This window comes from Bombina bombina, chromosome 3, assembly GCF_027579735.1.
Source record: "Bombina bombina isolate aBomBom1 chromosome 3, aBomBom1.pri, whole genome shotgun sequence".
Classification (NCBI taxonomy): Eukaryota; Metazoa; Chordata; class Amphibia; order Anura; family Bombinatoridae; genus Bombina; species Bombina bombina.
This window is the reverse complement of record NC_069501.1, coordinates 1,184,197,323-1,184,341,501: the sequence shown is the minus strand read 5'-3', so window position 1 is coordinate 1,184,341,501 and position 144,179 is coordinate 1,184,197,323.

Genomic DNA, 144,179 nt, shown 5'->3' with positions numbered 1-144,179 from the left:
TTATTTTTTGTACTTTAGTTAGTTTATTTCATTGTAGTTATTTGTAGGTATTGTATTTAATTAATGTATTGATAGTGTAGTGTTAGGTTTAATTGTAGGTAATTGTAGGTATTTTATTTAATTAATTTAATGATAGTATAGTGTTAGGTTTAATTGTAACTTAGGTTAGGATTTATTTGACAGGTAATTTTGTAATTATTTTAACTAGGTAACTATTAAATAGTTCTTAACTATTTAATAGCTATTGTACCTGGTTAAAATAATTACAAAGTTGCCTGTAAAATAAATATTAATCCTAAAATAGCTACAATGTAATTATAATTTATATTGTAGCTATATTAGGATTTATTTTACAGGTAAGTATTTAGCTTTAAATAGGAATATTTTATTTAATAAGAGTTAATTAATTTCGTTAGATGTAAATTATATTTAACTTAGGGGGGTGTTAGTGTTATTGTTAGACTTAGCTTTAGGGGTTAATACATTTATTAGAATAGCGGTGAGCTCCGGTCGGCAGATTAGGGGTTAATAATTGAAGTTAGGTGTCCGCGATGTTAGGGAGGGCAGATTAGGGGTTAATACTATTTATTATAGGGTTAGTGAGGCGGATTAGGGGTTAATAACTTTATTATAGTAGCGCTCAGGTCCGCTCGGCAGATTAGGGGTTAATAAGTGTAGGCAGGTGGAGGCGACGTTGTGGGGGGCAGATTAGGGGTTAATAAATATAATATAGGGGTCGGCGATGTTAGGGCAGCAGATTAGGGGTACATAGGGATAATGTAAGTAGCGACGGTGTCCGGAGCGGTAGATTAGGGGTTAATAATAATATGCAGGGGTCAGCGATAGCGGGGGCGGCAGAATAGGGGTTAATAAGTGTAAGCTTAGGGGTGTTTAGACTCGGGGTACATGTTAGAGTGTTAGGTGCAGACGTAGGAAGTGTTTCCCCATAGCAAACAATGGGGCTGCGTTAGGAGCTGAACGCGGCTTTTTTGCAGGTGTTAGGTTTTTTTTCAGCTCAAACAGCCCCATTGTTTCCTATGGGGGAATCGTGCACGAGCACGTTTTTGAGGCTGGCCGCTTGCGTAAGCAACTCTGGTATCGAGAGTTGAAGCTGCGTTAAATATGCTCTACGCTCCTTTTTTGGAGCCTAACGCAGCCTTTATGTGGACTCTCAATACCAGAGTTATTTTTATGGTGCGGCCAGAAAAAAGCCGGCGTTAGCTACGTGGGTCCTTACCGACAAAACTCTAAATCTAGGCCAAAAGTTGCACAAAACACATAAATTTTTTTTACAAAGTAGTTACACTCATAATAACACCATCTAATACAAATGATTAAATATCAGGTAGATTACAAGTTTTGCGTTCGTGTTTTAACGCTGAAAAAAATGTTAATTTCAGCGTTAAAATAGCAACGCAGCCCTTACAAGTCTTGTCGGTATAGCTATACCGCAAGCCTTTTAGCCTGTAACGCAACGTCAGTCCCGCACTCTAAAATATTACGTTTTTTCATGGTATTCCCATACTGCCGCCATTACAAGTTGTGTGGTGAGGCTAAAAAGCATGCGTTACAGCCTATACCGACACGATCCGTACCGTCATCTGAGAGCAGTAGTTATGAGTTTTACGCAACAAAACTGTTACATAAAACTCATAACTAAAGTGTTACAAAGTACACTGACACCCATAAAATACCTATTAACCCTTAAACCGAGGCCCTCCTGCGTTGCAAACACTATATTAAACCTATTAACCCCAATCTGCTGCTCCCGACATCGCCGCCACTAATAACATTTATTAGCCTCTATTCCGCTGCTCCCCGACATCATCGCCACTATACTAAAGTTATTAACCCCTATTCCCCCACACTTCAACATTGCCCACACTATAATAATTATATTAACCCCTATTCAGCCGCTTCCCTATTCCACCGCTCCCCCTAAACTTAAAGGGACATTAAACCCAAAAAAAATTATTTCATAATTCAGATAGAAAAAATAATTTTAAACAACATTCCAATTTACTTCTATTATCTAATTTGCTTAATTCTTTAGATATCCTTTGCTGAAGAAATAGCAATGCACATGGGTGAGACAATCACAAGAGGTATCTGTGTGCAGCCACCAATCAGAAGCTACTGAGCCTATCAAGATATGCTTTCCAGCAAGGAATATCAAAAGAGTGAAGCAAATTAGATAATAGAAGTAAATTAGAAAGTTGTTTAAAATTGCATGCTCTTTCTAAATCATGAAAGAAAAAATGTGGGTTTCATGTCCCTTTAACCCAAAACCTAACCCTAACCCTAACACCCCCTAACTTTAACATAATTAAAATTGAGCTAAATTAAATTTACAATTATTAACTAAATAATATCTATTTAAAACTAAATACATACTTACCTGTGAAATAAAACCTAAGCTGGATACAATATAACACAGTTATATTGTAGCTAGCTTAGGTTTTAATTTTATTTCACAGGTAAGTTATTTTAACTAGGTAGACTAGTTAGTAAATAGTTATTAACTATTTACTAACTACCTAGTTAAAATAAATACAAACTTACCTGTGAAATAAAACCTAAGCTAGCTACAAAATATCTAATAGTTATATTGTAGCTAGCTTAGGTTTTAATTTTATTTCACAGGTATGTTTGTATTTATTTTAACTACGTAGACTAGTTAGTAAATAGTTATTAACTATTTACTAACTACCTAGTTAAAATAAATACAAATTTACCTGTGAAATAAAACATAAGCTGCCTTACACTAAAACCTAACATTACAAAATAAAAAACACAAAAATTAAAAAAAATAAAAAAACCTACCATTACAAAAATAACAAACGAAATGATCCAAAACAAAAAAAATGTATCCTATTCTAATACCCTGTTTAAAAAAAAACCCACCCCAAAATAAAAACCCTAATCTATAATAAACTTCCAAGGGTCCTTTAAATTGCCTTTTGTAGGGCATTGCCCTAAAGAAATCAGCTCTTTTTCTACAAAAGAAAAACATACACCCCCCAAATCCACAAAATAAAAATAAAGTAATACCTAATCTACCCATTGCCTTGCTCTTTTGCTGCCCATTAAAAATAAAAAAATGGCTATTCTAAAAAAAAACACACCCCAAAACGAAAAAAAAAAACCCATTACACAAAATAACAAATTAATTATCCAAAATAATAATTATTCCTATTCTAATACCCAATTTTAAAAAAAACATCCCTCTCAAGAAACCGTCTAACCGCCAACCCACCAACAAGGCTAGTTGGTTCACCCCTGCCCTCCAGGACTCCAAACGCCACTGCAGGTGATTGGAAAGGACCTGGAGATCCAGCAAGACCCCCTCAAATAAAACAGCCTACAAAGAAACCATTACTACCCACCACCACCTCATCAAAACCACCAAGAAGTCAGCCATCCAAGATAGAATCAATGCCAACGTCCACAACAGCAAGGAGCTATTCACAGTCATCAAGGAATTCTCCAACAGCTACACCAACAACATCCCGCCCTCCCAGGACCTCATTGAAAACCTTGCAATGTACTTCCACCGCAAGATCGTCGACATCTATGACAGCTTCGCACCCCAGAACTCACCCACCACCGCCTACCCACCAACTCCCACCGATACCTCACCCAAATACACCACCGCCTACCCCCCACTGACCATCTGGAGCCCCCTCACCACAGAGGACACCATCAGAATCATGAGATCGATCCACTCCGGAGCACCCTCAGACCCATGCCCGCATCACATTTTCAGCAAAGCGGGTGACACCATCGCCCCTGAGCTCTGCAACACCATCAACTGCTCCATCAAAACCGGCACCTTCCCGGATGACTGGAAGCACGCAGAATTAAAACCCCTACTGAAAAAAACCATGGCTGACCCCAATGATCCGAAGAACTACCGCCCAATCTCTTTGCTCCCCTTTGCGGCCAAAGTCATTGAGAAGTCCATCAACGCGCAACTCATTGACTACATCAAAGCCATCCACACCCTGGACCCCTCCCAATCCGGTTTGAGGAGCAACCACAGCACCGAGACTGCCCTCCTCGCTGCCACAGACGACATCCTCACCCTACTCAACCGAGGAGAGACCGCCGCCCTCATTCTCCTAGACCTTTCAGCAGCATTCGACACTGTCTTCCACCTCACCCTCCCCAACCGACTACATGATGCCGGCATACGTGACAAAGCCCTAGAATGGATTACCTCCTTCCTCACCGGCAGAACCCAGAAGGTTAGACTCTCACCCTTCACCTCCAAGCCCACAGAAATCAGCTGCGGTGTACCCCAAGGCTCTTCACTGAGCCCCACCCTATTCAACATCTAAATGGCCCCTCTCTCCGCCATCGCCCAAGGACACAACCTCAACATCGTCTCCTACGCCGATGACACCCAGCTAATCATCTCACTCACCAGTGACCCCATCACCGCCAAGAGAAACATCCACGAAGGGCTGACAGCATTCACCACCTGGATGAAATACAACTGTCTAAAGCTGAATGCAGACAAGACCGAAGTCCTCCTCCTCGGTCCCACCACATTTGCTTGGAATAACTCATGGTGTCCCACAGCCCTCGGACACCCTCCAACCCCCACCGACCATGCAAAAAATCTAGGCGTCATCCTGGACTCATCGCTCTCCATGGACCGGCAAATCAACGCCGTCTCATCTGCATGCTTCCACATACTTCACCTGCTGCGAAAGATCTTCAAATGGATCCCAACAGAGACCAGGAAGACTGTCACTCACGCCCTGGTCAGCAGCCGACTGGACTATGGTAACGCACTCTACGCCGGCACCACCATCAAGCTCCAAAAGAGACTACAGCGCATCCAGTACTCCTCGGCCAGACTAATCCTTGACATCCCTCGTCAATGCCACATCACCAAACACCTGCGGGACCTGCACTGGCTCCCCATCAACAAAAGAATAACCTTCAAGCTTCTCACCCACGCGTTCAAGACCCTCCACAACATCGGTCCCGAACACTTGAACCACCGCGTTACCTTCTACACCCCTACCAGACAACTTTGATCGGCCGACCAAGCCCTCGCTGTCATCCCCCGCATCAGGAAAACCACAGCAGGAGGCAGATCATTCTCTCACCTGGCAGCCTAGACTTGGAACACCCTCCCGCTGCACCTCAGACAAGCTACCACCCTAACTAAGTTCAGAAAGGACCTAAAGACCTGGCTCTTCGACTGAACTGCAATCCTCAGCGCCTTGAGACCCTTACGAGTGAATAGCCGCTCTTTACAAGAACCCAATAGATAGATAGATATATAATCATGTATTTATAGTTAAAGCTATGTATTGTACCAAAGAAATCATATATATGTAGAAATATGTATTTATGAATAAATAGAACATATTCTATTATGTGTAGAACATTGTAATGTGAAATATTTATATTTTCATGTCGGGTTAGCACTAATGAGAATATGGATCGTGTTTGCGTGAGAGCGGGGTGTTTTATATTTTCCATTGATTCTATGGTGGAATATGTGAATGTGCACGCAATATTCTAACTTCAGATTTTTCCGCTTGGGTTGCTATTAGAGCAAAAACAGTTTACTTTCAACTCATAATACAAGGTCAACCTAATGAGCGCAAATATCTTACTTCTACCGCAATTAATGCTCAATCGGGAGCATTTATTTGTGCTCCACTCATAATCTGACCCTTTTCTTAGCATTTCTTCCCACTCATTGCAGACATTCTCCATAGGTTAACTGGCAGCAAGAAAAAATGTATTCATTAATCGGTGGCATTGCAGTCATTAAAGGGACAGTCTATTTCAGATTTTTTATATTTTAAAAAGATAGATATTATCTTTATTACCCATTCCCCAGTTTTGCATAACTAACACGGTTATATTAATACTCTTTTTACCTCTGTGATTACCATATATCTAAGACTCTGCAGACAGCCCCTTATGTCAGTGCTTTTTACAAACTTGCATTTTAGCAAATTTGTGTTGGTTCCTGCATAACTCAACGGGAGTAAGTAGAATGATATCTATATGACACACATAAACTAGCACTGTTTGGTTGTGAAAAGCTAATAAAATGCACTGAAATAAGAGATGGCCTGCAAGGGCTTAGAAACAGGCAGAGATTTATAGGTTTAGAGACTAAAGTACATTAAAGGGACACTGAACCCACATTTTTTTCTTTTGTGATTCAGATAGAGAATGCAATTTTAAGCAACTTTCTAATTTACTCCTATTATCAATTTTTCTTTGTTCTCTTGCTATCATTATTTGAAAAAGAAGGCATCTAAGCTTTTTTTTTGGTTTCAGTACTCTGGACAGCAATTTTTTATTGGTGGATGAATTTATCCACCCATCAGCAAGGACAACCCAGGTTGTTCACCAAAAATGGTCCGGCATCTAAACTTACATTCTTGCATTTCAAATAAAGATACCAAGAGAATGAAGAACATTTGATAATAGGAGTAAATTAGAAAGTTGCTTAAAATGTCATGCTCAATCTGAATCACGAAATAATTTTTTGGGTACAGTGTCCCTTTAATAAAACAATATTGGTTGTGCAAAGCTGGGGAAAGGGTAGTGAAGTGGTTATCTATCTTTTTAGACAAAAGAAAAACAAGTAGACTGTCCCTTTAATCAAGTGCATATATTAATCTGTTTAAAAGTACCAGTAAATACAGTAGATTTGCATAATCAACAAATGCACGCTAAAAAGACAATGCAATAGCACTTCGTCTGAACTTTACATGATTAGTAAAAAAAATTTCGGACAAATTTCAGTTACATCTATTTCCACTCCTCCTGTATCATGTGACAGCCATCAGCCAATCACAAATGTATATACGTATATTCTATGAATTCTTGCACATGCTCAGTAGGAGCTGGTGACTCAAAAAGTGTTAATATAAAAAGACTGAGAATATTTTGTTAATGGAAGTAAATTGGAAAGTTGTTTAAAATGGCATGGTCTATCTCAATAATGAAAGTTTAATTTCGACTTGATTGTCCATTAAATATGCAACTATAAATTATTTTTGCTTTGTAAACCCATTTGTTTATACTGAAGATTTTTTTTCTTTTTTTTTTAAAAAAAAAATTCAAACATTTTAGTTCACTTAATCAAAACCCTTAACATAACTGAATGTTTCTGCTCTTTACTTTATTGTTATAAATATCCCCATGTTATTTACAGATAGTTTCATCAAGTCACTTGTAAACATTGGTGAGATTTAACCTTGATTAAGAAGCAGATATATTTGATTCTTCCCCTTCTGTAATTTCAGTATGAAAATTGTAGATGTTCCTGTCCTGAAAATAGAAAGGGCATATGGCAGACGTCACAATCCCAATCTTGCCCCATATGTGTCCGTAATTTGCAGTTTATTATTTTATCATTTCTGCACAAGGCAAAAAAAAATTGAGATTTTGTTAACTATATGACAGTAGCAAGCTTTTGTCTTCTCCAGCCCTGGTTCTTCTAAATAATTAAAGTGTTGGATAGAGATTGACCACTGAAAACCAATTGATTTTATTTTAATTAGGTGACCTCATCAATTCTTGTTTATGTTTTATAGTCACAAATGTTTTTGTTAAGCAATTTCTGTAAAACTTGTTTTATTTGTGATCAATAAAACTGGGTCAATCTGGATGTTAATTACATTATCCTATATATTGTTGTGCAGAGAATTTAGAAACAAATGGTTCTGTTTCTCTATAAAACACAGAAGCTAAGGCAAATACAAATAATTTACTTATTTTTGCTAGTTTTGTCCTGATAGCTATTAAAGGGACTTTAAACACTATCGGCTAGATTACGAGTCTTGCATTAGGCTTAAAAAGCAGCGTTGGCCGGTCCCAACGCTGCTTTTTAACGCCCGCTGGTATTACAATTCTTGCAGGTACAGGTGTACCGCTCACTTTTTTGGCCAGACTCGGAAATACCGCAAATCCACTTACGTCAATTACGTATCCTATATTTTCAATGGGACTTGCATAGCGCCGGTATTACGAGTCTGACCAAAAGTGAGCGGTAAACCCTCTCCTGTCAAGACTGGTACCGCATTTAAAAGTCAGTAGTTAAGAGTTTTGCACTACAACGCTGTAGCATAAAACTCTTAACAAAAGTGCTAAAAAGTACACTAACACCCATAAACTACCTATTAACCCCTAAACCGAGGCCCCCCCCCCACATCGCAAACACTAAAATAAATATTTTAACCCCTAATCTGCCGAACCGGACATCAACGCCACTATAATAAATATATTAACCCCTAAACCGCCAGACTCCCGCATCGCAAACACTAGTTAAATATTATTAACCCCTTATCTGCCGACCCTAACATCGCCGCCACCTACCTACATTTATTAACCCCTAATTTGCCCCCCAACGTCGCCGCCACTATATTAAATGTATTAACCCCTAAACCTAAGTCTAACCCTAACCCCATCTAACTTAAATATAATTACAACAAATCTAACTAAAATTACTACAATTAACTAAATAATTCCTATTTAAAACTAAATACTTACCTATAAAATAAACCCTAAACTAGCTACAATATAACTAATAGTTACATTGTAGCTAGGTTAGGGTTTATTTTTATTTTACAGGCAACTTTGTATTTATTTTAACTAGGTAGAATAGTTATTAAATAGTTATTAACTATTTAATAACTACCTAGTTAAAACCTAACCTAAGTTACACTAACACCTAACACTACACTATAATTAAATAAATTGACTACATTAAATACAATTAATTACAATTAAATAAAATTATCTAAAGTACGAAAAAAAAAAACACTAAATTACAGAAAATAATAAAGAAATTACAAGATTTTTAAACTAATTACACCTAATCTAATCCCCCTAACAAAATAAAAAAGCCCCCCCAAAATAAAAAAAAGCCTTACCCTAAACTAAATTACAAATAGCCCTTAAAAGGGCCTTTTGCGGGGCATTGCCCGAAAGTAATCAGCTCTTTTACCTGTAAAAAAAAAGGTACAAATACCCCCCAACATTAAAATCCATCACCCACACAACCAACCCTACTCTAAAACCCACCCAATCCCCCCTTAAAAAAACCTAACACTAACCCCCTGAAGATCACCTTACTGGGAGACGTCTTCACCCAAACAGGCCGAAGTCCTCAACGAAGCCGGGAGACGTCTTCACCCAAACAGGCCGAAGTCCTCAACGAAGCCGGGAGAAGTCTTCATCCAACCGGGCAGAAGTGGTCCTCCAGATGGGCAGAAGTCTTCATCCAGACGGCATCTTCTATCTTCATCCATCCGGCGAGGAGCAGGTCCATCTTCAAGACATCCGACGCGGAGCATCCTCTTCTTTCCACGGCCGACGACTGAATGAACGGTCCTTTAAATGACGTCATTCAAGATCGTGTCCCTTCAATTCCGATTGGCTGATAGAATTCTATCAGCCAATCAGAATTAAGGTAGAAAAAATCCTATTGGCTGATCCATTCAGCTAATAGAATGCCAGTTCAATCCTGTTGGCTGATTGCATCAGCCAATATGATTTTTTCTGCCTTAATTCCGATTGGCTGATATAATTCTATCAGCCATTCGGAATTGAAGGGACGCCATCTTGGATGACGTCATTTAAAGGAACCTTCATTGTCCGGAGTGACAGATTAGGGGTTAATAACATTATGCAGGTGTCGGCGATGTCGGGGGCAGCAGATTGGGGTTAATAAGTGTAAGATTAGGGGTGTTTAGACTCAGGGTTCATGTTAGGGTGTTAGGTGTAGACATAAATGTATTTTCCCCATAGGAATCAATGGGGCTGCATTAGGAGCTTTACGCTGCTTTTTTGCAGGTGTTAGGTTTTTTTCATCCGGCTCTCCCCCATTGATTCCTATGGGGAAATCGTGCAAGTGCACGTTTTACTAGCTCACCGCTAACGTAAGCAGCGCTGGTATTGAGGTGAGATGTGGAGCAAAATTTTGCTCTACGCTCACTTTTTTGTGGCTAACGCCGGGTTTGTAAAGCCCCGCAATACCAGCGCTGTCTGTAAGTGAGTGGTGAGCATAAACTGCTCATTAGCACCGCACCCCTGTTAACGCAAAACTCGTAATCTAGATGTATATAAATGCTAGGTAGAATTATGAATTAGTCTGAGAATAGCATTTAGATGCATTTTTTAAAGTTTCATTAGCTGTTTAAATATTGGCAAAATATTTGTAAAGTTTTAGTGTCAAACAATGGGAGCTGCCATGTTGTAACTTAGGTTACCTTCTCTGCTGTGGCCACTTAGGGACCGTTATAAATAGGTCGCTAGAATGTGCAGCCAATGGCTGTGTGGAATATAACCATGTTCTGCACTGCCATTTCTAACAGGAACTGAAAATATACAATTTTTAGAGTGGAATTAAAGGAAAAGGGGACAAAATAAATAATGAAAGTATATTAGAGAGGTTTTTCATATATATGTTTTATCATTTCACATCACCATCTCAAAGTGTTTAATGTCCCTTTAAATAATTGCAGTTATTCATGCTTTAATCTGTATTTTTTGGCATTTGGTTCATTTCTTTTAACTATATTTTGATTGCATTGCTATATTTTAGTGATGGCTATTTCTATATTATTTTAACCCTTTCATGTCGGGTCTAATTTGTCTACATCGGAGCAATGCACAATCGCAAGATTTCAATGATGGGATCGGATCAGGGGGGGGCATCCCTATGATTACATTAATGTAATAAAAATTGCACAAAAATGCAGATTGCCTTGCTCCTAAATATATTTAAATTTTAAAGGTCAAGTATTCAAAAGGAAAACATTACAAACACGCATACTAAATAACTTTATTAAGAGAAAAAAATATTGATAAGAACCACCCAAGCTGTACACACACACACTCATACGTTTAAAAACGCTTAAACCCTGTGTTAAATTAAAAAAATGTAGCTACCAATAGTGAAAATATGTGTCAGATTTTTATTAACGTCAATGTATCCAAGGATATATTAGCCATATCAGTTAGATGAGTGATCCCATTTTAAGTTTCTATCGTATATATATATATACCAAAAAATATTAATTATAAATGCTAATCCAAGGCTTAGCTCCATCTATAGCGGGAGCTATGATTATAGTTACACTGTCCGATACATCAAACAATTATAATAAGAAAGGTGCTATTTATGCCATAACAGACATCAGGTTAAAGGGACACTGTACCCAAATTTTTTCTTTTGTAATTCAGAAAGAGCATGCAATTTTAAGCAACTTTCTAATTTACTCCTATTATCAATTTTTCTTCATTCTCTTGCTATCATTATTTGAAAAAGAAGGCATCTAAGCTTTTTTTTGGTTTCAGTACTCTGGACAGCACTTTTTTATTGGTGGATGAATTTATCCACCAATCAGCAAGGACAACCCAGGTTGTTCACCAAAAATGGGCCGGCATCTAAACATACATTCTTGCATTTCAAATAAAGATACCAAGAGAATGAAGAAAATTTGATAATAGGAGTAAATTAGAAAGTTGCTTAAAATTTCATGCTCAATCTGAATCACAAAATAATTTTTTGGGTACAGTGTCCCTTTAAGCAATGTTAAAAAGAGGTATGATGTCCTTGTAAGAGTGCCCCTGATGCACATTTCACATAATGCTTTCTCGGAGGAAGCGCTATGTGAAACGCGCATAAGGGGCACTCTCAATATCTTTTTTTTCTCCTAATAAACAGCTAGATTACGAGCTTTGAGCGCTACAAAAGTGGCATTATTTCGCCTCCCTATAGTGCTGGTATTACAGGTTTTGAAAAAGCAGGCTTGTCCGGGCGAAATAGTTGCGTTGAACTCCATATCGCACTGAAAACAAGAGCTGCTTTGACGTGCTTGCGCACAATTTCCCCATAGACATCAATGGGGAGAGCCAGCAAAAAAAAGCCTAACACCTGCAATCGCGGAAACAGAAGCTCCGTACTGCAGCCACATTGATGTCTATGGGGAAAAAGAAAATACAGGGAGTGCAGAATTATTAGGCAAGTTGTATTTTTGAGGATTAATTTTATTATTGAACAACAACCATGTTCTCAATGAACCCAAAAAAACTCATTAATATCAAAGCTGAATATTTTTGGAAGTAGTTTTTAGTTTGTTTTTAGTTTTAGCTATTTTAGGGGGATATCTGTGTGTGGAGGTGACTATTACTGTGCATAATTATTAGGCAACTTAACAAAAAACAAATATATACCCATTTCAATTATTTATTTTTACCAGTTAAACCAATATAACATCTCAACATTCACAAATATACATTTATGACATTCAAAAACAAAACAAAAACAAATCAGTGACCAATATAGCCACCTTTCTTTGCAAGGACACTCAAAAGCCTGCCATCCATGAATTCTGTCAGTGTTTTGATCTGTTCACCATCAATATTGCGTGCAGCAGCAACCACAGCCTCCCAGACACTGTTCAGAGAGGTGTACTGTTTTCCCTCCTTGTAAATCTCACATTTGATGATGGACCACAGGTTCTCAATGGGGTTCAGATCAGGTGAACAAGGAGGCCATGTCATTAGATTTTCTTTTTTTATACCCTTTCTTGCCAGCCACGCTGTGGAGTACTTGGACGCGTGTGATGGAGCATTGTCCTGCATGAAAATCATGTTTTTCTTGAAGGATGCAGACTTCTTCCTGTACCACTGCTTGAAGAAGGTGTCTTCCAGAAACTGGCAGTAGGACTGGGAGTTGAGCTTGACTCCATCCTCAACCCGAAAAGGCCCCACAAGCTCATCTTTGATGATACCAGCCCAAACCAGTACTCCACCTCCACCTTGCTGGCATCTGAGTCGGACTGGAGCTCTCTGCCCTTTACCAATCCAGCCACGGGCCCATCCATCTGGCCCATTAAGACTCACTCTCATTTCATCAGTCCATAAAACCTTAGAAAAATCAGTCTTGAGATATTTCTTGGCCCAGTCTTGACGCTTCAGCTTGTGTGTCTTGTTCAGTGGTGGTCGTCTTTCAGCCTTTCTTACCTTGGCCATGTTTTGCACACCTTGTGCTTTTGGGCACTCCAGTGATGTTGCAGCTCTGAAATATGGCCAAACTGGTGGCAAGTGGCATCTTGGCAGCTGCACGCTTGACTTTTCTCAGTTCATGGGCAGTTATTTTGCGCCTTGGTTTTACCACACGCTTCTTGCAACCCTGTTGACTATTTTGAATGAAACGCTTGATTGTTCGATGATCACGCTTCAGAAGCTTTGCCATTTTAAGAGTGCTGCATCCCTCTGCAAGATATCTCACTATTTTTGACTTTTCTGAGCCTGTCAAGTCCTTCTTTTGACCCATTTTGCCAAAGGAAAGGAAGTTGCCTAATAATTATGCACACCTGATATAGGGTGTTGATGTCATTAGACCACACCCCTTCTCATTACAGAGATGCACATCACCTAATATGCTTAATTGGCAGTAGGCTTTTGAGCCTATACAGCTTGGAGTAAGACAACATGCATAAAGAGGATGATGTGGTCAAAATACTAATTTGCCTAATAATTCTGCACTCCCTGTAATGTTTAAACACCCTAACATAAACCCCGAGTCTAAACACCACTTATCTGCCGCCCCCGACATCGCCGCCACCTACATACTGTTATTAACCCCTAATCTTCTGCCCCAAACATCGCTGCCACCTACATAAAACTATTAACCCCTAATCTGCTGCTCCAGATGTTGCAGCCACTATACTAAAGTTATTAACCCCTAAACCTCTGGCCTCCCACATCACTACCACTAAATAAATCCATTAACCCCTAACCCTAACGTAACCTTAAGCCTAAACCCTAACACCCACTAACTTTAGCATAATAAAAATACAGTATAGCTAATTTAATTTTACAATTATTAACTAAATAAACCTATTAACCCCTAAACCACCAGCCTCCCCCAGATCGCAACAAGCTAAATTAAACTATATTAACCTCTAAACCTAACACTAACCCTAAACCTAACCCCCCAACTTTAACATAATTAAAATAGAGCTAAACTAAAGTTACAATTATTAACTAAATAATACCTATTTAACACTAAATACTTACCTGTGAAATAAAACCTAAGCTAGCTACAATATAACCAATAGTTATATTGTATCTAGCTTAGGTTTTATTTTTATTTCACAGGTAAGTTTGTATTTATCTTAACTAGGTAGACTAGTTAGTAAATAGTTATTAACTATTTACTAATAGTGATGTCCCGAACTGTTCGCCCACGAACGGTTCACAGCGAACATTCGCTTGTTCGCGTTCGCGTTTGTGGGTGAACACATGGCGATGTTCGATCCGCCCCTATGTGTCATCATTGTGGAAACTTTGACCCTTTATGTCACAGCCGCCTGACACATTAGAGCCAATCAACATCAGACACTCCCTCACAGACACTCCCAGCTACTCGGAATCCGCCATTTTAGACTCATAACGACCTTGCTTTTTTAATGAGAGGACGTGTTGTGTTTTTGCTCCTGACATTAATAGGAAAAACATAGCTAGGCTAGTGTATTTACAGTCCAGAAGGACTCCACTCATCTCTGCTGCAAGCACAGCACCCCAAAAAGCCCTTTTTAGGGCTATATTTCGTGCCGTTTTTTTTTTTTCTTTTTTTTTTTATTAGCATTTGCCTGGCTTTCAGCTGTGTGTTTAAGGCTCACAGCATATGCTGTGACTACTGCCACCACTGATATCTCCCTAACAACATTAGTTTAAATTTAACTAAACCAAAAATATAATTATTTTTCTAGTGTAATTTTTTTTCATTTTCTATTAGGCCAGTGTCACACAGCATATACTCTGGTTCATTGCTCTGTGCCAGCCAACAGCCACCAGTGTTAATATCCGTTTATAACATTATTTTAAATTAAAAAAAATAAAAAAAATATTTTGCTAGTGTAATCTAATTACATTTACTATCATGCCTGTGTCTGTCAGGCTCACTCAGCATTAATATACCTCTTTTTTTTAAGTCTTTTGGTTAATTGGTCTGTGCCAGGCAGCCACCCAGCACTCATATCTATTTTTCTTTCACCTTAATTTTAATATATAAAAAAAAAGTTTAAATTTTTTTGCTAGTGTAATCTAATATACTTTTCTATCCGGCCTGTGTCTTTTGCTGACATAGAGAGCCTACTGTGTTTACTTGCTGCCCTCCCTAGTCTATGAGCCACGACTCATATGTGTTTAACCTTTTTTTAATTTCCCCCCCCAAAAAATAATTTCAATCATTTTTCTAGTGTAATCTAATAGTATTTTCTATCAGGCGTGTGTGTATCCGACATACAGAGCCTACTGTTTTTAATAGCTGCCCTTCCAAGGCTATCAGCCACGACTCATATGTATGTGCTTAACCTTTTTCTTAAAATTTCCAAAAAAAAGTCTTTAAATCATTATGCTAGTGTAATCTAATTGTATTTTCTATCAGGCCTGTGTCTAACTGTCTATCTGACTTACACAGCATACTGTTGTTATAATTGCTGCCCTACGTAGCAGCCAGCCAGTGCGACCACTCATAGAGTCATATGTGCTTTGCACTTCTTAACATAATTTTAATATTAAAATCTAAAATTTTCAAATATTTTGCTAGTGTAATGTAACTTAATTTTCTATCAGTCCTGTGTTTTTGTCACTTACACAGCATACTGTGTTAAATTGCTGCCCTACCTACCATCCACGACTCATATCTGCCAGCCTGTCTGCCAGGCCCAAGTAGCCAATTAGTGGCACCAATCACAATTCTTGTAACAGTAATAAAAAAAAAAATCATAATTTTTTGGACTGCAAATATTCAGTCTCCTAGTGCCATTGAATTTCATTTACCTGCTGCCTGCCACTGCCAGCCTTTTGTGCCAGGCCATCTAGCCAACTATTTACACCAATCATAATTGTTGTCACAGTCAGACAGTATAGTTATTAATTTAAATAAAAAAATTTTTTAGTGTTGATCTTAATCCTCAGTTTGCTCGTGCCTTTGAATTGCACTTTTCTACAGCCTTCCAAGCCTGTGTGCCAGGCCTACTTAAAAAATATTTACACCAATCATATTTGTTGTGACAGTATTCTAATAATTAAAAATTAAAATTTTTGGTAATAGTTGCTGTGATTTGAATCCTCAGTTTGCTGGTGCCATTGAATAGCACTTTCCTCCTGCCTTGCAGCCTGCTGTGAGCCAGGCCCACCTAGCCAATTGTTGTCAGCAATCATATTTCTGTTAACAGTATTGCAAAAATTGTCAATCATCACTGTTTAGACTGTCAGTAATCAGTCTCCTAGTGTCCTTGAATTGCATCTACCTCCTGTCTGCCATCCTTTTGTGCCAGGCCGTCTTGCCAACTATTTACACCAATCCTAATTTTTTGTCACAGTATAGTTACTAATTAAAATTAAAAAAATCTTGATTGTTGATGATCTTAATCCTCAGTTTGCTCGTGCCTTTGAATTGCACTTTTCTACAGCCTTCCAAGCCTGTGTGCCAGGCCTACTTAAAAAATATTTACACCAATCATATTTGTTGTGACAGTATTCTAATAATTAAAAATTAAAATTTTTGGTAATAGTTGCTGTGATTTGAATCCTCAGTTTGCTGGTGCCATTGAATAGCACTTTCCTCCTGCCTTGCAGCCTGCTTTGAGCCAGGCCCACCTAGCCAATTGTTGTCAGCAATCATATTTCTGTTAACAGTATTGCAAAAATTGTCAATCATCACTGTTTAGACTGTCAGTAATCAGTCTCCTAGTGTCCTTGAATTGCATCTACCTCCTGCCTGCCATCCTTTTGTGCCAGGCCGTTTTTCCAACTATTTTCACCAATCCTAATTTTTTGTCACAGTATAGTTACTAATTACAATTAAAAAAATCTTTATTGTTGATGATCTTAATCCTCAGTTTGCTCGTGCCCTAGAATAGCACTTTTCTACAGCCTTCCAAGCCTGTGTGCCAGGCCTACTTAAAAAATATTTACACCAATCATATTTGTTGTGACAGTATTCTAATAATTAAAAATTAAAATATTTGGTAATAGTTGCTGTGATTTGAATCCTCAGTTTGCTGGTGCCATTGAATAGCACTTTCCTCCTGCCTTGCAGCCTGCTGTGAGCCAGGCCCACCTAGCCAATTGTTGTCAGCAATCATATTTCTTTTAACAGTATTGAAAAAATTGTCAATCTTCACTATTTTGACTGTCATTAATCAGTCTCCTAGTGTCCTTGAATTGCATCTACCTCCTGCCTGCCATCCTTTTGTGCCAGGCCGTCTTGCCAACTATTTACACCAATCCTAATTGTTGTCACAGTATAGTTACTAATTAAAATTTAAAAAATCTTGATTGTTGATCTTAATCCTCATTTTGCTTGTGCCATTGAATTGCACTTTTCTACTGCCTGCCAGCCTGTGTGCCAGGCCCAACTATCCAATTAGTGCCAGCAATCAAATTTCTTTTAACAGTATTGCAAAATTTGTCAATCAACACTGTTTTGACTGTCAATCTGCAGTCTACTAGTGCCCTTGAATGGCATTTTCCTCCTGCCTGCCTGCCTGTGTGCCAGTCCCAACTAGCCAATTAGTGCCACCACTCATATTTATTGTAACAGGATTGGAATTTTTGTTAATCATAACTGTTTTGACTGTTATTCTTCAGTCTCCTAGTGCCATTGAATTGCAGTTTCCTTTCTCCCAGAGTGTGTTTGCTAGACAGGCCCATTTGCCAAATAGTGTCAAACAATCATATTTGTTGCCACAGTACTAGTAATATTTCAAAAAATTAAAAATTTGTGATTTTTAAAACATCTGTCTTTTTTGTTGTTGTCAGTCTCACAGCGTATACTGTGCCCACTTTCACAGTGCCACCACTCAATTGGTGTAATAGTATTGTTAGTGTCCATTTAAAAAAAAATGACAGGCAGAGGCAGGCCACCCCACAGGTTCCGTGGTCGTGGTTGTGGTGCTGTGATTCCTTTAGACCCTACAAATATGCACATTGTTCAGATGCCGGGTGCCAGGGGGGATGCAAAAACTTCTGAGGAGGACCTAGTTGAATGGCTAACACAGGAAACCCAATCTTCTTCAGCTTCCGCTGCTAGTCCTCCTAACCTTGACGCACCATCTAAGTCCAGCTGTGCTTTGGGCAGGTCTCAAGTGACCAGTGCCACTCCGCCGCCTGTCGCCACCACCAACACTAGCACCACAGCCGCTTCACTTGATCTGTCACAGGAGTTATTGACACATCATTTGGAAGAAATGAGTGATGCGCAACCATCATTGACAGAGGATGTAGATAATAGTGATCAGTCTCAGTCAGGCAGCATAACCGACATGGAGGTACGGTGTGATGATGATGATGATGATGTTGTACCCGCTGCTGCTTCCTTTCTTGATGTTTCAGATACAAGTGAAGCGGTTGATGATGATGTGTCGGTGGATGTCACGTGGGTGCCTGCTAGAAGAGAAGAAGAAGAAGAGGGGGAAAGTTCAGATGGGGAGACAGAGAGGAGGAGGAGGAGGAGACGATTTGGAAGCACGGGGAGGTCGTCTCAAGGAGCTAGTGGCACAGTCAGACAGCATGCATTGTCACCAGGGGTCAGCCAGACAGCCCGCCGACGCCCATCAACGCATGCTGTTGCCACCACCAGAATGCCGTCATCACAGAGCTCAGCAGTGTGGCATTTTTTTTGTGTGTCTGCCTCTGACAACAGCGATGCCATTTGCAACCTGTGCCAAAAGAAACTGAGTCGTGGGAAGTCCAACAGCCACCTAGGTACAACTGCTTTGCAAAGGCACATGGTCTCCCATCACAAATGAGTAGAAGCAGCACACAAAGTGAAAGCCGCCCTCCTGCTCCAGCATCTTCAGCCACGTCAACCAGTGCTGTCCTCCTTGCCCCCTCTCAACCATCCTCCACTCAGTCTCTCTTATGTAGCAGTTCCTGGTCATCTGCCCACAGTCAGGTGTCTGTCAAGGACATGTTTGAGCATAAGAAGCCAATTTCTCAAAGTCACCCCCTTGCCCGGCGTCTGACAGCTGGCTTGTCTAAACTCTTAGCCCGCCAGCTTTTACCATACAAGCTGGTGGAGTCTGATGCTTTCAAAAAATTTGTATCTATTGGGACACCGCAGTGGAAGGTACCTGGCAGAAATTTCTTTTCACAAAAGGCAATCCCAAACCTGTACTCTATTGTGAGAAAGGAAGCTATGGCATGTCTGGCACACAGCGTTGGGGCAAGGATCCATATGACCACGGATAGCTGGTCTGCAAAGCATGGTCAGGGCAGGTATATCACCTACACTGCGCATTGGGTAAACCTGCTGACTTCTGACAAGCATGGAATGCGTGGCTCTGCAGAAGAGTTGGTGACACCGCCACGACTTGCAGGCAGGCCTGCTGCTACCTCCTCTACTCCTCCTACTCCATCCTCTTCCATAACCTCTTCCTTGGCTGAGTCCTCTTCAACTTCTGCGTCTTGCTCCACATCTATGGCACCCCCCCAGCTCCCCAGGTACTATGCTACATCCCGGGTTTGGCAGTGTCACGCCGTCTTGGGGTTGACTTGCCTGAAAGCGGAGAGTCACACCGCACCAGCACTCCTGACCGCCCTGAACGCACAGGTGGATCAGTGGCTGACTCCGCACCAACTGGAGATTGACAAGGTTGTTTCTGACAATGGAAGTAATTTGGTGGCGGCATTGAAATTGGGCAAGTTGACACATGTGCCGTGCATGGCACATGTGTGTAATCTAATTGTACAACGATTTGTCCATAAGTACCCAGGCTTACAGGACGTCCTGAAGCAGTCCAGGAAGGTGTGTGACCATTTCAGGCATTCCTACACGGCCATGGCGCACTTGTCTGATATCCAGCGTTGAAACAACCTGCCAGTGAGGCGCTTGATTTGTGACAGCCCGACACTCCTAATGTTTGACCGCCTGCTCCAACAAGAAAAAGCTGTTAATGAGTATTTGTATGACCGGGGTGCTAGGACAGCCTCTGGGGAGCTGGGGATATTTTTGCCAAATTACTGGACGCTCATGCGCAATGCCTGTAGGCTCATGCGTCCTTTTCAGGAGGTGACAAACCTTGTCAGTTGCACCGAAGGCACCATCAGCGACATCATACCATTTGTTTTCTTCCTGGAGCGTGCCCTGCGAAGAGTGCTGAATCAGGAAGTAGATGAGCGTGAAGAGGAAGCGGGAGAGTTGTGGTGTCCATCACCCCCGCAAACAGACAAATCAGCATTGCTTGCTGGACCTGTGGCAACGCAGGAAGAGGATTGTGAGGAAGAGGAGTCAGAGGAGGAATGTGGCTTTGGGGAGGATGAGAAGGAGGAAGACCGAGCACAACAGTCATCCCAGGGTGCTCGTTGTTGTCACCTCTCTGGTACCCGTGGTGTTGTACGTGGCTGGGGGGAAGAAGATACCATCAGTGAGATCAGTGAGGAGGAGGAACGCGACATGATTAGCTCAGCATCCAACCTTGTTCAAATGGGTTCTTTCATGCTGTCCTGCCTGTTGAGGGACCCTCTTATAAAAAAGCTGAAGGAGAACGACCTGTACTGGGTGTCCACTCTCCTTGACCCCCGGTATAAGCATAAAGTGCCTGAAATGTTACCAAATTCCCGCAAGTCGGAAAGGATGGAGCATTTTCATAATAAATTAAAAACTATGCTTTACACAGCATATAAGGGTGATGTCACAGCACCACGGGAATGTAACAGGGGAAGAGATGAAATTAATCCTCCTCCTCCCACGACCACGGCGGCAAGGACCGGGCGCTTTCCTGACGTCTTGTTGATGGAGGACATGCGTACCTTTTTAACTCCCATGCACCATCAGAGCCTTTCGGGATCCAGCCTTAGAGAAAGACTCAACCAACAGGTAGCAGACTACCTAGCTTTAACTGCGGATCTTGACACTCTCAGGAGCGATGGACCCCTTGACTACTGGGTGTGCAGGCTGGACTTGTGGCCTGAGCTATCCCAATTTGCAATGGAACTTCTGGCCTGCCCCGCTTCAAGTGTCCTGTCCGAAAGGACTTTTAGTGCAGCAGGAGGTTTTGTAACTGAGAAGAGAAGTCGCCTAGGTCAAAAAGCCTTGACTATCTCACTTTTATAAAAATGAATGAGGGCTGGATCCCGAAGGGACTGACATTGGGCGATACATTTCAATAAAAAACTACTGATGATGATATGAGCTGGCTTGGGCTACAACTGGTACACAGGCTGGCCTTTTTTTTTTGTTATAAAGACGGAGGACTTGCTTGACTTATCCGCCAACAACTAGTGTTCAAGCCACAAGCTTTTAGGGCACTTTATAAATGTTTTACAAACATCAATTTTTCTGGCCGCTGCTACAGCAGTTGCTACAACAATACCCAAATTTTTCAGTCATTTGTACATTCCTAATTTTTCTGGGCTCTGCTGCATCTCTGTGGGTACAAAACTCAAATAAAAAAAATAAGGCACATAACACTAGTGATTAAACTGTTACGAATTGTACAACTTTACACACCACTCATATCCGGTGGACCATTCAATTGAACGCAAAATGCAACAAATTTGAAAGAGTAGGACCGACCAAGCATCTTTATCTGTCTCTTGGTTGCTCTAAATTATCTCCGTGTTCCATCTATGCCATACATGTACTCTATTGTGCAAAAGGGTGGCATATGTTGTGTTTCATGCTGTTGTGCCTGTTGCGGGTCGTGGCCCATGATATAAAAAGGCTGAAGGAGAACGACCTGTAGTAATGGGTGCCCCATCCAGTTTTTAGAAAAATGTTCCTGGTTCCTCTCAATTATCTTTGGGTTTCTAAAATGGATGCCATACCTGTACTCGCTTGTGCAAAAGGATGGCATATGTGGTGGTGTTTCCTGCAGTTGTTTCTGTTGAGGGTGCTGGACCCTCTTATAAAAAAGCTGAAGGAGAACGACCTGGAGTGGGAGTCCAAGCATGGTTTTTGGGGCTATTTCTCTTTTACAAACAATTATCTGTGGGTTTCACAAATCAATGCCGTACCAGTACTCTATTGTTCCAAAGTATGCCATATGTTCTCTTTCCTGCTGGTATTTTTTTTTTTTTTAAATTTATAGTTTTTATTTATTTTCAAACTTATAGGAGTAACAATGAGGGACACGCAGGTCCCAAACACAAACATCAATGGCATACAGGAGTATATGGTTATAAATAGAGCCAGGGGTCCCGAAGATGAAAAACAATAAAATATTAATAAGAGTAGATGGACTCCCCTGGTGGAGAGATGACATCTCACATTAGTCTGAGGACAAAGGGGATGTCTGAAAAGGAACCTATATAACACAACACATGTCTTGGAGTCAGAACAAAGTCTAGGGAGGGGGGGAGGGGGAAGGAGGGGGGGGGGAGTACAGAAGAGGAGAGGGAAACAATGAGGAAGATGGTAGATAGATCAAGAAGAGTCAGGCTGTAGGCTTTAGGACGTGACAGGAGGGCTCCAGGAAGTATCAAACTTGTCTTTCCAATCGGCCCAAGCAAGTTCGAATATATCTAGTTTGTTTAAATCAAAATATATAGTCTTTTCCATGGTGTATAAGAAGGCCATGGTTTTCTCAATCTCGTTCCATGAAGGGGGTTTTTCTTTTTTCCAGGACCTAGCCAGGTTAGTCTTAATAGAGGCCAATAAGTAGGTACTGAAGATAGCTTGATGCTTAGGTAGATCCTGTAAGCCCAGGTGGAGCAAAGCAGTAGTCGGGCCGGGCGGAATTCTGATTCCAAAATCAGTAAGGGCGCGGAAACCTTGAGACCATAAGAAAGTAATTTTAGGGCATTCCCACCAAATGTGGAGCATGGTGCCCTGCAAGCCGCAGTTCCTCCAGCAAAGAGGCGACACACCTGGGTACATCCTTGCTAGGCGTGTGGGAACCAGGTACCAGTGAGAAATCACCTTGTAGTAAGTTTCGAACATAGTGATGCAATGGAGGGTTTTTTTCGTCAGAAGGATGGCCCTTTGCCAGGCGTCTACCGAGATTTGAGAATGCAATAAAGCATCCCAGATCTGCAAGTGCGGGGCAATTTCAGGTGGGACAGTGCCATCGAGAGTCCTGTAATGGAACGATAATGGCCGGATAAGTCTGTGACCCGTCTTCCAGACAGACTCCCATGGGGTGGACTGACGAGAGGTGGTGGGGAGAAAACCCCAACTTCTCAGGAGACTTTTAATCCTGATAGTTTCAAAAAAGAGGACCGGAGGAATATCCCCAGGGGAGCCCAGGAGAGTCGGGTCTATAAAGCCATCGGGCTGTGATGCGGACCAGAAGTCCGAGACCCGCCGAATCCCTAGTCTGGCCCATATATTCGGGTGAGTATCCGCCAACCCAGAGAGCAGACCAGCCACCGAAGTGATAGGGGAAGGGTGGGGGGCAATTAGTTGGCGATGCCGGATCTTGTCCCAGACCTGAAGGCATTCTGTGATGACTAGATTGCTGATACCTAAAATTCTGCGACTGTGTGGAGGAGTCCAAATAATATCCTTGAGCAGGACATTATGGGGTAAAGAGGCCTGTTCAATCTCGCACCATTTATCGCGGGACTGAAGAACTCCCCACTGGGAAATGTGGGTAAGCATGGCCCCCTCGTAGTATTTTACCACAGAGGGGGAAGCCAGGCCTCCTAGATGTATAGGAAATTTCAGGTTTTTTTGAGCTATCCTGGGGGTCAAGCCCTTCCAAATAAACTTTGTTATTTCACTCTGGAACTGTAGCAAGAGTGACATAGGGACTCTGATGGGAAGGCACCTAAACAAGTAGGTGAGCTTAGGGAGGAAAGACATTTTAATAGAGGCTATACGCCCCATCCACGAGATGGACTTGTGATCCCAAGCGTTTTTTAAGGATCTCAGTTCTGACAGCAAGGGGATGTAATTATCCTTGACCATTTTTGAGGCATTGTTAGATATTCTAACCCCCAGGTGTGTGACCTGCTCCTGTGACCATTTGAAGTTATACCTTTTCTTTAAACTGTTAATGTAATTGTGGGGGTATCCCCACCAATATATCTCTGTCTTTTGAGTGTTCAATTTATAAAATGAGAGGTCACCAAAAGTCTTCAGAACATCCAACAGTCTGGGGACAGCTCTACCGGGGTCCGCAGTGAAGATTGTGATATCATCTGCGAATAGCGCAATTTTTTGTAGAGTGCCTGAGAGCATTATCCCTGGAAGGGAGGCATCGTCCCGGATATGGGCAGCCAAGGGCTCGATCGCGAGGGCAAACAACAGCGGAGACAGGGGGCACCCCTGTCTAGTACCATTGGAGATGTTGAAAGGGTCAGACTGAAAGCCAAGACCCCTAACAGCGGCCGACGGGGCAGAATATAGCGCCTGGATAGCCCTGCATGTGGACTGAGGGAAGTTAAAGGTTTTGAGGGTTTCCCACAAGTAGGACCAGCGGATGCGGTCAAAAGCCTTCTCGGCATCCAGAGAGATAACCGAGAAAGGCTTCTGCATTCTGGTAGATTCACACACAATATTAACAAGACGCCTAGTATTGTCCGGCCCCTTGCGCCTATGAATGAACCCTACTTGATCCGGACCTATAAGGTGCGGAAGAAGCCTGCTAATACGGTTGGCAAGGATTTTAGAGTAAACCTTCACGTCCACGTTAATTAAAGAAATTGGCCTGTAGCTTGCACAGGACGAAGGGTCCTTATCTGGTTTTGGCAGAGTGACTATGGCTGCTTTTAAGAATTCCTCCTTCAAGGAACCTTCATCACTTGCTAAGGTAAAAAACCTCTGCAAGTAGGGGGATAGTTCGTTGACAAATACCTTATAAAACTGGGCAGAAAAGCCATCAGGCCCTGGAGCCTTGAAGGGTTTTAGATTTTTTATCGTTAGCTTAATCTCCGCCAAAGAGAAAGGGGCTGTGAGAGAGTCTTGTTGCTCTGTAGTAAGAGTGGGGAGGTTAGCAAAGGCCAGGAAGTCTCTGATATCCTGGCTAGAAGTTGGGGTGAGAGTCTCCGAATTCTCGATATTGTAAAGTTTGGAGTAAAAGTCAGCAAAACATTCTCCAATCTGAGAGGGCCTCTTGTGCAACTTGCCATTATAATTGATCTGGGAAATGCGGGAGTTACTATGCTTATGCCTGAGCCTATTAGCAAGCATAGTGTCAGGTCTATTACCTTTGTAATAGTATAACTGTTTCAGTTTGCTGAGATTAGTTTGTGTGCGGCGGAGCTCTAGGAGGTTGATATGCTCCTTAACTGTAGCAATCTGCGCAGCTACATCGAGGCTAATGGAAGCGCGGTTTAGGGATTCCAAGGATCTGAGTTTTGCGTGTGCCTGCGCAAGGGTAAGGCCCGCTTGCTTTCTCAGTGCTCCTTGTTTGCGAATGATAAGGCCCCTGATAGTTGCTTTGATCGCGCCCCAGAGAATATCGTCTGAGGTCTGGCCGTTGTCATTACAAACTAACAGTTCAGTCAGGTCCCGTCTTAATTCCTCTGAACGGGATGTCGGCCAAAATGTGCCTAGGGAGGCACCAATTGGATTTACTAGGCATTCTATCTGAGAGAAACAGCCCTGCCGTTACGAGGTCATGATCTGACCAGGAACAGAGGGGGATACTGGAGCAGGAGACCGAATCCAAAGACCCAGCCTGACAAAAGATGTAGTCCAGCCGGGAGTAAGTTTTGTGGGGGATAGAGAAATGGGTGAAGTCCCTATCGTTAGGATGCAAACTTCTCCAAATGTCGAAGTATCCAAATTGTGACATTACTGCCCTAAATTGGGCAGAGACATATGTCTCTTGTGAAGGTTTACTGCCAGCTTGAAGCTGTTTGCGATCGAGAGTTGGCTCCCATGTCATGTTGAAGTCTCCCGCGATCAAGACCCTCCCTTGCTTGATCGTATCAAGCGTCTGCAAAATAGTACGAAGAGATGCAGGCTGCCGGGAGTTGGGGAGATAAACGGAGACCAATGTATGAAGAACATGGTCCAGTTTACAAACCAGAATTGTATATCTGGCTTGAGGGTCAGTAAGTGCGTAAATTTGCTCGTAGGCGATCCTGTTGTGAAGCAGGATGGCCGTCCCTCTAGCTTTTTTGGAGAAGGGTGAGTGTTCCAGGACTTTATAGGAACGGGAGTGAAAGTATTGAGTGGCGCCCAACTGCCAGTGAGTCTCCTGCAGGAAGACTACGTCGGGATTGTGAAATTTAAGTTCACGAGACAAAAGACTCCTTTTAAAGGGGGAGTTAAGCCCCCTGACATTGTGTGTGAGCACCTTTAAAGAGTGCACCATCTCTCGGCCTTGGCCTGTGGATAGGGGATAGAATGGAAAATGAAAGGAGGGGTTTTTAGGGGGGGAAATTAGGATAAGAAGTCAGTTCAGAGGTGTTGTGATAGGAAATGAGGTGAAAATAGTTCACCTATGTGGAACCCTGGCGTGGGCTACCTATGTGGGGGGGGAGCTAGGAATAGGAACAGAGAGAGAGCCGAAACCATCGGCCCCCCTCTGTGCACACGGGGAGGGTACAAAGAGATCTATAAACATAAATTAAACCTGTGAAATCAGCAATGGAAATGTACATACAGCCATAACAAACCTGAGTAAGGTACGAAGCATCCAGACTAGGTAAGTATAAAGTCAGTCATAGCATGTTGAGAAAAAATAAATTCTTGTGCTATCTAAAGGGTGGAGGTAATACTATGCCTATTCATTTAGAGATGAATGACCTGTGCTGGGTTGACCACATATAGAGTTAATCTTACCACAATTGCGAAGAAATAAGCATTCACAGACCAAGCTAAATCAACACTGTGTATTTATTACATCGAAAAAACAAAGGTTCCACCACTCCACACACATAAGCTACATCCGGGATGTAGCTTATGTGTGTGGAGTGGTGGAACCTTTGTTTTTTCGATGTAATAAATACACAGTGTTGATTTAGCTTGGTCTGTGAATGCTTATTTCTTCGCAATTGTGGTAAGATTGGATCCTTTTTGGTGTGTGAGATACACCGCGGAGATCTTTTAAGCTACTAGTTCTATACTGGATAACGGCTGTCTGGTGAGAAGGAGGAGTGCCTGGACACTTTCTAACTACCCGCAGAGTGGGGCCGGATAACCGTGAGTAACCTGGGTTGATGTTTTCACCGCTGCATAAAGTTAGCTCAAGACCACCAATATACATGCTCATGTCATTTACCCATGATACAATATAATATACTGGAATACTGAAAGCTTTTGGAGGTTATTTGAAAGTATATTTACCTACAAAGGAGAAAATATAATACCCAAATATGTATGTGTAAAACTCACTCAGCCGAAAAAACATACACAGTTAACACTCTACTTGTACCCTGATATTAGAGTGTTACCGGTAAGAACTTTGCAACAATTTGATTCCTGTAGAAAACTAGGTTGTGGCAACGATACATATGAGACTACAAACCAATTTGCAAAAATATAACAGTTTGTTTTGGTTGCACACAGCTGGAAGTTGTTACATGTCTTATGGCTCAAAAGCACAGTTTTTGCAACAGTGTGTCTTTGTCACATATAGAGTTAGAAAGCATGCATAAACACTGATAATGCAAACCTGCACATGAAATACAAAAAGGGAAAAAATAATAATATTAACTGTAACTTTAGACCCAATGTGGGCCGACCTATGCTGGGTTGATCCCATATAGTATTAGAAGACATATATAAACACTGGTAATGTAAATATGCACATAAGGTAGGACCCTCCATAAAGGATGGGCCCTATGTTAGGTCATGATGCCAGATTAATGCTGTTGTTGACCAATGGTGCCATACATTCAAGAGGAGGGGTCTTGAGGACCCAGAGAGTCCCGTGTCTGCTGCGTTTTTTGCCTTTTGGATTGCTGATCCTTAGCAGTCCATTCTGGGGCATTAGCCCTCAATTTTGCCTTAATGGGAATGGGTTCCGTCGTGTCTCCTTTGGTAAGGCCCCACTGTGCCAGCAATACAGTGCCCTGGGCCAGTGAAGAAATTATGTGGGTTTGATTGTCCCTTGTAATTAACAACTTGGACGGGTATCCCCATCTGTATCTGATGCCAGCATTTCTGAGAGCCAGTGTGACTGGTTGGTACTGCCTTCTGAATTGTAGGGTGTGAGCCGACAAGTCGGGGAGAAGCTGGATGGTTTGGAACTTTTCCGTCAACTGAGGCTTACGGGAGGCGGCCTGCATCAGCTTGTCTCTAAAGATGAAACTGTGAAAACATGCTATAACGTCTCTTGGCTTTTCTTGCGAGACGGACCTGGGGCGTAGAGCTCTGTGAACTCTTTCAATAGTAGAAGTTAGGCCCTCCATGGGACCCAACAGGCTACCAAAGAGCTCTTGGAGAAAACCCTGTAAGTCTGTTGGTGTAATGTCCTCCGGTATACCCCGAAATCTTATATTATTTCTGCGGGCCCTATCCTCAACATCCGCCAGTTTAAACTCGAGCTGACTCAGCTGGTCAGCCAAAGATTCAGAGTAGGCCAAGAGGTTGGATTGATCCGTAACGATATCATCCTGCCGCCTTTCCAGAGAGTCCACCCTTTCTCCTATTTCTGAAATGTCTTTTTTGAGCTCGGCGTGATTTTTTTGAATTTCTTTGGTGATGGAGCGAGTTTGGTTAATGAGCATCTTCTGAAGGGTATCCTCAGTAATGAAGTGCTGAGACCTGGGGTTTGACAAAGCATCATGCTGAGAACCATCTCCCAGAGATTCTGCCCCACTTAGGCCATCATTGGAGTCATCTTCCAGCTCCTTGCGTGGTAGAGAGAAGTGATCTATCACCGTTTTTTTCACCGAACCAGGTGTTTTAGTGGTTCGTCTGATCGTATGAGGCATTTTGAGATTGTGGCAAAAGGAGAGTCTGTGAGGCAAAAGCAGACACAGGGCAGGTAGGTTAGTGGTGGCACCAGAGGTTGGATTCACAGGGGGTTACAAAAATAAGAACATGAGCAAGTAATCACATTAGACAGTACACAGAGAGGGGCCCAGACGGCCTCCCCAACCCCTACCCCTCCATGACGGCCACCCTACTAGAGATTAAATGACCACAGGTCCAGTTTGCAAAAAAGGGTAGGCCGCCACCGGGGGGCGAGGGCCGGAGAGACCCCCCAGACACAGGTCAAAGGCAAATTCACTCCAGAATTTATGGGTAAAATTGTGGTAAGTCCCCTTCTGGCCCGGGAATAGGGGGTACGACCTTACGGAAGGGAAAAGGGGAGAGGGAAGTGACCAGCCCAGACAAACAGGGCCGGAAAGGGGGGGCCAGTTGGGGTTCACCTATTGAATGTAAACCAATGCAATGCAATACAAAAATGGCCAGAATGGGCCTCAGCAAGTAGTCTGGTGTCAGGGAGTAGGGGATACGACCCGAAGGAAGGGAAAAAGGAAGTTGGAAGTGACCCACCCGGACAAGCCGGGCGGGAGCGGAGAGGTGAGGGGTCAGACAGCAGCAGCCAAAAGTCAGGTGATATGTCACAAGTAATTATATCAAATCCGACTGTGTCAGAGCGCCAGTTAAAAGATGGGCCCTCGTGCACAAGCGGGCTCGTGGGCCTAGGTTAGATGACACACAGTGGCCCCTACTGCTCAGTACACGGGAGAGAGGCTAAAATTGCTTTCTCATGTGATGGATAGTTCAAGTCAGTGCAATGAGCAGACAGGAGAGACTGGGGTCTGAAAAATATGGGGACACAAGGCTTGTGGGTAAAAATACAGCAGTTATGGAAGGGTAATGCAGATAAGTAAGACAATAGACAAGGCCCCGGGGGGGTTGAGGACAATAACTAATTAGGGTCTACAGAGAAGCCTGTGGAAGGAAAGAGTTGTTATTAAATGACACTACACCATAGGCATCATGCCTAAGGACAATTGCGCTGACGCAGCAGCCTTTCACATTTATTCTTTAATTTATGCAACATATACTAGCTGTTAGGGTGACAAAGGTGGAATATGTCCCAGTAGTTGCGCTTCTCTGAGGCTTATGTGCGTAGAGTTAGTGTTCCTGCAAAGGGGATGCTTCCTGTATTTCAAGCTGCTATTAGGAAAAATTATTATGTTTAAACAGGTTCTGTGATCACACTCTGGGTATAGGCTGCCAGAATATATTTATTAAGAGGTTGCAGTCCCTCGGAAGGTAAACAGCTCAGTGTAAAGTATGAATGCCAGTAGCAGAGGAGATGCTTTATGGCACAAATATTTGCCTGTGGGGGCTTTGCACTTAGTGGTCTGATCCCAGAAAAGTTTAGGCCCGAGTACAGTATTTATTATCTTTGTTAGACAGTGTGGAGCACAAATGTTCTATGGTGGAGACGTATCTCAGTACTACTTTAGATCAGGTGGCTTGTAGGCCTTGTAAGATGTAAGGTCTTATTGCTGTGAGGTATGTCCCACGTGGGGCTGGTATAATGTTAGGCTGTAGGCCTGGCTGAAAGGAGAGGCCCAGATGATACCTGTAATATTGCAGCTTTAATACTGCTAGGTGGTCGTTTACTTGGACTTTGTTTAATATGTAAACTTTTCCCCTGTAGAAACCAGACAGTGAGGCTATACCCTGGAATCAACAAGTCAGAGTTTGATTTTTGATTTTATCTTATGTCCCCTAACTTTCAATGCTGCAAGCTGATGAGTTCACATGTGTGGCAGCAAACTGTTGAGGGCTAATGTGATCCTCAGGGCTATGGGGGGATAAAGTGTGGCAGATCTGCTCCCCTGATAGTATATACTTAATCTTAATATGAGTGAACTATAGTGAATGTCTCAGAGGTAACGCTAGTCAGGGAGCCAGTTATGATGCGATCCGGCTGATGGCCGCGTTGTGATAAGGGTCTAAGCTTGTTTGCCTCCAGTCACATTGAGGGAGAAGTGTTGCGCAGTAGCCCCTTTACTATACTCTCTTACCTCTCTTCTTCTTTTCCTACAGGAGCTTGGCGGTGGCCAGAGCCTATGCACTCCGCTGGTGGTCGAGATGTAAGGCCGGGATGGTGTAGAGTCTTAGGCCTCAAGATGGCGGGGATTCGCACCAAAGGATCAGTGGCGCAGCTCCACTCACAGTGTGTCTCCAAGGCCACTCACCCCACAGCCCAGAACCGGTCACAGCCAGGACGATCTCCGACACCCCTCGCCACTAGGATGTCAAGGTAGGACTTTCTGCTAGGGGAGATTCACTTGCCGGTAGTGTCAGGCCGCGTCGCTCTCACTGATGTCTGTGTGGTATAAAGCTGCTGCACCGGAGCGGAGCCCCGACCCTCCGGGCAGCAGGGGTAAACAGGCAGGGAAGTAGCTTGCTGTTAGCCCAGGATAGTGTAGTTTGCTGGAGTGTGGGGTTGTTAGCGAACACCTCCGCTGATTGCGAGGTCACTCTTCCGACGCCGAAGCGGAGCCTCCAGGCAGCAGCAAAGTTGTCTTCCGTTTTATATCCCAAAAGCTTCAGTATTCCTTAACCAGTCACAGAGATCAAACTAGTGGAATATCTGAGGTGAAATAAAACACCTTTTGTATAATTAGGGTGACTAAATTTATGCTTAAATCACTTAGTTAAGGGAGAGCTCCTGCAATGCACGTCTTTCCAGTTAAGCAGCTAGCTCCGCCCCCCCTCCTGCTGGTATTTTGTTTGAGGGTCCTGGACACTCTTATAAAAAGGCCTAAGGTGAAAGAGGTGTACTGGGTGTCCACTCATTTTTATTTTCTATTTCTCATTTGACCAAAATTATCTCTGGTTTTGTAAAATCAATGCCGTACCTGTACTCTATTGTTCAAAAGGATGCCATACATCCTCTTTCCTGCTGGTGTTTTTTTTGAGTGTCCAGGACCCTCTTATAAAAAGGCCTAAGGAGAAAGAGGTGTACTGGTTGGCCACTCATTTTTATTTTTCTATTTAACAATTGACCAAAATGATCTCTGGGTTTGTAAAATCAATGCTGTACCTGTACTCTATTGTTCAAAAGGATGCCATATGTCCTCTTTCCTGCTGGTGTTTTTTTTGAGGGTCCAGGACCCTCTTATAAAAAGGTCTAAGGAGAAAGAGGTGTACTGGTTGGCCACTCATTTTTATTTTTCTATTTAACAATTGACCAAAATGATCTCTGGGTTTGTAAAATCAATGCCGTACCTGTACTCTATTGTTCAAAAGGATGCCATACGTCCTCTTTCCTGCTGGTGTTTTTTTTGAGGGTCCAGGACCCTCTTATAAAAAGGCCTAAGGAGAAAGAGGTGTACTGGTTGGCCACTCATTTTTATTTTTCTATTTAACAATTGACCAAAATGATCTCTGGGTTTGTAAAATCAATGGTGTACCTGTACTCTATTGTTCAAAAGGATGCCATATGTCCTCTTTCCTGCTGGTGTTTTTTTTGAGGGTCCAGGACCCTCTTATAAAAAGGCCTAAGGAGAAAGAGGTGTACTGGGTGTCCTTCGAATCATTTTTTTTATTCAAATTTCCATTTGCAAAAAATTATCTATGGGTTTCTAAAATAAATGCCTTTCCTGTACTCTATTGTTCAAAAGTATGCCATATGTCCTCTTTCCTGCTGGTGTTTTTTTGAGGGTCCAGGACCCTCTTATAAAAATGCCTAAGGAGAAAGAGGTGTACTGGCTGTCCATCAAATCATTTTTTTATTCAAATTTCCATTTTAAAAATTTTTTCTATGGGTTTCTAAAATCAATGCCTTTCCTGTACTCTATTGTTCAAAAGTATGCCATATGTCCTCTTTCCTGCTGGTTTTTTGTTTGAGGGTCCTGGACCCTCTTATAAAAAGGCCTTATGGATAAAGAATTGTACTGGGTGTCCATCCAATCATTTTTTTTAATTAAAATTCACGGTTGCAAAAAATTATCCCCGGGTTTCTAAAATCAATGCCTTTCCTATAATCTTTTTTTCACAAAGGATGCCATATGTCCTCTTTCCTACTGCTGGTTTTGTTGAGTGTCCTGGAGCCTCTGCTAAAAAGGCCTAAGGATAAAGAAGTGTAATGGGTGTCTATTCAATGTTTTTTTAGATTTCCCGGTTGTAACAAATTTTTTCTGTCTTTCAAAAATCAATGCCTTTCCTGTAATCTATTTTTCAAAAGGATGCCATATGTCCTCTTTCATGCTGTTCTTTCTGTTGAGGCTCTGGGACACTCTTATAAAAAGGACTAAGGATAAAGAAGTGTACTGGGTGTCCAATCAATGTTTTTTTTCTATTTCCCGGGTCATATAACTGATCTCTGTGTTTCTAAAATCAATGCCTTTCCTGTAATCTAATTTTCAAAAGTATGCCATATGTCCTCTTTCCTGCTGGTGTTTTTTTTTTGAGGGTCCAGGACCCTCTTATAAAAAGGCCTAAGGAGAAACAGGTGTACTGGGTGTCCATCGAATCATTTTTTTGATTCAAATTTACATTTGCAAAAAATTATCTATGGGTTTCTAAAATCAATGCCTTTCCTGTAAACTATTATTCAAAAGGATGACAGTACTACCAAAATACAGCCAATGAAGGGCCTTAGGAAGACTGAGCCAAGGTTGGATTGTAGTATTTTGTTATGCTAATCATGATGGCCATGTAGACCACCACCACCGAGAGTCCTGGAAGTAACAGGGATGAGATGAAAGAGCTAAGAATAGTAGAACTTGAAACAACAGAGTTAGCCATGGGTGTTAGTGCAAAACTGCTTGGCTTTTTTTTGGCTTTGGGTGTGGCTATTCATGCAGGCCATATAGAGCTGACAACATTCGGTGTCGTATCAGCTATTAAACTAATAAGAACAGTACTACCAAAATACAGCAAATGAAGGGCCTTAGGAAGACTGAGCCAAGGTTGGATTGTAGTATTTGGTTAGGCTAATCATGATGGCCATGTAGACCAGCACCACCGAGAGTCCTGGAAGTAACAGGGATGAGATGAAAGAGCTAAGAATAGTAGAACTTGAAACAACAGAGTTAGCCATGGGTGTTAGTGCAAAACCGCTTGGCTTTTTTTTGGCTTTGGGTGCGGCTATTCATGCAGGCCATATAGAGCTGACAACATTCGGTGTCGTATCAGCTATTAAACTAATAAGAACAGTACTACCAAAATACAGCCAATGAAGGGCCTTAGGAAGACTGAGCCAAGGTTGGATTGTAGTATTTGGTTAGGCTAATCATGATGGCCATGTAGACCACCACCACCGAGAGTCCTGGAAGTAACAGGGATGATGAGATGAAAGAGCTAAGAATAGTAGAACTTGAAACAACAGAGTTAGCCATCGGTGTTAGTGCAAAACCGCTTGGCTTTTTTTTGGCTTTGGGTGCGGCTATTCATGCAGGCCATATAGAGCTGACAACATTCGGTGTCGTATCAGCTATTAAACTAATAAGAACAGTACTACCAAAATACAGCCAATGAAGGGCCTTAGGAAGACTGAGCCAAGGTTGGATTGTAGTATTTGGTTAGGCTAATCATGATGGCCATGTAGACCACCACCACCGAGAGTCCTGGATAAGTAACAGGGATGATGAGATGAAAGTGCTAAGAATAGTACTACTTGAAACAACAGAGTTAGCCATGGGTGTTAATCCAAGACCGCTTGGATTTATTTTTGTATTGGGTGCGGCTAATCATGCAGGCCATATAGAGCTGCCACCATTCGGTGTTGTATCAGCTATAAAAATAATAAGAACTGTACTATCAAAATACAGACAATGAAGGGCCTATGAAGACTGAGCAAAGGTTGGATTGTAGTATTTTGTTCGGCTAATCATGATGGCCATGTAGACCGCCCGTAACAGGGATGAAAGTGCTAAGAATAGTACTAATTGAAACAACCGAGTTAGCCATGGGTGTTAGTCTAAGACCACTCGGCTTTTTTTTGGGTTTGGGTGCAGCTAATCTTGAAGGCCAGATAGACCTGCCACCATTTGGTGTTGTAACAGGTATGAAAATGCAAAGAACAGTACTACTTAACACAACCTACTTACCATGGGTCCCAGAGCATATGTTTGGTTGTTATATTCTGTAAGGGTAATCATGCAGGCCATGTAGACCTCCACCGATAGGGTGAGTATGAGTAACAGCTATTAAAATGCGAAGGACATTACTAATTAACACAACATATTTACCATGGGTCGCAGACCAAGAGCAGATGTCTTATTATTATATTTTGTATGGGTAATCATCCAGGCCGTATAGACCTCACCAAATAGGGGGAGTTACAGAGATTAAAGTGCTAAGAATGGTAGTACTTAAAACACAACCTCGTTAAAATAGGTAGCAGACCACATGTCTTATTATTATAATTTTTCAGGGTAATCTGGCAGGCCATATAGAACTCCCCCGATAGGGGGGGGGGGAACAGGGATTAAAGTGCTAAGAAAAGTACTAATTAACACAAGCTAGTTGGGTCCAAGAACGCATGTTTGATTATTAGAATTTATTAGGGTAATTATATATCTAACAAATCTATCTATTTCTCTTCCATCGATTCTATCTAACTATCAATCTATGTATATTTATCTATCCTATCTATAACTATCAATCTATCTTCTGTCCGGGATGTTTTGAGACAGCCACTTTGGGAATGTTAGTTGATTTAGACCCATTATGGCTTAAAAGCAGACTCTGCATCAACTATGTAATTTTCCATGGGAGTTTTGCCAGGGATCCCCCTCCAGCATGCAACATTTCAGGTGTTAGTACCCTTGAAACAACTTTTCCATCACTATTGTGGCCAGAAAGAATCCTTGTAGGTTTTAAAGTTCGCCTGCCTATTGAATTCAATGGCGGTTCGCGCGTTCGCAAACAATACCGGAAGTTCGAGTCCGCCGTTCGCGAACCGAAAATTTTAGGTTCGCGACATCACTATTTACTAACTACCTAGTTAAATTAAATACAAACTTACCTGCGAAATAAAACCTAACCTGCCTTAAACTAAAACCTAAAATTACAAAAAAAAAAAAACACTAAAATTACTAAAAATAAAAATAACTGAATTACATAAAAAACAAACACTAAATCACAAAAAATAAGAAACAAATGATCAAAAATAAAAAAGAATTACACCTAATCTAAAATTACTAAAAATAAAAATAACTGAATTACATAAAAAACAAACACTAAATCACAAAAAATAAGAAACAAATTATCAAAAATAAAAAAGAATTATATCTAATCTATTTTTTTTATCAAAATAAAAAAGTCCCCAAAATAAAAAAAAACCTAGCCTACAATAAACTACCAATGGCCCTTAAAAAAAATGCAAACACCCCCTCTACAGTAAAACTTACCACCCCCACAACCAATCCCCCCAAATAAAATAACTATCTAAAAAAAAACTAAGCTCCCCATTGCCCTGAAAAGGGCATTTGTATGGGCATTGCACTTAAAAGGGCATTTAGCTCTTTTACATGCCCAAACCCTAATCTAAAAATAAAACCCACCCAAAAAAACATTAAATAAACCTAACACTAACCCCCTCTTATCCTATTGGCTGATTGGAACAGCCAATAGAATGAGAGCTGCTCAAATCCTATTGGCTGATTGAAACAGCCAATAGGATTTGAACAGCTCTAATCCTATTGGCTGATTGAAATCTTTCAGCCAATACGAATGCAAGGAGCCCCATCTTGGATGACGTCACTTGCTTTGAAGTTCCATTTCACGGCGGCAACCATATGAAGAGGATGCTCTGCGCCGGATGTCTTCAGGATGGACCCATCAGGATGGATGAAGATAGAAGATGCCGTCTGGATGAAGACTTCTTGCCGCCTGGATGAGGACTTCGCCGGCTGGATGAAGATTGAAGAGGCCGCCTGGATGAAGACTTCTTGCCAGCTGGATGGATCCTTCAAGCGGGACTTCAATAACTGTAAGTGGATCGTCGGGGGTTAGTGTTAGGTTTATTTAAGGTTTTTTTTGGTGGGTTTTATTTTTAGATTAGGGTCATGGCATGTAAAAGAGCTAAATACCCTTTTAAGAGCAATGCCCATACAAATGCCCTTTTCAGGGCAATGGGGAGCTTAGGTTTTTTTACTGTAGGAAGGGGTGTTTGTATTTTTATACATGTAAAATAGCTGAATTCTTTTTGTGGGGCTTTTTTATTTTGTTAGGGCTATTAGATTAGGAGTAATTCTTTTTTATTTTTGATAATTTGTTTCTTATTTTTTGTAAATTAGTGGGTGGGGTTGTAATTTAGATTTTTTGTAATTAGATACTTTTTGTTATTTTTAGAGTAGTGTAAGGATTACTTTAATGTGTAGTATAGTTTAATTGAATTGGTAGTTAGTTTAATTGTAGTTTAATAATTATCTTAGTTTAATTGTTAGTTTAAAATTAATTTATTTAATTTGACAGGTAAGTTTTAATTTAAGATAGGGAAATTGTAATTTTAATATAAAGTTAGGGGGTCATTAGGTTTAGGGGTTAATAGTTTATTTTGTATATTTTGTTGTGGGGGGCTTTCAGTGTAGGGGGTTAATAGTTTATTTAAGTATATTTCGTTGTGGGGGCTTGCAGTTTAGGGGTTAATAGGTTTATAATAGCGGCGGTGTGGGCGGATGGCAGATTAGGGGTTAATAATATTTAAATAGTGTTTGCGATGCGGGAGGGCAGCGGTTTAGGGGGTAATAGGTTTATTAGTGGCGGAATAGGGGTTAATACATTTTAATAGTGGCGGCGATGTCAGGAGCGGCAGATTAGGGGTTAATAAATGTATTATAGTGTTTGCGATGCAGGAGGGCCTCAGTTTAGGGGTTAATAGGTAGTTTATGGGTGTTAGTGTACATTTTAACGCTTTTGTTATGAGTTTTATGTTATAGATAACTACTGACTTTAGATGGCGGTACGGATCTTGTCAGTATAGGGTGTACCCCTCACTTTTTGGTCTCCCAGGCAAACTCGTAATACCGGCGCTATGGGAGTCCCATTAAAAAAGGACTTTTTTAAAAGTGCAGTACTGGCGTTGCGTGACAGGCTAAAAGGTGTGCGGTACACCTATACCGACAAGACTTGTAATTGCAGCGTTAGGGAAAAAGCAGCGTAATGGGCCATAACTCTGCTTTTTCACTCATAACGCCAAACTCATAATCTAGCTGATTGTTATTTAGTATGCGTGTTTGCAATGATTTCCTTTTAAATATTCGACTCAAAGTGATATGTATGTTAACTGCTTTATCCTATGAATGCACACTTATTCTCTCCCTCTGGTCCTCATAGCCCTAGTTCTTTTAATTAAAATGGATACCAAATTATGATTAGAGAGGTGGATGTGACACACTCCACCCTTATCTGAGTATCCAACTATTATTTTAAAATTGATTGTGTTGCATATATGTAAATAACGTGTTATTTAAATTAATTTAATTTAATATTTAATTATATTAGTCTGTAATTCTACACTGGGCTTATAAGCCCCAAATTCCTTTTTTGGAACCCTAACATTTGTATATGTTGAATACTTGACCTTAAAATTTAAATATATTTAGGAGCAAGGCAATCTACTTTTTTGTGCAATTTGTATTGCATTTATGACATCATACTTACATTATATTGCCCAATACTCCACAATTCTATGGTAAGCAAATTGAAGCTATTATATAATACCATTTGAATTGATAATGTAAATTTTCTTAAAGATACATTAACCCTCACACTTTTTGAAGCAGCATCCCTATTATGCTAGGCACGCCCTCCAGGCCGCAGTTAGGATGGCATGGAATGTCCTAACTTCGGGAAAGGGTTAAATTAAGCTATGTTTGGTTATTAATCTGCTCCTGGTTTAATAATAGGGACATTAAAATAAAAATCAAACATTTATGATTCACTTATGTTTTCAAATTTACTTTGTTCTTTTGGTGTATTTTGTTGAAGAGCATACCTTGAGTGGACATCTGTCTTGGTTACTATATAGAATTAGTGACTGTTTGCAACAGTGTACACCATTTTATTTATCCCACTTCAATTATTTCACACCTCATACACCTGGAAAAGTTGTTTAGTTGCTTGAGTTTGACAGAAGCCTATAAATAAACACTTTTAAAGGACAGCTGCTTGTTCATGGAGCAGTGAGTAGGATTGCCCCTTTTAGTTTATGTTGAAATATTTTTATTACAGTTTTAAATTAATACAATTGTACAAATGTAATGTGTCATAATTTTATAAAATAGTAACAAAAGAGATTGCAGTACCATACAATGGATTGTCTTAAGCTTAAACAAATGTCTCTTTAGTCTTAAAGTAATAACCTTCAATTGGTTCTTACACAATTGTATCTCCTCAATAGGAAAAGATTGTTAATTTTAAGTAGGAAAAAGGAGGAAGAAAAGAAGAAAAGATAGAGAAGAAGATCAAACAAGGGTAAGAAGGTAAAGTGGTCACTCGTGGTCAATTATGCGCGTTGATTTGTGGTTAGTTTGTTGGTTTTTAAACTACTTCTATGCGCCATCCTCTTTGTATCTTCCACATAATCCACTCCTCCCAAGTATTCAAATAATCTGTTCTATTGTCTAATAGGCTGGAGGCAATATTGGCCATGTGATGGTAGAATTTAATTTTATTTAATATACTGTAGCATGAGCATTCATTGCTTTTTTGGGTATATCAATAAACAGGAAAATGTAATAGGGCTTGTTCCAAAGTAAATGTTATTTGTTTATCAAACATTTCACTTAATAGTTCAGAAGTTGATGTCCAAACACTTTTTACTTTAGGGCATTCCCTATCACATGTGGCGATATGTTCTAGACATTCTTGATAGCAGTGGTGTTGCGCCGTATTATCTGTTTCTGTATGACTATACTTAAATCTACTGGGGTGTATATACCATCTATACGCTACCTTTATGTAGTTTTCTTTTAGATTTGCACTCGTAGAACAGGATAGCCCTTTTCTAAGTATATCTGTCCATTCTTTATTATATTTTGTAAAATGTCCTTCTTCCCATTTTTGAATAAATTTACATTTTTTGGGTTGGGAGTCGTTGCTTAATGAGTTGTACAGACCTGAAATTGACTCTTTGGGAGGATATACATAACTTTTCAAAGAAGGTAGGATTAGTTTGATCCTTTGTTTTCTTAACTTCTTTGACTCTGGAAACTAATTGTAAATAGTGAAAACAAGGGTTTGGGAGGGTGGGAGATCATTGTATTGCTCAAAATTGAGGATATTGGTTCCTTGGTATGCATCTGCTATACGATAAAGGCTCTTGTTAGCCCAGATATCTCTATCAGCATGCCTGACTTTATTGGAATAGTGGACTAAAGGTGTAATTAATGAATTGCAAGAAATCAGATTTTGCTTATTTTGTAGACTATGCCAAATTTTCATTGTATGTGCAATTGTAATATAGGTCGACCATACTTTCAATCTATTTTTTTGGGGGGAGTCCAGAACAGATAGTATATTGGGGTAAGGTCTACCATTGCGCTTTCTAAATGTACCCCAGCAAGTTTGCAATTATTATGGTTCAGCAGAGCTTTTTGTGCTAATCTATTTTGTAATAAAGTTTTTCTATTTATTCTTGCCTTTTTGTAAGACCAAATAAATTTTAGCATGTGTCTGTATATCTCTTATATCAGCAGTTTGTATGGAAATAGAGAGAGATCTAAAAAGATATAGCAGCTTTGGTAGAATTATCATTTTTACTAACAACCATCTTCCCAAAAAAATTAATATTATATGAAGACCATGTTTTTATTTCTTTTTTTTAGATGTGTAAACAGAGGGGGATAGTTGAGTTTATACAATTCTTCTAAATTACTAGGTAGCAATACTCCCAAATATGTTATCGCAGGAGATGCCCATTTGAAGTTGAAATTTATTTCTAGTAGCTTTTTTGTATGAGTGGGTAGGTACACCTTGATTGCTTCACACTTATCATTATTAATTTTATAACCAATGTACCAAATTTTAAAAGAAGGTCATATAATGGTGGTAGGGATAACAGCGGTTTAGTGATTAAGATGATCATCTGCAAATAGGGAAAGCTTATGTTTTGTGTTACCAATTGGAATACCGGCAATATCTTTATTTTTTCTAATGCTTACAGATAGGGGTTCTATGCAGAGCACGAATAATAGAGGTGAAAGTGGGCACCCTTGCCTAGTTCCATTATATATTGGTATTTTCTTTGACTAGTAGCCTGCTATTTTAAGGAATGCTGAGGGTTTTGTATATACAGATTGTATTGATTTTGCATAGTTACCTGTTATTCCATGAACATAAAGTCCCATGAGACTGGGGCTTCTCACCCTCTAAAAAATTACTAGGTAGCAATACTCCCAAATATGTTATCGCAGGAGATGCCCATTTGAAGTTGAAATTTATTTCTAGTAGCTTTTTTGTATGAGTGGGTAGGTACACCTTGATTGCTTCACACTTATCATTATTAATTTTATAACCAATGTACCAAATTTTAAAAGAAGGTCATATAATGGTGGTAGGGATAACAGCGGTTTAGTGATTAAGATGATCATCTGCAAATAGGGAAAGCTTATGTTTTGTGTTACCAATTGGAATACCGGCAATATCTTTATTTTTTCTAATGCTTACAGATAGGGGTTCTATGCAGAGCACGAATAATAGAGGTGAAAGTGGGCACCCTTGCCTAGTTCCATTATATATTGGTATTTTCTTTGACTAGTAGCCTGCTATTTTAAGGAATGCTGAGGGTTTTGTATATACAGATTGTATTGATTTTGCATAGTTACCTGTTATTCCATGAACATAAAGTCCCATGAGACTGGGGCTTCTCACCCTCTAAAAAAGCCAACTTAATAATTTGATACTTTTTTTGCCATATATGGATTTAGTCTGAAAGCTAGAATTTTAGTGAAAAGCTTAAGGTCCTGATTTATGAGCGAGATGGGTCTATAATTTTTACAGTGAAATGTGTCTGTCTTGGTTTTGGGACTACACTTATCCTAACTGTCAAGAGATCAGGAGGTATTTCTTCCTCTTGCATTATGTGATTAAAAGAAATAACGAGCTGTGGGATCAGTTCAAGAGATTTTTTTTTATAAAATCCACCTGAGAATCCATCATTGCCTTTAAGCTAGTTTATGGTTATAACTATCTCTTGTGATGTTATTGGGGAATTAAGGTAATCTGTGGCTTCCTTATCATGCTTAGGCAATTACAGTTATCTAGGAAGGTTTCAATCTGACGGTCTCTGTTTCCATGTTGGCTCTGTTTTAAATCATATTGGTTTTGATAAAACTCAGCAAATGTATTTGCCATAGGTGAAGGGTTAATGATAATCCTTCCATTTAGGTGTTTGCATTTGGGGAATAGATGTAGACCTGGTTATGCTTCTAATATTCCCGGCCAGCATGCGGTCCGGTTTGTAAGCATATATAAAGTAATGTGCATCTATAACCCTTAAATATGCTAAAGCTTCCTAATCCAGTAATTTATCTAGTTCTTCTTTCTTTGTTTTTCTTATGCTAGCTATTTTAGTGGATCTATTCTCAAGATGTATTTTGTGTCATTCTTCTATTTCTTTTTTTTTTCTTTTTTGCTTAATTAAATTATGCTTGATTTTGGTAATGGAGGCCTTTTCTTGGATTAAATTCCCCTGAGAAATGCTTTGAATGCACCCCAATAAATAACGGGCTACTTGTAGAGTATTTATTGTCAGAATAAAATTTCTAATAAGCTTTGTAAGATTTTGACATGTTATTTCATGCCTTAATAAGGATGGGTCTAGAGTCCATGATCTAAATCTTGAAGGGTCAAAAAAGCCTTGCAAAGAAATTTCAACTGTAGCATGGTCTGACCATGTGGTTTAGATTATTGCAGTATTTACTAACAATGGGCAAAATATTTGGCTAATAAATATATAGTCAATCCTTAAATAGGAATTATAAGCTGCTGAATAATATCTATAATTTCTATCTCCTTTGTTGCAAATTCGCCATCCATCAATTAGGTTATGGTATAAAATTAGGTCATTTAAGATTTTGTTGTAGGAGGAACTTGGGGTTGGGGATTTGTCAATTTTATCATTGAGGGTCAAATTGAAATTGCCTCCTAAAATAATCATATCTTTTCCAGGAAGTTTAAAGCTTGCTTGTTTTTTAAATGGTTTTTCGTTTGGGGCAAAAATATTTCCTAACACTACAGTTATACCCTGAATTTTCCCTTTTAAAATGTGAAATCTCCCTTCTGGATCTTTGATGACCTCCTCTTCCTAAAAGTTAAAGGGGCACTGAACCCAAAAATTGTCTTTCGTGATTCAGAAAGTGCATTCAATTTTAAACAACTTTCTAATTTACTCCTATTATCATTTTTTCTTTGTTCTCTTGCTATCTTTATTTGAAAAAGAAGGCATCTAAGCTTTTTTTTTTGTTTAGTACTCTGGACAGCACTTTTTTATTGATGGATGGATTCATCCACCAATCAGCAAGAACAACCCAGGTTGTTCACAAAAAAATGGGCTGGCCTCTAAACTTACATTCTTGAATTTCAAATAAAGATGCCAAAAGAATGAAGGAAATTTGATAATATGAGTAAATTAGAAAGTTGCTTAACATTCCATGCTCTATCTGAATCACAAATGAAAAAAAATTGGGTTCAGTGTCCCTTTAGGAGTTGAATGTAATATAATAGAAACCCCTCTTTTTTGCTTTTTGTCCAAAGGCATGATATGGAAAGGCAGAGTCCCAATATTTTGGTGTATGGGAGTAAAATGTGTTTCCTGTGGCATGATAATATGTGCATTATTAGTTTTATACTCTGCAATAGCTTTTTTTTCCGTTTGATATGAGAATGTAATCCTCTTACATTATGGGATATTATTTTAAAAGACATCTAAATATACAATATATCTTATATAAAAAAAATATAGAATAGCTATCCTCAGCAAATGATACTTTAAGAAACAGATATCTTCCAGGCTTCAATGATGACAGGGAGTTTATTTAAAGTATTAGACCTATTATGAAACCAGCAATAAAATAGACGACAAGTGAACGAAAGTAGAGAAGAAAGTACTAAAAACAAAGAAAATATTTTAGTAAACATAACAACAGTGTATAACAACAGTATCTCTATGTGATACCTAATTATTTAGTGACAGAATATATTAGTTTCCTGGTGTGAATAATATATATCAATTATATTGTTCTGTATGTTATAGTGAAAAACTGAAACAGTTTGGGTAATAAACATTGATTATCTGAAAGAACTATTATAACCTTTCTTAAACTTATGATGTAACATAGTGAACCATCACGGAGCAACATTATTTTGTAACCCTTTACTTATTTACTCCAATCATAAATGTTCTAATAATATATCTGTAGCTTATATAAGTTGGAGAAAACATGTTTCCTGTAATATGAAACCATACAGTCATATTTATAGATAACTGATCTGTATACCATATGTTAAGGCACTTTCTATCTCATAAAAAAAAAACAAAGGCATTGGGGCCAATTTATAACGGCCCGAATTGCCCTGAATACAGCTGTTTCCGCGCGAGCCTTCAGAACTGCTGGTGCAATGATAAATGCAGAGAGCATATGCTGTCGGCATTTATCGATGTGCAGCGGACATGATTGGCAATATCAGATCATGTCCGCTCGCACGTTCTTAAATAGGCCCCATTATGTTGTTCTGTTCTAGTGGCTTATAACAGTTAGTCTTTGGTAGCATAATAGTGACATTTAATAATAACATCCCTTGGAGTTTTGGGAATCCTTGGTTTGTTGAGGGCTACATGTCTTCCACATCTGGGAGGAGGTTATGCAGTATTTTGAGAAGAACCTTGTTCAGTTTGTCGTATGACTCTGGTAAATTTCTCAGTCTTACATTAGATCTTCTAGAACTATTTTCTAGATCTTCCAGTTGATTTTCCAGGAGCTGTATCTTATTATGTTGGTCCAGTAGTGTGTTTTGTACATTAGGAGGTTCCTCAATGATCTCATCCATTTTGTCTTCTAGTACTGTTGTCCTTTGGTCAATGTCCAAAATGTCACTCTTTTAATCTTTTAATGCAGATTTCAATTATATTTGAAAAACTTCCTTTATTTGTTGGATGAGGTTGCTTGATGCAGGTGGTAATTTCTCATCTGAAGAACTATCCATCACAAGGTCTAGATCCTCAGGCTCTGATGAGGTTGTTTTGTCTTTTGCAAGAGATGTTTTCTTTGCCCGTGCTTTAGACAGACAGTCTTTAACAGACTGATTTTTACCTTTCATTTTCAGATAGGTGCTCAGAAGGTAGTGATATGTGCAGCGAGACTGCGTATTGGATATAGGGACACGTAGCAATTCTTTAAATATATCAGAAATAAAAGATAAAGTAATGTAGCTGAACAATTGCCACTGTCACACCATGGAGAACAAAAAGTACCTACGAAGAGGCAGACATTATAGATGTTAAGCATTCTGCTTCTCAATCATGGGTCTGAGATTTAGCAATTGCTAGAGAAAGTGTTTATTTAGTATTTTCCTCCCTGTTTGTACCTCAGGTTCTGTGCACATTGACACTGTGGAGCTGAGAGAGATGTCATGTCGCAACCAAGTTAGGGGAGTTGCGAGAATGTATAACACTATCTCTAGGTACAAATTATTTTAGTTCATAATACCATACATACGCCTAGATTTAGAGTTCTGCGTTAGCCGTCAAAAGCAGCGTTGAGGGGTCCTAACATTGCTTTTGGCCGCCCGCTGGTATTTAGTCAGCCAGGAAAGGGTCTAACGCTCACATTACAGCCGCGACTTTTCCATACCGCAGATCCCCTTACGCCAATTGCATATCCTGTCTTTTCAATGGGTGAAGTGAGCAGTAGACCCTCTACTGACAAGACTCCAGCCGCAGAAAAAAGTCAGTAGTTAAGAGCTTTCTGGGCTAACGCCGGTTTATAAAGCTCTTAACTACTGTGCTATAAAGTACACTAACACCCATAAACTACCTATGTACCCCTAAACCGAGGCCCCCCCACATCACTGCCACTCTAATAAATATTTTTAACCCCTAATCTGCCAACCGCACATCGCCGCCACCTACATTATCCCTATGAACCTCTAATCTGCTGCCCCAACATCGCCGACACCTACATAATATTTATTAACCCCTAATCTGCCCCCCCAACGTCACCACCACCTTACTACAAGTATTAACCCCTAATCTGCTGACCGGACCTCGCTGCCAGTATAATAAATGTATTAACCCCTAAACCGCCGCACTCCCGCCTCGCAAACCCTATAATAAATAGTATTAACCCCTAATCTGCCCTCCCTAACATCGCCGCCACCTAACTTCAAGTATTAACCCCTAATCTGCCGACCGGACCTCGCTGCTACTCTAATAAATATATTAACCCCTAAAGCTAAGTCTAACCCTAACCCCCCCCCCCTAAGTTAGATATAATTTTACTCTAACAAAATAAATTAAATTTTATTAACTAAAGTATTCCTATGTAAAACTAAATACTTACCTGTAAAATAAACCCTAATATAGCTACAATATAATGAATAATTATATTGTAGCTATTTTAGGATTTATATTTATTTTACAGGCAACTTTGTATTTATTTTAACTAGGTACAATAGCTATTAAATAACTTCCTAGTTAAAATAATTACAAAATTACCTGTAAAATAAATCCTAACCTAAGTTACAATTAAACCTAACACTACACTATCAATACATTAATTAAATGAATTACATACAATTACATACAATTAAATAAACTAAACTATATTACAAAAAAAAACAACACTAAATTACAAAAAATAAAAAAATATTACAAGAATTTTAAGCTAATTACACCTACTCTAAGCCCCCTAATAAAATAACAAAGCCCCCAAAATAAAAAAAATTCCCTACCCTAATCTAAATTACAAAAGTTAACAGCTCTATTACCAGCCCTTAAAAGGGCTTTTTGTGGGGCATGCCCCAAAGTAACCAGCTCTTTTGCCTGTAAAAACCCCCCACAATACCACCCCCCAACATTACAACCCACCACCCACATACACCACATTCTTCGGAACAGCCAATAGAATGTGAGCTCAATCTGATTGGCTGATTGGATCAGCCAATCGGATTGAACTTGAATCTGATTGGCTGATTTAATCAGCTAATCAGATTTTTCCTACCTTAATTCCGATTGGCTGATAGAATCCTATCAGCCAATCGGAATTCGAGGGACGCCATCTTGGATGACGTCACTTAAAGGAACCTTCATTCGTCGGGTAGTCGTCATAGAAGAAGGATGTTCCGCGCCAGATGTCTTGAAGATGGAGCCGCTCCTCGTCGGATGGATGAAGATAGAAGATGCCGCTTGGATGAAGATGTCTGCCGGTCCAGATGTCCTCTTCTGCCTGGATAGGATGAAGACTTCTGCCGCTCCGGATGTCCTCTTTTGGTCCATCGGTGCCCGGCTGGGTGAACACGGCTCAAGGTAGGGAGATCTTCATGGGGGTAGTGTTAGGTTTATTTAAGGGGGGTTTGGGTTAGAGTAGGGGTATGTGGGTGGTGGGTTGTAATGTTGGGGGGTGGTATTGTGTTTTTTTTTACAGGCAAAAGAGCTGATTACTTTGGGGCATGCCCCGCAAAAAAGCCCTTTTAAGGGCTGATAATAGAGCTGTTAACTTTTGTAATTTAGATTAGGGTAGGGATTTTTTTCTATTTTGGGGGGCTTTGTTATTTTATTAGGGGGCTTAGAGTAGGTGTAATTAGCTTAAAATTCTTGTAATATTTTTTTATTTTTTGTAATTTAGTGTTTTTTTTGTAATATAGTTTAGTTTATTTAATTGTAGGTAATTTATTTAATTTATTGATAGTGTAGTGTTGTAACTTAGGTTAGGATTTATTTTACAGGTAATTTTGTAATTATTTTAACTAGGTAGCTATTAAATAGTAAATAACTATTTAATAGCTATTTTACCTAGTTAAAATAAATACAAAGTTGCCTGTAAAATAAATATAAATCCTAAAATAGCTACAATATAATTATTTTTTATATTGTAGCTATATTAGGGTTTATTTTACAGGTAAGTATTTAGTTTTACATAGGAATACTTTAGTTAATAATATTTAATTTATTTCGTTAGATTAAAATTATATTTAACTTAGGGGGGTGTTAGGGTTAGGGTTAGACTTAGCTTTAGGGGTTAATACATTTATTAGAGTAGCGGCGAGGTCCGGTCGGGAAATTAGGGATTAATAAGTGTAGGTAAGGTAGCGGCGACATTGGGGGGGGGGGGCAGATTAGGGGTTAATAAATATAATATAGGGGTCGGCGATGTTAGGGACAGCAGATTAGGGGTTACGTATAATGTAGGTGGCGGCGGTGTCCGGAGCGGCAGAATAGGGGTTTATTGTGTAATGCAGGTGTTAGCGATAGCAGGGGCGGCAGATTAGGAGTTAATAAGTTTAAGGTTAGGGTTGTTTAGACTCGGGGTTCATGTTTGGGTGTTAGGTGCAGACTTAGAAACTGTTTCCCCATAGGAAACAATGGGGCTGCGTTGGGAGCTTAACGCTGCTTTTTTGCAGGTGTTAGGTTTTTTCCAGCCCAAACTGCCCCATTGTTTCCTATGGGGAATCGTGCACTAGCAAGTTTTTCCAGCTAGCCGCTACCGTAAGCAACGCTGGTATTGAGAGTTGAAGTGGCGGTATATATGCCTTTATGCTCCCTTTTTTGAGCCTAACGCAGCCCTTTAGAGAACTCTAAATACCAGCGTTGTTTAGAAGCAGCGCTAGAAAAAAAAGACGTGTAGCTAACTCACCTGCAAAACTCTAAATATAGGCGATAATTTTTTAATATTTTGGAATCATAGCTCCCTTAAAATTTCCACAGGTATTTAAGTATGTAATGTTACCGGAGCGGAGTCCTGACCCTCCGGCAACAGTATTTTCTTGCTTTCGTTAGTGTTCAACACTGATATAATGGCTAGGATATTCACCACAGACCTTCACTAAGCCTCTATGCCCACTGTCACTTCAGAAGTTTGATCCTAATTATGTCCAGATATTGGGCTCTATTTAACAAGCTCCGTATGGAGCTTGATGGCCCCTGTTTCTGGCGAGTCTTCAGACTCGCCAGAAACAGCAGTTATGAAGCAGCGGTCACAAATACCGCTGCTCCATAACATCACCGGAAATCAACTCGAGTACGATCGGGTTGATTGACACCTCCCTGCTGGCAGCCTATTGGCCACGAGTCTGCAGGGGGCGGCGTTGCACCAGCAGCTCTTGTGAGCTGCTGGTGCAATGCTGAATATGGCGAGCATATTGCTCGCTGTATTCAGTGAGGTCTGGCGGACCTGATCCGCAGTGTCGGATCAGGTCCCCCAGACCTTGATAAATAGGGGCTGATGCCTCAACTGTTAAGTACATATAGTACCTTATTATCTGAACTTATAGTCTTTTTTATTTATCCTTGATGTTATAGTCAGATATAGCAATGTGTAGTCTTTATTTGTTACCTGCGCCACACAAGCAAACCAAGATGCTGGGTCCCGCCAAGCATCTTCTACTCAAAACTTTTCTATAGGGGTCGAGCGCTACTCTGTCCCAAGTCATCCAAATGGTAGTGTCCGCCTTACTAGTCGTAAGTCTTGTGGGCACAACTGTTAGCAGATGGGGTGAGTATCTCACCGTTTAGAGCCTCTACTCATGTCCGTTGCTTTTCTCCAGTCTTTTGTCACTTGTCCTCTGAGGGTTAGTGTTGTTACACAGGGCCAGTAGATCTGCAGGTATGTAGCATTACCGGAGCGGAGCCCGACCCCTTGGTAATAGAAATTCCTCTGAGTTTGATTGCGCTTAGCACTGGCACTATAGTTCCGGCAATCACCGCAGTATTTTACTGGGCCTCTCCATCTGAAGTCTCCTCAGGAGGAATTGAGTCTAAAATATATTCAGATGATGCTTCTGCTTGTTAGAGCAAGTCAATATATATAAATATGGCACAAAATATTGTAAATAATACCTCTATATTTTATTTAAAAAGTTAATTTTCACAAAGCTCAGCCAGATCACATCCATTCTCCTGAGCTGTTGGCTGCGCCCTCCTGCCACCTTTAGTTTAGGCCAAGCCCAACCACTCTTGTGTCATGCACAGCAAAAACACATTTTTGCAGAGTACAAACTATGTATAATTGCACATATACACAAACTCACCCATAGATATTCACACTCTCACACATGATCTCACACACTCTGTCACACACACTCTATAACACTCTCACACACAGAGACACACACATGCAAAGACACTATCGCTCTCTTACACACACAATAATACTAATGCTCTCACACAAGCACTCTCTCAAACACAAATACACTCACTTTTTCACACTCAGACTCACACACACTGACAAACACAAAGACACACACACACAGACAAGCACATGCATACTTTCACACACTCATTCTCTCTCAAACACACACAAAGACATATACACACACTAAGACACTAACGCTCTCCCACACAGACTCTCTCCCACACTAACACACAAACTCACACACACATTCTTTCTCACACAAACTATCTCTCTCCCAAACACACACAAATGCATTCACTCTTTTACACACAGAAAGACACTGACAAAGACATGGGAAGTATGTTGCAAATGCATAATATTGCCTTTTTTTAGCTGTGCTGTTTCTTACCAAACCTGGACATTGGCATGTCTGGGTCTTATATGTACTCTTTCTGAGGCACAATAGCTTATACATACATGAGTCTGTGATTGGCTAAAGGCTGTCACATGATACAGGAAAGTGTTGTTTCATTATCATTTTATTCTGCATTTCTTGGATATGCAATACTGATGTACTTAATGGTCCTTTAAAATATGTAGTAGAACTAAAAAAGCTTCAGGTGGTATGTGCATTATCTTTTGCAAATGATTCTTCAGTTGAGTTTTGTTCCAATTGTACAAAGAATCTGCCATAAAATTGGTAACCTCTTTGTCATTTATTAAATTGCACAATAAATAATTATACGGAGGTTCAATAATAATTATCTATCATTATACATATTATAATTTGTGGGGCTAAGTGCAAAACAACTGATATGTTCCCCTTTTCCTTTAATTTAATTCTGAAAAGTGGGGGATTTCTATTTCCTGTTAAAAGTGGAAGTGAGGATTGCAAAATTAACATTGCTATATTCCACGCAGTGACCCATTTATAACCCTGGGTTACAACACTGAAGTGCCTATTACATTATAAACATTAAAACTGATCCCTCTTTTTTTTATATTTAAAAAACAAATACACTTTTCAAAAAAATAAATCTGCATTTTATGCTCAGACTAATCTTTGCTTTAAATGCATCATTCTACCTAGCATTTACTAGTTTGTAATGTTCCCTTCAATATTCGCTTCTCATTTCACTCTTTTGGGAAAAAGATGGAGTTAAAATATAAACCATAATGAACACTAAATCTTCTTATAAAACATTATAAAACAAACAATTATAAAATAATAAAGAATCAAAAAGAATCAAGAATATTTCAAAATAGAAGTAAAATCTATTTTTACAAACGGCTAGATTACGAGTCTTGCGTTAGGCTTAAAAATCAGCGTTGGCCAGTCCCAACGCTGCTTTTTAACGTCCACTGGTATTACAAGTCTTGCAGGTACAGGTGTACCGCTCACTTTTTTGGCCAGACTTGGAAATACCACAAATCCACTTACGTCAATTGCGTATCCTTTTTATTCAATGGGACTTGCATAGCGCCGGTATTACGAGTCTGACTAAAAGTGAACGGTACACCCTCTCTTACTTACCTAAAAAATAAACCCTAAGATAGCTACAATATAACTAATAGTTACATTGTAGCTATCTTAGGGTTTATTTAAATTTTACAGGCAAGTTTGTATTTATTTTAACTAGGTACAATAGTTATTAAATAGTTATTAACTATTTAATAACTAACTAGTTAAAATAAAGACAAATTGACCTGCAAAATAAAACCTAACCTAAGTTACAATTACACCTAACACTACACTATAATTAAACTAGTTCCCTAAATAAAACACAATTAAATACAATTAAATACAATTAAATAAAATTATCTAAAGTAAAAAACCCCCCCACTAAATTACAGAAAATAATAAACAAATTACAAGATTTTTAAACTAATTACACCTAATCTAATCCCCCTAACAAAATAAAAAAGCCCTACCCTACAATAAATTACAAATAGCCCTTAAAAGGACCTTTTGCAGGGCATTGCCCCAAAGTAATCAGATCTTTTACCTGTTAAAAAAAAGTACAAATCCCCTCCAACATTAAAACCCACCACCCACACAACCAACCCTACTCTAAAACCCACCCAATACCACCTTAAAAAAACCTAACACTAAACCCTTGAAGATCACCTTACCGGGAGACGTCTTCACCCAACTGGGCCGAAGTCCTCAACGAAGCAGGGAGAAGTCTTCATCCAAGCCGGGGTGAAGTAGTCCTACAGACAGGCAGAAGTCTTCATCCAGACGTCATCTTCTATCTTCATCCATCTGGCGTGGAGCGGGTCCATCTTCAAGTCATCCGGCGCGGAGCATCCTCTTCCATCGAAGTCTTCCTACTAAATGACGGTTCCTTTAAGTGACGTCATCCAAGATGGCGTCCCTTTAATTCCGATTGGCTGATAGAATTCTATCAGCCAATCGGAATTAAGGTAGAAAAAATCCTATTGGCTGATGCAATCAGCCAATAGGATTGAGCTGGCATTCTATTGGCTGATTGGAATAGCCAATAGAATGCCAGCTCAATCCTATTGACTGATTGAATTCTATCAGCCAATTAAAATTGAAGGGATGCCATCTTGGATGATGTCACTTAAAGGAACCATCATTTAGTAAGAAGACTTCGATGGAAGAGGATGCTCCTCGTCGGATGTCTTGAAGATGGACCCGCTCTGCACCGGATGGATGAAGATAGAAGATGCTGTCTGGATGAAGACTTCTGCCCGTCTGGAGGACAACTTTGCCCGGCATGGATGAAGACATCTCCTGGCTTCGTTGAGGACTTCGGCACGGTTGGGTGAAGATGTCTCCCATTAAGGTGATCTTCAAGGGGTTAGTGTAATGTTTTTTTAAAGGGGGTATTGGGTGAGTTTTAGAGTAGGGTTGGTTGTGTGGGTGGTGGGTTCTAATGTTGGGGGGGATTTGCACTTTTGTTTACAGGTAAAAGAGCTGATTACTTTGGGGTAATGCCCCGCAAAAGGCCCTTTTAAGGGCTATTTGTAATTTAGTGTAGGGCTTTTTTTTATTTTGGGGAAGCTTTTTTATTTTGTTAGGGGGATTAGATTAGGGGTAATTTGTTTAAAAATCTTGTAATTTGTTTATTATTTTCTGTAATTTAGTGTTTGTTTTTTGTACTTTAGATAATTTTATTTATTTGTATTTAATTGTATTTAATTTAGTTAATTGTATTTCATTGTAGTGTAGTGTTAGGTGTAATTTTAACTTAGGTTTGGTTTTATTTTACAGGTAAATTTGTCTTTATTTTAACTAGGTAGTTTTAAATAGATAATAACTATTGTACCTAGTTAAAATAAATACAAACTTGCCTGTAAAATAAAAGAGTTTTGTCTGTAACGACCCATGTAGCTAACGCTGGCTTTTTTTTTCCACGCACCTTTTAAATACCGCTGGTATTGAGAGTTCACAGAAGGGCTGCGTTAGGCTCCAAAAAAGGAGTGTAGAGCATAATTTACCGCCACTGCAACTCTCAATACCAGCGGTGCTTACGGACGCGGCCAGCTTCAAAAACGTGCTTGTGCACGATTCCCCCATAGGAAACAATGGGGCAGTTTGAGCTGAAAAAAAACCCAACACCTGCAAAAAAGCAGTGTTCAGCTCCTAATGCAGCCCCATTGTTTCCTATGGGGAAACACTTCCTAAGTCTGCACCTAACACCCTAACATGTACCCCGAGTCTAAACACCCCTCTTATTAACCTCTAATCTGCCACCCCAGCTATCGCTGACACCTGCATATTTTTTTTAACCCCTAATCTGCCGCTCCATACACCGCCGCAACCTACATTATCCCTATGTACCCCTAATCTGCTGCCCCTAACACCGCCGACCCCTATATTATATTTATTAACCCCTAATCTGCCGTCCCCAACGTCGCCTCCACCTACCTACAATTATTAACCCCTAATCTGCCGACCAGACCTCACCGCTACTCTAGTAAATGTATTAACCCCTAAAGCTAAGTCTAACCCTAACACTAACACCCCCCTAAATTAAATATAATTTAAATCTAACGAAATAAATTAACTCTTATTAAATAAATTATTCCTATTTAAAGCTAAATACTTACCTGTAAAATAAATCCTAATATAGCTACAATATAAATTATAATTATATTGTAGCTATTTTAGGATTAATATTTATTTTACAGGCAACTTTGTATTTATTTTAACCAGGTACAATAGCCATTAAATAGTTAATAACTATTTAATAGTTACCTAGTTAAAATAATTACAAAATTACCTGTAAAATAAATCCTAACCTAAGTTACAATTAAACCTAACACTACACTATCAATAAATTAATTAATTAAATAAAATACCTACAATTATCTACAATTAAACCTAACACTACACTATCAATAAATTAATTAAATACAATACCTACAAATAAATACAATTAAATAAACTAACTAAAGTACAAAAAATAAAAAAATATTTACAAACATTATAAAAATATTGCAACAATTTTAAGCTAATTACACCTACTCTAAGCCCCCTAATAAAATAACAAAGCCCCCCCAAAATAAAAAAAATGCCCTACCCTATTCTAATATACAAATAGAAAAACTCTTTTACCTTACCAGCCCTTAAAAGGGCCTTTTGCGGGGCATGCCCCAAAGAATTCAGCTCTTTTGCCTGTAAAAAAAAACATACAATACCCCCCCAACATTACAACCCACCACCTACATACCCCTAATCTAACCCAAACCCCCCTTAAATAAACCTAACACTAAGCCCCTGAAGATCTTCCTACCTTATCTTCACCACGCCGGGTATCACCGATCGGTCCAGGCTCCGAAGTCTTCATCCAAGCCCAAGCGGGGGCTGAAGACGTCCATCCTCCGGCTGAAGTCTTGATCCAAGCGGCGGCTGAAGAGGTCCATCATTGGGACTGAAGTCTTCATCCTATCTGGGCAGAAGAGGAGATCCGGACCGGTAGACATCTTCATCCAAGTGGCATCTTCTATCTTCTTCCATCCGTCGACGAGCGGCTCCATCTTCAAGACCTCCGGCGTGGATCCATCCCCTTCTTCCAACGTACTAACACAGAATGACGGTTCCTTTAAGGGATGTTATCCAAGATGGCGTCCCTCGAATTCCGATTGGCTGATAGGATTCTATCAGCCAATCGGAATTAAGGTAGGAAAATTCTGATTGGCCGATGGAATCAGCCAAAAAGATTCAAGTTCAATCCGATTGGCTGATTGGATGACGGATGGAAGAAGATAGAATATGCAGCTTGGATGAAGATGTCTACTGGTCCGGATCTCCTCTTCTGCCCGGATAGGATGAAGGCTTCAGCCCCGATGATGGACCTCTTCAGCCGCTGCTTGGATCGAGACTTCAGCCGGAGGATGGGCGTCTTCAGCCCCCGCTTGGGCTTGGATGAAGACTTCGGAGCCTGGACCGATCGGTGATACCCGGCGTGGTGAAGATAAGGTAGGAAGATCTTCAGGGGCTTAGTGTTAGGTTTATTTAAGGGGGGTTTGGGTTAGATTAGGGGTATGTGGGTGGTGGTGTTAGTGTACTTTAGAGCACAGTAGTTAAGAGCTTTATGAACCGGCGTTAGCCCAGAAAGCTCTTAACTCCTGGCTTTTTGCTGCGGCTGGAGTTTTGTCGTTAGATTTCTAACGCTCACTTCAGCAATGACTCTAAATACCAGCGTTAGAAAGATCCCATTGAAAAGATAGGATACGCAATTGACGTAAGGGGATCTGCGATATGGAAAAGTCACTGCTGCAAAGTGAGCGTTAGACCCTTTCCTGACTGACTCTAAATACCAGTGGTAGCCTAAAACCAGCGTTAGGAGCCTCTAACGCTGGTTTTGACGGCTAACGCCAAACTCTAAATCTAGCCATAAGATAGCTACAATGTAACTATTAGTTATATTGTAGCTAGCTTAGGGTTTATTTTATAGGTAAGTATTTAGTTTTAAATAGGAATAATGTAGTTATTGATAGTAATTTTATTTAGATTTATTTAAATTATATTTAAGTTAGGGGGTGTTAGGGTTAGACTTAGATTTAGGGGTTAATAACTTTAATATAGTGGCGGAGACATTGGGGGCGGCAGATTAGGGTTAATAAATATAATGTAGGTGTCGGCGATGTTGGGGGCAGCAGATTAGAGGTTAATAATATAATGTAGGTGTTGGCGATGTCGGGGGCATCAGATTAGGGGTTAATAAGTGTAAGATTAGGTGTGTTTAGACTCTGGGTTCATGTTAGGGTGTTAGGTGTAGACATAAATGTATTTTCCCCATAGGAATCAATGGGGCTGCATTAGGAGCTAAACGCTGCTTTTCTGTAGGTGTTAGTTTTTTTTTCAGCCGGCTCTCCCCCATTGATTGCTAGAGGGAAATCGTGCACAAGCACGTTCAGCCAACTCACCGCTAACGTAAGCAGCGCTGGTATTGAGGTGAGATGTGGAGCAAAATTTTGCTCTACGATCACTTTTTTTGTAGTTAACGCCGGGTTTGTAAAAACCCGCAATACCAGCACTGTCTGTAAGTGAGCGGTGAGCATAAACTGCTTGTTAGCACCGCATAGCCTCTAACGCAAAACTCGTAATTTAGGTGAAAGATTCTCTGTAAAATAACAGCAAGTTTATTGTAGTTTCAGTGAGGGTAGCAGAATCATTTAGATTACAAAAAAGAATAAAACATTTTTTATTCATAACGTAGCAGTTCTGAATTAGTCTAAGTCACGGCATGAATTTAGATAATAGTCCACATTACTTGAAAAATATAAAATAATAAATTACTTAGCAATAGGAAAATTATTCAGAGATAGAGAAAATCTGTGCAATTATTTTAGCAGTGTGGTGTTTGAAATAATATACATGTTTTGCAATTGAATTTAATCAGTCCACCTCTATATCCAATGGTCCTTGCAAATGGCCTTTAGCAATGACGCATATGCCAAAGATCATGAAGATACTTGTACAGTAGAAAAATGAAAAAGGATGAATACAATGCTTGATCGTCCTTATTGAAGGCCAGTCAGGTCTGCTATTTTTCCAGCCAATATCCAATGAAATTGAGTCTTTAAGAGAGATAACAAATCTCATTATTCACAGAACAGAAAACCTTACAATTATAATTATATTCTTATTTTTTATTATCTTTAATTTATAATGTGTTAGCAATTTAAGGAGCACTAGAAAACATTACAGAACATACTTGGAACTATGATTTATTAAAGGGACAGTCTACACCAGAATTTGTATTGTTTTAAAAGATAGACAATCCCTTTATTACCCATTCCCTAGTTTTGCATAAACAGCACAGTTATATTAATACACCTTTTACCTCTGTGATTACCTTGTATCTAAGCCTCTGCAAACTGCCCCCTTATTTCAGTTCTTTTGACAAACTTAAATTTTAGCCAATCAGTGCTGACTCCTAGGTAACTCCACATGCATGAGCACAATGGTATCTATATGACACACATGAACTAATGCCCTCTAGTGGTGAAAAACTGTCAAAATGCATTCAGATAAATTAGCATATAATCCTCCTAGGTTTAGCTTTCAATTGAGAATACCAAGAGAACAAAGCAAAATTGGTGATAAAAGTAAAAAGTTTTTTTTACAGACTATCTCCAGAGAATTCAAGAAGTAAAAAGGGGCTCCCTGCAAGGTGTGTGAGCTGGAATGGAGCAACCAGTAAAACATGTTCTTGTAAGGGATTATGTTTAACATGAAGGCACATACCAGTACCAATATTTCAGGTGTGCTAGCTGGAGGAGCTGGTTCAGCTTGTATCAGTCGTTGGTATCTTCCTTTCCTTCCTCGGTTGTATAACTAGTGTATATTGCAGGTTACCGGCTCCTTCCCAATATGAAAAGACAATGTCACAGATTCAGTAAAAAAGTTTGTCTTTATTTGGCTGAACGCAAAAGCGTTTCAATGGTCCCAGCCGTCTGTCTCAAGAGCAATAAAAGTGCTTTACAAACCAAAGCATTTTTTTATTGCTCTTGAGAAAGACGGCTGGGACCGTTGAAATGCTTTTGCGTTGGGCCAAATAAAGACAAACTTTTTTACTGAATCTGTGATATTGTCTTTTCATATTGGGAAGGAGCCGGTAACCTGCAATATACACTAGTTATACAACCGAGGAAGGAAAGGAAGATACCAACGACTGATACAAGCTGAACCAGCGCCTCCAGCTAGCACACCTGATCTATTCACACAGACCTTGGGAGAGACTGTGGGACGGCTGCGGTTCACCAGAAGGGGAAAGTATTAATGCATATTATACACCTGTTTGCAGTACCAATATTTCCCAGAGCTTTTCTGGGACATGGAATGTAAGGGGGGCTTGTGGGTGGTGGCTTGCGGGTGTTTTGTGGAAAAAGAGGCATCAGGAGAGCTTGGGCCAGAGGTTTGTTTTGGTTAGGTTTGAGCATGTGTCATAGGTGTGTTTGGTAAGTCTTAGGGCATGTTGTGGGAGGGGTTAGTCCCTGAAAATCAGGAATTTTGCCATGAAAGGGGCAATGAGTTAGGGACAGAGGAGAGACCTCCCAATATCCTCAATTCTGCAATGTCTGGGACAGTTGGGCCGTATGCATATGGCCCTGATTAAATGGATATTCTAATGTATATAGCATATGCTGTAATATGTTTAAATATTTTACTTTTGCATTACTGACTTGAGCTTATTATGGGCTTAGCCCACCCCCAAGGGGTTAAACAAATAGCTAAAGTGCTGCTAGTAATCTGCAAGCCTTGGAGTTACCTAACAAAAACAGAAAATGTCCAGTGATTGGTGGCCATGTGCAACTACAGCTCCTGGTTGCTTGACTGGGTGTGACTCGTCAGTAATGCAAAAAGGATTTTCTTTAGAATGTCCTTTTAAATTTCTTATTCTGAAGCGAATATAAATCAAACTGTAATACTCAGGGCCAGCACTTGCATAAGGTCAACTAGGCAGCCGCCTTAGGGAAGGGGGCTCAAACTTAGAGCAGGAAGCCAACAGGTGTTGCAGAAACATGGTTATCTAGGTGATAGTGCAATCCCCCCCCCCCCCGTGCTGGCTGCCCAAATTGGGTATTTTTTTTACCAGGAAAGTGTTAAGGGGAAGGGAAACAGCAGTCGCTGTGACAGGTCTGCAATGAACGTTGGTAGTGGACATGGCAGCGGCAGCTCACCTAGGTAAGAGTTGTTTGTGTTTGCAAAGACCCTTGGATTGTGTGTGAGTGGGTGTCACTGTAGGTAATGCATTAACATTAATCTGCCACTTCCATTCCATTGCAACCTCCCCTTACAAAATCAGAGTAGAGGGGCAAATCAACCCTGAATAAGGAGACAAAATGCTGCATTCCATCATGTAAAAGGACATTAGTTAAAAAAAAAAAAAATGTTGGAAGGAAAAGTCTGCTTTTGTTGAGGTACAACTAATTTCTGAGTGTAGGGGTAAAAGGTTTTGTATTTGTATATTAAGTGCCTATTTGATGGGTTCCAATGTTAGTTGTTGTATGAAAGTGCAGGACACTTCAAAAAGAAAATGGTTTACTTTGATATGTTGTGTGTGTGAATGTGTGTATGAGTGTGTGTGTGTGTGTATATGCATGAGTTTAGTGTGTGCATTGTGTGTGTGTATAAGTGTGTGTGTGTATGCATGAGTTTAGTGTGTGTATCGTGTGTGTGTATGTATAAGTGTGTGTGTATGCATGATTGTATCGTGTGTGTGTATAAGTGTGTGTGTATGCATGAGGTTAGTGTGTGTATCGTGTGTGTGTGTGTATAAGTGTGTGTGTATGCATGAGTTTAGTGTGCGTATCGTGTGTGTGTGTGTATGAGTGTGTTTGTGTATGCATGAGTTTAGTGTGTGTATTGTGTGTGTGTATGTATAAGTGTGTGTGTATGCATGATTGTATCGTGTGTGTATATAAGTGTGTGTGTATGCATGAGTTTAGTGTGTGTATCGTGTGTGTGTATGTATAAGTGTGTGTATATATGAGTTTAGTGTGTGTATCGTGTGTGTGTATGCATGAGTTTAGTGTGTGTATAGTGTGTGTGAATGTATAAGTGTGTGTATATATGAGTTTAGTGTGTGTATCGTGTGTGTGTATGCATGAGTTTAGTGTGTGTACCGTGTGTGTGTATGAGTGTGTGTGTATGCATGAGTTTAGTGTGTGTATCGTGTGTGTGTGTGTGTATGTATCATGTGTGTGTATGCATGAGTTTAGTGTGTGTATCGTGTGTGTGAATGTATAAGTGTGTGTATATATGAGTTTAGTGTGTGTATCGTGTGTGTGTATGCATGAGTTTAGTGTGTGTACCGTGTGTGTGTATGAGTGTGTGTGTATGCATGAGTTTAGTGTGTGTATCATGTGTGTGTGTGTATGTATAAGTGTGTGTGTATGCATGAGTTTAGTGTGTGTATAGTGTGTGTGAATGTATAAATGTGTGTATGCATGAGTTTAGAGTGTGTATCGTGTGTGTATAAGTGTGTGTGTATGCATGAGTTTAGTTTGTGTGTGTGTGTGTATGTATAAGTGTGTGTGTATGCATAAGTTTAGTGTGTTTATGTATAAGTGTGTGTGTATGTATAAGTGTGTGTATGCATGAGTTTAGTGTGTGTATCATGTGTGTATGCATAAGTTTAGTGTGTGTATCGTGTGTGTGTGTGTGTGTGTATGCATGAGTTTAGTGTGTGTATAGTGTGTGTGAATGTATAAATGTGTGTATGCATGAGTTTAGAGTGTGTATCGTGTGTGTATAAGTGTGTGTGTATGCATGAGTTTAGTTTGTGTGTGTGTGTGTGTGTGTATGTATAAGTGTGTGTGTATGCATAAGTTTAGTGTGTTTATGTATAAGTGTGTGTGTATGTATAAGTGTGTGTGTATGCATGAGTTTAGTGTGTGTATCATGTGTGTATGCATAAGTTTAGTGTGTGTATCGTGTGTGTGTGTGTGTATGCATGAGTTTAGTGTGTGTATAGTGTGTGTGAATGTATAAATGTGTGTATGCATGAGTTTAGAGTGTGTATCGTGTGTGTATAAGTGTGTGTGTATGCATGAGTTTAGTTTGTGTGTGTGTGTGTATGTATAAGTGTGTGTGTATGCATAAGTTTAGTGTGTTTATGTATAAGTGTGTGTGTATGTATAAGTGTGTGTGTATGCATGAGTTTAGTGTGTGTATCATGTGTGTATGCATAAGTTTAGTGTGTGTATCGTGTGTGTGTGTGTGTATGCATGAGTTTAGTGTGTGTATCGTGTGTGTGTGTGTGTGTATGTATGTATAAGTATGTGTGTATGCATGAGTTTAGTGTGTGTATCGTGTGTGTGTGTATAAGTGTGTGTGTATGCATAAGTTTAGTGTGTGTATTGTGTGTGTGTATGGATGAGTTTAGTGTGTGAATCGTGTGTGTGTATGTATAAGTATGTGTATATATGAATTTAGTGTGTGTCTGTGTGTGTATTTATATATGAGTTTAGTGTGTGTGTGTTTGTATGTATACATGTATGAGTGTGCATGCATATGAAAGTATGTATGAGTGTGTGTGTGAATGTGTGTATGTATGTGTGTGTATGCATGAGTTTAGTGTGTGTGTATTGTGTGTGTATGTATAAGTGTGTGTATATATGAGTTTAGTGTGTGTGTGTGTATTTATATATGAGTTTAGTGTGTGTGTATGTATACATGTATGAGTGTGCATGTGTATGAAAGTATGTATGAGTGTGTGTGTTTGTGTGTGTATGTATGTATGTATGAGTGTGTATGTATGTATGGTATGAATGAGTGTGTGTTTGTGTATGTATGTGTGTATGTATGTATGAGTGTGTGTATGTATGAGTGTGCATGCATATGTATGTATGAGTGTGCGTGTTTGTGTATGTATGTATGAATGTATAAGTGTATGTATGAGTGTGTATGCGCATGTATGTATGTATGTATGCATGAGTGTGTGTGTATGTATGTATGTATGTATATATGCATGAGTATGTGTGTTTGTGTATGTATGTATGTATGAGTCTCTGTGTGCGTATGTATTTATGTATGAGTGTGCATGTGTATGAATGTATGAGTATGCATGCGTTTGTATGTATGAATGTGCATGCGTATGGATGTATGTGTGAGTTTTTGCGTTTGTGTATGTATGTATGAGTGTGTGTATGTCTGTCAGAGCTACGGAATTTTGCAGCTCTATAAAAAAATAATGATGATGATAATAATAATCTGTTCAGTGCCCTCCACTGATATTGGCACCCTTAGTAAATATGAGCAAAGAAGGATGTGAAAATTTGTCTTTAATGTTTAACCTTTTGATCTTTTATTCAAACACAAACATATTCACAAAAACATACTCTGCTATCATGGATATCAAACAAATGCAAACACAACACAGGTTTATTAAAAAAAAAAAAAAAAAAAAAAAAAATATATATATATATATATATATATATATATATATATATATATAAAATCCATTATAGAAGAGGACTGCACTCACTGGATTTGGTATATAAAATAAATTTTTTTATTAAGGTGACGTTTTGGGGTACGCAGACCCCTTCCTCAGACCAGGCAACAGTGCAAATGAACAGTGTGCAATATAAAGCAACATAGCCCCTCCCATCAAACAATTAGTGAAATTGCGCCAAAACCTATGTAACCATGACAACAGGTGAATCACCTAATTAACATTATTCCTGCCTTTACTAATGTGATAGTTAAAAACAGTATAATTGTGCAAACCATATAAGTGTATCTTAAAACTATTCTCAAACAATAAATGACATGCCATATGAGTAGCACCTAAAACACTCAAGGTGCACACAAAGAAATAAAATGTCCCCCTACAATGTGATGTGTGACCTACTGAAATAGCTACCACAAAGAAACAACTTAACATCGATAAAGGCAGTCTATAGGAAACAGCGCTCAATAAAAGATAGTTGCAGGATCTAGGCAGTATATCAGCATTTAAACATTAGTGTATCAGTATCTCTCAGTAAAACATACTTCTCAGTAAACAAAGGACAAGTAGAGAACAAGGACAAGTAGAGAAAAAGGGCTCAATAAAAGATAGTTGCAGGACCTAGGCAGTATATCAGCATTTAAACATTAGTGCATCAGTATCTCTCAGTAAAACATACTACTCAGTAAACAAAGGACAAGTAGAGAACAAGGACAAGTAGAGAAAAAGGGCTCAATAAAAGATAGTTGCAGGACCTAGGCAGTATATCAGCATTTAAACATTAGTGCATCAGTATCTCTCAGTAAAACATACTACTCAGTAAACAAAGGACAAGTAGAGAACAAGGACAAGTAGAGAAAAAGGGCTCAATAAAAGATAGTTGCAGGACCTAGGCAGTATATCAGCATTTAAACATTAGTGCATCAGTATCTCTCAGTAAAACATACTTCTCAGTAAACAAAGGACAAGTAGAGAAAAAGGACAAGTAGAGACAAAGGGCTCATAGCCAGAAAAACACGTATGTCAAGATTTAGGCAAGCATGTAGATGTGTGTGTCAATTGTTGAACATCAGTAGGTATATCGTATAGCATCCATAGACTAATCTTAGAAAGAAAGAGGGTGTCATCACACCATCACCGACTACTGAGCCTAAGGGGTAATATAGATAATTTCAAAGCAGTGTGATTGCAATACATACAAAGAGTCAGCAATGTAAGATCGCTATTTATATCTCAAAGGGGAAAAAATATATATATCTCTACCAGCCAGCACTGTCTCTAGTTCAGGTAACTTACTTGGCATGAGATGTGATAGATACTGTCAAAGTGGTTGCAGCGTGTTGCAGAGAGGGAGCTGGAGACAAGATATGTCAGTTAGAAGTTTCAAAAACAGGCGCGGATCAACAAAGTCCCGTGTCTGTGTCAACGGTGTCAGCGAGCATGGCTAATTTGCATAGCCGTCTGACATCATCAGGGGGGTGTGTATCAAGCAGTCAGAAAACATAGATGACAGCTAACCGATGTTAGCCGCAACTGCTGGGGCAAGCCAACAAATGATTGTACATACCTACACTTGTAGGAAAGGGGCGAATTGTCTAAACATCTGAGTATATATCACAAAAACAACAGCATAACATGCGTCTATATTGCTTGTATACTTCTATCATATCCCAAAAAGGCTAAGAGAAGCCGTCAAACTTGCAGATAGTTGTATGGATCTGAGAGCCTTAGTCTGCCCAAAATGTTCTAATGTATGTTATGAGTACCATATCTATCCAGAGAGCCATATGTGTACGAAACAGTATAGGTATAGGGTTAGTAAATGTACTTAAAGAGAGCATAGTCTACCAGAATGTTGGTGCTAGAGCTAATCATGATACAAAATAAACAACCAAAAATCCTATACTGGTAAAACATATGCCAGAGTCTTGTGCCTGAGTAACATGTTACTCTTACAGTGGGATCTCAGTGTTACAATCATAGATCCCCTGTTACAATTGGCAATCAAGTGTGGTTATATGCAAAAGATAAAATCAGGGTTATATTAACAGCGAGCCATGGTATCCAGATAAATCAATAAAGCATATGCATAGTCAGTGGGCAAATTTTTGGAAGTAAAAGTAAAACATCCTATCACTATGCAAACAGATATTGATGATATGGCCAATGTATTTTCTTGCCTAAATCAGGAAACCTTGCCATATAGGGTAAGGTATCATGCACAGTCCGAGGAAGGACCATTGCTGGTTACACAGATATTATAGGAAACAGTGCCAGTCATTGGACATATTAAGTCCCCTCGGGTATAGGGTGTCAAGTCTGTGTATCCACTTGGTCTCCCTCTGCAGGAGTATTCTATCCCGATTACCCCCCCGCCGTAGCGGTGGGACGTGGTCAATGAGGATAAAACGTATGTCTGTTACCTTATGCTTGGCCTGTAGGAAGTGTCTAGCCACTGGTTGGTCTGCTGTACCCTTATCCAAAGCAGTACGAATTGCTGAACTCTGCCACACAGGAGGAAGAATATACTACTAAAACCTTTGCCTTTACATCTGAGGATGCACTCAGAATATTAGTGGACTCAGAACTAACGGATACTGCACAAACAGATACACCACTTACGATATACAATACCCTGATTAGACTTAAGAAAAGGGAAACGTATCTTGAACTACATACTGTGTACCTCTCTAAGTACTATAAAAACAACAAAATACCAAGAGGTTTCAGAGTCAGAAATCAGCCTACCATTGGTAGAAACAACAAAAGTTTTTGCCTACGCTGGTGTCAAATCTTGAACAAGTGCTCAATGGACCTAATCCTTCTGGTCATTGAGGAATGTACTAACATCCTAGCAACTGTGAGAGAGGAGCTGACTGAATTTAACAATAACAAACTACATATCCTGAGGGATGACTCCAGTGAGGCTTGGATGGAGAAACTCAGTAAACAAGTAAACGACTATAAGAAGGAGCTTATGGCATTTAAAAATCAGAAAATAATCACGGTGGACAATGACTTCAAAGACAAGAGGATATATTCCTGGCTATATGGTAGCAACCAACAGAGAGGCCCACAAAGACCACGACGCCAAAGGCAATATCGCTCTAGGTTCCTAAACACAGTGGACAGTAGTTCAGGATCCGATAACGAAGCTGGCTACCAAGAACAAAGACAGCTGGATCAAGCACCCACCACATCCAATACCTATTTTTTAGGGGTTACAACAAGATCAGCCAACACACGAGGCAGAGGCCGCACCCGAGGAGGGGGAACTATTGTGGCAAGAAGACCTCCATTACCACCAAGGTAATGAACCCAGACATTGTTTTTAATATCAGCAACAGGACACTCACAGAAGGAGAGATTAGCCTTCTCAATAAAGGCCTCACATTTATTCCAACCTTCAGCAATGATGACTTTGACACTTTTCTGGACATACACAGATTTCAGAGGAATCTAAAGCTAAAGGAACATTTTAGGGACTCAAACAGCACCCCAGAGATTAAAAGATTTAAACCTAAAAGCAAATTTGAGCCAAATACATGTGGAACAAGTATTAAAACCTTCACCAGGCTCATCTCAAATGATTCAGACAATGCTAAAATGGACAAACATCGCCCAAACCTCACAAAGGCAGAGAGAGTGGCTATAAAATCTCTAGCCTCTGATGCTGACATTGTCATACGTCCGGCCGACAAGGGTGGTGCCATTGTCATTATGGACTACGCCCAATATCGCACTGAAGTCCTGCGACAACTAAGTGACAACTTGACTTACAAAAAACTCACCTGGGACCCCACTACAACATTCAAGAAAGAAATTGATGTGACACTTACAAATGCTGTACAACAGAAATGGATTGACCAAGATGAGTTTGACTTCCTGAGTTGCACTCACCCCATTCACCCTATACTGTATACTCTGCCTAAAATCCATAAGGATCAGCTTAATCCCCCTGGCAGGCCGATTGTATCCGCCAGGGGCTCGCTGCTACAACCTTTGGCCCAGTATGTGGACGCCATCCTGCAACCTATTGTGAGATCTATGGATTCCTACATTAAAGACTCTGGTGACCTCATTAGGATTCTGAATTCTGTGGAAGGTATCACAAGTGAGGACATACTTGTGACAATGGACGTGAGGAGTCTATACACAGTGATTCCGCACGACGAGGGAATAGATGCTATTTCTACAGCACTTGACAGATACCCCTATGTGGGCCCTCCAATGACCTTTATTCTTGACATTCTTGACAAGTGTTTGAAACTTAACTATTTTCGTTTTGAGAACATCTTCTACCAGCAATTAACTGGAACGGCGATGGGATCTAACGTAGCCCCGTCCTACGCAAATCTCTACATGGAGCAGTATGAAAGGGACACCATGAAGGTATATAACCATGAAATGGTTAAACACTACAGACGGTACATCGACGATGTCTTCCTAATATGGTGTGGCCCTGTTGATTTACTCACTGAATGGGTAACTAAACTTAATGCTCTAACTTGTCCCATCAAGTTCGAACTAAAATTTGACCTAGACCAGATAGATTTTCTGGATCTAAGAATCTACAAGAAGGAAGGGAAACTATCTACAACTTTATACACAAAACCCACAGATCGGAATTCTTTACTTGAGGCAACAAGTAACCACCCGCCACATACCAGGAGGGCTATTGTGAAATCCCAAATGATCAGGGTAATGGGGAACAATACTGAGGCAACCAACAGGTTAACCCAAATGGATGAAATGTCCAACAAATTCCTGCAGAGGGGCTACTCACCTGAACTGTTAGAGGAAGTAAGACAAGAATTAATGTCTGAAAACGAACGAACAAACCCTGCTGACAAGAAACCAAGAATGGTTTTTACAACCACCTATAACAAAGGGAAAAAGGTCTTGGCTGATTCTATCAAAAACAGATGGGAAATCCTTGGCACCGACCAAACACTCCCATTTAGACACTTGGACCCACCAATCATGGGATACAGACGTGGCAGAAGCCTCAGGGATCTATTGATGCAGACGTACCCCGAGCAAAGCTACACAAAGAAGTGGCTAAAATCCACTAAAACAGGTTGCTTCAGATGCCTGGGGTGCACCACCTGCAGTGGCATGATCCCCTGCAAGGTGTTTCGACACCCACATACCACACAGAAGTACACCATAAGGCACTTTATCACATGCACAACAAGTCACGTTGTATACCTTCTAAGCTGCTGTTGTGGAAAAGATTACGTTGGTAAAACATCTGACAACGCACGGATAAGAATGGCAAATCACCGTTCAGCAATTCGTACTGCTTTGGATAAGGGAACAGCAGACCAACCAGTGGCTAGACACTTCCTACAGGCCAAGCATAAGGTAACAGACATACGTTTTATCCTCATTGACCACGTCCCACCGCTACGGCGGGGGGGGTAATCGGGATAGAATACTCCTGCAGAGGGAGACCAAGTGGATACATAGACTTGACACCCTATACCCGAGGGGACTTAATATGTCCAATGACTGGCACTGTTTCCTATAATATCTGTGTAACCAGCAATGGTCCTTCCTCGGACTGTGCATGATACCTTACCCTATATGGCAAGGTTTCCTGATTTAGGCAAGAACATACATTGGCCATATCATCAATATCTGTTTGCATAGTTATAGGATGTTTTACTTTTACTTCCAAAATTTGCCCACTGACTATGCATATGCTTTATTGATTTATCTGGATACCATGGCTCGCTGTTAATATAACCCTGATTTTATCTTTTGCATATAACCACACTTGATTGCCAATTGTAACAGGGGATCTATGATTGTAACACTGAGATCCCACTGTAAGAGTAACATGTTACTCAGGCACAAGACTCTGGCATATGTTTTACCAGTATTGGATTTTTGGTTGTTTATTTTGTATCATGATTAGCTCTAGCACCAACATTCTGGTAGACTATGCTCTCTTTAAGTACATTTACTAACCCTATACCTATACTGTTTCGTACACATATGGCTCTCTGGATAGATATGGTACTCATAACATACATTAGAACATTTTGGGCAGACTAAGGCTCTCAGATCCATACAACTATCTGCAAGTTTGACGGCTTCTCTTAGCCTTTTTGGGATATGATAGAAGTATACAAGCAATATAGACGCATGTTATGCTGTTGTTTTTGTGATATATACTCAGATGTTTAGACAATTCGCCCCTTTCCTACAAGTGTAGGTATGTACAATCATTTGTTGGCTTGCCCCAGCAGTTGCGGCTAACATCGGTTAGCTGTCATCTATGTTTTCTGACTGCTTGATACACACCCCCCTGATGATGTCAGAAGGCTATGCAAATTAGCCATGCTCGCTGACACCGTTGACACAGACGCGGGACTGTGTTGATCCGCGCCTGTTTTTGAAACTTCTAACTGACATATCTTGTCTCCAGCTCCCTCTCTGCAACACGCTGCAACCACTTTGACAGTATCTATCACATCTCATGCCAAGTAAGTTACCTGAACTAGAGACAGTGCTGGCTGGTAGAGATATATATATTTTTTCCCCTTTGAGATATAAATAGCGATCTTACATTGCTGACTCTTTGTATGTATTGCAATCACACTGCTTTGAAATTATCTATATTACCCCTTAGGCTCAGTAGTCGGTGATGGTGTGATGACACCCTCTTTCTCTCTAAGATTAGTCTATGGATGCTATACGATATACCTACTGATGTTCAACAATTGACACACACATCTACATGCTTGCCTAAATCTTGACATACGTGTTTTTCTGGCTATGAGCCCTTTGTCTCTACTTGTCCTTTTTCTCTACTTGTCCTTTGTTTACTGAGAAGTATGTTTTACTGAGAGATACTGATGCACTAATGTTTAAATGCTGATATACTGCCTAGGCCCTGCAACTATCTTTTATTGAGCCCTTTTTCTCTACTTGTCCTTGTTCTCTACTTGTCCTTTGTTTACTGAGAAGTATGTTTTACTGAGAGATACTGATGCACTAATGTTTAAATGCTGATATACTGCCTAGGTCCTGCAACTATCTTTTATTGAGCCCTTTTTCTCTACTTGTCCTTGTTCTCTACTTGTCCTTTGTTTACTGAGAAGTATGTTTTACTGAGAGATACTGATACACTAATGTTTAAATGCTGATATACTGCCTAGGTCCTGCAACTATCTTTTATTGAGCGCTGTTTCCTATAGACTGCCTTTATCGATGTTAAGTTGTTTCTTTGTGGTAGCTATTTCAGTAGGTCACACATCACATTGTAGGGGGACATTTTATTTATTTGTGTGCACCTTGAGTGTTTTAGGTGCTACTCATATGTCATGTCATTTATTGTTTGAGAATAGTTTTAAGATACACTTATATGGTTTGCACAATTATACTGTTTTTAACTATCACATTAGTAAAGGCAGGAATAATGTTAATTAGGTGATTCACCTGTTGTCATGGTTACATAGGTTTTGGCGCAATTTCACTAATTGTTTGATGGGAGGGGCTATGTTGCTTTATATTGCACACTGTTCATTTGCACTGTTGCCTGGTCTGAGGAAGGGGTCTGCGTACCCCGAAACGTCACCTTAGTAAAAAAAATTATTTTATATACCAAATCCAGTGAGTGCAGTCCTCTTCTATAATGGATTATTGATATACCTGACTTGGCACCCTGGTTGATGTCCCTATTGCATTGTGCATAGATGTGGGGCACAATTATTGGCACCCTTTAAGTCAATACTTTGTGCTACCTCCCTTTGCCAAGATAACAGCTCTGAGTCTTCTATAATGTCTGATAAGTTTGGGAATACAAGGCAAGGGTGCCAATAATAGTGGAGGGCACTGTATGTGTGTATATATGAGGAGTTAGTTAATAGACTTTTAAAGTAAAAAAAAGTTGTTTCAGACTAATTGTTTATAACAAAAAAATATTTATTTCATTATATATCAGTATGTCTTTAGGACAGTAGAGGCCAGCTGGAGAGCAGCATAAACTTAAAAAAAAAGTACAAACTAGTGGTTCTGCTATAAGCCAGCAGCAGTTCAAAAAGAGATATATATTATTATAAATGTATTTTTTCATGGTGTCATTGCTTGATCTTTATTAAATAGTTTAAATTGCTTACCTTCAAAGTAATTGCTTTAACTGCGCAAATTAATCAGATCAATGTCTATGTTGCCTGCATTTGTTCTTTCATTCATTCCTTAAAAGGAATATTCCATCCAAAATTGGAATCCACATTGATGCATTTCCGTTTTAAATAGAAGCATTTTTGTAATATACATGTATTATCAAAAATCCTTCTAATAAAAGGTTTAGCTGTTTAAAAAATGTATTTAAATAGGCACCGTGCACCAGCATTTTAAACACAACACTTGCTCAGATAGCCTAAGGTGCTTGTACCATCTAGTAATGACTCAAATTGTTAATTGCTGACATGATACAAGCCCCACTGGCGCTCTTAGCAGCGGCAATATTTAAAATGCTGGTGGCACTGAGAATATCTAGCTATGCTACACATGCAAGTGCAGAGAAAAACTGTGATAACTTTTACTAGAAGCATTTTTGCCAATACAATTATATTGCAAATATGTTTCTATTCATAGATGTAATTCATCTGTGGGCATTTAAATTTTGATCGGAATGTCCCTTAAAGGGGCTGTTTGTTTTACTTTTTCAAATCAATGTAAAGAATTCAGAAAAATTAGGTATTTTTTGGTTCCTCTGAATCTGAATCGATGTAATGCTTATATTTTTATATTCTTTACACATTGAATATCCAGACATATAGGTCAGCATGCTAAGGCACTGTGGCTGAGCTCTGCAGCAACCCAAGGTTTGCTGATTTGATCCCCGGCGAAGTCCACTTAGCCTTTCTTCCTTCTAAAGTTGATAAAATGAGCAGCGCCTTGAGACCCTTATGTGTGATTAGCTGTGCTTTACAAGTACCCAGTGCATTGATACTATTTATTATACACATGTCATAATTTGATTGTTACTATTAATATAGAATTTTCTGCTCTTTGTCATATATGTGTGTCTGCTCTATTATTGATATATTGATTGCCTAGATCTTATTGTTTGGTGCTTTTGGATTATACCTCGGCAGTCATGAAATGTAATATGCAAAACGAAATCTGATAATCTTAATCTTTGTTTTAAAGGAACACTAAACCCCAAATTTTTCTTTCATGATTCAAGTAGAGAAAACAATTTTAAACATCATTATAATTTACTTCTATTATCTAATTTGCTTCATGTTTTAGATATCTTTTGTTTAAGAAATACCAATGCACATTGGAGAGCCAATCACACAAGGAATCTATGTGCAGCTACCAATCAGCAGCTTCTGAGCCTATCTAGATTATGATATGCTTTTCTGCAAAGGATATCAAGAGAATTAAGCAAAATAGATAATTGAAGTAAATTAGAAAGTTGTTTAAAATTGCATGCTCTTTCTAAATCATGAGAGAAAAAAAATGGGTTTCATGTCCCTTTAAGTCCTAAGTCATTCTGTTTTAAAATTATGTTCTATTACATTTTTTTCTCAATACATTTTTATGGAGCTGCAATGTTTTTGTATTGTAAAACGCCTACACTGCAAGACTTTTTTTTATCAGAGCAATTGTTAGGAATTTAATTTAGCTGTTTTCTCCAACCTACAGCTTTACAAAATAAAATACAAAATCTGAAATTAAAAAAAAACAAACTTACTTTTATAAACATTTAATCCACTTTAGACTTTTGAATATTTATTTTATGGTATGTAGGAAAATACATTTAAGTAGCAGCAATCAAATCCATATCCTTTGTCAAATTTATATACAAAATACAAACGGCTAGATTTGGAGTTTGGCGTTAGCCGTGAAAACCAGCGTTAGAGGCTCCTAACGCTGGTTTCTTACGGACTCTGGTATTTCGAGTTCAGTTACCGACAATCAAAAATCACCTAACGCTCAAATTTCTACCGACACCTCAGACCCAGTAGTAAACATATACCGACAAAATAAACATCCACGAATCACAAAACAAATATTACACAAACTACACTTACACTCATACAAACACTACACTATATTTATTTTTCAGATTTAATAATTTTTCATCAAAATACAAAGGATTAAAGTTGCGAGATCTTGGGTGTTAGAAAAAAAACAACACAAATCCATTTTCCCATTGACTTACATTGACACACGGGAAAAGACCCTCATATACCTACATCTAACTAATAACATTATCACAAATATACACTCATCGATGCATACAAACAATATACACCACATGACATACAAAAAATATTTATTTATCACAAAAAGAACACGATTTAGTTACTTTTTCACACAAGCTCATGACGTCACTCACTTTACGAGGAAAACCAGTCTTAGAAAAAAAAAATTACCAATTTTTAGAGCCTCCATTGACTTCTATTGGGAAGACGTGCTCGTGCACGCGAAACCCACATTTCCCTAACACACGCAAATAGCGTAGACAGAAAAACTCCAAATACCAGCGCTAGAAAATACATGATTTCATGCGTTAGACACAGCTATGATAAATAGATCAAGAAATGACTATTTCCCTATGGTGGATTTATGGATTTTACTTTTTGAATATTCACAACACCATTAAATTGTTTCAGACTTTTATATTACATCAACTACAAATCAACATCACTAGTAACAAACTTTTATTTAAAAAGATATTAGATTTAAACGGACACAAAAATAATGTCAACTTTTCAGGATTCACAAACACTACACAATGGGAAACAATTCTCATTTACCTTTATTATTGCATTTCAGTTATTCAACTCATATGCTTGCAGCAACAGCATATCTACATAGGCTTAACACATGATCACTCATGGATGCACATACATTACTTTTAACATTCACTCATACATGTGCATTTAAATGATGGGGGAAAAACACATTACATTCTCTCTAGGAATCACAAAACACAACATATGGATTTTACTGTACTTTTAACATCATGATTCCATCACCAGAAACCATTAGGAATTACGTACAACAAGAACATCAGTACACCAGATTACAGATGTCACTTTATGGGAAGGAACAACAATGCCAGACCGCTATATAGAAGTCAGCATATGTGGGACACAATCACAATATATACGTACATGTACATAACACGCATCACCCATCACGCAACCACAAAGCACACATTTAGATTTTATTCAGCACACAATAACAATGTAGCACAATACAACAACACAATGAGGATTTCACAACTACATAGGCAGGTTAATAATATCATGACGTCATTAGAAGATTCAACCATACACATCACAGATTCACGACTGTACCGCCCCTTTCGGAACTTTAACACTCATTACTACAATACAACATATACGTAAAGAACAGTTTGGAACAGCATTATTAGGGAGATTTGAATGGGACAATTAATAAATATTGTCAGATCGCAAATCACTTATATATATAATACTACAGATGACAGCCGGAAGTTATTCAGCATTAGTGCGATTTGAAAGGGACGCATACAATATTGACAGCTCGGCAATCACTTATATATACAATACTACAGATGACAGCCGGAAGTTATTCAGTATTAGTGCCATTTTAAATGGATGAGTACAATATTCACAGTTCGGCAATCACTTATATATACAATACTACAGATGACAACCGGAAGTTCTTCAGTATTAGTGCCATTTGAATGGGACGCATACAATATTGACATCTCGGAAATCACTTATATATACAATACTACAGATGACAGCCGGAAGTTCTTCAGTATTAGTGCGATTTGAAAGGGACGCATACAATATTGACTGCTCGGCAATCACTTATATATACAATACTACAGATGGCAGACGGGAAGTTCGGAATTATTATTGCGATTTTAAAGGGACGCATACAATATTGACTGCTCGGCAATCACTTATATATACAATACTACAGATGGCAGACGGGAAGTTCGGAATTATTATTGCGATTTTAAAGGGACGCATACAATATTGACTGCTCGGCAATCACTTATATATACAATACTACAGATGGCAGCCGGGAAGTTCGGAATTATTATTGCGATTTTAAAGGGACGCATACAATACTACAGATGGCAGATGTTACTTTATCGTTTACAAACAATGTTGCAGCAACATTGATCGATCACATTCGATGCACATTATACACAACTATGCACTTTCATTAATGTTAGCCTGGACGTGTGCTTGTTACTATAAGATCGCGTTTAAGAAATATTGATTACGCATATGATCAAACATTACAAACATGCACTGTATGTGTGATATTTGACACTTTCACATTGAGATTCATTGTTGGAAAACAACATTTCAGCAAACAACAAAAAAACGCCCACTGTGAAAGCATTCGTGCCGCTCACATACAAACAGGTGAATACAATCAGCAATCATTACAAACTCACTACCATTGGACTAATCGTACTATAAATCCCCCAAACAACATGGCCAAAGCATCACTTGTGATCCACATCAGATCAAGTGCATACCTTGTTACGCTGTTTTGAAAGATGGATGCCGATGACATGGTAGACGCTGCTGGTGCTGCTATTGGCGAACTAGCTGTTGGTCGAATCAGGCAGCCTCGGCGGCTCAGACTGAGACGAAGGGGTCGTCTGGTTCGAGGACCTCCTGTCTACAGGGTGAAACCCACCTTGGAAAACATGAGCGACTTTGAGGTTTATGATAAGTATCGGCTCGATCGCGAACAGCTCATTGGCCTTTACGATCTTCTTAAACCTCATTTGGAGCCACGTATAGGAATAAGGACTGCTGTTCCCGCCATGAGTAAGATGCTAAGCTGTCTATACGTTCTGGCCTCCGGGAGTTTTCAATCCGGAGAACTGTACATGCATGGCCTGGCTCAAGGTACATTTTCTGTGGTGTTTGATAACTTTCTGGACGCCATGGTACGTATCAGTAAGCAATACATAGGATTCCCACAGAATGATGGTGATTGGAGGCGCCTGAAGCGGGAATTCTTTGATATTGCTGAATTGCCCAATGTCTTGGGAGCCATAGATTGTACCCACATTGCGCTGCGTGCTCCAATTGATGACTTGCCCTTCAGAAATCGCAAACATTTTCATAGCCTCAACGTGCAGTATGTTTGTGACGCACGGATGAGGATTATGCATGTGTGTGCGAATTTAGGAGGGGCTAGTCATGATGCCCGCATCCTCTCTCTGTCGTCCCTGTGGAGACCGTTTGAGGAAAGACAAATGCCCCCTGGTTATCTCGTTGGTGAGTATTTGTGCACAACATGGTTAATTAGTTTGACAATTGCCACTGTAGTTTTAAAATGTTAGCGTAATGTTCAGCTATAGGATGCAATTTAACCAATTTTTTTTCCCCCACTAATGTCTAGTTTCAGTTCAATGCAGATATGTAGCATGTCTTACCTTAAATGCTCAGATAGAGAATGTAATGTAACCATGTAGTTTGCATTTTACACAAGGTTTGGTTTAGGAGAAATACGCATATGTAGCATGTCTTAGCTGAAATGGCAAGATATTAGCTAATGCAATTTAACCATGTCATTGTCTCTTTCCGCTAATGTCTAGTTTTAGTTCAATGCAGATATGTAGCATGTCTTACCTTAAATGCTCAGATAGAGAATGTAATGTAACCATGTAGTTTGCATTTTACACAAGGTTTGGTTTAGGAGAAATACGCATATGTAGCATGTCTTAGCTGAAATGGCAAGATATTAGCTAATGCAATTTAACCATGTCATTGTCTCTTTCCGCTAATGTCTAGTTTTAGTTCAATGCAGATATGTAGCATGTCTTACCTTAAATGCTCAGATAGAGAATGTAATGTAACCATGTAGTTTGCATTTTACACAAGGTTTGGTTTAGGAGAAATACGCATATGTAGCATGTCTTAGCTGAAATGGCAAGATATTAGCTAATGAAATTTAACCATGTCATTGTCTCTTTCCGCTAATGTCTAGTTTTAGTTCAATGCAGATATGTAGCATGTCTTACCTTAAATGCTCAGATAAAGAATGTAATGTAACCATGTAGTTTGCATTTTACACAAGGTTTGGTTTAGGAGAAATACGCATATGTAGCATGTCTTAGCTGAAATGGCAAGATATTAGCTAATGCAATTTAACCATGTCATTGTCTCTTTCCGCTAATGTCTAGTTTTAGTTCAATGCAGATATGTAGCATGTCTTACCTTAAATGCTCAGATAGAGAATGTAATGTAACCATGTAGTTTGCATTTTACACAAGGTTTGGTTTAGGAGAAATACGCATATGTAGCATGTCTTAGCTGAAATGGCAAGATATTAGCTAATGCAATTTAACCATGTCATTGTCTCTTTCCGCTAATGTCTTTTAGTTCAATGCAGATATGTAGCATGTCTTAGATCAAATGGGAAGATAGAGAATAATATTGAACTAGATTTTTTAATTAAAAAAAAAACATTTGTTACTGGATTATCGTGTACAAAACTTTTTATTGGACTCCAAATACTATTTTGAGGATTCTGTTAGAATTATGTTCTGTTCATAATTTATAGGTGATTCTGGGTACATGAGCCGGCCTTGGCTCATTACCCCCTTGCGTAGCCCGACTGATGTGTCTGAGGAGCGCTACAATAGGGCTCATAAGAGAACCAGGGCGGTGGTTGAACGGATGTTCGGGCTCCTGAAGATGAGGTTCAGGTGCCTGGACAGGTCGGGAGGAGCCCTCCAGTACAACCCAAAGAAGGTGGCTAAGATCGTTGTAGCCTGTAGCGTCCTGCATAATATTGCACAGCGGGCTGGGATGCTGCAGGCCGTCCCGGCGGACCGAAACCTCCTCAGAGATGAGGAGGATGATCCTGTTCTAGAGGGGCCATTCCGGGACGAGGGGCTCAATGTCAGAGCAGACATCATCAACCGCCACTTTAGACGGTAAAGAATAGAAGTTAGACTGGAGTATTGTCAATAGATGTGAACTCTAGGGAAATGACAAGTAGAGAATTGTGCAAACATGTTAGGATTGTTCATCAAATGCTAAAAATGTGTTTCATTTATTAATATAGGTGATTCTCTGGGCATTGGGTCCTGTAGCGAGTCTTTGCCACCTGGTTTTTAAAGAGGACATCAGATGGTAAGTATAAATGTATGGACTGTTGCTGGCATGAATTGTACACAAATACATCATATGGCATACATTTTCTAAACTAGTATTTAGTTTACACATTACTTAAAATGTAAATACTCAGAAAGGGATCCTCTAGCATGACTATGGGTCAATGTCACACATTAGAGGTTTGTTCTGCTCAATATGACTCATCTTCACACTTCATAGAACATAACACAAGATGCTACACACGCTTAGTAAGCTAGTGACAGAAATTGATTCTGAAATGGGGGGTGGGAGAGGGGTACAGAACTGATTCACACACTTGTAGTAATTTTTATTAAACTTTTTCTGCCATTAGGGAGCTGACTTAATATAAAGACTGAAAGGGAAGAATTAGAAGCCTGACAGTGAAGATTGCCCAGACTGACAGTGGAAAAAGCCAAGATTGAAATTGAAGTATACCAATGGGATCATGTCTGGCATTATCTTTCCAATCTGCTGACCTTGAAAACCATACAAAGACATGTTCACATGGTAAGTGCCAACTATTTGATAGAATAAGGCTGTGGAGGCATCCTATTGGAGACACTTAGATGATTTTCTAAGTTTTAGATGGTATTTCACAGTCCTCTATTTTTGAAATGATGAATAACACACCTATTGAAGATCAACTGTTTACCCCTGAATTGACTTTCAAAGACCATGCATTATCCAGGTTGGTGTACCAATGCATGCTAGTTAAGAATCACAGGAAGAATGTTGAATATTAGTAGCTTACATACATTAGTCATATTTAGTTCTTAATTAGATATTTAGGGATCACAATCAGACACTTAGATGATTTTACTTTTTTAGATGGTATTTCACAGTCCTCTATTTTATGAACTGATGAATAAGACACCTATTGAAGATCAACTGTTTACCCCTGAATTGACTTTCAAAGACCATGCATTATCCAGGTTGGTGTACCAATGCATGCTAGTTAAGAATCACAGGAAGAATGTTGAATATTAGTAGCTTACATACATTAGTCATATTTAGTTCTTAATTAGATATTTAGGGATCACAATCAGACACTTAGATGATTTTCCTTTTTTAGATGGTATTTCACAGTCCTCTATTTTATGAACTGATGAATAAGACACCTATTGAAGATCAACTGTTTACCCCTGAATTGACTTTCAAAGACCATGCATTATCCAGGTTGGTGTACCAATGCATGCTAGTTAAGAATCACAGGAAGAATGTTGAATATTAGTAGCTTACATACATTAGTCATATTTAGTTCTTTATTAGATATTTAGGGATCACAATCAGACACTTAGATGATTTTCCTTTTTTAGATGGTATTTCACAGTCCTCTATTTTATGAACTGATGAATAAGACACCTATTTTTTATGAACTGATGAATAAGACACCTATTGAAGATCAACTGTTTACCCCTGAATTGACTTTCAAAGACCATGCATTATCCAGGTTGGTGTACCAATGCATGCTAGTTAAGAATCACAGGAAGAATGTTGATTATTGGTAGCTTACATACATTAGTCATACTTATTTCATCATTAGATATTTAGGGATCACAATCAGAAAAAGGAATACATATTATAGTTGATATAGAGGTATTTGAATGGACATGAAATATGACATTTATGTTCAGCATACATATATATTATTGAAATGTGATATACATTAATATGTATAATTAGAAATTCAGATATTTAAATTTATTTTTTATTACACAATATAATGGTGTATGTTTATTTTATTTTTTTTTAAAAATGTAATTAATAAATATCTTGAAAAAAGTTAGAGCATAGACACAAGATGATTGTAAATGTATTTTATGAATATTTGACAACGTGTGTATTAACTTTGTTAAAATTTTGTTTTTTAATTTCAGATTGGCATCTGATGACTTCCAGGAATATTTTTTTGTTTTTGTTTCAGAAACTTTTAATTTTTTAAATGGTAATAATAAACATTTTATTATTAAATACACTCTTTTGAACAGATTATAACAAATATCCATATAATCTGTCAATAAAAAACAATTTGACTCCCATGACTGGTAGTTGTCTATTTCTCTTGTTAAGTGTATCCAGTCCACGGATCATCCATTACTTATGGGATATATTCTCCTTCCCAACAGGAAGTTGCAAGAGTCCACCCACAGCAAAGCTGCTATATAGCTCCTCCCCTAACTGCCATTACCAGTCATTCTCTTGCAAGTCTCAACATAGATAGGAGGTCGTGAGAGTCTGTGGTTTTTTATACTTAGTTTATTTCTTCAATCAAAAGTTTGTTATTTTTAAATGGCACCGGAGTGTGCTGTTTATCTCAGGCAGTATTTGGAAGAAGAATCTGCCTGCGTTTTTTCTATGATCTTAGCAGACGTAACTAAGATCCAGTTGCTGTTCTCACACATTCTGAGGAGTAAGGTACTTCAGAGGGGGAATGGCGTGCAGGTTTTCCTGCAAATAAGGTATGTGCAGTAAAATATTTTTCTAAGGAATGGAATTGACTAAGAAAATACTGCTGATACCGAAGTAATGTAAGTACAGCCTTTAAATGCAGTGAAAGCGACTGGTACCAGGCTGATTGATAGAGATATATGCTAAGGTATGTGCAGTAATATATTTTTCTAAGGAATGGAATTGACTAAGAAAATACTGCTGATACCGAAGTAATGTAAGTAAAGCCTTAAATGCAGTGATAGCGACTGGATCAGGCTTATTAATAGACATACATACTCTTATAAGAAAGTGTCTTAAAACGTTTGCTGGCATGTTTAATCGTTTTTTAACATATGTTTGGTGATAAAACTTATTGGGGCCTAATTTTTCCACATGGCTGGCTTAAATTTTGCATAGAAACAGTTATAGGGAAGGTAATCCACAGCTCAGCTGTGGCAGTTTTGTTGTGTCTGTTTAAAAAAATGTTGTTGTTTTTTTTTTTTTTATCTGTTTTTTGCATTAAGGGGTTAATCATCCATTTGCAAGTGGGTGCAATGCTCTGTTAACTTATTACATGTACTGTAAAAATTTCGTTTGATTTACTGCCTTTTTTCACTGTTTTTCAAATTTTGACAAAATTTGTTTCTCTTAAAGGCACAGTAACGTTTGTTATATTTGCTTGTTAACTTGATTTAAAGTGTTTTCCAAGCTTACTAGTCTCTTTATTAGTTCTAACATGTCTAACATAGAGGAGGCTCTGTGTTTATTATGTTTAAAGCCATGGTGGAACCCCATTTTAGAATGTGTACCAGATGTACTGATTTCATGTTAAACAATAAAGATCATTTTTTGTATTTAAAAAACATTATCACCAGAGGATTCTGTCGAGGGGGAAGTTATGCCGACTAACTCTCCCCACGTGTCAAACCCTTTGACTCCCGCTTTAGGGACTCACGCTCAAATGGCGCCAAGTACATCAAGGGCACCCATAGCGTTTATTTTACCAGAGGATTCTGTCGAGGGGGAAGTTATGCCGACTAACTCTCCCCACGTGTCAGACCCTTTGACTCCCGCTCCAGGGACTCACTCTCAAATGGCGCCAAGTATATCAATGGCGCCCATAGCGTTTATTTTACAAGACATGGCAAAGGTTGTGTATAATACACTGGCAGCAGTATTAGTCAGACTACCTGAAATTAAAGGAAAGCAAAACAGCTCTGGGGGTAGATACAGAGCATACAGACACTTTAAGAACCATGTCTGATACTACCTCACAATATGCTTAGTCTGTGGGTGATATTTGTGACTCAGGGAAGATGATTTAACCTGATTCTGATATTTCTACATTTAAAATTTATGCTTGAGAACCTCCACTTGTTGCTCAGGGAGGCATTAGCAGCTCTGAATGAATGTGTACAATCGCAGTGCCAGAGAAATTGTGTAGACTGGATAAATAATATGCAGTGCCGGTGTGTACTTATGTTTTTCCAATACCTAAAGAGGTTTACTAAAATTTTTCATAAGGAATGGGATAGACCAGGTGTGCCGTTCTCTTCCCCTCCTATTTTTTAGAAGAATGTTTTCTAATAGTTGCCACCACACGGGACTTATGGCAGACAATTCCTAAGGTGGAGAGAAGAGTTTCTACTCTAGCTAAGCGTACCACTACCTCTGGCGAGGACTGTTGTGCTTTTTTAGATCCAATGGATAAAAAATGTTTATTCAACAAGGTTTTATCCTGCAGCCCCTTGCACGCATTGCTCCTGTCACTGCTGCTGCGGCGTTCTGGTTTGAGTCTCTTGATGAGGCTTTACAGGCTCCATTGGATGAATATATTTGACAAGCTTAGAGCACTTAAGCTAGCCAATTCCTTTGTTTTCTGATGCCTTTGTTCCTTTGACTAGACTAACGGCTAAGAATTCTGTTTTTTACTATACTGGCGCGCAGAGCGCTATGGCTTATATCATGGTCAGCTGTCGTGACTTTAATAAATAAGCTACTTAACTTCCCTTCAAGGGGCAGACCCTATTCAGGCCTAGTTTGAAGGAGATTATTACTTATATCACTGGAGGAAAAGATCATGCCCTTCCTCAGGACAGGTCCAAATCAAGGGACAAAAAAGGCCTAATTTTCGTGCCTTTCGAAAATTCAAGGCAGGTGTGGCATCAACTTCCTCTAAGGCAAAATAAGAGGGAACTTTTGCTCAGTCCAAGGCGGTCTGGAGACAACCGGACCTGGAACAAAGATAAGCAGGTCAAGGAGCCTGCTGCTGCCTCTAAAACAGCATGAGGAACGGACCCCTATCTGGTAACGGATCCTATAGGGGGCAGACTTCATTCTTCGCCCAGGCGTGGGCAAGAGATGCCCAGGATCCCTGGGCATTGGAAATTATACCCCAGAGATATCTTCTGGATTTCAAAGCTTTCCCCCCCAAAAAAGGGGAGTTTTTGCCTTTCACATTTATCTGCAAACCAGATAAAGAAAGAGACATTCTTGCATTGTGTACGTGACCCATTCAGTTCCAATAGAGGAACAGGGACACAGTTTTCCTCAAATCGGTTTGTGGTTCCCAAGGAAAGGAAACCTTCAGACCTATTTTGGATCTAAAAGATCTTAAACAAATTCTTTAGAATTCTATCATTTAAGATGGAAACTATTCGTACCATCTTAACTATGATCCAGGAGAGTCAATAGAGGACTACAATGGATTTGAAGGATGCTTATCCTCACATTACGATGCATAAAGATCACCATCGGTTTTTCAGGTTTGCCTTTCTAGACAGGCATTACCAGTTTGTAGCTCTTTCCTTTGGGTTAACTACAGCCCCTAGAATCTTTATGGAGGTTCTGGGGTCACTTTGGCGGTCCTTCGGCCGCGGGGCATAGAAGTGGCCCCTTATTTAGACGACATCCTGATACAGGCGTCAAACATCCAAGTTGCCAAGTCTCATACTGACGTAGTACTGGCATTTCTGAGATCGCATGGGTGGAAAGTGAACAAGGAAAGAGTTCTCTATCCCCAATATTAAGGGTTTCCCTCCTAGGGATTCTGATAGATTTTGTAGAAATTAAAATTTACCTGACGGAGTCCAGGTTGTCAAAGTTTCTAAATTTCTGCCGTGTTCTTCATTCCATCCGCGCCCTTTGGTGGCTCAGTACATGAATGTAATCGGCTTAATGGTAGCGGCAAGGGACATAGTACCGTTTGCACGCCTACATTTCAGACCACTGCAACTATGCATGCTCAGCCAGAGGAACGGGGATTACACAGATTTGTTCTCCTGTTAAATCCGGACCAAGAAACCAGAGATTCTCTTCTCTGGTGACTATCTCGGGTCCATCTGTCCAAGGGTATGACCTTCCGCAGGTCAGATGGGACAATTGTTACAACAGATGCCAGCCTTTTAGGTTGGGATACAGTCTGGAACTCCCTGAAGGCTCAGGGATAGTGGACTCAGGAGGAGACCCTCCTTCTAATGAATATTCTTGAACTGGGAGCGATATTCCATGCTCTTCAGACTTGGCCTCAGTTAGCAACTCTGAGGTACATCATATTTCAGTCGGACAATATCACGACTGTGGCTTACATCAACCATCAAGGGGGAACAGAAGTTCCCTAGCAATGTTAGAAGTCTTAAAATAATTCACTGGACAGAGACTCACTCTTGTCTAAAAGCTATCCCTATCCCAGGTGTTGAGAACTGGGAGGCAGATTTTCTAAGTCGTCAGACTTTTCATCCGGGGGAGTGGGAATTCCCTCCGGAGGGGTTTGCACAAGATCAAGCAGGAGAGTGCTTTGGTGCTTTTGACAGCGCCTGCGTGGCCACGCAGGACCTGGTATGCAGATCTGGTGGACATGTCATCCTTTCCACCACGGTCTCTGCTTCTGAGACAGGACCCTCTACCTCAGGGTCTTTTCAACCATCTAAATATAACTAATCTGAGATGGACTGCCTGGAGACAGAACGCTTGATGTTATCAAAGCATGGCTTCTCCGAGTCAGTAATTGATACCTTAATACAGGCATAAAAGCCTGTCTCTAGGAAAATTTAACATAAGATATGGTGTAAATATCTTATTGTTATGAATCCAAGGGTTACTCATGGAGTAAAGTCTGGATTCCCAGGATATTATCTTTTCTCCAAGATGATTTTGAGAAAAGGGTTGTCAGCTAGTTCTTTAAAAGGACAGATTTCTACTCTGTCTATTCTTTTGCACAAGCGTCTGGCAGGTATTCTAGACGTTCAGGCATTTGGTCAGGCTTTGGATAGAACCAAGCCTGTGGTTAAAAATGTTGCTCCGCCATGGGGCTTAAAGCTGGTTCTTAAGGTTCTTCAAGGAGTTCCATTTGAACCTTTTCATTCCATAGATATCAAACTTCTATCTTGGAAAGTTCCTTTTTGGTAGCTATTTCCTCGGCTCATAGAGTCTCCGAGTTATCTGCGTTGCAATGTGATTCTCCTTATCTGGTTCTCCGTACGGATAAGGTAGTCCTGTGTACCAACCTGGGTTTTTACCTAAGGTGGTATCTAACAAGAATATCACTCAAGAGATTGTTGTTCCATTCTTGTATCCTAATCCTTCTTCAAAGAAGGAACGTCTATTACACAATTTGGACGTGGTTCGTGTTTTAAAGTTTTACTTACAAGCTACTACAGATTTTCATCAAACATTCACCTTGTTTGTTGTCTATTCTGGACAGAGGAGAGGTCAAAGGACTTCAGCAACCTCTCTGTCTTTTTGGTTAAAAAGCATAATTCATTTAGCTTATGAGACTGCTGGACAGCAGCCTCCTGAAGGGATTACAGCTCATTCTACTACAGCTGTGGTTTTCACTTGGGCCTTTTTTAAATGTGGCTTCTGTTGAACAGATTACAAGACGGAGTCTTGGTCTGCGTTTCATACTTTTTCAAATTTAACAAATTTGATACCTTGCTTCTTCGGAGGATATTTTTGGGAGAAAGGGTTTTTTACAGGCAGTGGTAACTTCCGTTTAAGTACCTGCCTTGTCCCTCCCATCATCCGTGTACTTTAGCTTTGGTATTGGTATCCCATAAGTAATGGATGATCCGTGGACTGGATACACTTAACAAGAGAAAACATAATTTATGCTTACCTGATAAATTTATTTCTCTTGTAGTGTATCCAGTCCACGGCCCGCCCTGTCACTTTAAGGCAGGTAATTTTTCCATTAAACTACAGTCACCACTGCACCCTATGGTTTTCCTTTCTCTGCATGTTTTCGGTCGAATGACTGGTAATGGCAGTTAGGGGAGGAGCTATATAGCAGCTTTGCTGTGGGTGGACTCTTGCAACTTCCTGTTGGGAAGGAGAATATATCCCATAAGTAATGGATGATCCGTGGACTGGATACACTACAAGAGAAATAAATTTATCAGGTAAGCATAAATTATGTTTTGACAAGCACATGCATAAGATAAAATAATGCATTAATTTTAGAAAATCCACTGATTCCGAGAATATTACATTAAACTATCTTTTTTAACATTAATTGGGGAGTGAGATCCATCGATGCTTTTCTTTGGAAATTCTTAGATGTTAAAATAATTTTGGATATGTAGTAAAAATTTGTAAAAAATTATTTGTTTTCACTTTTAAGAAGGGGAAGTGGTTCAATTACATTAAAGTGACAGTGTTGTTGAATGTAAAATTAATTTTATAAGATCTTGTATCTTCATTAGGTATCTCAAAACATTATTTTCAAAATTATTTTAATTTTTACATTTATAAATGGTAGGTCATTTAACTTGATATTTTTTACAAGCTAGTTATTGGATGCCAGGTTAATCGATTTAATTTTCTAGTGGAGTCATTTAACTATAGTTATTAATATTATGTAGTTTTTAAAATCTTACCTCTTGGGTTAGACATCACATATCTATATATAATTTTCATTCCCCTTTAGTTTATTTTGACAATGTTAAATCAACATTCCAAATGTTTTGGTCCTTAAAGGGACATTCACAAAGTATATTGTGTATTGATTTTTAAATAATTCATAAAAGAATTTAAACATATTTAGAAAGTACTATAGAATTACATTCAGTCTTTAAATATACTTAGAAAAAAATACATCAATGCACATATCTTAGTCAATTACATAAGGCATCTATGTGCAACCAACAATCAGCATCAAAATAGCCTATGTAGATATGTATTTAATCCAAGAATATATATAATTACAATCTAATGATTGAATACCAAAACATATTAAGTTGTTCAAATATTATAATCTTATCCAAAATGCATACATAACATATAGCTTAATGTTCCTCTAAGCTGAAGACTCCGAAATACCTCCTTTACAATATATATTTCAGTCAGTGTGTAAAACAATCCAGAAGTTAATCTAAATTTGCTTTACTCATATGTTATACTAATTTAGCAAAAGGAAGGTGCCGAGGTTTCTGATATTTCAAGCATTATTGTGAAATGTTTATTTAAAGGGACATGAACTCAAAATATACTTCAAGGGAGACAGTTAAAAAATTAATGATTTATACATTCAGAATGAGTATTCTATTTTAAGCAACTTTAAAAATTGTCTCATATTATGAATGCTCCTTGTGATGTTGCTATCATTACTTTAAAAAAAGGCATTAAATAGATAATTTATTTGCTTCAGTACTCTGGACAGAACTTGGTTTTTTTTGTTGGATTAATTTATCCAACAATCATCAAGGACAACCCAGGTTTTTTGCAACAATTGTCCGTAATCTAAAATATCATTATTGATTTGCAAAGAAAGATAACAAGATAATTCTTAACATTTGAGAATCGGATTAAATTATAAAGTTGATTAACATTTCATGCTCAATCTGAATCAAGAACGCTAAATTTGTTTGGACAGTGTCCCTTTAAGAGATTTAAAGAGTGTATTTACTTCTCTTCTTATCTTGACATACTTTGCTTGAAAAGCATATCGAGATAGGCTCAGTAGATGAAGATTGGTGGATGCACAGAGATGCCTTATGTGATTGGCTCAACCATGTGCATTTAAATTTCTTCTGTTGAGGATATCTAAATACTAAGATAAATTGATTTACATTTTAAAGTCTAAACAATTTTCTATCTCTACAGATCATTTGATACAATTGTTTGTTTGTAATGTCTATTTAAAAATAAAGACGCCATTGCACAATAACATATATGAGCACTTCAGACAAATACAAGCTCGAGGTTTATTTACTAATAACAAACAAACCTGTAGTTTAACATTTATAAACAGATTATCCAAGTTACTGACATTATAACCTGAATTTGAACATTCAGAAATATTGCGTGGGAAACGCATCTTGAAACACCAGATTAGCATCTTTAAACATTAGAGTCTAATGTCACGCAATAGCACACAATCAATGTGCATTATAAATACATTTAATAGAGCAATATCAATACTTCACAATAAGTCAAGAAATGGATTTTATGAACAATAAAGACATACAATATTAAATGTGTATTTGTATTAAAGAAACAGACCGTTATTAAACCGAGAAATGTCTACAACATTTAATAATGTGACAGTATTAGATTTTAAAGAGAATTTAATCATTAATATTTAACGGATCACGGATATTAAATCTGCGTCACACATATCCGCATGACAGGCCCATGAGTTACAAATAAGTCTACATGAAAAATAAAGTTACAGCACCACCAGGAGGTATGTGTAAGGAAGTTACTAAGATATGAAACATTAAGGAACGGCCAATCAGAGTTCATCACACAAACACAACTTGAGTCAGGATGGTCTCACAGACATTCTAACAATATTTCAAACTTTTATCCAATCAGATGTACTGATAACTTGTCCCATGGTGCATCTCATGTTTACTTCACCATATAAAAGTTCTCTAATGCCTGCAGGCAGTATATCTTATTTTTTTTTTTTTTTAAAAATCTACAACCCAGCAGGCATGTCAGCTCCCAGGTTCACCAAGGAGGAGAGCACTGCACTGGTCCACGCCGTCAAGGACTTTTATCCCCAGCTGTTTGGGAACAAGAGGAGGTTGACAGATGCACATGTTAAGAAGGCCCTCTGGGAGTCTATCACCAATGTGGTTAGATTGGTGTGTGACGTCCAGAGGAGCCAGGATCAAATCATGAGGAGATTCGGAGATATGAGGTTGCGCTTAACAAAAAAAGTCAACCTCATATGGGACTGGGTACAAGCCCGTAAAAGAGGGGGCAAAAGAGAGGCCCCGCGGAAACTGTACCTACTCCCTTATGAGGTGACTTTATGCGAGCTCCTCAATCTCCGGGTCCCCAAAAGATTTAGATCCTCGCCATCCTCAGCCTCCTCTTCTTTCCTCCCAGCTGCGGGATCTGAAAGTCCTGACGCGGGGGCCAGGGCAGCTGCTTCTCCGTCCGGTGGCCTGGGAGGAGATGGAGAATCTGAACCAGGTAATTATCCAACTTCATATAATATCTTAATATTTTTTTTTTTTTTAAATGTGTATATAGTCAGATACTAAACCTATACAGATCTCACAACATACACTACATATGATGTTTAGATATCTGATTTTAGATTAGTGACACATGAAATAGGAATGATGTTTCTTGCGCTCTACAGAATATGCGTCACAGAGCGAAAATGGAATAGCGCATACACGTTAACATGGGTTAGCTGTAAGTGGCATTGCTTTATACATGTTGGTCAAATGACGGATGCGTAATTCCGCTTTGAATCATTGCGCAATGATCGCGAAAATTGAATTTTGCATACACGTTAACATGGGTTTGCTGTAAGTGGCATTGCTTTATACATGTTGGTCAAATGACGGATGCGTAATTCCGCATGGAATCATTGCGCAATGATCGCGAAAATGGAATTTCGCATACACGTTAACATGGGTTTGCTGTAAGTGGCATTGCTTTATACATGTTGGTCAAATGACGGATGCGTAATTCCGCATGGAATCATTGCGCAATGATCGCGAAAATGGAATTTCGCATACACGTTAACATGGGTTTGCTGTAAGTGGCATTGCTTTACACATGTTGGTCAAAATGAAATGTGAATTATTATATATGTGAAGAATACAGTATTCTTATTTTCAATATTATACAGAATAAAAAAAGAAGAATCCAAATAAATTATAACATATGCCCATCAATTGATGAGAATGAAATAACACCAAAAAATAATTTAAGCTACAGTAAACAACACAACTGATTGAAAATAAGAGTACAGGATATATTTATCATGAATTGAATTGTGGAGCCGCATTGCGGTCTTCTGGTAAGTCCATTGACTCATTTATATGTCATTGAAGGTGTATTGGTAATCAATATTATGAGCATGATTCTGATTAAGCATAACATTTGAAACAAACATATAATTTACTCCTCTGATTATATATTCATTTTATTTGAATATTGAAAGATTAAGAATTAAAACTTTCTTAGTCTACACCTTTGTTATTCAGAAGATGTATAGCATATGTTTGTTTACATGTTCATTTTTGACAACAGTGATCAAGTGATACACACATGAGAAATCTTAAATGTTCTATGTACTATGCTTTTATGATTTAAAAATTAGTACAAACAATACATGGAAAATATGAATCATTGAGAATAACAAATCTAATGTCATTTGTATGCTCCATCAAAATGATGTAAATCATAACTTTGGGTGTGTATATCTTTAATGCAACATTGATGTGTGTCTTTGAGCAACAGTAACATATGTTATAATATCTGATCTTAACGTGTACACAACATGTTATGTTTTACAGAGATTGATTTAACATGTGGGACGGAGGAGGAAGAGACTCCCTTGAAGTCTGATGGTATGTGAAATATATCTAACATGTTTCCAACATGTTGCTTTATTGGAAATAATTTTATTGAAGACATTCAAAGTCTACAGCTTTTGCACTTTAAAAAGGAATATTATTTGTCTGTTCAAATACACTACTGCCCCCTTTATATATCAGGCATCATGAAGATATGCTTGGATTTGTTTAAATATTTGGATTTGAAATTCATGCCATCATGATGTCACATGCATATTCTAGGCCAAACCACAATAATAATTTTAGAATTGTACAGACAATCATTGCTATTCATCTGAGTGCCTATATGCATACCATATCCTCATGTCATCATTGTTTAGAAATTCAAACACACTTCTAAGTATATTGCAAACATAATCAAGTTGAAATGCGTTGATTTGATTTCATGATGTATGAGATGTTAATATATTTATTATATTTATTTCAGATGGATCCTCCGCTTCTGGTCATCATTGTTCCTCCCCTGCCCAGTCCCCTGCCCAGCCCCCTGCCCAGTCCCCTGCCCAGCCCCCTGCCCAGTCCCCTGCCCAGCCCCCTGCCCAGTCCCCTGCCCAGCCCCCTGCCCAGCCCCCTGCCCAGTCCCCTGCCCAGCCCCCTGCACAGTCCCCTGCCCAGCCCCCTGCCCCTCCCAGCCCTTCCCATTTGTCCTGTCCTATCCCTCCCAAAAAACGCCCCTTCGTCCCTCTTCGCCGCTCTCCCCATTTTTTGGCCCGTACAGCTACCCCAGCTGCCCAGCCCCCAACTCACCACTCCCCAGCTGTACGGGCTACCCCAGAGCAGCAGCCCATCCCTCCCAATCCCATCCCTCCCAATCCCATCCCTCCCCAAGCCAATCCCATCCCTCCCCCCTGTCTCAACCTTCATTGTCTTGGGTGTCGGATTGTCCTTCCCAGGCACAGCTGTAAGTATCATTCAAAATCAACATTATAAGATACTTAAAGGTACACTGAATGAAAATATTTCTATTGTGATTCAAATAGAGCATGCAATGTTAATCAAATTTATAATTTACTACTCTTATCAATTATTCTTCATTCTCTTGCTATCTTTATTGAAACAAAGAAATGCCTATATTGTTTTTTATTCCAATAAAATATAGACATCATTTCTTTATTCTTGGATGAATGTATCCATCAATCAGCAGGGACAACCAAAGTTGATAACCAAAAATGGCCTGCCCTATAAACTTACATTCTTCCATTTAAAATATAGCTAGAGAATTCTAAAATTTAAAGAATACGAGTAAATTAATAATTCTTTTTAATGTCATGCTCTATCTGAATCAGTAACTAAAATATTTAGGTTTACTGTACCTTTAATTTGATATCACTACATATACCAATCACCACTATTTGGATCCAACACTGTATGTACAAATGTTCATACATTATCTCTTGTATAACCCAGTGGGAATGTAATTTCTTCTGGTTGCTATGTTTACACAGCTTGTCCTCAACGCCAAAATGTTTAAGGATAGGTGTGCCTACCACAGTATAACAAAAATCTTTAAATTGCTAATGTAAGTACAATGTAAATCCTTTTACAAGATTTTAGACACTCAAGCTGTAAAAGTGGATCATCAAAAACCAATTAAAGGGGACAACATGTTGGATTAAAATGTCCATTTAATGGTTTAGGTCTGTCTGAATAACATATTTCATGTGTAAATAATCAATGTGAACAAATTAATTTAAAGAATGATTTGTTTTTATGATGACAATGTATCTTTGTTTTTTATTTTGTCTGTTGTGTAATTATCATTAATATTTGTTTTTTTCTTTATTTTAGGCTGTGACTCAACATGGCTCATGCTAGAAGGTCTAGCACACGTAGAGCAGGCCGTGTTGAGGAACGCAGCTGTCCTGAGAGGGATGGCCGACACCATGCAGGCCCAGCTACAGGTTCAGCATATGACTCTACGTCAGATGAGGTGGTGGAACTCTATGCTTGAATCTGTAGCTGGACAGGCACAGGACGATGAAGGGGATGACCAGTAAGTGGAGGATCTGGAGATGCTCCAAGGGCGCTGATAAGAATCCTCCGTCCACATGTTGATGTTTGTTTTTATGGTTGCCATTTGGCCTTTTTTTATGTTTATTGTTGTGCCTGTTGCACTCTTTTACCTTGTCATATGTCTCCAATGGGGCTATGCTGGCCCTTGGCAACTCTCTTCATGGACTGTGATGCACTGTGTTACCTTTTCATATGTCTCCAATGGGGCTATGCTGGCCCTTGGCAACTCTCTTCATGGACTGTGATGCACTGTGTTACCTTGTCATATGTCTCCAATGGGGCTAAGCTGGCCCTTGGCAACTCTCTTCATGGACTGTGATGCACTGTGTTACCTTGTCATATGTCTCCAATGGGGCTATGCTGGCCCTTGGCAACTCTCTTCATGGACTGTGATGCACTGTGTTACCTTGTCATATGTCTCCAATGGGGCTATGCTGGCCCTTGGCAACTCTCTTCATGGACTGTGATGCACTGTGTTACCTTTTTATATGTCTCCAATGGGGCTATGCTAGCCCTTGGCAACTCTCTTCATGGACTGTGATGCACTCTGTTACCTTGTCATATGTCTCCAATGGGGCTATGCTGGCCATTGGCAACTCTCTTCATGGACTGTGATGCACTGTGTTACCTTGTCATATGTCTCCAATGGGGCTATGCTGGCCCTTGGCAACTCTCTTCATGGACTGTGATGCACTCTGTTACCTTGTCATATGGCTCAAATATTCCTTATTTTTACAAGATTATTTATAAACGTTGTTGATGTTTTCTTACATACTAATAAAAGACATGTCATTGCACGATTCTTTGTCCTCATTCTTCATTTTATTGATTGGAATCTCTAGTTTATCTGGTTGATCCTTAAAGGGACCTACCAGAAATAATGGATTTTCAAGAATCATATATGTAATACAATTGTAAATGACTTTTAGATTAACATCTCCAATGTAATTTTATTATTTGTCTTTATATATTTTTATCAAAGCTTTATCATTGCATGATTATGATTAGCATAGTAATTCTTTTATATATGTATATATAGATTGTTATTTGTGTATATATGTATATTTCAATTTTCACATCCATGTGTGTATTTAGAAACTCTGCATGAATTGATGCACCTTTAACAAATGATCTGAGGATTGATACAATGATATAATCCCTGTAAAGTATTCATTTTATTGAAATAGTATTGTCTATGTGTATCCTCTTTTTAAAAACAAAATAATGTCCCTTTAAGTGATGGTGAGCACAATTGTTAATGAATGTATTTTCATTTCTAAAGCGTTTTTGTCCTTTTTACATGAACAAGGACATATAATCTTATTAATAAACAATCTTATTGTAATGTTGACAGCACATGTATTTCATTTTCAATTCTATCTTATTGTAAAAGTGTAACCAAATAAATCTCTGTGTGTTATGCGCATATTTTAGATGATGAATATTTTTTAACAAATATGTTAACAAAATACTTCTCCTCCCATATATGGCTATAGGTAGGCTGACCATATTTCAACTTGAATAAATGACACGTTTAATGAATACATGTGTCATTATTGTTATTCCAAAACAATCTAAACATATCTTAAAACATCAATGGCATATACATTTCTCATGTGTATCTTTTAAATGTTAAAGATATACACCATAGCTATAGTTAAAGGGACAGTCAAGTCCGAAAAGATGATTCATGATTTTGTGACATTCCTAGATAGCAATCTACACACATACTAGTTACTAAAATATAAATACGTTTCTTATTGATATGACAAGCTGTCAACTGAGTCCTTGTATTGGCTGCGGTTTTTCAGCGATCTCGGATGTGCCATGTTGCTTAAGACGTCACCTGCCAGGCTGTCCAATGATTCCTTGTATTGACTGACGTTCTTACGTGATCAAGAATGTGCCTTTTATTGGATTGCGTTTTGACGCAATCAAGGATGCGCCTTTTTTTGGTTTGCGTTCTTACGTGATCAAGAATGTGCCTTTTATTGGATGGCGTTCTTACGTGATCAAGGAAGTGCCATGTTAATTAAGACTTCACATGCAAAGGTAAAAAAACGTCTGATTGTATTACGTAGTCCCGCAATATTTGTTTGTGCACGTTAAACACGTTTGTGAATTAAGCCAATTTTAAAAACCTTGCGAATATGGATTATTTGCATCATGTTACATTGTTGACCCGTAGCTGATAAAGACCACCACATTCTCTTTTGCTGGATGTCTGGTTGAATAAACGAACGAAAGCAAAATGTTTTCATGCATATGATATTTCGAGGCAAGTTTAAATCTCTATAGTCCATGCTGTTTAATATGTTTGTCAACAATATGTTCCTTTTTCTGAAAAATGACTGTTGTGTTTAATGTTAAAGATATCTAATTCATAAATATGCGCTATTGTGTTGGAATAAAGTAATCAATATGCATTTATCTTTATCATATGCTAAATATATGATGCCGACTTCTTCTAAATGTAATTTCGTTGTATATTTTATTAAAGGTTCATTAGACACTCACATTATAAATCAAATCTTTTAATTTGTTCTCTAGTTAGATAGTCCATTGTTTAACAAATACACGTTTCATTTTGCTTCTGTTCTAATAAAATGTAAGTAATTTTCAGACTCCTTGCCAAGCCTCTAAGTTTCATGTGAGTACCATCTCCAGCTTTCTCCTGTTTTGTGTATGATGGTGTATTGTCTTGTTTTACGGTTGTAATGGGGGTTCATCTATATTTTCAATAGAGCTAACCCGATTTTCTTTGAAAGTGTTTAAAGCTTTGTAATATTGATATCAGTATATGTTAATCTTGTTGTTTCTAGTAGTGTCTATTACATACAGTTCTGTTAAAAATATAGTATACTGTCCCTTTAATGCAAATGTTGATTTTTGTATCATGTATGAGTTCCACATTGGTTAATCTCCAAATATATTATTGTTAGCATATTTTCACCCCCCACTCCTAAAAGGACTTTAAACCATATTCATTGTTAAAACAAATGTCTTTATAAAAATAAATTAACACAATAAGGTCTCTTTAAGAAAATAGACTTTATTTAACATGTCAATATAAATCTGATTTCAAAAATTATTGTTTGAACAAGTACATGTAGATATACCAACAATCTTCAAATATATGTTAGCATATGTAATTTTGTTAAAGGGACAGTTTAGAAAACAAATAATGTTTTGCATTATTCTAAAAGTCAATTTTGTAATATCAATGATATCAAATGTTTCTCACCAATTAATCATTTGTCTGTGTTTATTTTAATTTGCTAGCTAAACCTATGAGGTTCGTGTGCTCATTTGTTAGAGCTTGAAGAGTGCATGTAATCATTATGCAATTTGACCACTAGAGGGCATTTGGATAGCATTTGTATATGTAAAACCTTGTGCTCATACAGCATATTATTTACCATGTATTGATCATTGATATCTAAAATGTTGTTATGTCAGAACAACAAATAAGTGTTCATTTTTCATAGTCATAGATACAAGGGTAAGCACATAAGTCACACGTATTTCTCCATGTTTTGTTGTTTCCAACTTGATAATGCGTAATACAGTGTTTTCTTTGTAATCAATAATTTTCTGACTGTCCCTTTAAGCTGTGTTATTGGCATTCAAACAGTAATATGCCATCATGGATAATTGTAATGGTAATTTTTTTTGCGATTCGGGAAACAGTTTGGACATCACATCACAGAAACCAATCAATATCATGAACAAGGATAGGTATGTGATGATGTGGTTTTCACACACTTATAAACCACACTCTGCAAACAATCTGCCTCCATGGACCCGGTCCCATAGAAGTAGATTATATACAGAGTGTGGTCCACAAGTGTATGAAAACCACATCATCACATACCTATCCATTACACATTAAAGAAAAAAACATTAAACATGAAAACAAATACTTACTTCCTCTTCCTTCCCCTCTTCCCACGGGGCTGAGGCTCTGGGAGGGGCAACTGCCGACTCCGAAGAGTTCTCCTTGGAGATGTTGTGGGAAGAGTGGAAGGAAGAGTACTGGGACGACCAAGGTGAGGAGGAGAAGATGGCTGAGGAGGAGAAGATGGCTGAGGAGGAGAAGATGGCTGAGGAGGAGAAGATTGCTGAAGAGGAGGAGATGGCTGAAGAGGAGGAGATGGGCTGGCAGGAGGAGATGGGCCGGCAGCAGGAGGCCCAGCAGCAGGAGGCCCAGCAGCAGGAGGCGGACCAGGAGGCAGACCAGCATGCGCCTCCCGGAAAAAATACATCTCTTGGTGTAGATTAATGATTCTGTTTTGCCCTTGTTCGATTCTATTAAGTATGTTTATTATTTGGTTTTGGACTTCAATTATTTGGTTTTGTCCATCAAGAATTTGAGTTCGGCCTTCGATATTTTGTATCCGAGAGTTACGCATCTGGTCTATGTAGTCCAGTAGAACCCGCACCTCCGCTATTTCCTCTTGTTGTGCTTGGCGGGGTACCCGTGCATGGCGGGGTGCCCGTGCACGGCGGGGTGCGGGTCCTTGAGGGGCCTCTGGTTCCGCGGCCTCCTCCTCTGCTTCCGGGGCCTCTTCATCTGCTTCCGTGCCGTCTTCGTCACGGGGGGCCTCTTCCCTCCGAAGTGGAAATTCCTCCCCACCACTCTCATCCCGGGGAGATGGAGGAGGCTGTATTTGTTGTGCTGCCTCCTCCCCAGACTCTGTATATTAGAAAAGAAAAAAAATGTATATATTAGCATATTTGCAAATCAAGCTTTAAATGACTTAGCTTATGATACAATTACAAATGCAGAATCATTAATCCACTTTGAAATCTAACAATCAATACGATTTCCGCATTTTCTAAACCGTGTTTGTGATATCTCTGGTCAATCTGAATGTTTTAGCGTTTGTTTTCAGTCTGTTTAAATGCACACCTAACCTATAGCCTAGATACTGATGTAACCGCAAAGTAATTGTGAATGCGTGTAAAGAACGTTATAGCATTAATCTGATCCTTAAAGGGACATGAAACCCAATGTTTTATCTTTCATGATTTAGAAGCATACATTTATAATCAACTTTCTAATGTACTTTTCTTATCTAATTATCTTCATTCTCTGGATATTATTTGCTGAAAAGCATATCTAAATATGCTTAGAAGATGCTGATTGTTAGCTGAATATAGCTGCCTCCTGTGATTGTTTCACCGTGTGCATGGCTATTTCTTCATTAAAATATATCTCAAGAATGATTCAAATTAGGTAATATAAGTACATTTGAATGTTTTGTCAAATTGTATTCGCTACCTCAATCATGAAAGTAAAGGTTTGCGTATAGTGTCCCTTGAAATACATTCGTATGTGATTTTATTCTTCAATGAGCTTACCGTCAGATGAGAATGGCAGGTTCCCGGTATCAATTCCTCCGATACCGACTACATCCACCTCGGAGATGCTGGGCCGCAACATTTCCTCCCATCGGCAGTACTCGATTTCCAGGGCAGGTCCGCCACCGGTTCCTGCTGAATGTCAGGCCTCCAGGCTTAACTTTTTCTTGAGATCCATCTTACAGTCCCGGTAGCGATGTTTTATAGAGTCCATATCTCTGTTCCGGCCACCCACTGCATTGACTGCATTCCTTATCTCATTCCAGAGCCTCCTCTTGTCAGTCGGGGTAGTCTTCTGGTGCTGCAGCCTCCTATACCTGGCCATATAGGCCTCTACAAGGGCCTCCTTCTCCTCCATCGAAAACCTTGCCTCCCTAGTCGCCTTGGCCTTCCCCTGTGACGATGCCCTCTGTTTCCCGGACTGTGAAGCCCTACTCTGTCCGCCACTGGGCCCAGCCACTTGTTCATCTTGAACCAAGTGGCTGGGTCCACCCACCGCTTCCACCCCCGCTTCCAGCCCCCCTTCCTGCCCTGTTCCTCTCCCCCTCCCTCTCCTCCCCCCTCTACCTCTCCCCTGCCTGCCCTCCATCTGTTCCCTAAACTAAACCCCAAATAATCAAACAAAAAGTGAGTGTGATGAAATGAAAGGGGGTCAAAATAAAGAACTAAAAAGACAAAAAAAGTGCTGAAAGTGTGAGAGAGATGTAAAAAAACAAAGAGGGTAAGGAGTATTTAAATAAACCAAAAGAAGAAGAAGACTAAAAGGAGGATATGTAAACTAAATGTAACTAGGGGATGGGTATGGGATGGGTATGGGGTATGGGATAAGAGTAAATGGGATGAAAGGGAATGGGACTACAGGGAATGGGGTATGGAATGTAGTATGAGGGGGTATGGAGTGTATGTAGTGTTATTGATAAGTGTATGTATGTATTGAATGTGTTTGCGTGTAAATGTGTTAAGTGTACAGAAAAATCACTTGCTCGCTAACTCACACTACTACTAATTCTCACTAACACACTACTACTAATTCTCACTAACAAACACTCCCACTAACTCTCACTAACTCCCACTACCACTAACTCACACTCCCACTAGCACTAACTCTCACTAACAACTCTCACTAACAACTCCCACTACCACTAACTCACTCACGCTCCCACTAACAGACTCTCTCCCACTCCCACTAACTCCCACTAACTCACTCACGATAACACTAACAACTGACTCTCTCATGCTAACACTAACTCACTCACAATAGTGCACAAATTCTCTAATCTTAAAACTTCAATCTCCAAAGACCCACCAGCAACACAGTCAAAGAAGCCCTGCTTGTGTGGTGCTTATATACCCTGTGTAAATGTTTAATGATGTACCAATTTCCGTTGTAAATAGTGTTCAGGTGTGCTTTATTAGCAATTAATATTAGTGCAATGTGTATTAGTTGTGTGAATTTGCGCATGCTCATTTGGAGTTAGTATTTGTGGAAAGTGTAGAATGCGATGATGTCATAGTGGTCGTTTTCTCTAACATTGTCCAATAGTATTCTGTTTAAATGTGAATTAGCGATGGTGTGTTATTAGTGAAGTGTTGTATATGTATGTTTGTCCTAATATATAGTGATATTGATTGCGATTATTTTGCTAGTGTATGTATATATTTTTTATTCCTTGTTGTTATTTTGCGAATTTCCGCATCTTAAAGTATATGCGTATTCCCCGTATTAAATTTTATTAAAAATCCCCCCGCTTGTGAATGTGTAATGCTTGTGTGCTTTGTTGATTGATTGTTGTTGTGACATTTGCGGCGTGTTATTGTTGTGCATGATGTGGTATGCGTCATATGACCGAGCCGTGCGTATTTCTCGCGAGATCGAGTGTTAGGTGAAAAAAGCTATTTTTTTGCTTTTCCATTGATCTCTATGGGAGACTGTCTAACGCGGGCAGGATTCCGCGTGTGACATACACGCGTTAGGAGCATCGTTAGATGGTCTTTTTTGAACTCTAAATACCAGAGTCAAACAATGCCGTGCGTTAGACATAAAACAACCCATCTACCGCCAAACTCCAAATCTAGCCGAAAGTAAATAAACATTGATTTACTGATAAATTGCAAATCATTATCTCACTTTCTAGTCCAAAAATGTGTTAATTGGCCCTAAGGAAGCTATTGAGCTCTTAATTAAATCTTTTTTTCAAAATTTACATTTCTTGCTTCAAAAGAGAGGAGGGCTGAAGTTTGCATATTTAAAGGGCCACTGTAAGTAAATATTTTCTATGCCTGTTACTAACTAACTACCCCAAATACGCTTTTTATCAATAGCATTTCATTAACATATCTCTACCGTATATCAGAAATCTAGTCTGCAAATTTAATTGTTTTCCATACCCACTCCGTGGGTATCCTTTCCTCTGTACCAATCCGTTTACAATACCTAGGTTTCAAAATGGCGCTTTAAACACAAAGTTATTGGTTTAAGTATTTTGAACATTCAGTGCTGAAAATAGTGGGCAGGATAACGTAACATCATCGGCGAATAAAAGATATAACTTTTAGAACGTTATGAAACTTCGTTTTAGAGAAAATATAGGTCAGTAGGTTTTAATTAATGTTTATTAACTTTAATATGTTAGTTGTTTAGCTTAAAAATTATAACAGAAAGTAATCCTTTAACAGGGATACATTTAAAGTTAACCCCATTAAGGACCACAGCACTTTTCCATTTTCTGACTGTTCGGGACCAAGGCTATTTTTAAATTTCTGCTGTGTTTGTGTTCAGCTGTAATTTTCCTCTTACTCATTTACTGTACCCACACATATTATATACCATTTTCTCGCCATTAAATGGACTTTCTAAAGATTCCATTATTTTCATATGCCTAGATTTAGAGTTCTGCGGCCAAAGGGGTGCGTTAGCTACGCTGGCTTTTTTTTGGCCGCACCTTTTAAATAACGCTGGTATTTAGAGTTCACAGAATGGCTGCGTTAGGCTCCAAAAAAGGAGCGTATAGCATATTTACCGCAACTTCAACTCTCGATACCAGTGGTGCTTACGGACGCGGCCAGCTTCAAAAATGTGCTCGTGCATGATTCCCCCATAGAAAACAATGGGGCAGTTTGAGCTGAAATAAAACCTAACACCTGCAAAAAAGCCGCGTTCAGCTCCTAACGCAGCCCCATTGTTTTCTATGTGGAAACACTTCCTACGTCTGCACCTAACACCCTAACATGTACCCCGAGTCTAAACACCCCTAACCTTACACTTATTAACCCCTAATCTGCCGCCCCCGCTATCGCTGACCCCTGCATATTATTTTTAACCCCTAATCTGCTGCTCCGTACACCCCCGCCACCTACATTATCCCTATGTACCCCTAATCTGCTGCCCTAACATCGCCGACCCCTATATTATATTTATTAACCCCTAATCTGCCGCCCCCAACGTCGCCTCCACCTAACTACACTTATTAACCCCTAATCTGCCGACCGGACCTGAGCGCTACTATAATAAATGTATTAACCCCTAATCCGCCTCACTCCCGCCTCAATAACCCTATAATAAATAGTATTAACCCCTAATCTGCCCTCCATAACTTTGCTGACACCTAACTTCAAGTTTTAACCCCTAATCTGCCGACAGGAGCTCACCACTACTCTAATAAATTTATTAACCCCTAAAGCTAAGTCTAACTTTAACCCTAACACCCCCCTAAATTAAATAGAATTTAAATCTAACAAAATAAATTAACTCTTATTAAATAAATTATTCCTATTTAAAGCTAAATACTTACCTGTAAAATAAACCCTAATATAGCTACAATATAAATTATAATTATATTATAGCTATTTTAGGATTTATATTTATTTTACAGGTAACTTTGTATTTATTTTAACCAGGTACAATAGCTATTAAATAGTTAAGAACTATTTAATAGCTAAAATAGTTAAAATAATTACAAAATTACCAGTAAAATAAATCCTAACCTAAGTTACAATTAAACCTAACACTACACTATCAATAAATAAATTAAATAAACTACCTACAATTATCTACAATTAAACCTAACACTACACTATCAATACATTAATTAAATACAATACCTACAAATAACTACAATTAAATAAACTAACTAAAGTACAAAAAATAAAAAAGAACTAAGTTGCAAAAAATAATAAAATATTTACAAAGAGAAAAATATTACAACAATTTTTAACTAATTACACCTACTCTAAGCCCCCTAATAAAATATCAAAGACCCCCAAAATAAAAAAATGCCCTACCCTATTCTAAATTAAAAAAGTTCAAAGCTCTTTTACCTTACCAGCCCTGAAAAGGGCCCTTTGCGGGGCATGCCCCAAAGAATTCAGCTCTTTTGCCTGTAAAAAAAACACATACAATACCCCCCCCCAACATTACAACCCACCACCCACATACCCCTAATCTAACCCAAACCCCCCTTAAATAAACCTAACACTAAGCCCCTGAAGATCTTCCTACCTTATCTTCACCTCACCGGGTATCACCGATCGGTCCTGGCTCCAAAATCTTCATCCAACCCAAGCGGGGGCTGGCGATCCATAATCCTGTGGCTGAAGAGGTCCAGAAGAGGCTCCAAAGTCTTCATCCTATCCGGGAAGAAGAGGCGATCAAGACCGGCAACCATCTTGATCCAAGCGGCATCTTTTATCTTCATATGATGAGGAACGGCTCCATCGCGAAGACCTCCAGCGTGGATCAATCTTCTTCCGACGACGTCCAACTGAAGAATGACGGTTCCTTTAAGGGACGTCATCCAAGAGGGCGTCCCTCGAATTCCGATTGGCTGATAGGATTCAGGAAATCAGATTGAGCTCGCATTCTATTGGCTGTTCCGATCAGCCAATAGAATGCGAGCTCAATCTGAGATGACTTCCCTTAAAGGAACCGTCATTCTTCAGTTGGACGTCGTCGGAAGAAGGTTGATCCGTGCTGGAGGTCTTCACGATGGAGCCGTTCCTCATCGGATGAAGATAGAAGATGCCGCTTGGATCAAGATGGTTGCCGGTCTGGATCGCCTCTTCTTCCCGGATAGGATGAAGACTTTGGAGCCTCTTCTGGACCTCTTCAGCCGCAGGATTATGGATCGCTAGCCCCCGCTTGGGTTGGATGAAGATTTTGGAGCCAGGACCGATCGGTGATACCCGGTGAGGTGAAGATAAGGTAGGAAGATCTTCAGGGGCTTAGTGTTAGGTTTATTTAAGGGGGGTTTGGGTTAGATTAGGGGTATGTGGGTGGTGGGATTTAATGTTGGGGGGGTATTGTATGTGTTTTTTTACAGGCAAAAGAACTGAATTCTTTGGGGCATGCCCCGCAAAGGGCCCTGTTCAGGGCTGGTAAGGTAAAAGAGCTTTGAACTTTTTTAATTTAGAATAGGGTAGGGCATTTTTTTTATTTTGGGGGGCTTTGTAATTTTATTAGAGGGCTTAGAGTAGGTGTAATTAGTTTAAAATTGTTGTAATATTTTTCTAATGTTTGTAAATATTTTATTATTTTTTGTAACTTAGTTCTTTTTTATTTTTTGTACTTTAGTTAGTTTATTTAATTGTAGTTATTTGTAGGTATTGTATTTAATTAATGTATTGATAGTGTAGTGTTAGGTTTAATTGTAGGTAATTGTAGGTATTTTATTTTATTTATTTATTGATAGTGTAGTGTAAGGTTTAATTGTAACTTAGGTTAGGATTTATTTTACAGGTAATTTTTTAATTATTTTAACTATTTTAGCTATTAAATAGTTCTTAACTATTTAATAGCTATTGTACCTGGTTAAAATAAATACAAAGTTACCTGTAAAATAAATATAAATCCTAAAATAGCTATAATATAATTATAATTTATATTGTAGCTATATTAGGGTTTATTTTACAGGTAAGTATTTAGCTTTAAATAGGAATAATTTATTTAATAAGAGTTAATTTATTTCATTAGATTTAAATTATATTTAACTTAGGGGGGTGTTAGGGTTAGGGTTAGACTTAGCTTTAGGGGTTAATCCATTTATTACAGTAGCGGCGAGATTCGGTCGGCAGATTAGGGGTTAATAATTGAAGTTAGGTGTCGGCGATGTTAGGGAGGGCAGATTAGGGGTTAATACTATTTATTATAGGGTTATTGAGGCAGGAGTGAGGCGGCTTAGGGGTTAATAACTTTATTATAGTAGCGGTGCGGTCCGCTCGGCAGATTAGGGGTTAATAAGTGTAGGCAGGTGGAGGCGACGTTGAGGGGGGCAGATTAGGGGTTAATAAATATAATATAGGGGTCGGCGGTGTTAGAGGCAGCAGATTAGGGGTACATAAGTATAACGTAGGTGGCGGTCGACAGATTAGGGGTTAAAAAATTTAATAGAGTGGCGGCAATGTGGGGGGACCTTGGTTTAGGGGTACATAGGTAGTTTATGGGTGTTAGTGTACTTTAGAGCACAGTAGTTAAGAGCTTTATAAACCGGCGTTAGCCCAGAAAGCTCTTAACTACTGACTTTTTTCTGCGGCTGGAGTTTTGTCGTTAGATTTCTAATGCTCACTTCAGCAAAGACTCTAAATACCGGCGTTAGGAAGATCACATTGAAAAGATAGGATACGCAATTGACGTAAGGGGATCTGCGGTATGGAAAAGTCGCGGCTGAAAAGTGAGCGTTAGACCCTTTAATGACTGACTCCAAATACCAGAGGGCGGTAAAAACCAGCGTTAGGAGCCTCTAATGCTGGTTTTGACGGCTACCACCCAACTCTAAATCTAGGCCATAATATCTTATAATTTACTATAATTTTTATTTATAAAATATGATGAGAAAAGGAAAAAAATAACTTTTTCTAACTTTGACCCCCAAAATCTGTTACACATCTACAACCACCAAAAAACACCCATGCTAAATAGTTTCTAAATTTTGTCCTGAGTTTCCAAATACCCAATTTTTACATGTTCTTTTCTTTTTTAGCAAGCTATAGGGCAATACATACAAGTAGCACTTTGCTATTTCCAAACCACTTTTTTTTCAAAATTAGCGCTAGTTACATTGGAACACTATATATATATATAATTTTTTAAAAGACAACCCAAAGTAATGATCTAGGCCCATTTTGGTATATTTCATGCCACCAGAAATCGCGAAAAGCGATTAAATAAAAAAAAATTGTTTACTTTTTTACTATTTTTCACAAACTTGAGGTTTCTCACTGAAATTATTTACAAACAGCTTGTGCAATTATGGCACAAATGGTTCTAAATGCTTCTCTGGGATCCCCTTTGTTCAGAAATAGCAGACTTATATGGCTTTGGCGTTGCTTTTTGGTAATTAGAAGGCTGCTAAATGCCATTGCGCACCACACGTGTTTTATGCCCAGCAGTGAAGGGTTTAATTAGGGTGCTTGTAGGGTTAATTTTAGCTTTAGTGTAGTGTAGTAGACAACCCAAAGTATTGATCTAGGCCCATTTTGGTATATTTCATGCCACCAAAAACCTAACAATAAAAAAGTGATAACTTAATAGAAGCATTTTTGAAAATACATGCATATTGCAAATATGTTTCTATTGAAATATGTAATCAATCAATGGAAATTTAAATTTTGTCCGTACTGTCCCTTTAACTATCTTTGGCCTAGATTTAGAGTTTGGCGTTAGCCGTGAAAACCAGCGTTAGAGGCTCCTAACGCTGGTTTTAGGCTACCGCCGGTATTTGGAGTCACTCAAAATAGGGTCTAACGCTCACTTTTCAGCCGCGACTTTTCCATACCGCAGATCCCCTTACGTAAATTGCGTATCCTATCTTTTCAATGGGATTTTTCTAACTCCGGTATTTAGAGTCGTTTCTGAAGTGAGCGTTAGACATCTAACGACAAAACTCCAGCCGCAGAAAAAAAGTCAGTAGTTAAGAGCTTTCTGGGCTAACGCCGGTTTATAAAGCTCTTAACTACTGTGCTCTAAAGTACACTAACACCCATAAACTACCTATGTACCCCTAAACCGAGGTCCCCCCACATTGCCGACACTTGAAAAAAAAAATTTAACCCCTAATCTGCCGACCGCCACCTACGTTATCCTTATGTACCCCTAATCTGCTGCCCCTAACACCGCCGACCCCTGTATTATATTTATTAACCCCTAATCTGCCCCCCTCAAAGTCGCCTCCACCTGCCTACACTTATTAACCCCTAATCTGCCGACTGCAAAGCGCCGCCACCTACGTTATCCTTATGTACCCCTAATCTGCTGCCCCTAACACCGCCGACCCCTATATTATATTTATTAACCCCTAATCTGCCCCCCACAACGTCGCCTCCACCTGCCTACACTTATTAACCCCTAATCTGCCGACCGGACCTGAGCGCTACTATAATAAAGTTATTAACCCCTAATCCGCCTCACTAACCCTATCATAAATAGTATTAACCCCTAATCTGCCCTCCCTAACATCGCCGACACCTAACTTCAATTATTAACCCCTAATCTGCCGACCGAATCTCGCCGCTATTCTAATAAATGTATTAACCCCTAAAGCTAAGTCTAACCCTAATACTAACACCCCCCTAAATTAAATATAATTTAAATCTAACGAAATTAATTAACTCTTATTAAATAAATTATTCCAATTTAAAGCTAAATACTTACCTGTAAAATAAATCCTAATATAGCTACAATATAAATTATAATTATATTATAGCTATTTTAGGATTTATATTTATTTTACAGGTAACTTTGTATTTATTTTAACCAGGTACAATAGCTATTAAATAGTTAAGAACTATTTAATAGCTAAAATAGTTAAAATAATTACAAATTTACCTGTAAAAGAAATCCTAACCTAAGTTACAAATAAACCTAACACTAGACTATCAATAAATTAATTAAATAAACTACCTACAATTACCTACAATTAACCTAACACTACACTATCAATAAATTAATTAAATACAATTGCTACAAATAAATACAATTAAATAAACTAGCTAAAGTACAAAAAATAAAAATAAAAATAATTAAAAATATTACAACAATTTTAAACTAATTACACCTACTCTAAGCCCCCTAATAAAATAACAAAGCCCCCCAAAATAAAAAAATGCCCTACCCTAGTCTAAATTACTAAAGTTCAAAGCTCTTTTACCTTACCAGCCCTGAACAGGGCCCTTTGCGGGGCATGCCCCAAGAAATTCAGCTCTTTTGCCTGTAAAAAAAAACATACAATACCCCCCCAACATTACAACCCACCACCCACATACCCCTAATCTAACCCAAACCCCCCTTAAATAAACCTAACACTAAGCCCCTGAAGATCATCCTACCTTGTCTTCACCATACCAGGTTCACCGATCGGTCCAGAAGAGCTCCTCCGATGTCCTGATCCAAGTCCAAGCCCAAGCGGGGGGCTGAAGAGGTCCATGATCCGGCTGAAGTCTTCATCCAAGCGGGCCAGAAGAGGTCTTCCATCCGATTGAAGTCTTCATCCAAGCGGCATCCATCCGGAGCGAAGCGGCAGCATCCTGAAGACCTCCACCGCGGAACATCCATCCTGGCCGACAACTGAACGACGAATGACGGTTCCTTTAAATGACGTCATCCAAGATGGCGTCCCTCGAATTCCGATTGGCTGATAGGATTCTATCAGCCAATCGGAATTAAGGTAGGAATATTCTGATTGGCTGATGGAATCAGCCAATCAGAATCAAGTTAAATCCGATTGGCTGATCCGATCAGCCAATCAGATTGAGCTCGCATTCTATTGGCTGTTCCGATCAGCCAATAGAATGCAAGCTCAATCTGATTGGCTGACTGGATCAGCCAATCGGATTGAACTTGATTCTGATTGGCTATTTGTAGCAATTGTATTTAATTAATTTATTGATAGTGTAGTGTTAGGTTAATTGTAGGTAATTGTAGGTAGTTTATTTAATTAATTTATTGATAGTCTAGTGTTAGGTTTATTTGTAACTTAGGTTAGGATTTCTTTTACAGGTAAATTTGTAATTATTTTAACTATTTTAGCTATTAAATAGTTCTTAACTATTTAATAGCTATTGTACCTGGTTAAAATAAATACAAAGTTACCTGTAAAATAAATATAAATCCTAAAATAGCTATAATATAATTATAATTTATATTGTAGCTATATTAGGATTTATTTTACAGGTAAGTATTTAGCTTTAAATTGGAATAATTTATTTAATAAGAGTTAATTAATTTTAGTATTAGGGTTAGATTTAGCTTTAGGGGTTAATCCATTTATTAGAATAGCGGTGAGCTCCGGTCGGCAGATTAGGGGTTAATAATTGAAGTTAGGTGTCGGCGATGTTAGGGAGGGCAGATTAGGGGTTAATACTATTTATTATAGGGTTAGTGAGGCGGATTAGGGGTTAATAACTTTATTATAATAGCGGTGCGGTCCGGTCGGAAGATTAGGGGTTAATAAGTGTAGGCAGGTGGAGGCGACGTTGTGGGGGGCAGATTAGGGGTTAATAAATATAATATTGGGGTCGGCCGTGTTAGGGGCAGCAGATTAGGGGTACATAGGGATAATGTAAGTAGCGGCGGTTTACGGAGCGGCAGATTAGGGGTTAATAATAATATGCAGGGGTCAGCGATAGCGGGGCGGCAGATTAGGGGTTAATAAGTGTAAGGTTAGGGGTGTTTAGACTCGGGGTACATGTTAGAGTGTTAAGTGCAGACGTAGGAAGGGTTACCGCATAGCAAACAATTGGGCTGCGTTAGGAGCTGAACGCAGCTTTTTTGCAGGTGTTAGGTTTTTTTTCAGCTCAAACAGCCCCATTGTTTCCTATGGGGGAATCGTGCACGAGCACGTTTTTGAGGCTGGCCGTGTCCGTAAGCAACTCTGGTATCGAGAGTTGAAGCTGCGTTAAAAATGCTCTACGCTCCTTTTTTGGAGCCTAACGCAGCCTTTATGTGGACTCTCGATACCAGAGTTATTTTTATGGTGCGGCCAGAAAAAAGCCGGCGTTAGTTTTTCGGGTCGTTACCGACAAAACTCCAAATCTAGGCCTTAATTGTTATTATATTGCTGTCTTTAAAATGATAATCTGTTATCTTAATAAAAAAATATTATGACACCAATACACCTTTAAACAATATATTTTTATTATTTCCAAAAAAAAAAATCATGTTGTCTTCACATTCATAAAAATATTATTAATATAATTTCACATTTTTTCAATTTTAAGCCGCATTGCATGCAATGTTGAGTAGTTCTCCTTGAGTCCTTTTTCAGCTTTAATTAACACCTCCAATAATTGTTTTTTTATTAATCAAAATGTTTTGATCTTCAGGAACTGTAAAAAAATAATAATATATTTTTAAATAAAAATTAAACATTTTTTTACATTGCATATCTATTTAAATAAATAAAATAAATCATTAAATGTAATGAACCATCAATATACATAGTTATAAACATACAAATATTTTAAAGATTATATTACCATAATAAGATAAACTTTAAAATTTGAATTATACATAGCAATTGAATTTTTGGTTATGAATCAGCATTTGAACTCCATTTATTATCTCTTATAAGGGACAGCACATGTAGTGACAGACATGCATTTTAGCCAATCAATGCTCACTCCTAGGTCACTTTACGTGCATGAGCTCAATGTTATCTATATATATATGTGAACTAATGCCTTATAGTAGTCTAAATTTATTCACATTAGAGGCAGTCTTCAAGTTTGAAGAAATTAGCATATGAACCTCCTAGGTAATAATTGATGGTTGTTGAAGAATCATTGGATTCGTTTTAATCATGGACCACTCTGGCCACTGCTTCTTCTTGTATAGCTGTGAAAAATTAAATTATATATTTTACTACCTTACGATCAATTTGTCTGATTTATTTATATGTGTGTGTGTATATATATATATATATATATATATATGTCTCCTTTTTTCACATATCTCTCATTCAACAATACCTCTATAGATATATATATCCATGTATATATATATATATATATATATATATATATATATATATATATATATAAAGTCATCAGCTATTTGTAATCTAATTAAGTAAAAAAAAAATTGAAAATATATTTAATATAGGTGCTACTAGCCTAAAATTGTAGTACTCATTTTTATATTAGTACTTACTATGTTGTAAATCTTCTTCTTGAACAACCACTTCATCTATTTCATACTCAAAATCTTCATCCTCTTGTCGTCTCTCATTGTTATTATTGTCCACTCCATCATGATTTGAATACTCCCTCTGAATTTCTGCTTCATCTTAAATGTATCCAACAAATGTTATTGTTAATTAAAAAAATAATTAAAATTACAAAAGAAACATAATATAAAAATTTAAAAAATTAATTTTCAATTATGGATCTATATTTTATTTTTTAATATCATCTGAAATACATTACATTTTAAAACCATTTATTTATTAAATGATTTCAAGAGGTGTAAACATTTTTTTATCTAATCTCTTTCAAAGATTGGGAATATAGTATGTTCACAACATCTGTTCACACTAAAAAATCTTTGAGGTTACAAACATCTAAACACATTTGTCTATGGCGCCGGTTATAATACAGTACAAATAGATAAAAGAAACAAACAGACATACTTAAAAATGTTATCATTGTTCAAGGGAGACAGTGTCTACTGTTTAAAATCACAATTACATGACACTGATATCTTTTTAATCTTGTTAAGTTGCTATAATCAAAAGAATGTAAGTTAATTAACTTTTGAAACAATTCTTAAATACATAAGTACTAATTAAATTTGTACTAGTAAAACAATTTTTAATTGATTCCTATTTAAAATTACATACATCATATTATTTTAAACAATTATCAAAATGTCTAAGGCTTATATTTGCGCAAGTAACAACGGATAAGTGTCCTCAATTTGGATTGCCTCCTGTACAAATCATTGTACCGTTTGAGGCATTGCTTTCTTGTCCTCTTCTGTCCTGAAATACGCCTCACTCTTCTCACAATTTCGCACAGGATATTATTTCTCCTATCCTGATCCAGAGTATAAATTCCCCTTCTTTTTTTGGGAAAATATTTTTCCATGGTATAGGAAATAACTAACAATTCCCCAATTGAGAATTTTTTGGATTGTGCCATCTTGCTCTTAAAGGGACAGTCAAGTCCAAAAAAACTTTAATTTTTCAAATATGGCATATAATTTTAAACAACTTTCCCATTTACTTTTATCAACAATTTTGCTTTGTTCTCTTGGTATTCTAGTTGAAAGCAAACCTAGGAAGGTGCATATGATAATTTCTAAGCCCTTAAAGACTGCCTCTATTTTATTTACTTTTCACAGCAGGGGAGAGCAAGCTCATGTAGGCCATATAGATAGCATTGTGATCACGCCCGTGGCTAGTGGCAGACACTGCACTAATTGGCTAAAATGCAAGTCAATAGATAATAACTCAAAGTCATGTGATTAGGGGTGGTCAGAAGATGCTTAGATACAAGTTAGTCACAGAAGTAAAAAGTGTTGGTTTTGCAAAACTGGGGAATGGGTAATAAAGGGATTATCTATCTTTTTAAACAACAAAAATTCTGGTATTGACTGCCCCTTTAAGCTTTCAATTTTTATAATGTTGTACAAAAATAACAGAACTCATTTCTATTTAAAAATGCGCAATAGCGCATAATAAAATAATTCAATATCTAAAAGAAATATTGCTATCATTTGTTACATTTCAAAGTTTAAATGTATGTGTTAATATGTATTATAAACTAATTGTAACTTGTATTAACATGCTATGCTTTTACAAGCTTCATTGTATCAATATAGTCTAGTCGTGTTTATGGAAATGGTAACTTTTTACATAACAAGTATGAAGAAAAGGCCGCTGCAGAGCGTGACATTGAGAGGAGAGCCATGAGCCACCCAGCTGATAGGGTAAATCCAAACACAGCCCCGTGAGGTGCAAATCAAGCGCGGCTGACCGTTAGCCGCAAAGTAATACAATTGCCAAAAAATGCAGCACTCATGGGACACTATTAATTTAAAAACTTCAAATTTTATTCCAATACATTAAAAATGAGAGGCATAGAACAAGGAATTAACCCCTTATGCGTTTTGTGCCACAAACAGGCACTTAATCATAGGGATGGGTGTTATGACCGGACAGCGTCCAATCACAAGATCCAGACAAAAAAGTTAAAACACAACAGAATATAAAAACATGTTATCTTAAACATCTTAGTGTAACAGTATGGAAACAAGTGGATGCAGCATATGAAAAAACACAGCATGTATATAAACAAATGTATCTCTATGAGAATATGTGTTACATAGTTATGCTAATAGCAAGCAGAACATCTATAAAAGCGTTGGTAACAGGATTTTAAATATAAGCATATTAAAGACATAGGGGCCTAGTTATCAAGCCGTCAACCTCAAATACGCTGCGTATTCCGCAGCGTATTTGTGGCGAGGCTGATACGCCTTAGTTATCAAAGGCTCGAGACCGGCAAAAGTAGAATTTTGTGACGTAAGCTTCGATCCGCCGGACTCAGTCCGACACAGATCGATTCTTACGTCACTCCAGATGTTCCGCACACAAGTGCGGCACATTCTCACTACTTTTGCTAGCTATCAAAAAACTAGCAGGTACGCTCGGCACTTTTACGGCCCAGCGTTCCTGGTTTTCAAAGCGCCAGCCTGGAGGCGGCGGATCCCATAGGAATCAATGGGAGTCTGACCATAGCGAAAGTACAAGTTCGCTGCTGACAGACATCCCATTGATTTCTATGGGAGCTGTCTACACCTAACACCCTAACATGTACCCCGAGTCTAAACACCACTAATCTGACCCCCCCCTACACCGCCGCAACTAAATAAAGTTATTACCCCCTAAACCGCCGCTCCCGGAGCCCACCGCAAGCTACTCTATACATATTAACCCCTAAACCGCCGCTCCCGGAGCCCACCGCAACTATAATAAATGTATTAACCCCTAAACCGCCGCTCCCTGAACCCGCCGCAACCTATATTAAATGTATTAACCCCTATCCTGCCCCCCCTACACCGTCGCCACCTATAATAAATTTATTAACCCCTATCCTGCCCCCCACTACGCCGCCGCCACTGTAATAAAATTATTAACCCCTAAACCTAACCCTAACCCTAACGCCCCCTAACTTAAATATTAATTAAATAAATCTAAATAAATTAACTCTTATTAACTAAATGAATCCTATTTAAAACTAAATACTTACCTTTAAAATAAACCCTAATATAGCTACAATATAAATAATAATTATATTCTAGCTATCTTAGGATTTATTTTTATTTTACAGGTACCTTTCAATTTATTTTAACCATGTACAATAACTATTAAATAGTTATTAACTATTTAATAGCTTACCTAGCTAAAATAAAGAGAAATGTACCTGTGAAATAAATCCTAACCTAAGTTACAATTACACCTAACACTACACTATACTTTAATAAATTATTCCTATTTAAAAATAAATACTTACCTGTAAAATAAACCCGAAGATAGCTACAATGTAATTAATAATTATATTATAGCTATCTTAGGATTTATATTTATTTTACAGGTAACTTTGTATTTATTTTAGCTAGTTAGAATAGTTATTAAATAGTTATTAACTATTTAATAACTACCTAGCTAAAAGAAATACAAAATTACCTGTAAAATAAATCCTAACTTAAGTTACAATTAAACCTAATACTACACTATCATTAAATTAACTAAATAAACTACCTACAAAGAACTACAATGAAATACAATTACATAAACTAACTAAAGTACAAAAAATAAAAAAAGCTAAGTTACAAAAAATAAAAAATTAAGTTACAAACATGTTAAAAATATTACAACAATTTTAAGCTACTTACACCTAATCTAAGCCCCCTAATAAAATAACAAACCCCCCCAAAATAAAAAAAATCCCTACCCTATTCTAAATTACATAAATTTCAAAGCTCTTTTACCTTACCAGCCCTTAAAAGGGCCATTTGTGGGGGCATGCCCCAAAAAGTTCAGCTCTTTTGCCTGTAAAATAAAAATACAACCCCCCCCCAACATTAAAACCCACCACCCACATACCCCTAATCTAACCCAAACCCCCCTTACAAAAACCTAACACTAATCCCCTGAAGATCATCCTACCTTGAGTCGTCTTCACTCAGCCGAGCCACCGATGGAACTGAAGAGGACATCCGGAGCGGAAGAAGTTAATCCTCCATGCGGCGCTGAAGAAATCTTCCATCCGATGAAGTCATCATCCAGGCGGCGCTGAAGAAGTCTTCGATCCGGCCGATGTCATCTTCAAAGAGGCGCTGAAGAGGTCTTCTATCCGGGCGAAGTCATCTTCCAAGCCGGGTCTTGAATCTTCCTTCCCCCTGACGCGGAACCACCTTCTTCACCGACGGACTACGACGAATGACGGCTCCTTTAAGGGACGTCATCCAAGATGGCGTCCCCTCAATTCCGATTGGCTGATAGGATTCTATCAGCCAATCGGAATTAAGGTAGGAAAATCTGATTGGCTGATGGAATCAGCCAATCAGATTCAAGTTCAATCCGATTGGCTGATCCAATCAGCCAATCAGATTGAGCTCGCATTCTATTGGCTGATCGGAACAGCCAATAGAATGCGAGCTCAATCTGATTGGCTGATTCCATCAGCCAATCAGATTTTCCTACCTTAATTCCGATTGGCTGATAGAATCCTATCAGCCAATCGGAATTGAGGGGACGCCATCTTGGATGACGTCCCTTAAAGGAGCCGTCATCGATCGTAGTCCGTCGGTGAAGAAGGTGGTTCCGCGTCGGCGGAAGGAAGATTCAAGACCCGGCTTGGAAGATGACTTCGCCCGGATAGAAGACCTCTTCAGCGCCTCTTTGAAGATGACATCGGCCGGATCGAAGACTTCTTCAGCGCCGCTTGGAGGATTAACTTCTTCCGCTCCGGATGTCCTCTTCAGTTCCATCGGTGGCTCGGCTGAGTGAAGACGACTCAAGGTAGGATGATCTTCAGGGGATTAGTGTTAGGTTTTTGTAAGGGGGGTTTGGGTTAGATTAGGGGTATGTGGGTGGTGGGTTTTAATGTTGGGGGGGGGGTTGTATTTTTATTTTACAGGCAAAAGAGCTGAACTTTTTGGGGCATGCCCCCACAAATGGCCCTTTTAAGGGCTGGTAAGGTAAAAGAGCTTTGAAATTTATGTAATTTAGAATAGGGTAGGGATTTTTTTTATTTTGGGGGGGTTTGTTATTTTATTAGGGGGCTTAGATTAGGTGTAAGTAGCTTAAAATTGTTGTAATATTTTTAACATGTTTGTAACTTAATTTTTTATTTTTTGTAACTTAGCTTTTTTTATTTTTTGTACTTTAGTTAGTTTATGTAATTGTATTTCATTGTAGTTCTTTGTAGGTAGTTTATTTAGTTAATTTAATGATAGTGTAGTATTAGGTTTAATTGTAACTTAAGTTAGGATTTATTTTACAGGTAATTTTGTATTTCTTTTAGCTAGGTAGTTATTAAATAGTTAATAACTATTCTAACTAGCTAAAATAAATACAAAGTTACCTGTAAAATAAATATAAATCCTAAGATAGCTATAATATAATTATTAATTACATTGTAGCTATCTTAGGGTTTATTTTACAGGTAAGTATTTATTTTTAAATAGGAATAATTTATTAAAGTATAGTGTAGTGTTAGGTGTAATTGTAACTTAGGTTAGGATTTATTTCACAGGTACATTTCTCTTTATTTTAGCTAGGTAAGCTATTAAATAGTTAATAACTATTTAATAGTTATTGTACATGGTTAAAATAAATTGAAAGGTACCTGTAAAATAAAAATAAATCCTAAGATAGCTAGAATATAATTATTATTTATATTGTAGCTATATTAGGGTTTATTTTAAAGGTAAGTATTTAGTTTTAAATAGGATTCATTTAGTTAATAAGAGTTAATTTATTTAGATTTATTTAATTAATATTTAAGTTAGGGGGGCGTTATGGTTAGGGTTAGACTTAGGTTTAGGGGTTAATCATTTTATTACAGTGGCGGCGGCGTAGTGGGGGGCAGGATAGGGGTTAATAAATTTATTATAGGTTGCGGCGGGTTCATGGAGCGGCGGTTTAGGGGTTAAACTATTTATTTAGTTGCGGAGAGGTGCGGGATCAGCAGGATAGGGGTTAATAATTTTATAATAGAGGGCGACGGTATAGGGGGGGCAGGATAGGGGTTACTAGGTATAATGTAGGTGGCAGCGGTGTCCGGGAGCGGCGGTTTAGGGGTTAATACATTTATAAGAGTTGCGGCGGGGTCTAGGAGCGGCGGTTTAGGGGCTAGTAACTTTATTTAGTTGCGGGAGGTTCCGGGGGCGCCGGTATAGGGGGTAGAACAGTGCAGTTTAGTGTGAGTGCTTAGTGACAGGCTAGCAATAAAGCTGGGAAAAAGCCGAAGGGCAGCGAGATCGGATGAGTGATAACTGTCACAGTCCGCTGCTCATCGCCCCGCGGCTTTTTGACAGCTTTATTTGATAACTTAGGCGTATTTTTTCAGGTCCGCGGCGGCGAAGGTAGGCGAGCTTAGGCGGACGTATTGGGCCGGCGAAGCCAGAAAAGTAGACGGCTTGATAACTAGCCCCCATAGGCTCTGATTGCAAACGAGTGTACCTGAATTTCAAGTTAAAAATATGATGTTGAATATTCAAACATACAAACAATCTGACCTAGTACGTGCGCATAAGTGTTATTCTGATTAGTAATGACATACCACTCAGTTAACAGTAAAATTGTTCTATATAGAATAATATGCTGAACATAGTCAGGTGTAATGTATGAATGTATCAACTATTGGTGAATGATGTTGGGGAAGCATTGCTGTTATTAATAGGTTATGAAACATAATAATCAAGGATATCAAAGGTGTACAAACTCAACATTTTCCTATGAATAAACTCATATCCCATTCCTTGTTTAAACCTTCAGGGGTGATAGTTCTCAATTTATGTATCCAAAACATCTCTTATTTGAGTAACAACTTATTTCTGTCACCCCCTCTAACAGGTAAATTTACTTTATCAATGACTTTTACAGTCATGTTAAATTTGTTGGTCATATGCATAGTGAAATGATGACGTGCAACCGCTGAGTTTTTATTAAAGGTTTTTGTGTCATAAATGTGTTCTCTCATGCGGGATCTTAATTCCCTGCTCGTCTGACCTGTGTACTGCATGTGACAAAACTTGCACTCTAAGAGATATACAACATACTGGCTCCTGCAATTTGCATAGAAATTGACATTTTTTTTATTTTGGGGGGGTTTGTTATTTTATTAGGGGGCTTAGATTAGGTGTAAGTAGCTTAAAATTGTTGTAATATTTTTAACATGTTTGTAACTTAATTTTTTATTTTTTGTAACTTAGCTTTTTTTATTTTTTGTACTTTAGTTAGTTTATGTAATTGTATTTCATTGTAGTTCTTTGTAGGTAGTTTATTTAGTTAATTTAATGATAGTGTAGTATTAGGTTTAATTGTAACTTAAGTTAGGATTTATTTTACAGGTAATTTTGTATTTCTTTTAGCTAGGTAGTTATTAAATAGATGGCGTCCCCTCAATTCCGATTGGCTGATAGGATTCTATCAGCCAATCGGAATTAAGGTAGGAAAATCTGATTGGCTGATGGAATCAGCCAATCAGATTCAAGTTCAATCCGATTGGCTGATCCAATCAGCCAATCAGATTGAGCTCGCATTCTATTGGCTGATCAGAACAGCCAATAGAATGCGAGCTCAATCTGATTGGCTGATTCCATCAGCCAATCAGATTTTCCTACCTTAATTCCGATTGGCTGATAGAATCCTATCAGCCAATCGGAATTGAGGGGACGCCATCTTGGATGACGTCCCTTAAAGGAGCCGTCATTCATCGTAGTCCGTCGGTGAAGAAGGTGGTTCCGCGTCGGCAGAAGGAAGATTCAAGACCCGGCTTGGAAGATGACTTCGCCCGGATAGAAGACCTCTTCAGCGCCTCTTTGAAGATGACATCGGCCGGATCGAAGACTTCTTCAGCGCCGCTTGGAGGATTAACTTCTTCCGCTCCGGATGTCCTCTTCAGTTCCATCGGTGGCTCGGCTGAGTGAAGACGACTCAAGGTAGGATGATCTTCAGGGGATTAGTGTTAGGTTTTTGTAAGGGGGGTTTGGGTTAGATTAGGGGTATGTGGGTGGTGGGTTTTAATGTTGGGGGGGGGGTTGTATTTTTATTTTACAGGCAAAAGAGCTGAACTTTTTTGGGCATGCCCCCACAAATGGCCCTTTTAAGGGCTGGTAAGGTAAAAGAGCTTTGAAATTTATGTAATTTAGAATAGGGTAGGGATTTTTTTTATTTTGGGGGGTTTGTTATTTTATTAGGGGGCTTAGATTAGGTGTAAGTAGCTTAAAATTGTTGTAATATTTTTAACATGTTTGTAACTTAATTTTTTATTTTTTGTAACTTAGCTTTTTTTATTTTTTGTACTTTAGTTAGTTTATGTAATTGTATTTCATTGTAGTTCTTTGTAGGTAGTTTATTTAGTTAATTTAATGATAGTGTAGTATTAGGTTTAATTGTAACTTAAGTTAGGATTTATTTTACAGGTAATTTTGTATTTCTTTTAGCTAGGTAGTTATTAAATAGTTAATAACTATTCTAACTAGCTAAAATAAATACAAAGTTACCTGTAAAATAAATATAAATCCTAAGATAGCTATAATATAATTATTAATTACATTGTAGCTATCTTAGGGTTTATTTTACAGGTAAGTATTTATTTTTAAATAGGAATAATTTATTAAAGTATAGTGTAGTGTTAGGTGTAATTGTAACTTAGGTTAGGATTTATTTCACAGGTACATTTCTCTTTATTTTAGCTAGGTAAGCTATTAAATAGTTAATAACTATTTAATAGTTATTGTACATGGTTAAAATAAATTGAAAGGTACCTGTAAAATAAAAATAAATCCTAAGATAGCTAGAATATAATTATTATTTATATTGTAGCTATATTAGGGTTTATTTTAAAGGTAAGTATTTAGTTTTAAATAGGATTCATTTAGTTAATAAGAGTTAATTTATTTAGATTTATTTAATTAATATTTAAGTTAGGGGGGCGTTATGGTTAGGGTTAGACTTAGGTTTAGGGGTTAATCATTTTATTACAGTGGCGGCGGCGTAGTGGGGGGCAGGATAGGGGTTAATAAATTTATTATAGGTTGCGGCGGGTTCATGGAGCGGCGGTTTAGGGGTTAAACTATTTATTTAGTTGCGGAGAGGTGCGGGATCAGCAGGATAGGGGTTAATAATTTTATAATAGAGGGCGACGGTATAGGGGGGGCAGGATAGGGGTTACTAGGTATAATGTAGGTGGCAGCGGTGTCCGGGAGCGGCGGTTTAGGGGTTAATACATTTATAAGAGTTGCGGCGGGGTCTAGGAGCAGCGGTTTAGGGGGTAGTAACTTTATTTAGTTGCGGGAGGTTCCGGGGGCGCCGGTATAGGGGGTAGAACAGTGCAGTTTAGTGTGAGTGCTTAGTGACAGGCTAGCAATAAAGCTGGGAAAAAGCCGAAGGGCAGCGAGATCGGATGAGTGATAACTGTCACAGTCCGCTGCTCATCGCCCCGCAGCTTTTTGACAGCTTTATTTGATAACTTAGGCGTATTTTTTCAGGTCCGCGGCGGCGAAGGTAGGCGAGCTTAGGCGGACGTATTGGGCCGGCGAAGCCAGAAAAGTAGACGGCTTGATAACTAGCCCCCATAGGCTCTGATTGCAAACGAGTGTACCTGAATTTCAAGTTAAAAATATGATGTTGAATATTCAAACATACAAACAATCTGACCTAGTACGTGCGCATAAGTGTTATTCTGATTAGTAATGACATACCACTCAGTTAACAGTAAAATTGTTCTATATAGAATAATATGCTGAACATAGTCAGGTGTAATGTATGAATGTATCAACTATTGGTGAATGATGTTGGGGAAGCATTGCTGTTATTAATAGGTTATGAAACATAATAATCAAGGATATCAAAGGTGTACAAACTCAACATTTTCCTATGAATAAACTCATATCCCATTCCTTGTTTAAACCTTCAGGGGTGATAGTTCTCAATTTATGTATCCAAAACATCTCTTGTTTGAGTAACAACTTATTTCTGTCACCCCCTCTAACAGGTAAATTTACTTTATCAATGACTTTTACAGTCATGTTAAATTTGTTGGTCATATGCATAGTGAAATGATGACGTGCAACCGCTGAGTTTTTATTAAAGGTTTTTGTGTCATAAATGTGTTCTCTCATGCGGGATCTTAATTCCCTGCTCGTCTGACCTGTGTACTGCATGTGACAAAACTTGCACTCTAAGAGATATACAACATACTGGCTCCTGCAATTTGCATAGAAATTGACATCAAAACTCTCACGGGTAACAGAACTTGTGAAAGTGGCCTATGATATCACAGGTTGAGCAAGGGCCTGTTCAACATCTAAAGGTACCTTTCTTATGTAACCATGTATCTGTTCCTTTTTTCTTTGTGCACACTAAACTCGGTGATAGCTTGTTAGCTAAGGTTGGTGCCTTTCTAGGAACAAACTTACATTTGTCTGCTATCTCACATAAGACCTCATCTTGTTGTAAAATATGTAAATTTCTCTTTAGGATACCACAGACCTGATTAAATTGGTTGGAAAACTCAGTTAAGAATACCACAGTAGAATCATTGAAGTCCCTATTACTTTTCTTCGGTTTAGAGATTAAGCTTTGCTGTGTGTTACTGCTAACCTGTTGAATGCTAGTTTGAAGGAGCCTCTCACTATAACCCCTTTCATTAAGCCTTTCCTTCGATGCTATTGCCTGTTTTTTTAAAAGATTGTCTGAGTTTGTATTTCTCCTAAGTCTCAAGAATTGAGCCTTAGGTATGGACCTTAGCAAGTGTGGTGGATGACAGGATTTAGCATGTAAAATAGAATTACCTGCAGTGGGTTTTCGGAAAGTGTCAGTTACTATGCCGCCTATATCATTCATGTCTGTTAATGTGAGATCAAGAAAATTAATTGTGTCACATTTACATTCGCCAACAAACCTTAAATTTAAGTTATTATTATTCAAAATTTCAATGAATTCCTTCTCATTAACAGATTCATCAACTATGAATATCAGATCGTCTATATATTGCATGTATATGACAGTGGATTCTAAATACGGATTTTCATTGCTAAAGATAACATTGTTCTCCCACCAACCTACGTATAGGTTGGCAAAGGATGGTGCAAACTTTGCACCCATCGCGGTGCCGCAAACTTGAAGATAGAATTCACTGTCAAACATGCAAAAATTATGTTGTAATAAGAACTCGATTATCTCACAAAGTAATATCTTGTTTTTTTCAGAAAAACAGGTATCCAAATCTAAAAAGTATCTTATAGCCCTGATACCTATAAAGATGCCACATCAGCCACTATCCAGCGATATCCTCTCCTCCACCTCACATTCTGTAAATTTTTAATCAAATGTGAGGAATCTCTCAAATAACTATTGAGTGTGACCACTATGGGTTGTAAGATTGAATCTATCCACTCTGACAAAGGCTCAAATAATGAGCCAATGCCGGAGATGATAGGCCGTCCTGGAGGAGAGGTAAGGCTCTTATGAGTCTTTGGCAAATAATGGAAAATGGGTATAGATGCATGGTTTGGAACCAAGATGCTGATTTCCTTCCTAGTCAAAATACCCAATGATACAACTTGATCTAACAATTTCTAGAGTTTCTTTTTGAATTCACATGTCGGATCTCTCAATAGTTTTCTGTAAATATTAGTGTCGCTTAGCTGTCTTTTGCCCTCAAGTATATAATCCTTCTTGTTCAATACTACTACATTGCCTCCTTTATCACTAGCTCTGATAGTGATATTGTCATTGGCTTGTAGGATTTTGAGGGCTTCATACTCTTCCTTGGTTAGATTTGGTTTAGTATGCACTGACTTACAGCTCTAGTTCTAACTCTAAAATTTCCCTCTCTACCTGTTTTTGAAACATGTTAAGAGCTCTACCCCTAAAATGAACAGGGTAAAAATCAGATGTCTTTTGTTTAGGTGTCACAATACTATGATCATCGGGGCCTACACTGGTGTGTTCTAAATCCCTTAGTATTCTCAAACTTGTTAAATCCTGAAAATCTAAGTAGGTAACCTGAGTATCTGACTGTTCTGATACTTCATTATTTATTGACCCATCTGTGGAAGAATTACCATCATTTTCAGTGCATCTGTCATTTTTAAAAAAACGTTTTAAAGTAAGTTTTCACACACACTTATTAAAGTCAATGATGGTTTTAAATGCAGAAAATTTATGGGATGGGGCAAACCCCAATCCCTTACTTAATACATGGGTTTGTCCTTCCGTTAAAGGATAGTCAGAAAGATTGAATACAGTCAGTGTTTCTTGTGGCTCCTTGATTTTCTTGCTGATTTTCTTCTGTTGTCTGCCCGCTCGTCTTGTTTGTCTCCTAAAGGGACCGCTCTGACCTTTGGGCGGGTTACCCTTCTTGATTCGTGTCGCCATCTGATACCTGTGTGGGGAGAGATGAGTGGGAAGAAATAGAGGAGAGAGAAGAAGAAGAAGATGAAGAAGAGGAGGAAGAAGAAGAGGAGAGAGAAGTGATGGACAAAGCCGCAGATGCACAGCTCCCCTCCAAATAATTAGACTCATGGTCTGAGGTGTCAATGGATGAAAATGCCACTTTTCTATCTTTTTTATTCTTCAAGATAGATTTTGGAGCTGCTTCTTTGTCCTTCCCCTTATAATTGGACTCTTTTGATTTGTCTTCATTCTTGTTATGACTTTTGTTTGAAGAGTTTCTTCCAAAACATCTCCTTGGACCCCTCTGGAACCTTGACCAATTGTAGACTCTGTTGTTAGCATAGTCTTCCCAATCTCTGGAGAACTTAGTTCCCTTTCTTTGTGCTAATTCAGCATCCAATTTATGCACTTTGAGTTTCAAGTTCTTCTTATAACCTTTGTACTTGTCTTTATCATTGTCCTTCATATTCTTTGAATGCTGTTTGTTAATTTGGCCATATTGGGTCTTATGTTGTGAACCGGGGATCTGCTGAACAGAGTGACTTAGTTAACAATTAACATATCATACAAAGAAAGAAAAGAAATATATAAAATATAACGCTTATCTTTGTTTCTTCCATGAGAGAGGGAGGCGCAATATTGAAATTGCAATTTTGATTACTACTAGGATAACAAAAAGAATATATATGTCTTTTTAAATCTGGACTTTAAGTTAAAGCAGTAAAAAGTTTGTTTTGTTGCGTTAAACCATTTTTTCTCTTGTTCTGATATTTTGGGTGTTTGGGCAAAGCACCAGGTTTTGCAACATTATGCAGCAAGAAATAAATAATGAGGGATCAGCTGTGGTCACCTACTACTCACTAAAAGAAGTAAATGAGAGGGACTTTGACAATGTTGAAATAGAGCATATTTTTTCTCATGACCGTAAAAGTTTTGATCTTCCTACGCTTTTTGATGAAATGGAGCATCTCTTGATTAAGGAGAAGAAAATCAAATGGGACATTTGGACTTTAGAGAAGTACCTAACCCTAAACATGATACCTAGGGGTTTGCGAATCAGTAAATTTCCAACCTTTGAAACTGATGACCAAGAATTCATTGACATGTGGAACCTTATATTAAGTGACTGTTCTGGCAGACTAATGAAATTGTTGATAAGCTACAAAACTGAAATGTTGAATGCCATTAGGGTTGATATCTGTGATGTACAAACACTTTTAAACAACTTTTGCACTAGTATTGATTTTCCCAAATTTGATATAGTGTTGCAAAAAACAATCAGAGAGGTTAAGGAGGAGATTGTTAGTATTAAGCACACTAAGTTTTTAAGGGATAAAACAGACTATGATAACAAAAAAGTATACATTTGGAACAGAGGTTCAAGATTTCAGTATAGAAGAAGCCAGAACAGAGGGTATAGAAGAGGCAGAGGTAGGAGACAGAGAGGTAGAGGCAACAAAGTTGTTACTTTCTCAGACAGTGAGGCAGAATCTGGGGACGATAATACACACTCAGGTAATGAGGAAGAGACCTTACAGGATACTGTTAATAGGAACACCAATTATAACAGATTTTCTGGATGGGGGAATATGTATACCAGGATGGAGACGAGACAGGGCCCCAATAGAGTTCATGCGGCACAACATTCAGGTAGACTTAGATTTTCACAACAAAACACACAACAACAGAGAAGGTACCAAGCATCTGAGAACCCTGCTCCCTCTTTGAGACAACAATCTACAAATATGACAGTAGAAAGAGATGATGAGTTCTCACAGATGGAGCAGGTTTTTCACATGGGACAGCGCTCCTGGGGTGGCGGGACGGCAGCTATGCAACCCGAACAGGGGAGATATCCGGTAAGACAAACCAGGAGGCCATCAAAATACACACCGTCATAAACTTATCTGATCATGTCCTAACAAAGGAGAAGTACAGAGTGCTAAGTTTGGGCCTGGGTTTTGTACCCACTGTAAACTTTAATTTGTTTAAAACAATGTTAGATCTTAACAAATTTGTGCGTAATTTGACACTCTGTAAACACTTCAAAATGGACAATTCAGAGAGGTCTATAGAACAACCCCAGGGGCAAATAACCTCTAACATATATCAAGGGTTTCATTTCCAGGATACATGTGACCTCCTAACCCTGAGGGGTTTGGAACAAGAAACAGGGATTAATACTGTAAATGAACAAGCTACTTCACATAAGAAATACAAAAATCCCTCTACATTCTACCCCATTCAAAGCAGGGGCAACACTATAGAAACTTTCTATAGGAGGGTAGAGGCAGATTTAAGAACACTTAATTACACAAAAAAACCTGTCAAGAGCAACCTAAACACACATGAACAACAAGCCATGAGATCACTAAGTGACAACATGAATATTGTCATAAAGCAGGCGGATAAGGGGGGCTCTGTAGTCGTCATGAGTAGGTCAAACTACATTGCTGAAGCCTTGAGGCAATTGGAGGATACCAATAGCTACACAAAACTCAGGGGTGATCCAACAAATATGTTTCAGAGACAACGTATGCACCTTTTAGATGGGGCTGTGGAAGAAGGTTTTATTGACAATGACACGTGTCAATATTTATATGTTAAACATCCTATCACACCGATATTCCACCACCTGCCTAAGGTGCATAAAAGTATAGAAAACGTACAGGGTAGGCCAATAGTTAGCGGAATAGGATCTATGCTAGAACATCTTTCAGAGTGGCTTGATGATTTACTACAACCACTTGTACTTGCCCTCCCTAGCTATATTAAGGACACTAAACATGTTCTGAACATAATTGATCAAGTAAAATGGACACAGGACTCTGTGTGGCTCACTGTGGATGTTACTGCATTGTATTCTTCAATTCCCCACCATCTAGGATTGAAGGCTATTGAATACTTTCTAATCCATGAAACAACATACAGTGAGCCCTACAGAGCCTTTGTGCTGGAGGTCACGGAATTCTTACTGACACATAATTTTTTTCAATTTGAGGGTGATTACTATCTGCAGAGTTGTGGGACCGCTATGGGCGCCAAGTTCGCCCCTACATACGCCAACCTATACATGGGTTGGTGGGAGCGGTCCCACATCTATGCAGATAGTAACACCTTCCGGCCTGCGATTAAGACATACCATCGTTTTATAGACGATTTGTTGTTTGTTTGGGACAGTGAGAGATACTCAGTAGACGAATTTGTGAAATACCTGGGTCAGAATGATTTCAATCTACGCTTTACTCATGAAACAAACAGACAACAAATTCACTATTTGGATGTTAAGCTCAGAGGTTGGCAGTCAGGTGAAATTACATCAGAAGTGTACAGGAAGCCTATTTCAGGCAACAGTATCTTGCATGCGAAGAGCTGCCACCCCCGGCCAGCAGGTGCCATATTCTGTGGCCAAAGGACAACTCATTTGCATCAAAAGAAACTGTGCGCAAACCAAAGATTATGAATACCATGCTGAAGCGCTGCAAGATAGACTCAAGGAAAGGGGTTACAGTAATAAAGTCCTTAAGAGAGCTAGGACTGAAGTAGACAGAATAGAAAGAGATTCTCTCCTGGTAGACCATAAGAGATCGAACAATGATTTCCAACGCAAATTGACATTTGTTACGGATTACTCAGAACAATATTACACAATCTGTAACATAATCCGGGGGCATTTCAGATTGCTAGCAGCCGATGATGGTCTAGTGGATGCATTTAGTAAAGGTTGTAGGTTTTCATATAGGAGGAATAGATCTGTGGGGAGTATTTTATCCCCTTCACAGCTTAGAAAGCCTGCCCCATCCACTCAATCCTCCTGGCTTAGACATAGGGGCACCTATAGATGTGGGAATTCCCAATGCAAAGTGTGAACATCTTCACATAGGCTCCTCTTTTCAATCCTGCACAACAGGGGAAACCTTTGATGTTACTGCCTGTGTGAATTGTAGATCTACTTATTGTATCTACCTTTTATGGTGTACAGTTTGCAATCTACAATATATAGGGTTAACAACAAGGGAAGTGCGCTCACGAATACGTGAACACCTATCCACCATCAGAGTGGGTAAAAGCAGCACCCCCTTAGTCAACCATTTTGTCAACACACATGACCAAGATTGTACAAGCCTGAGATGGATGATCATTGAAAAGGTTCAGGCTCGGCAGAGAGGGGGGGACAAGTTTCAGGTTTTATCCAGGCAGGAGATGTACTGGATTTTCAGACTTCAGACCAAGGTTCCATTGGGTCTGAACTCTGAATATGATTTTATCAACCATTGGAACTAAACCTGTCCACCTATCCCCTCCGGGCCTTTTAGTAATGGGCATAGGACAAAAAATTGTTATATGCCTAAACTAAAATTGAAAGAGAAACATTCTAGGTTAACAACTTTTTATGTATTATCTTTCTCCAATATTTTGGTTATACAAATTCATCTATAGGATGAGTTGTAAACCATGGCTTGAATAAAAGAATATGAAATTTAGGAGTTAGGGTCTAACGTTTCATTGTACCCATATCATCATGATAAAGGCACTATATATGTAGTAATTATAGATATTATGCCCAGTGTTTTAAATCTCATCAATTACAGTGTGTATATATCAAATGAACCAGTTCTGAATATATCAATATAGAGTCTGGGATACATGGTAGTGTAGGGCATATATGTCGCCCATTCAGCTGAAAATATTCCTTAATAACAATAATAAAGTGTATTACAACTATCAATGAGGGAATAGTCATATACATAACTATGAATCTCTCTTTTTCTCCTAATTCATTTCTTCCTTTACCACTTTTCCATTTTTCCATTTTTCTATTTTTCTATCTCCTTATTTTTTACCATCTAACCATTTAGGTTTTATATACTTCATAATATTTCGTATAACTAGGAAGTTTATTGATAGGAAATTTAAATTGAATATATCGGTCATGAATTTTGAACACAATTTAGGCAAATAAATGGACCTATTAATGAGATAATAACAACAATATAACATAACAAACATTTTTTGAACATTTTGCTAAGATATTGTCTAATGTGCACATTACAAGCTGTGAATGAGATTATATGTAAAACTCTTTTCTATTTTGTCAATGGATACAAGCGCTTATACACTGTTTCTTTAATACCCTAATTGATGTCTAGGATTTCCACCAATCAAATCCCAGAGGTGGGTTTTTAAACTTGAGTGTGTGTTTGGTGTTTTAGGACTATGAATACGGCGCAGGCCGAAACATGTTAGTCTATTTCTTTTTTCTATAGGGTATGCACCCTCCATGTTTTAAAATTTTTTCAATAAAGAGACTTTTTATTTAAGCAACAGCAACTGACATTTTGTTTTGTTTTTCTGAGCTGGAATCTTTTGCCCAGGTCAGTTTGCTGCTGTATCACCTAAGCTGCACTGCGGTCCGGATTGCCTAAAACCCTCTCCCTGGATAAAGACTTTTTTGGCACCCCAAAAACTACAACATTACAGCATTTATAAAGCATTCGGAATATATTGCTGAAACATCGTTTCACTGTTTTCCATATGTATACGTACAGTGGGATTTGAAAGGCAGTCAGAAGGAATACGCCGATTGGTCCACGCTCCCTCAGGCTCCATTCCCAGTGTACCTATCGAAAACCGCAAACAGACAAGTGAACCCGGAAGTGACATCACGCCACACGTGGGTGAGACGAGAGACGCTGAATCCGCAAGGTGTGGACGGACGAGGGTCCGGAACAGCGTACAGAAGGACCAAGGAGTTCAGATCAGAGGTACTGGGGCAAGGAGGGAGCGGAGGTACGCATAGTGTACATGGGCAACAAAGTTGAATACGGATTACCTGACTTTGCCATACGTGTGGAACTTTCTTTGAATGCTGTTTGTTAATTTGGCCATATTGGGTCTTATGTTGTGAACCGGGGATCTGCTGAACAGAGTGACTTAGTTAACAATTAACATATCATACAAAGAAAGAAAAGAAATATATAAAATATAACGCTTATCTTTGGTCTTTATTTCTTCCATGAGAGAGGGAGGCGCAATATTGAAATTGCAATTTTGATTACTACTAGGATAACAAAAAGAATATATATGTCTTTTTAAATCTGGACTTTTTTCTCTTGTTCTTCATATTTTTAGATCAGTTTTTATATTATCATTTTTTTTCTTTCAACTTGTCCCTCTTAAGGGTCTTGCTTTTATTGACAATGTCCATCAAAGTTAAAGAACAAGTGGTTAAAGCATCATTCCACTCCAGTTGTAAAGTGCTATCCTCCAAATCAAATGTGGGAAACTTATTGATTCTGAGCCCTCTTGGAACTCTTTTAACATCAATATAGTGAGTGAAGGATACAATATCCCACATTAGTCTAAGGTCAGTCAGTAGGAGTCTTTCAAACTGATAAAAAAAGTCCCTTTAAATCTTGTGTTCTCTCTCCATTAAGACCCCCTATCATAAAGTTTTTTTCAAAAAAATCCTTCCTGCTCGCTATGTTAAAAATAGTTTCATTAATGCTTGCTCCTTCTTGTTCCATATTGAAAACTGTACTGTTCTATGTAACCTCTTGTAGATGTGAAAAAACAATCTTTATATTGTGTACCCACTCTCACTTATTTATGAGCTGTGTTGGTTAACAAATTATCCTTTACCAACCGTTGTGTCAGAAAGTCTTCTGTGGGCTAAGCAATCAGCATTTGTCCTAATGCAACAGAAATAAGTGTTCCGGATTCTTAAACTTCCTCTATACAATTATCGTTGAAACACATAAACTTAATCACAGTAGATGTCCAACAGAAATTTTAAATGTATAGATAAAAATCCACACTTACTGATAGGCGAAATCTTCCTCCTGTTCCTCGGTCCAGCTGGCCAAAACACACTGCAAACAATAAGTATGAAGACAAGGCCGCTGCAGAGTGTGACGTTGAGAGGAGAGCCGTGAGCCACCCAGCTGATAGGGTAAATCCAAACACAGACCCGTGATATGCAAATCAAGCGCGGCTGAGCATGAGCAGCAAAGTAATACAATTGCCAAAAAATGCAGCACTCGTGGGACACTATAAATTTAAAAACTTCAAATTTTATTCCAATACATTAAAAATGAGAGGCATAGAACAGGGAATTAACCCCTTACGCGTTTCGTGCCGCAAACAGGCACTTAATCATAGGGATGGGTGTTATGACCGGACATAGCCTATTTAAAGACACAGCGTCCAATCACAAGATTCAGACAAAAAATGTTAAAACACAACAGAATATAAAAACTTGTTATCTTAAACATCTTAGTGTAACAGTATGGAAACAAGTGGATGCAGCATATGAAAAAGGTTTAAACAAGGAATGGGATATGAGTTTATTCATAGGATAATGTTGAGTTTGTACACCTTTGATATCCTTGATTATTATGTTTCATAACCTATTAATAACAGCAATGCTTCCCCAACATCATTCACCAATAGTTGATACATTCATACATTACACCTGACTATGTTCAGCATATTATTCTATATAGAACAATTTTACTGTTAACTGAGTGGTATGTCATTAATAATCAGAATAACACTTATGCGCACGTACTAGGTCAGATTGTTTCTATGTTTGAATATTCAACATCATATTTTTAACTTGAAATTCAGGTACACTCGTTTGCAATCAGAGCCCATGTCTTTAATATGCTTATATTTAAAATCCTGTTACCAACGCTTTTATAGATGTTCTGCTTGCTATTAGCATAACTATGTAACACATATTCTCATAGAGATACATTTGTTTATATATATGCTGTGTTTTTTCATATGCTGCATCCACTTGTTTCCATACTGTTACACTAAGATGTTTAAGATAACATGTTTTTATATTCTGTTGTGTTTTAACTTTTTTTGTCTGGATCTTGTGATTGGACGCTGTGCCTTTAAATAGGCTATGTCCGGTCATAACACCCATCCCTATGATTAAGTGCCTGTTTGTGGCACAAAACGCATAAGGGGTTAATTCCCTGTTCTATGCCTCTCATTTTTAATGTATTGGAATAAAATTTGAAGTTTTTAAATTTATAGTGTCCCACGAGTGCTGCATTTTTTGGTAACTCTATAACTTTTTACATAAGCTTGTGGTACAAATGGATTATTTTATGATAGTATTATGTACACGATTTGTTAATATTAATTATCATAGATATGATTTTAAAATTGGTACTTTTGGCTAAAAATATAAAATTGAATTGTAACAATATATATTAATATTTATTCAAATTACAATCTTAAACCCAAAGAGAACACATGACCGGAAAGCAATAAATAAACACTTTACTTTTAATGTGACATAGGGATCTTTCCAGAAATATAAAGTTTACGCCCTTTTTTATCAAGTTTACATATACAATTGTTTATAACTGCGATTGTAACGGAAAGTTAACTATTGAAGTATTGTACTCTCAATTTTGCGCACTTTAACAACTCTATTTCAAGATGGCATCAGTGCAATCAGGAAAGACCAAAAGTCGGAGAAGTATCATGTTCACCCATCTCCAGAATTGTATTTTGGTTGAACTAGTGGTTGAACATTAACGAAGACATAATTGGATACCAGGCAAGAACTGTAAACCCACAGCGAAAGCGGGCAATATGGTCCCAAATCAGCACATCAGTGTCTGCCGAAGGTAGCTTTCCGAAGGATGTAAGGGCATGTCAGAAGAGGGTTAACGCTATATGAAAGAACATCAAGAAAAAGATATGCCGAGAAAAACAATCGGCTAAAGGAACTGGTGGAGGACCAGGATACAGGGCAGAATTAACTGATTTTGAGCAAGTACTCTATGCCAGGATGGGTGATGCAGTTGTGGTGGGCCTTGATGTTTCTTCAGACACAATGGACTTTAGAGGTAATTCATTTTTTTTTTATTTATTTTTTTTTTTTAACATTTTTATGTATATTGTACATTGACAAAATTGTATTTTATATATGTAGAGCAACATGATGACGTCTATATGTGTGGAAGAGGAGGTCCATGCACAGGAGGATCAACCTTTTCTCCATGAAAGCACATCCCAGGAACCACAACCGTCAACTTCTTATGGAAATACTGGAAAGCGCATGTAAGCAATTCTTCAAAAAAAAATTCTGTATATATTTAGTATATTTTAGAATAAGCTATAGCTGAAATTTATTTAAAAATAAATAGAAAAAAATAAATAATAATAATTGCAAAATTTAATGTAGATTATAATCGTATTTTGATTGCAATCTTATAAACATTTTTGAATTTTTGTTTTGCAAATATTATTTTTAATGCTAAACATAGTAATTATCTAAGTTAAATTATTGTACCTTGAGAAATGACTGTAATAATTTTTTTTGGTCAGAATTTTATAAATTTAAAATCGATAACATTAAATTCAATCATGAGAAGTTAAGCTGTTGTGAATACCAATGTATGAAATTTTGAAGATAAATATAGGTAAAACCTATAGGTTAAAAAATATTTTTCAGACAATGCTTGCAAACCTTTTAAAATTATATTTAGTATGTTCTATTATGTTATGTTGATTGAGAGTATAAACCAAAAAAAATGTTTTTATACAAATAAAATAGACCTATCTAACACTCTAAAACGCATTTTTAAAACCCCAAATGTTCTCTCTATTGCACTTCTTGTGCCACGGTTGGATTCATTCAATTTGATTTCTCCTCGGGTATGAGGCATTGGGACTGGGGTCAACAGCCAAGATCTGCAGGGATAACCACTATCACCTAAAAATTTATTAAAAAATTAAAGTTAATTAGAGATTCAAAAGAATTGCAATATAGATTTAAATATTAACAATTAAATCATAATTGAAAATTAAATTTATGCAATGTGATATCTAAATTTCATGGAACATAATGAACATTGAAAAAAAAAAAAGAATTGTAATACCAATACTATGTTCCTTTATACATATAATTCATTTCATTTAGAATAAAAAAAAAAAAAATATATATATATTTTTTTTTAAATGATATATTTTTATTGAGGTTTTACATAATATACATAGAACATAAAACATAAACCGCCTTTTGGAGCGAAAGAATGTTGCAAATACAATTGAACACAATATTTCAGCGATGATACAAGTCACAATAGATAGGCAGATGGAACCTCAATTTTATGATAAATTAATATGAGTGTCTGACCTATTGAAATCTTAAGTATTAGGCCTAATAGCTTGTGCATGTAGTAAACAACTGGAGGTCAGATAGATAGCTCTGTATGAGCTGTACCAAGAGAAGAAATGGGTATATGTTATAGGGGGAGGGGATATTCAGCGGGTAAGCACCGCTATCAATATAAGGGGAGGGTTGGAGGGCGAAGCCATAAGAATAAACACATAAGTATATATCTACAGTCAGACATCATAAAACATATATGATTTATGATTTAGGGGGACCTCTGAAAAAATGTTATCGGGAAACTAGTTATATGAGACACTGTCAATGAAGGCCATATCTCTATTAACATCTTAATGCGACTAGGGGTCTATAAAGGAATGTCTCCTCTAGAGTTAGCAATACATACATACGTTAGTGGCTTATATGAACGCATAAAAAAATATAAAGAAAAGTTCAGAACATATGAGTGTGCTATATAATTAGTGGGCTATATGCTGTAATGATATCTCTAATCATGTACCTTTGTAATAATTAATAAACTTAACTATACCCAGGTGGGGTTTCAAAATTAGCAATACAGAAGATCATTTATACTACATGCGTTCTTACACAAAATTGCAAAACATATTAGGTTAAGGGTAAATTCCAGCAGGATATGCCCAAATATTCTACCCGCATCAGCAGTAATTGCTTACGTATGAAACCTATTGTGCTGGTATAACATCAATGCCAGTTAACAAATAATAATGAAAGTATAAGCACAGTGTACATACTACCTAAGCGGTCTGTTGAGTTGATAACTATGAATATCAATATGTTATGTTAGGTATGAAGAGCATGAATGATTGCTGGTAGATAGCGGCTACTACTAGAATACTATATTACACTGCTCAGGCTAGAAGCAGTACATTCCCAATTTTAGTGTATGCATGAGCCTATGGGAGGAAGCACATATAACCTAAAACTTAAAGTATGATAACCGGTATGGGTAGCAATTGGTTAATAACAGCAAAAAGGATCAACAGATGTCTTGTTACGAGTACAGGAAGAATCCATTAACATGTGCATACTAGTATATAGAAAAACTTGCTGTATTTGTTGTAGAACAAAGCAACTGTAAAAATATCGTCATCCTCAGCCTGTCACATTGGAAATACAAGATTGTAGCCATACCATAAATGTGGTGCGTTATAGACATTTGAAAGAAAATTGCATCATGTCTGCGAACATAGATATATCATGAGAAGGAAAGGATTGCGTGCTAATATTTAAGATAAAAAGTGTAACTACTGTAGATTGTGAGCTCCTAACTGCAGGGGAAACCCTGGACCATCCACTTATACCATACTGTTACTTAATGTGAAAATGGGTATGGGACATCACAGTATAAAGCCATCCTATATACCATAAAGCAAGGGTGATAGTCTCTGAAGGGAATACTCATGTTAATAACAAGGAGGCACATGAATTAGAATTGCAGATATCTCATAATATATATGTGAGTAGTGAAAGCAAAAATTTTCCCCTAGAGGGGCATATTTGTATAGACCTTGTAGAGCCAGGATAAACATATTACATACATAAACTACATTAGCACAGTCAGATGAGTAGTATTTTTCAAAAGCCCAGGCCACATGTTGACTGTAATATTGGGGGGTCTGCTTTTAAATAGTAGCATATAGATAAAGAGTCAATTCAACATATAGGAGGACCTGCAATATAACAGATATGTATATGCTCATTTGCTATAGGACTGGTATGAGGTAATAGTTTGATCAGAACTCCCCAGTCTAGATGGGCTACAGAATAGCCTGAGAGTGTTGCCTAAGATGAAATCTACTACACTAATTCTAGGTGTTTATGTGGAAAGGTAGGCACTACGTCTGATTTATGTGTATATATACCGCTGGGTAATAGCAATCTTTTTTTTTTTTTTTTTTTTTTTTCCCCACCGCTTGGTAATATATATTAAAAGCTGAAGGACTTACATAATATAACATTAAGGGTAAGAGATCTTTCTATGAGTAAACTAAAACAGCTATAATATAAAACGACTTATGCAATACAAAACATCCTTCAATAAACAATGAGTGGCATATGTGTGGGATCCAACATCTACAGGGAGTGCAGAATTATTAGGCAAATGAGTATTTTGACCACATCATCCTCTTTATGCATGTTGTCTTACTCCAAGCTGTATAGGCTCGAAAGCCTACTACCAATTAAGCATATTAGGTGATGTGCATCTCTGTAATGAGAAGGGGTGTGGTCTAATGACATCAACACCCTATATCAGGTGTACATAATTATTAGGCAACTTCCTTTCCTTTGGCAAAATGGGTCAAAAGAAGGACTTGACAGGCTCAGAAAAGTCAAAAATAGTGAGATATCTTGCAGAGGGATGCAGCACTCTTAAAATTGCAAAGCTTCTGAAGCGTGATCATCGAACAATCAAGCGTTTCATTCAAAATAGTCAACAGGGTCGCAAGAAGCGTGTGGAAAAACCAAGGCGCAAAATAACTGCCCATGAACTGAGAAAAGTCAAGCGTGCAGCTGCCAAGATGCCACTTGCCACCAGTTTGGCCATATTTCAGAGCTGCAACATCACTGGAGTGCCCAAAAGCACAAGGTGTGCAATACTCAGAGACATGGCCAAGGTAAGAAAGGCTGAAAGACGACCATCACTGAACAAGACACACAAGCTGAAATGTCAAGACTGGGCCAAGAAATATCTCAAGACTGATTTTTCTAAGGTTTTATGGACTGATGAAATGAGAGTGAGTCTTGATGGGCCAGATGGATGGGCCCGTGGCTGGATTGGTAAAGGGCAGAGAGCTCCAGTCCGACTCAGACGCCAGCAAGGTGGAGGTGGAGTACTGGTTTGGGCTGGTATCATCAAAGATGAGCTTGTGGGGCCTTTTTGGGTTGAGGATGGAGTCAAGCTCAACTCCCAGTCCTACTGCCAGTTTCTGGAAGACACCTTCTTCAAGCAGTGGTACAGGAAGAAGTCTGCATCCTTCAAGAAAAACATGATTTTCATGCAGGACAATGCTCCATCACACGCGTCCAAGTACTCCACAGCGTGGCTGGCAAGAAAGGGTATAAAAGAAGAAAATCTAATGACATGGCCTCCTTGTTCACCTGATCTTAACCCCATTGAGAACCTGTGCTCCATCATCAAATGTGAGATTTGCAAGGAGGGAAAACAGTACACCTCTCTGAACAGTGTCTGGGAGGTTGTGGTTGCTGCTGCACGCAATGTTGATGGTGAACAGATCAAAACACTGACAGAATCCATGGATGGCAGGATTTTGAGTGTCCTTGCAAAGAAAGGTGGCTATATTGGTCACTGATTTGTTTTTGTTTTGTTTTTGAATGTCAGAAATGTATATTTGTGAATGTTGAGATGTTATATTGGTTTCACTGGTAAAAATAAATAATTGAAATGGGTATATGTTTGTTTTTTGTTAAGTTGCCTAATAATTATGCACAGTAATAGTCACCTGCACACACAGATATCCCCCTAAAATAGCTATAACTAAAAACTACTTCCAAAACTATTCAGCTTTGATATTAATGAGTTTTTTGGGTTCATTGAGAACATGGTTGTTGTTCAATAATAAAATGAATCCTCAAAAATACAACTTGCCTAATAATTCTGCACTCCCTGTAGTGTAGAATACAGTATACCATATCAGGAGGATTCTCAAAAGCATTTCCGTAAGTCAATAAACTGTATAACATTTAAAACTAAATTAGAAGCTACTGCGTAGTCCTAGTTGTAAAGGATGTTGGAGCAGATGGTTACGGCTTCAGCAGCCCAGGTGTGGAAAGTCACCCAACTCCTGTCTTTAAGGAGCAGCTTGATAGGAGATCAATTTCAGGCCGCAGAGGGAGACAGCATGGCAGCCTTCCAGGCAGAACCGCATTGGAGCGTTGATACTTCTCGCAACTCGGGCGGCCGGCCACAGCTGCCCATTCTAATGGAGATATGTCCCCTGGCTCGATCTTCTGCCCTCTTGGGGTCAGAGCGGGTGCGGTACCAAGGCACTTCAAAATCCTCAGGTAGGATATAAAGTCCAGATCAGCTATGCGAGTCAGCATGTGGGGTGTCGCTCTCCTGGGGACATAAGCGCTAGACTCCACATCAATAACCTCCTCCGGATCCAGCATGGCGTGTCGGATGCCCAACCTTCTTATGCTCACTGGCAAGTTTTCACCGTCTGAGCCAGAGTAAAGTTCGCTCTCTCCTGCCAGGACATGTGCTGCTTTGAGAGGTATGGGGTTGCCCGTTACAGGTAAGGATTGCGAATGGGTTACTTCAAATGCTCCTAAAATATTGCAGCCATCTTGCGCGCCATGCAGACTGTCAAACTGTTCAAGGAGATGCACAAATAGCCGGCCAATTTCTGAAAAATGATCTTCCAGCAGCCCACAAACATGATCCTCAAATTTGTGTAGTGCTGCCTCTGGATCCATTTGGTGGCTATTGGGAAGGAGATGCTTCACAAATGTTAGAGTGAGTTGTGTCCACACCACCTGGTGAGCCGTTGTAGGCCCTAGAATGTGCCCCCACTAAGATAGTTCAAATGTCCATAAATCCGTTTTTTGCACTCCAAGAAGGCATTAGGTGCAATTGTCTTTAATCTCTACCCAAATTCAAAACCTAGGCTATTGCAAAATGAGGTATTTGTCCATTTTTAGGAATTTGTGGCAGAGGAGCTCCAGGCATGTACGTCTGCTCACTTTGCCAGTTGGCTCTGCCCCCTAAAAAAATAAATAAATAATAATTTAATATTTACCCAATAGCCAACCATGTGGCATGTCGCCACGTTCAAATGCAGAAAATAAAGCTGATTGTTTCAGAATGTGGAAATCATGGCATGAACCTGGAAATCCTGAACGAACAGCCCAAACTCGAAGGTTAGCATCACACACAGCCTGTATATTTAGTGAATGAAAGCTTTTCCTGTTCCTATATTGCTCCTCCCTTAAGGATGGTGGTCTAAGAGCAATATGGGTGCAATCTATAGCACCTAGAGCATTGGACATACCAGCTACTTGGTAAAATGATGACTTTACTGTATGCCATTCATGCACATTCCTGGGAACATAAATAAACTTTGATAGATGCTTGAGAATAGATTTCAAAACAATCCTTAAATGGCGGCAAAATGAAGGCTGACTCATGCCCACAACATCACTAGATACAGCCTGAAAAGAGCCGGTTGCCAAAAAATGCAAAACCGCCAGTAATTTTAAAAGTTCTGGTATTGCCTTTGTTCTTCAAGTTCTGGGATCAATGTAATTTTTAATCAAAGAATAAAGATTGAGTATGCTATCACGATTAATCCGAAATTTGCGCTTAATTTCTTTATCAGATAATGCCTCAAGTCCACAATGGGACAAAAACAATCTTGGAACTCTTTGGCGTCTCCGTAAAGTCATATTTCCATCATTTTCACGATTTTCAGGGGACTGTGCAATGGAAATAGCAGCCAAAATCAAAAAGAACTCCATATTCTCTGCAGAAAAAAGGAGTAAATTCAATGTTCTCCACAATGGTTATGGAGTACTTTCACAGTCGGATTTATAGGAGAATTTTAGGTTTTCCTTTGGCGCAAAATAATGATAAATATGATTTTCGGCGATTACTTAGGAGTATTTCTCTAAATACGACCGAAATACATCATTTTAAAAGCTGTTTTTGGCGCACCTGTGTGCCTTGGTGAGAGAGAATAGAGTGGGCGAATTTTGCGGTCGTATTTAATCATTTTTGGTCGTAAATTAAGTTGATAAATCAGAGAATAAAGGCGCAAAAGTAGGAGAATTATGATGATAAATAGAGCCCCAGGTACATCCATTGTCCCTAACTGACAGTTTTTGCAGGATGTACCTGGTATGTCCTTAGTCGTTAAGGGGTTAAAGAACATTTTTTTGTTGTTGTTGTTTCTTTTTTGTTGTCCACAAATATATTTGTTGTAAAATTTGGCAGGGCTCAATAAATTGAAAGATGCATTTTTTTGTGTGTGAACAAACACATTTCTAGTAAAAATAATTAGCATAGAGAGATAACTTGTGAGCCCTTTTTTCCTATACTTAAGATGGGAAAAGGGTAGATTCCTGTATAAAATTCAAGTATGACTCTGACCGGGGACCTGGTTCTCGGTCTGCTGCGGCTGTTTTCCAGCTTGATGTCTAACCTCTTCACCACCAGTTGGCTTGTTCACAGGCTGAGGTTTCTGGGATTCTGTTACCTGCAGCCTTGGCTCTCTGGCTCCACCTGCCTGCCAGCTGTAGGTAATCATGTAATCAGCAGTATGCTTTATTAAGCAGGCTTGCTGTGAGTTCTGGGCCCCCTTGACATTAAGAGTTATACTCTTTCTCTGTTCCAGATTCCTTGTCTGCTTATCTGTTGGATTTACTGGTGCCTGACTGCTGCTTGGTTTGAGCCTTCTCTACTAGATTATCCTGGCATCTGACCCTGGTTGGTTACCGGAACAAAAAATCTCTAACAGACAAAAAATTTGGGCTTCAGCCCTTAATCATGTTACGATGCAAAATGATTAAGGGCTAAAGTCCGAATATTTTGTATTTTGGGGATGTTTTTAATACATTTGAAGACTAATGGAAATTTCCTGTTGTGCTGCCATTATCTATTTTGGACAGGAAGTTGTGGGGGGAACAAGATTAGGGGAGAGATTACCAGCAGCTAGCATGAACAAGAGGGAGAGTTACATAAGATGAGATACAGATTTGCAGTATCGAGAATGTTTTTGTGATGAGGCGCAAGGAGGAGAGAGAGAGAGTGTTTAGGTATATGTGAACATGAGAGGAAAAGTGAGGTGAAGGAAAAAGAGATGGGCCAATAAATAGTGCAGGTGGTGAGGGGTAAGGAGTAGATGAATAAAGTAGTTTGTTATAGATACAAGAGGTAGCAAAAAGAAGATAAAGATATTGAGCATTTTTACAAATGGGAAACAGTGAAATACAGAAAACACAGTATTACAACCACACTTGCCTTGTGTCTTGTCTTTTGTTCAATCCTTGTTCTAATTCTTGTATAATTATTTTGCTTAATTCAGGCCTCACTTATAAAATGCTCACTTAAGGTATGGATTGATTTGATATCACAATACTGCTAACTAACCCAGCAATACTTACCCACAGAAGTGTTAGCTTTATAGGACAATCCACTAAATAAGTTAATGAAATGTGTAAAAAAAAAGGTCAATTGGGGGGTCGGGGCTCTGCTCCGGAGCTTGACACAGCCGCAACATCTTTTCCCTCATCAGTGAGACCTTACGCTTGGAGACAGCCTAGTTGAGGCCTAGCTGAGGTCACACAGTTCCAGGACACATTGCTGATACTTGGGCCTTTTGGGTTACCGAGCCTACACGGGAGTGGGCTACACATGTGGCGATTTACCAACAATCCCCATCTTGTAATCCCTGCTCCAGAGGGTCAGGGCTCTGCTCCGGAGCTGGTCACAGCCACAACATCTTCTCCCTTGCCAGTGCAACCTAACACTTGGAGGCGTCCTTACTCTGGTCATGGAACTCACATATCTACTACTGCTCTACACACTTCCCTCCGTAGGGCCAGGGCTCCACTCCCGAGACTCACATAGTGACTAAGACCCATTGCTGACACTCAGGCCTCAAGAGACATCGGGCCTACATGAGAATCCGTCACCCACATGGCATTCCACTGGCAGAGGATCTTTGATAACCACGTCTGTACAGGAGGGTAAGCTGACCTCAGTCACCACATAACTCTCCTCCTGCATAACTCACATAGACTAGAGACTATCCTAGATTAACACATGGACCTACTCACAGGCCTTAGGCGAACACAGCCACATCATCCTAGGCCTTACCTTACCCGACCTTTAATAAGCCCTGCTCAAGGAACACTATAACTGTAGGGAGATCCCCCATAACCTACACTGAGGAAGAAATATACCAAATAGCATCTGGGGAACAGTACAACTTTAAAACTTTATTCACTATTGAGGATACTGTAGGCAGCACTTCTACTCCTCCATTTCCCACCTGGCCACCCCAGGTGGGTGATATCCACTGATCCTATTTCCCACATAGTGATAAGTTGACAACCTCCCTGGAGAGAAGTGTTGACCCCCTACCTCCTCTCTAACTGCCCATCCATGCCTCATTGAGAGGTATAATTCAGAAGGGACCTGTCTTGAGCTCCTACAGCTCACATGCTGACCACACCGTGAACAGCATATCTGTACAACTACTTGTTATGATATCCTAAGAAACATAAGCTAACGCTCCAGGTCGATCCTTTTAAACCTATGTGAGAGGAGACATCCAGTGTCTCACCACCACGTCTACTCTTCCTACCTAGAGGTCTATACACATCTCTTATACACTGTCCTCTCTTCGTCATCCTCCCTAATGGCGCATAACCAGAGAAGAAAGTCAAAGCAGCCAAATTATCAGAAAAAGACAGTCATGGACCATTTTCATCTAGCATCCTTGATCCAGTCAGATGGTTCAGATGATGACCTATCAGACACAAACACTCCCTTGGAGAACACCCTGAGATCCTCATTAACTACTCTCAGTAATAACAAGGCTAAGCATCATGAGAATTCAACTTCACTTATAGCCTCCATTAAATCCATGCTAGCAGATCACCATGACTCTCTATCAAAGAAATTTGAAAAATCCTGTTCCGAACTTAAAAGGGACATAGCTTCAATTGGGGAGAGAACAGATGCCATGGATAGTAAGCAAGACAAACCTTCTAGCCTACTCACAGTCTCCTCACTGAAGGAAAAAATGGCTGATTTAGAAGATAGGTCCTACCTTACAGAACTATTCATGGAATTGATACCTGAAGCTTCAGACTCTGACCTAATGATGGACTGAGCACACAGAGTAGTCAGGCCATGTTCAATCTCTAACGACAATTCCAGAGATGTGGTGGTGAGACTCCACTATTTTCCTCCAAAAATAAAATCATCAACATAAACATGAGAGGCAAGACCCTACCAGAAAAGTTTGAAGCTGTCCAGATCTTTCTGGACTTCTCAGCTCATACACTGCTCCTGGGAAAGACCTTTGTAGACTTCACTAAAATATTGAGAGCCCAAAACATCAAATATAGATGGGGCTTCCATGTAAAGCTCCTTATCACCAAAGATGGACACCTATATACGGCCTCTACACCACAACAAGTCAGAACACTACTCCAGCAATGGAAACTCTGGAAGAACCCACTTACCACTCAGATCCATCGTCTTGGATTCCTCCACTACGTGTCCTTCTCTACCTCATAGACCTCATCAGGCAAGCAGGAGACATAATGGAACCCAGACTAACAGTTACAGACTCTGCTGGAACTAACCTTTCTTATTTAGTTCCCTTAAAGCTAGTTGTGATGTTACTAGAACGTTTACTGTTCTCACTAAATAAATGTTTGATGCCTACATTTGGTATGCTCCAGAAGTTAGATAGTTAGATATACATTTGTCTGTTTAGTTATACAATACTGGCCTCTTATTCTCTTAACACTGTTATGTTTTATATTGAACACCCAATGGTTTGACCGGGTGGATGTATACATTACATCCCTTACATACTTTTATTATCTGGACGGATGTGGTAATATAATCTACCTATATTGCAGAGTTTACATATATGTGTGTACCCTCTTGGTTATACCCGCGTAACAGAGGTCCTTACTTAACGTGTTTATCTGCATAACTATAAACCAAAGTAGTTTTACGTTCATGAAGCAATAATGCCAATAATTATATGTCTTTTCTGATGCAGACCCTTCTGTCTCCCCCCCAATACAGTTGAGTATATGTATACTTATGGAAGTGTTATCCTGGGGGCTACGATATAGAGCCCCCAGAATAGCCTTGGGCAGTGCATTTTTTTTGTCTCCCCCACCCCAATGCCTATATGGATTTTCCTGGACTACACAAATCCCATATACATCCTTACATACCCTTAATGTGAAGAAACAATAGATACTGAGAAGTTTTGTGGATGGGCAGAATCTCTGCATTTAAAATCATGCTACTCCCAAAACTAACCTACCTATTTCAATGCCTAACCCTAAAACTCCCTACAGCATTATTAAACACAATGAAGTGGTGTGGTAGGGATGAACAGGCATCCCAACCACACCACATCTTACTCACTGACCTTCCCTGGATACCACAACACTGTAAATTTCTTAAACCCCCCCAATCCGATTATTATAGACTGCTTAAACCTGTGGCACCAGCTCCATGATAGCCCCCCACCCATCTTCAATACATGACATCAAAGGTCTCCTACAGGGTCTCCCTGATTCTAACACTGCCGGATGGTCCAACCTCAACATCAAAACAGTCAGCGATTTGCACACAGGTTTGACTTGGCTCACCCATCCAGAATTGATAACTCATTATTACATCCCTGTTAAACTCCCCTTTGAAGCGTGGTGCTTCCGTTTAACTGCTCCATAGTTGGGAATTCATCTGTGTAGACCCTAGACCATTAACCGCTAGATGACATAAACCTTTGACTGTACATTACCAATGCCTTTTGGACTGTCCATCATGACACACAACCCACAACATAGTAGCTTGAGAGACAGAACTGAAAAGGGAGATAGAGACTAAACATTGGATGAGAGCCATTAACAACACCAGGAAAGCTATACACTGTGTGACGCTCTTTGAGCTTTACTACAAACTTTCAATGAGATGGCACTGGGTTCCTAGCAGACTACATAAAATTTCACTTGCAAACCCTGTGACATGCTGGAGAAATTGTGGCGAAAATGGAGACAAGTTCCACATATGGTGGAACTGCCGGTAATAAGACCATTATGGACGGAGGTACTACGGTTATGTAATCTTCTAAACCTCCCGACTAATTAAGGTCCCAAACTTTCGACGAGATGGCACTGGGTTCCTAGCAGACTACATAAAATTTCACTTGCAAACCCTGTGACATGCTGGGGAAATTGTGGGGAAAATGGAGACGAGTTCCACATATGGTGGAACTGCCATTAATACGACCATTATGGACGGAGGTACTACGGTTATGCAATCTTCTAAACCTCCTGACTAATTAAGGTCCCGAAACATATCTCCTTCACTTAGATATCCCAAAACTACCCAAATCACAGAAATACCTGTTTATATACATTGTAATGGCAACCAAGCTAGTGGTAGCGAGACACTGGAAACAATCGACTACTGCGACATATCGAAAGGTGACTGAACTACTCTCTTACATACGAACTATGGAGGAGGCAGTGCTCCTAAATTGGGGAACCTTAGACTTCCACTCAGATATATGGACCCCCTGGGATAACCTCCGACTCACCGCAAACCCCCCTAGGTAAAAATGACTGAGATCCTACCTCCCAATATTATCCTAAGACCCTTCCTACATTTCCCCCTCTTTCCCCCTCTTTTTTTTCCTTCTCTTTCTTTTCCTTTTTTCTTCTAGGAGAGAGAAGGAATTTGTTCTCCTATTTGCACTATGCTGTCAAATTTACAATGATTAGAGCCCTTTGATAGAGCTCCCCCATTGTTCTACACTTGCACTATGTTGTACTTATCACTTGTTTTATAGTAATGTCTATTATCCCACTTGTCTATATTATATTCTCTAAAATCAGAGCTAAATACCCAGAAGTGGGGCACTTGATTCATCTCATACTACCAAGGAACAATAAAAAAAACAAATCTGTGATACCGCCTACCTATTCCATATCCCACCCATACGTGGAGGGATATTTCTATGAGACACTTATCTACATGGACTTCTGCATACTCTGTAAAGTGGACGGACTTACCCATTGTGTCTCACCTTACCTTGAATCCTTTTTCAATCTCTTTGTATTTGTATTTTGGTATCCCAATAAAAATGTATATATAAAAAAAGGCCAATTGGGACAGTTTCATTCAGGGTACGACAATAGAATTTTGAGGGGACCAAGGTAATACCATTAGTAAACTTATACATTTAGGGATTATAGTAAGTATTGTAATGTTTGAACATCAC